The sequence below is a fragment of the Podarcis pityusensis genome (assembly GCF_964106645.2).
Source record: "Podarcis pityusensis genome assembly, chromosome: 8".
Taxonomy (NCBI): Eukaryota; Metazoa; Chordata; class Lepidosauria; order Squamata; family Lacertidae; genus Podarcis; species Podarcis pityusensis.
In genome coordinates, this window is record NC_138033.1 from 55,275,474 (window position 1) to 55,419,652 (window position 144,179).

The 144,179-nt window shown below is 44.1% G+C and overlaps 2 protein-coding genes across 6 annotated transcripts; both read left to right on the forward strand.

Moving 5' to 3' along the window:
- The first annotated feature begins 6,993 nt into the window (after positions 1-6,993).
- On the forward strand, positions 6,994-22,947 carry WFDC1 (WAP four-disulfide core domain 1). The gene is made up of 6 exons (XM_081016609.1): positions 6,994-7,533; positions 17,141-17,336; positions 18,552-18,635; positions 20,034-20,174; positions 20,863-20,904; positions 22,236-22,947. The coding sequence occupies exons 1-6, from the start codon at positions 7,408-7,410 to the stop codon at positions 22,292-22,294; spliced, it is 648 nt and encodes a 215-aa protein (XP_080872735.1). The 5' UTR covers positions 6,994-7,407; the 3' UTR covers positions 22,295-22,947.
- Positions 22,948-29,499: 6,552 nt separating this feature from the next.
- Positions 29,500-63,473, forward strand: CYLD (CYLD lysine 63 deubiquitinase). 5 transcript variants are annotated; one of them, XM_081018143.1, is made up of 17 exons: positions 29,500-29,626; positions 35,180-35,862; positions 36,211-36,513; positions 37,731-37,836; positions 40,593-40,688; positions 42,440-42,556; positions 44,530-44,909; positions 47,093-47,258; positions 48,318-48,459; positions 50,050-50,172; positions 50,943-51,034; positions 52,309-52,375; positions 53,749-53,881; positions 53,975-54,083; positions 55,658-55,776; positions 55,957-56,173; positions 57,388-63,473. In XM_081018143.1, the coding sequence occupies exons 2-17, from the start codon at positions 35,389-35,391 to the stop codon at positions 57,570-57,572; spliced, it is 2,829 nt and encodes a 942-aa protein (XP_080874269.1). In that variant the 5' UTR covers positions 29,500-29,626; positions 35,180-35,388; the 3' UTR covers positions 57,573-63,473. The 5 variants fall into 5 exon arrangements, with proteins under 5 accessions (XP_080874269.1, XP_080874270.1, XP_080874268.1 ...); XM_081018144.1 differs by having other exon boundaries at positions 29,587-29,714; XM_081018142.1 differs by lacking the exon at positions 29,500-29,626 and adding an exon at positions 29,715-29,808.
- Positions 63,474-144,179: the final 80,706 nt, after the last annotated feature.

Genomic DNA, 144,179 nt, shown 5'->3' on the forward strand with positions numbered 1-144,179 from the left:
AGATCTCTGAGCAGAGTTCTTACATGTAGACAGCGCCTCACTCCTGTCAGCAGCATTCTGCACTAACTGCAGCTTCCAGGTCAGGTGCAAGGGAAGCCCCACACAGAGTGCATTGCAGCAGTCCAGCCTTGAAGTCGGTGACTCCCATGTGGTCAAGCTCTCCTGGTCCAGGAATAGCCATAGCTTTAGCACCAGGTGCAGCTGGTATAAAGCACTCTATTGATGAGTGATTTCAAGGCTCCTGCTCTCGGTGCTTTGGGCTGTATCTAACTTCAGTCATGTTTAGAGTAAACTTGTTGAAATTAATGGATATGATGACCAACTTTTGTCATTAAAGCAGGCTTTGATGGGACAGTCCTTCAAATAGAGAGCTCCTATAGTGAACTGTTCTCTGTAAAACAGGACATTATCACCCAAGAGAGGGAGAGAGAGAGAGAGAGAGAGAGAGATTTTCCTTTAAAGCCATATCTGAAAGAATTTGTGTTCCTTGGCTTGCACAATTTCCATATGGAGTCTTTTCTCAGAGGGCTTTCAGGAATCCTGCCCTCTCAAGCTGTGGTCACTTCACAGTCTTTATACTTGGCAGTAGATGGAAAAGAAAGAAACAAAGCATGCACACAATCTTGGGTTTGATTTTGGGGTGGTGGTGATACAAGGTTTAGTTGTCTAATCTCTCAAAGAAGTTCTGGCAGAAGGTAAGGCCTCCCCCTGTCACTCTGGCAGCCAGCTCAGCTGCCCTAGAGTGAGAATTATGTTTTCATGTTTGGAAGCAACTCCACAGCCATAGCAGCAACGTCAATTTTGACACCCCCCCCCCCACCATGCATACATACAGCAAAGAAAAAGGAGGGGGAGGAGGTATTTGAAGAATTTGCAAAATATACGTCTACTGGCCATAAGCCATGACAGCTAAAACAATACGCCTTGCAAAAAAAGCAAGGTTGCCAAATGATCTGCGGAGAAATGGTCTGGCCTGCTCCTGTGCTTTTGACAGTGGTTTGATCTGTCAATATCTGCAAATGACGCTTTTTGCAGCACAAACGTCATTTGTATCCTTGACTAACAGCTGGACATTAAGCCGATGTTAAAGGCTCAGCTGCAGAGGGTGGCTGAAATGTTGATAACCTTACCTCAAACCAGGGGCAAAACTAGGCTTTATTTCACCCAGGTCAGAGACCCAGTTTGGCATTCACCCATGTACATTTCTGTACACACACACACACACACACACACACACACAGGCTGGGAGCCTCAGTGGTGGCCCTCTGGAGGCTTCACCTAGGGCAAAAAAAACTGGATAGTCCTGCCCCATCCCATAGCTACAGCTCTGCTCAAAGGATGGATGCCAGAAGTAAAAGGTGTATTGTATTCAGGAGTCTTGGCAACCCATCCACATTCGATTCCCCTGTTAGGCTATAAGAAAGTTGTCTCAGGCCTGTGTTGGGAGTCCTGCTAGGAAACTGTATAAAGCCTTGCAGATAAAAACCTTCCATAGTTTAACAATGTGCTGTTTGAATATGTACTGTCTTTTATCTGCCTTGAACCTTCCAACATTCAGCTTCCTTGGATGTCCACAAGCTCTAATGTTCTGAGAGAGGAGAAAAACTTTTCCCAATCCACTTTCTCCATGCCATGCCTAATTTTATAAGCTTCTATCATGTCTCTTCTTGCTCAACCAGAAGGCATGAGGCAGGCCACATTTGACAGGAGATATTGAACTTGATGGAACTCTTGATCTGAGCCAGCAGTGCCCTTGTATTGTTTTGAGGAACCTGCTTGTCTCCAGAATGAGCAGAAGGCTCCGCCCAGCACAGACAGTGTTTCATCTGGAGCTCTTGGAAATTCCCCATCTGCCAGTTTTATGACTTTCCAGACCTGGTCTCCAGCAGTAGCCTGACTATAACCAACACTATAAATCAACACAGGGAACTCATTCTTTCAGCAGAAACCATTCTTAAGATAGAGAGTAAATTCAGTTACTGCTTAGAAAATCCCAGAGGCCCAGATCTTCTCTTCCTGACAGTTCAAAACATACCTCAGCAGCTGCAGTGTGTCAAATGTTAGGCTGTGCACTGCACTGAGCTTTAATGTTCACGCATGCAAATTGACATGTAAGCACAGGGCCGGATTTTTGGTGGACTACAACGCCCATCATCTAGCAGGATGGCTAGCAGGACCAGTGATCAGGGATGATGGGAGTTGTAGTCCAGCAACATCTGGGGACCCAAGGTTGAGAAAGGCTGCCTGGGCCTGGGGGGCAGGGAGCTGTGCCTATGAAATGACCATGAAACCGATGTTAGTTTATAGAGTTTATATGCAGAAGAAGAAATTAACTTTAGTTAAATGGCGCCTTGCTTAGAGCAAGCATCTAGCTGAAAGGCATTCAGACTCAGACTGACTTTGTATAAAATAAGAAAGTTTCTATTTATTAAAGGAAGTACATTATTGAAAGGAAAGAGTTCTATCCTAATTAATTATCTAATTGGACAAACAAAAATGCCATGCTTGCCACTTTGTTTTCAAAAGAGAGATCCACAGAAAAGTGTGTGAGAGGGAGTAGGAAGCTGAAACAGGATGCAGCCCAAGATGTATCAGTCTAAACATCAAAGAGATAAGAGAGAAATCAGCATAGGTACAGGGATAGTCTGGGAAACTGGCTATCTGTCTTAACCCATGCAAAACTCTCAGTTGGACTCTGTGGTGTAGATATGCTCTTACTGCCTCAATCTGTCTCCCTTATTCTCAAATAAATTCTGGGTGATTATATTACCCATGCATGGAATAAACAGAAAAATTCCAAAGTTAATTCTAAATTTAGATAAGTTGAAATGTTTGCCTGTAAGCATCTTTAAAAGGAAATGAATCAGGCATGTGTTGGTGACAAATGTTTAAAAACATGTGCATTGATAAAGCTTGGCTGAGTGTTCCGTAGTGGATGAAATTCACATGGCGTGAGACTAGAGGAATGAATGGCTAAATGGAGAGGCTGGAGTTTGTGTTCCTCTTGTGGGTTTTTATAAATGAGGATGTGGGGTCTTCCAGGCCATCACTATGTTTGGGCGGGATTCAATCACGTGCTGATTTGGAGCTGTTGTGGAACAAACTCTCAAAAGATCATAGAACCTCCCTGCAGATGCATAAAGAGTGGCTAATCATTAAATAGCCAACATTATACAATCTCTCTGCACATGGTTCAGGGGAGATGCTCAATAGACAAGTCATCTGCAACAACCCTCAATCACATGTTGGCAATTTCAAGTTGCACAATTCCCAGAGTGGTTTAACAATCAGTCCCTCTTCCCAAGGGACCTTGGAAACTGTAGTTCTTTGAGGATAATATGGGTCTCCTAATGGCTCTCAGCACCCTTAACAAACAACCCTTCCCAGAATTCCTTGAGGCAAGCCATGATTGTTTAAAGTGGCATGTTATGGCTTTGAATGTGCCTACTGGTGCAGAGCACACCCATGAGAAAATGCCTGTTTGCAGGGACACTTAGGAAGAACGCCAACAGAACTAACTAAATATGCAACAATACTAAGATTATTCAGTTTTACTGTGTTTATCTTGGTTATTTTTATTGGTTATATTTTATTGGTACTGCTATTCATTCATTGGTTTATTTCTATGCTGTTTTGTCCAAAGGCTCTCAAGGCAATAGACAGATTAACACAATATTATCACAAGAAAATTACAGCAGATACAAATGCAAGAGTACAATAAATCAATAAAAAATGTAAAATTACAAAACAGCAACAACCCAGAAGCACCATCTACCACACTTAATACATTCATGAGCTTCAGATGTGCTCACAAGTGGGGTGTGTTTATTCGAGTGCTGTGTGCTTGCTTGTTTGTTACTACTACATTTTCTGTTGAAATATATTTGTTAGTCACCCTGGGCTCCCTCTTTTTTTATATATATATTATATTTTTATTAGTTTTCAAATACAAAAACAAATTTATACATTCCATACATCTTAATTACATCTTACTTCTCTTTTTTGACTTCCCTCAATTTGTCTGCCATTCCTTCCTATTGTTACTTTTTACACATTTCTGCCCTTTTAACCCTTTCCCCTCACAGAGCTTCCTTAAAGCTTACAAACGTAATTTTATTATCACTCAGTTTTTGCATATATTGGATAAACTTTTCCCAATCTTCTGTAAATCTTTGATCTCGTCGATTCCGGATCCTTCCTGTCATTCTGTCCAGTTCTGCATAATCCATCATTTTAGTTCTCCATTCTTCTATCGTAGGTAATTCCTCCTGTTTCCATTTCTGGGCCATCAATATTCTTGCTGCTGTCACTGCATATAAAAATAACTTCTTTTCTTTCTTATTTATCTCATTACCTGTAATGCCTAGTAAAAATGCTTCTGGTTTCTTAACAAATGTATATTTCAACATTTTCTTCAATTCATTATAAATCATTTCCCAAAAGCATTTTACCTTCTTACATTCCCACCACATATGAAAAAAGGTACCTTCTTTTTCTTTACATTTCCAACATTTGTTACTTATCTTATACATTTTTGCTAACTTCACAGGTGTTACATACCATCGGTACATCATTTTCATAACATTTTCTTTTATAACTGTGCATGCAGTGAATACCCTGGGCTCCCTCTTGTGAGGAAAGGTGGGGTATAAATGTGTGGAATTAAATAAGCAAATAAAAAATTATTATGGTAGTAATTACGTGGAATGTTTGAAAATTTATTCCTGAAGACTCCTTAAGCTTTTTTTGCTAAGATAGAAATATTAGCGAAACAACAATGTTGTAAAAAAAATGGGATGCCTTCAGAGATGCATTGGCCAGCCTTGGCAGGAGTGGAACATGGCAGTGAGGACATTTTCATAATGCTCTGAGGAAATGCAGGGCAGGAAGGAAGATGAGAAGATGGATGAGGCAGCTAACTCCAAGGCAGGCTTTGCTCCCATTGAGCAATTCCATGGTCGGACACGACCTCTGGATCCTTGGATGCCCTCGGAGCAAAACCCTCGACAGGCGTCCTTGACAGAACGCTTTTGTCTTCCATTCTGGGTGATCGACTGCAGTGACGTTCCCATTCCTGACAGGATCAGGCTTTTTGTGTGACCTGATACCGTTGGGTCAGTGGTGTACTGTACTGTACTGTACCACCAAAGCCATGTTCCACATAGGTTATTTGAGGTATGCGGTTTTTAATGCTTCAGCACAGACGTTTCAGAACATTGGGCTGTATACCTTAGTGGTATCCTTGTTCCATTGGTGAATACCAATAGAATAGGGTTGCTCAAGAGAATGCATAAGCAAGTTGCTGGTAACTTTGCTGCACAATGGATTGCACAATCTCTTACACAATAGGCTTCCACATACTTTATGGAAGCTACATATTATATGTATTATGTATGTTATGTACATATTACAGTGGTACCTCGGGTTACTAACGCTTCAGGTTATAAACACTTCAGGTTACAGACTCTGTTAACCCAGAAGTAGTACCTCGGGTTAAGAACTTTACCTCAGGATGAGATGAGGATGTAGTTTTCCCCTTTCTCTCTCTCTCTCTCTTTAGGTCTCTCCTTTTCTTGTTTTTCCTTTCTTTCTGTCTTTGTGCATCCAGCAATACAGTTAGAAGGATGAGTTCTGGCTCACCCCACTAAAAGATGAGCATCACAGTAGAGGCTAACTACCAAAGGCCTGGGTGGATACAAATGTCTTAGCCTGATTCCTAAAAACCGACAATGATGGCACCAGGTGCGTTTCCCTGGGGAGGGCATTCTACAAACGCGAGGCCAACACTGAAAAAGCCTGTTCTCATATGTCGACCCTCTGCATCTCCCTTGGCTAAGGCACACAGAGAAGGGACTCTGATGAAGACCGCAGGGTCTGGGCTAGTTCTTGTGGGGAGAAGTGGTCCTTGAGGTATTCGGGCCTCAGCTTCATAAGGCTTTGAATAATTGAATAAGCCCCAAGCAGCCATTCCACAAGGAGTCTTTTTACTGCTTGACATCTGTCCTTGCTCCCTTCCTGGCAGCCCAAAGGGAAAACAAGCTCATTGGCTGGCTCTAGTCTGGTGTTCTTGGGGTTTTTTTTGGGGGGGGGGGCTTTAAATCCTTCCTTCTACTTTTGAGACAGCTTCCTCTTTTCAGCAGAATAATGCATTGCCCTATTCAACATCTTTGTGCTAATTTAACCCACTAGGCACTTTCTGGGTTTATGGGAATACCTCCTTAATAAGACACATATGGCTTAATTCGTTCACTGCACGGCTGCATAAGTAGAGACAGGCAAGGGCTCTAAACTTTTCAGTCTGGTCCTACTACACATTTACTGAGGAGTATCATTGACTTTTCGCCAAGAGTGGTGGTGGTGGGGTAACTCTGTGTCTGGGCTGTGCCATTGCAGACCACATGTGACGGGGTTGAGACAGAGGAGAACTTGGAGTCAGATCACATTTGAAGGTGAACCTAGCTAATCTGCATTTTCTGAAACAATGCATGGACCAAAATGCAGGCACTCTTTGAAATCTGGACTTCTCTGAGTTTTTGCAATGCTGTTCTCCCCACCCACCCACCCACCCACCAAGTGATGTGTTCAAAAATGCATGTACTAGGGTAAAAATGCATATACATCCATGAAAAACAACATCCAAAAATGCATGATCCTAGAGGAAATTGCTTTGCAAAACAGGTATATTCGAAGATATTGTGTACTAATATGTGCATATTAGGAGAAAAATGCAGAAAAATGCTTATGAATTTTATTGAGGACTTTAAAAAAGATCCATTAGAAAACAGATGCAGAGAACCAAACACAAGATTGGAAAAATGAGAAACTGATCGAAAGAGAAATTGACTACACTAGTCATGGTGAGGAGCCTTGCCATGGGAAGACTTGAAAGATTTTGCTTGCGCTTGCCCTGCCTATTCCTTGGAGACCTTTAAAAAACAAAAAACAAATTCGGCTACCCCCCCCACCCCACCCCATTCCCTCCTTACAGCAGCTGTCATCTGATCCTCTCGTTCTCTCTGGCTTTGAATGGGCCTCTCTCTCTCTAGGAGTGCCAGATGTTGAAACAAAGGTCTAAAAATAATCTTTCCATCTTTCCAGGGAGGTGGGGGGCACAGCCGTTGGAGCAGCTGCGAGATCGGACAACCTGATCAAACTTGGAGCACGAAACTTCTCCGACAACGTTCTCAGTCACACCCAGAGCTCCTACAGCCGTCTTTTAGGACTAATAGCTGTGTGTGCTTGCATGCAAGGGGCTGGCTGAGCTGGACTTTTGCCTGACCAAAACCAACCTCCTCTTTCTGCTCTAAAGAAATCTGAAGCCAGCCTCGTCCTTGCTGAATTTGGAGTCGGGGAGTTTTTAATTGTTCACCGTGTAAGGAGAAGAGACGGGTCTGTGCGTGTGTCAGAATGGGGTGCAGACAGCATTTATTGGTGGTCACTTTGTGCTTGACGCTTCTCCTATCCCCGCATTGCTGCTGTGGAAAAAAGCGCTGGAGAAGAGCCTCACACCTGAAGCTGGCAGAGAAATATGATGTAAGTAGATTTGGCTTGGAAGGTGGAGGGCAGGGAAACCAGAGGTGCGGGGGGGGGGCATAGTCTAGTGGTAGAATATGCAGAAGGGCCCATGTTTAATCCTTGGCTTTTCCGCCTGAAACCCTTGAGAGTCACTGCCAGCCTGTGTAAACAGTACTGAGCTAGATGGATTTAGTGGGCTGACTTAGTGCAATGCAGCTTCCTGTGTCCTGAAGAAGTGTGCTGCATTTGGGGATGGATAATGCATTGGGTCTTCCTTAAAGGAAAAACCAGAGGTGCACAAGCAAAAGAAATGGGGTATCTTTAGAGGTTACCCAGTAGATCAATGGATTTGGGTCTACTCTATGAGTATTATTTGCCAGGAAATCACTTTTCCCCCTTTAAAAAATCTTGTAAACCACCCCCGCTTCAGTTTCTGCAGCTCTCCTCTCTGCAAATAAGTGAATAAAGGGGGGAAATAATCTATAACACAGGGCTAAATAACCAAGAACCAGAGGTTTGATTGGGAATATGCAGACAGGGGCTAAACCCACACCCTAAAGGTCCCCATTCAATTCTAAGGGACACATAAGACATAATTGGTCCCTTAGAATTATTATTTATAACCTGCCTTTCATAAAGAGGATCTCAGCACAGGGTAGAAGATATAGATTCCACAAAATTATGCTCTGCCTCTACTTTCAGTGGCAGTAATACTTTATGAATGCTGGTTGCTGGGAACCACAGATGCTTGTGAGTTTCCCACAGGCATCTGGTTGGCCACTGTGAGAACAGGATGCTGGACTAAAGGGGCCACTGGCCTGATCCAGCAGGGCTCTTGTGTTCTTACATAAAAATAGCCACAAATCATTTTTAAAGTCTAAGATGGCAACCTTACCTTTTTTACCTGGGACTAAGCCCCATCAAATGCAATGGGATCTAGATACATAGAGTAGCTGATTTTACTTTCAATAAAGTTTAAAAACAGCGATAATTAAGAGGGACATATGTTTATAACTTTACTAAAAAGCCAGGAAATTATATGAGCAGAGCAGATTCAATGCAGCCATATAAGTGAAAATAAAGTGTGAGGTCAGATGTGGTCTTGAAACGGAATACACATTTCTTTAAATTTATTAGGGGGTTGCCTTCTCTGATGATTTCTTGTTTGTTTAATTGGGAATGCTTATATGAAGCATTGATTCTTCTGTGCCTGCGTGTGTGATCAATTGTTTTCAAATTATTGAATTCTTTGGGTTGACTGCATCCCTAGTATTTCTCCTCTATGAATCTGTGCTTTTGATGTGACACTAATACGGATGTCTTGATCATTACATTAACTGAATGAGTATTTATGTATGCTAGGCTGTTCTGACTGCCAGTTACCGGTAGATGCTGGAATAGATGGGGCTTTAGATGGACCCCAGAAGGGCTCTTCTTACTTTTGGTCTTGTCTTCTGGTGTATATATATTATTCTTATTTTAAAATTGGAGAGAGGGCTCCTGCAGCGACTCTTTTATTTCCTTTGTTTCTAACCCACCTTTCCTCCAAGGAGCTCAAGGTAGAATCCATGGTTCTTCCCCTGCTTGCCATTTCATCCACAAACAAGCCTGCAAGGCTAGAGTGCCAGACTGTGATTGGCCCAAGGCCAGCTAGTTTCATGGCCCTGTGGGGATTTGAACCCTGGTCTCCCAGCTTCTGATCTGACACTCTAACTTGCCATCTTCTCTCTCTTCTCTTGCATTCTAAAGATCTCTCTGGATTGGGGTGGGGGGGTCTCTCTCTCTCCCTCTCTCTCTCTCTCTCTCTCTCTCTCTGTGTGTGTGTGTGTGTGTTTAGGAAGCTTGCTGTTACTTGCCTCTCCACTTCCAAAGATGCCTTCATGGTATTTGCGCTTTGGGCAAGCTGCCAATCATGCAATATGCTGAGCTGGCAAGGTTCAGGATTCCCCTCCCTTGCTGCCCACCCTCCTGCATGTTGAAGGACCACTGTCTTTGAATATGCCCCAAGGAGAAATGTAGACAGGTCTTTTTCAGAGGGTGGGCTTGTCGCTGGGACTTGGTTTCAGTGTAGGAGATAAGCAGACCCCATAGTATGAAAACTGCAGGGTGGGACATGATGGTTGATTTATATGCCCTTTTTTGACCCAAAGGTCTCCAGAGCAGCACATTAATGCAAAAACAGATACAAAAATAAAAATAAAAAATGCAATGACAGTGCAAGCTTAACTGAGTCTACTTGGAAGTAAATCCTATTGAATTCCATGGGGTTTGCTCCAGGAAAGTGCGGCTAGACATGTAACCTAAAGTCAATTACCAGACGCACATAACAATACATCAGCTCCAAGCATGACTTGCACACACCCACATCCGATTCCCAGAAGTGGGAGGACTCATAGCCACATCCATCCGGATCCACGGCCGCACCCTTTCTGTCATTGCTTCCATCAAAGCAACAAGAACGCTGGAGGTTTCTATGCCTGCAACAGAGAGGCTTGAGAAGATGGGCTTAATCTTAGGGAGCATTCATCCATATAGCTCATAATTCTGGCCCTGACTAGCCAGGCTTTGATATTGCAGAGAGAGGCGGGATAATGACCACAAAGTTGAAGGAAAGTGGCTGCGTAGAGAGAGCCAATCCTAGGTTAGGCCCTATCTGCACCATTCCCCCCCAAAATCACGCCACTTTCACCTGTCATGGCTTCCCACAAAGAATCTTGGGAACCATTGTTTGTTAAGGGTGCTGAGAGCTATTAGGAGAACCCAATTTCCCCCCACAAAGTTGCAATTTTTAGAGTTCCCTGGGACGAGGGAGTGGTTGCTAAAAAACTCTGGGAGCTGAGGGGAATAGGGATGCTTGGGTCCTGGTTGTGGGTTTCTCTCAGGCACCCAGTTAGCCACTATGAGAACTGAACACTGTATTAGATGGGCCACTGGCCTGATCCAATAGGCTCTTGTGTTTTTATGTGCATGTCTAAATGGCTGGTAAAGAACAGGTATGTTGCCATAGAGACAACTGGGTGGTGATGCTTTCTTAGGAGATGGGTAGCCCTCCATCCTCCACACTTTCAGCTGGCTGGAAACTAGCTTTTAGTCTGGCTGGAGCTGAAAGCTAGAAAGAGATGCAAAGGTTTGCCTTGCTGTGTGTGCTTAATCCAAAACTATGGCTTTGGGGATCCCAAACTTAATGGGGAAGCATGATATGATGGAGTGTTACTGCTGCCTTTCCATCTTGTGCTCAGGTTCTCTCTCTCTCTCTCTCTCTCTCTCTCTCTCTCTCTCTCTCTCTCTCTGTGTGTGTGTGTGTGTATGTGTATATATATATGTATATATATATATATATATATATATATATATATATATATCAGAGACACCAGACACCAGAGACTTCATTGGCCTTCAGTCTAAGGAAACTGAGCCCTTAGGGCAGTGATGACCAAACTTCTTGGCCCTCCAGCTGTTTTGGGACTATAACTCCCATCATCCCTAGCTAACAGGACCAGAGGTCAGGGATGATGGGCGTTGTAGTCCCAAAACAGCTGGAGGGCCAAGTTTGGCCATCACTGCCTTAGGGTCTCTTGGCGCTAACAGATTGGGGTGTGTGCAGTGATATATATTGACAGGAGCAGTGCTTTTTTTCCTAAAAAAATGTTTAGGGGTACTCTCATTTTGACTCAAGAAAATCACCATTTCATACATAGTTCAAATTGGGGGAAATAAATACAGTAAATGGACAAAAGTACAAAGATTCACAAAATGTTTAGGGGCATGTGTACCCCTGCATCCCCCCCAGAACAAAAACACTGGAAAGGAGCCAAGCGGTATTGGGTGGGATTGAGCTTCTTCAGAGAGGAAATCTACTGTAGGTCAGGTGGAAGTCAAAAGGGCCTCAAGTATTGTTTGAGGTTGAAAAGACGAGGCGTTTTAATCGCCGTTTCCTTGAAAGCTCATTTCCTATTATTGTTAGCAGGAACTCTCTAGGATTACTAAGAACGGAAAGTGATCAAAAGGCAGCAGAGAGGGCTCTCCTTGAAAAAGGAAGGCGTTAAAAGGGGTGATTTCAGGGGGACTTAGGTCAGGGAATTGATTAGTTTTAAAGTCCACTCATAAATTAGATTGGAAGGGAAGGGAGTTGTTATTAGTAGACAGGTTCTGCACAATTTTGCTTCTATGTGGTCCATTAGGTCAAGAACAGACACACTCAGGTCTGAAACACACTTATTCAGAAATAGGTGGGAGAATCTGTCAATTTCTATTTCTCAGGTCCCTTCACCCACCCCCACCCTGCAAAAAAAATTAAAAACATCTGAATTTCAGTTATCTGAATTTCCCTATCAATTTGTGATTTATTTATTTTTAAAAGGTCCTCTCAAAAATTCACTAGCATTTTAATGGTCAATCCTCCTAACATACATGCTTCTGTATGCAATTTTGTCTAATATACATGCATTTTGGCAAGTGCTTTTCTCTAATATCCATTTCTGTAAGTTGTTTTCATTATTATATGGATTTTTATGCACGCTTTTCTCTACTATGTGCATTTTTGCACACGACTCGGCTGGAGAACTGCACTGCAAATTCAGAAATGTGCAAATGAAGGATGACTTTCAGTTTGCACATTGTTTTGGGAGCTGTGAATTAAGTGTGTTCATGCTGAAATGCAAGTCAACAGGTCCCAATGGGTTCAATACGTTATTACTAAGAATACAGTCAGGTAGCTTTTTAAAATTAATAATCCAACAAGAATGATGTAGAGAGTTGTCATGAATTTAGATACATGCAGATAACATGGATCTGAAAGCACTGCACGAACCATCATCTGTTCTACAGATGTGTTGATGGGTCCTTTTTTTTAGTTCCCCGCTCTGCCTGAAACTTTGAGTTCACAGCTAGAATGTGGCTGGCCGCTTCTTCAAATGAATTTCATTGGAACTTGACATCATACTATTATGATCATTCTGTTGAAATGATTTCAAAAAAGTGTGCATGTAAGGGGCTGTGAACATGTTAGCATGTTTTATAAATGCATATACCTTTCCACTCCATCATATCCTCCCCCAAAACCCCACATTACACACACACACACACACACACACACACACACACCATTTCATTTGGAGAAGAAAGAGTCAGAAGGCCCACTTTCAACTCAAAACTCAACCATGGGTTCACCTAGAGGCCTCTTTTCTAACACATGAACTCTGTCTGCATGAGTGAACACATGGGAGTTTCTGGTGCTACCTGGAGCAAAGCATTACTGATCCATTTGTTAACCATAATGAAGCAAAGCAATTTGTCAAACAGCGACCCCCTAGTGGCAGAATGCAGCAATAACCTTCTTATGCTGGGAGAAACCGTACAGAGTGACACCTACTGGCAGAACATGGTATTAGCCCTCCTATGATAAAGTCAGAGGTGGAAATGAGGGTGCTTACCTCCAGATTTATTGATGATAAGGAATGGAAGAAACCTAGCTGGTACCAGAAGAACAGACAGATTGAAGGTATTCAATACAAAGGAGCTATCCTGGGAGAAACTGAGAAACGATTAAAATTGCAACAGAATATTCCAGAGACTGCAGGGACCTACAATAAGCTAGAAGTGAACAGACAGTCATCTTCTAGAGGTGTTGTTTGCATACTGGAACAATGGGGCTTTGTCTCATAAACATAATGGCAATCAGATATAGTTTGTCAACATCATTTATATCATGTACAGTACTATGATAAAAATAGAGCTTGGTGTGTCTGTGGATTTTTGTGTGTGTGTGTAGCTGCATAATCTCAGCCCAGAGGGATGACACAGTGGAACAAGAACAATGTTAACAGTATGGTAATACATGACAATTAGGCACGGTGCCCAAACCCTCCAGGATATGTTCTTTCCAGCTTACCTGTCATCCAGGTGCTACTGAACTGGAAAAGACCCCAGATGTTCTTAGATTAAAAGGATCTGTGAGCAAAGGTGGGTGTACCAGGAGGCAAAAATGAAATACCTGTCTCAGGGGTGTGGGGCAAGGAGCTGGTTGCCATTAAGGTGGGAGATGGAGAGGCTAAACACAAGAGACCCAGTCTAGATCATTTGCACGGACATATATAATCACACACACACACCCCCCTTCCCACATAAAAGTGTTGCCTCCCCTCCCCCCAACCATTATTTGCCCATTAATAGGATAAGAAATTGCATCAGGAAAGTATTAAAGGGAAGACAACATTGCAAAGGGCCACAGGTGAGTGGAAAGTCATCTTTCTTGCATGCAGAAGGTCTTAGGTTTAATCCCCAGCATTTCAAGGTAGGGCTGAGAGAGACCCCTGTTGAAACCCTGGACAACTGTCAGTGTGGAAAATACTGAGCTAAATGGGCAGGTGTTCTGGCTCTGTATAAGGCAGCTTCCTACATTCCTGTTTCATTGAAACGCTAATTGGTGGGGATCTGGGGTTTTGTTGCTCTTAAGGTAGCCAAGGTGTGTTTGTGAGTATGCTTTTTTCCTAGCAGTCTGCACTCTGCGCTCTTCTTCGACACATCCAAACAAACAAACAAACAAGCCATGCCATTCTTAAACAAGGGCAGCCCAGATTTTTTAAGGCTCAGTAGGGAGTGACCCCTGGCTCCTTCTGATCAATGAGCGCCACAGTCAGGTATGTCAGGTATGTCAAATATCTCAGGTACGCTTTTTGTATTTGACTAGAACTGGTTGGGGGGAGATAGTGACTGCTGGGCATATGAGACATGGTGGGGGCCGGAGGGGATCAAGGCCTGTCATCACAAAGAAGAGACAATTAACTTCATTTGTGATATACACTTGAATGAACTTCTTCTAGGCTCAGCATCTGACTCTACTGTCTGCTTTCAGAATCCACACCACACCAATACTTTTATCCAAAGGGAGATTTTAAAAAGCGGGGGGGGGGGGGGCGTTGCAAAGAGTTTGTGCCCCCTTGCAAAAAGTTTATTAGGACTATTAAATGTTCTTCTTTTTAAACAAATGCACTTCATTTCCAAGAGATGTGGGAATGACTGTTAACTTTGATGACTTAAATAGCACTAGAGTCGACACATTCCTGGAAGATTAGTCTATGAATGGCTATGAGCCATGATTGTTACAGAGGCAAAAGATCTAGAAATGTCTTGGCAACTTTTCAAATGAAAGGGTGGCTTCCATAACCACAACCTAAAGAGACTCAAAAAATTCAGGCAGCTGTGCCGATTTCTATCTTTATACCCCACAAAAAAGGACACATCATAGCATAAAATCCAGATTATTGCAATCAGTTTACAGTTCCAGATCAGGGGAATGGACTACCTCAGAAGGTAGTACACTCTCCTTCATTGGAGGTTTTTAAACAGGTTTGATGTCATCTGTCGGGGATTCCTTAGCTGTGATTACAGCGGGTTGAGCTGGATGACTCTGGGTGTCCCTTCCAACTCTGCAATTTCATGAGGGGTAAGAAACCTTTTCTGGCCGGCAGGCCAGATCTTCATCTCTCCACCCTCAGAGGCCCAATCTGACAGGTGGGTGGGCTGCCCACCTCTCAGTCACCAGGCATCTTAGTGATGTCAGGTGATGCAATACTTGGAATCTTCAACCGCCTAACGTGCAACTTTAGCTTTCGAACAGAGGTGCAAACAATCTTTCACTAGAAACAAAATGTACCCCACACCACCCACATGGAGATTTAAAAGGGTGTACCAAGGTGTGACAGGACGCGGGTGGCGCTGTGGGTTAAACCACAGAGCCTAGGACTTGCTGATCAGAAGGTTGGCAGTTCGAATCCCCTCGACGGGGTGAGCTCCCGTTGCTCGGTCCCTGCTCCTGCCAACCTAGCAGTTCGAAAGCACGTCAAAGTGCAAGTAGATAAATAGGTACTGCTCCGGCGGGAAGGTAAATGGTGTTTCTGTGCGCTGCTCTGGTTCACCAGAAGTAGCTTAGTCATGCTGGCCACATGACCCGGAAGCTGTACGCCGGCTCCCTCGGCCAATAAAGCGAGATGAGTGCCGCAACCCCAGAGTCGGTCACGACTGGACCTAATGGTCAGGGGTCCCTTTACCTTTACCTTTACCAAGGTGTGACAAAAGAAGAAGGAAGTGTCAGCTGAAAATGTAACAAAGTGTAATGGAAGGATTAAGAAAAGTTTTTGAAAGCGAGATGGTCCCTAAATTAAGGGCTCTTCATAGCTGTTATAGCTGCCAGTTAGCGCCATCTGCTGGAACATCTGAGTAATGCAGACAACCCTCAAAATCTTAATGGCTGAAGTTAAGGCTGCATAGTGTGTGTGTGAATACACACACACACACACACACACACACACCCCCCTAATTAAAATGGTTAACAACATCTCCGTTACATTCAGTTGGTAGGTAGGTTTGGAAGTAGTTGCAGGGGAGAAACATGTAAAATCCTGAACTGGGAAGTTTCTACCTTGGATGATTATCTTCAAAATTAGGAATCTTCCCCTCTGTTTTAACAGTCCTGTTTGAAGGAGTCCTCTATTTTAAGGGTTGTTTGGTCCAAGTCTGGTTGAAAGATAAAACTCGCTAAGAAGAGAGAACAGGAGCCATTCAGCTCACCTGGACAGAGTCGTCCCTACTTTGGAGAGATGTATTATATTTGTGTTTAAATTATAGTCATTATTTTTAAATTTATATGTATACATTAACTATGACATGCAGTGCAAATCTGTGTCCTCTTTTATCTTTCTTTCTTGGCAATACCTAAGGAGCCACCCTACCTCCTCCTCCAAAAGTGTCCCCCTTTTAAAGTAAAAAATAAAAAATAAAGCGTGTTTGAACATGAATTATGAGACTCAGCATGGCTTCCCTAGACTTTCTAGAACTGAAATTATTTTGGAAACAAAAACATATATTAGAATTCCATGATTAATGTGCAACATAAAAAATTGATACCTTTTGTTCTAAGGCCACCTCCAGACCACCCGTATTTTGCAGGAGGGATTCAATAATATACTAGGAAAATTGAGTTTGTGAATGAATGTGTTCTGTCATCCAAACATAAGAAATCCACTTAAACAAAAATCAACAATGGGCTTTTGAAGGTTGGAAAGTGATGGGGAAATGCATTGGAAAGGGTGGAATGAAAAAAATGATGAACAGGAAGCTGTATTACCACTCCCACAAGCAAATCAGGATGAGTGCACAATAGATGATGTCCCCATAATAGTGCCCATTGGGACTGGCAGGTTGGAAAGGAAGAAGATCACCAGTAGGTGGCGCCAGAGCCAATGCTAGCCAAAGCCAGTGAGCGGCAGAGCCAATTGATTCTAGTTTTGAGACTAGGGAGGAGGAAGAAGGCAGTGCCAACCCCTTGGACTGCTTGTAAGTATGAAATCAGACAGGTGAGGAGTGGCTGGGGGCAGACTGAGGCTGGTGGGGCAGTGCCCTATTTTCCCCAAGTACTTCCTGCAAACAAGTCAGAAAAAGTTACAGGTAGGTAGCCGTGTTGGTCTGCCGTAGTCAAAACAAAATATAATAAATCAAGTAAAATAAATCAATAAAAGAATTCCTTCCAGTAGCACCTTAGAGACCAACTAAGTTAGTTATTGGTATGAGCTTTCGTGTGCATGCACACTTCTTTAGATACCAACTGGATATGTTCTAACTCTTTTAGGACTATGAGTACCCCCTTCATTCCCATGGAACGCCTTACCAGAAGAACGACCGCTGCCCCCCTCCACCGCAGACGCTGCCTGATCGAGCGTGCGAGGTGCCCAGCTGTCGCTCGGACTCCGAGTGCGAGAGACACAAGCGCTGCTGCTACAATGGGTGCATCTATGCTTGCCTGGAGTCGGTGCCTCCACCTCCAGGTATGCCAGCCCATAATATGTCGTGCTAGACCAGATGAGGGATGAGAGAGAGAAAGAGTGTTATTGATCTCTAGCATAAAATATTCGATCAGAGGAATACATGGAGGTCTGCCTTTGGCAGATCAAAATGTGGTAAGTGCTGCTTCCAGGTTCAGCTGCATGGTATCAGATGTTGAGTGTTAAGGCTGAATTCCCACAGCAGTTTATTCCATTTCCCCAGTGTTTCCCTAACTGTTAATTCTCAAATAATAAAAAAAATTCCTTCCAGTAGCACCTTAGAGACCAACTAAGTTTGTTATTGGCATGAGCTTTCATGTGCATGTACACTTCTTCACACAAAAGCTCATACCAATAACAAACTTAGTTGGTCTCTAAGGTGCTACTGGAAGGATTTTGTTTTTTATTTTGTTTTGACTACGGCAGACCAACATGGCTACCTACCTGTTAATTCCCACTTTATATTTGACCCTGGATAGCTCAGTGTGGTGTTAATGATGCCAAGGTTGCAGGTTTGATCTCTGTAAGAAGCAGTTGCATATTCCTGCATTGCAGAGGGTTGGACTAGATGATTGTCAGGGTCCCTTCCAACTTTGTGATTCTATGATCTATGAGATTTCAAATGACATAAAAATCACTTCTGGAAATCTAGCAGAACATAGTGAAAGCTTATCGCTCAGTTCTGTGTTAATTACTTCCAGAAAATATCCATTTGGAAGCCTATTAACCCAGAAAACCATGGGAGTAAAGGCCTTTCCTGTTTTTTTCATGGGGGGATAATGGGGGAACAGAAGCACACATGTGCTGAAAGGGTGTGGGAGAAGCCACATTGTCCAACGGTGTGTGTCAGTGTTGTTCATCACCATGTGAATGACATTTAGCATGACCTGCAGGTATATTGATCAAAAAGCCACAGTTCCCTAATGCTGTAGGTACTGCCATGTGAAAGCAACGTTAGAAACCAGAACAAAAGCATTAGCATTATAATCAGGAAAACTGGTGCAATGTTCTGCATGTCTGAATGCAGCCAAGGAGGAAAATACCACCACCATCCCCCTGCTTGTGAACTTCCCTGGAGTATCCATCTGCTCACTGTCTATTGACAGATTACTGAGTGGCATCAACCAATGATCCATCGTAGCAAAGCAGTCCTTGAATTCTTCTATTCACTTTTCAGTGTTCTCATTCTCCATAACAATGTCTGGTTTCTTGGAACAGTTTTGGATTGGTTGGTTCAGCCCAAGCCACGCTGGCTGGGTGGAAATGGCTGGCTTCTCGACGGACCGGAAGAAGTTTTACAAGGTCAGAAAAATGTGTGCATCATTTGGAAGGTGTCAGAATATTGATACTGCTCTACAAATATGTTTCCCAATTTGGGTATAGCATTGTAGGATGGGTGAGGATTCTGGTAAAATGGTCAGACCAGTCTCTTTCTTAAGTTAAGGACTCTAGCTAGGCCTGCAAAGTATTTCTTTGCATGTCTAAGCAGCACAAATACTACTAGCTAGAGATACTTCCAGGAGACAGGGCTTCTCCCCTCACCTGTCTGGAGGTGATGCAATAAACAAGTGTAAGAGAACAGACCTGAGCTGGTCTTGACCAGAGCTAGGAAGACACAGAGGTCTGGCTTTGCTCTCTGTGCTGAACCCCAAGCTGTGGCTTTGACACGCCCCACGCCCCCGCAAGAAACCAAATGGAGAAGCAAAATCTGTTAGAGTTTTAATACTACGAGCTCTTCCATTCTATGCCCAGCTTCTGCATATGTGTAAACAAATAAAAATATACCACCATCTCTGGTGACCTTCATTCCAAGGAAACCCAAACTGACCTATGTGCTGGAACCCCTGAAATCTCCACTTGGAGAGTGGAGTGTGTGTAACAATAGGAAGTTGCCTCCCATCCAGACCAGTAATGTCTACTCTGACTGGCAACAGCTTTCCAGAGTCTCAGGCAAAGACTCTGTCTGCTCTCTGGTCCTTTTAAGTGGAGACACTCTGACACTGCATGAGGGTTCTCTGCTATGGCTCCCCAGAGAAAGGCAGCAAAAGCTAACTAAACCTGGTCGCTTTTCTAGCAAGATTCTCTCTCTCTGTCTCTCTCCCTCTCTGATGTTGCCAGCTGATCATGAAAAACTGAATTAGCATGCTCTTGTGCTTTTAAGCACACTTCAGTATGCAGAAATCAACTCACAAAACTTTTCACAGCACAGAGATAAACGTGATCACCTGCTAATGCCCACACACCAAGCAGCTGTTAAAAAGCAGAAGAGGCAGAATGAAAGCTGGCAACCTTGTACTCTTGGGCCAAGGCTTTGGACTTCTTTTGGAAAAGCTACTTTAATTCCCATAGCCTAATAGAGATGAACAATCAGGGCTATCTAATGACTAGAAAAAATGCCCCCCCCCCGCCAATTGATTTGCAACTGTCCCGGGTAGAGATCTGAGTTCAAGGCTCAAGGGAGGAACATTGAAAAACATAGTGGGCCAATAACTGAGCAGAGAGGTTTTGTGGGCACATAACTGCATCCATGTCATGTTCTTGTCACCTTTGGGCTGAGAAGGCAACCAGCAAACCAAGCCAGCAGGGAGCTCCCTTGAGCATGGCTTGGTCAACTCAGCAGCCTCAACACGCTAAGCCAGATGGACCTTTGTCCTGGCCTGGTGGGTGCCTTCTCATGTTCTCCTATGACTCTTTCCTTAGCCGAAGCATGCAGCACCACAGAAGATGGAGACGAACCTCTGCACTGCCCAACAGGATATGAATGCCACATCATTAATCCTGGCAACGCTGCTGAGGGCATTCCCAACAGGGGCCAATGTATCAAGCTTCGTGGGAACTCTGGTAGGTCTACACCTTCTGGGTATCACATGCCCTTGACCTTCTGAGGGTCAAGAGGTGGAACAACCACAAACGTGACTCTTGAGTATAGCAGGGTACATTTCTGCCACACACAAATCAGAGGTTTCTATGCACGCACCTCTACATTTTGGCAAGCAGGATTGAAGACACATTCCACCAAAAGTGCTTGAGAAGAGCACAAATGGGGGGTGGGGTGGCCTGGGGGCCACATGGCCTGAGGTTCCCCACCTCTGGTCCATATACATAATGTACGAGTCAATGCTGGTCTGTTCTGATTCTTATGTACTTCTGGCTTCCAGACACTAGGTGTGACTGTAAGTGTTCTGCAGATCATTGAGAAGGAAAAGCCAACATGGTGCCCTTCAGATTTTTTGGGACTGCAGCTTCCATCATTCCCAGCCTGCATGACCAATATTCAGGGATATTGGGAGTTGTGGTCCACAACTTCTGGAGTCCACTGCATTGGCTACACACTGGTATAGAGGAAACTGGGTAAGCTTCCTATAATGTCCAGAGTTCAGATTTGTTACTGCCTCATTTCTAAAGGGCTGCGCAACATAATGGTTTCAGCAAAGTCAGGAGAACATCCATCCATCATGTTGTGGTCAATGCAAGATAGTCATTCCAATTTTACTATCTGGAGCTCATTTTCATTTGTTTTTCTCCCCAGATGGGTGGAATCTAAGGCCTAAATATTACAAGGAATATTTTGGTAAGACTCCACCATTGTGATTTGGATCATGACAAATTCAGCTTAAATGCATATTGCTGTTTGCTTGCTTGTTTCAAAACGTGTATATATATTGCTTTTTTGGTCCTAAAAAGTGCCCCCATGGTGGGTTACAATAGAATAATTAATGCATTAAAAGTCAGTTTACACACACACACACACATAAACCAAGAGCAGAATGAGATAACCCAGACATATTAACAATCATCCAATGGTCCACTTGAACCACCATGAATTCCTTCCTAGGATTCCAAGCCAGTTGCTGGAAACTACAAGCAGGGAGAGGGCTGCTACTTTTGGGGTTACCAAAGACTGGGCCCTATGAGAACAGGTTGTTAGATTAGGTTGGCCTTTGGCCTGATCCAGCAAGCTCTTCTTCATGCATTGCATGGTTAAACTATGGAACTCATTCCAGGGGAGGCAGTGATGGCCACTAACTTGGATGGCTTTAAATGAGGATTAGAAAAAAATATTCAGGAGAGGGCTATCATTGGCTATTAGTAATGGTAGCTGTGCTCTGCCTCCACAGATGGAGGCAGCAATGCTTCTGAATACCAATTGCTGGAAACCACAGGCAAGGAGAGGTCTCTTGTGCTCAAATCCTGCTTGCAGGTTTCCCACAGGCATTTGGATAGCCACTGTGAGAACAGGATGCTGGACCAGATGGGCCATTGGCCTGATCCAACAGGGCTCTACATATGTAAACAGCTGCTATTCTCTTCCTATCCCACTGTCCTGCCCATGAAGCAGGTCTTCACCTTGTAATTCTATAACCCCATTAAACTGTAAGGAGTTCAGCCTACACTTAAGTAGGACTTTGGCAGAGACACATGCCCGTCTGGCATGTTCCCTCTCTCCTGGTCAATCGTTCGGGAGCTTCATAAGCTTTCTTCTGCCCGAACATCACAGCGACCGATGCCAACCGACACTGGCACACTTAGGGATCCTCAGAGTTTGCACATCATGCGTGTGACAGACTTCAGCAACTCAGTATGTTGGCTCATCTACTTTATTTACATATAAACACACATGGAGCACTGCAACATGGCTCCCTCTCTCTCTAGCATCAGACAGCAAAGAGAAAAAGGACAAAGGACAGTCGTCCCACTTCAAGGAACACAGTAACACAAACATCCTGTCTTCGTCACTTCCCACTCTGTGGAGTCAAAATATATCATGTCATGTGAAAGACAAAAATCCCATGACTGAAATCATAGATCAGGAATTCTAACATACACCATGATATTCTTGAATGGATTCACATTCTTAAATGTTCATGTTTCACACCTATTCTGCCCATTGTTGTTTTACAGGAGGCAGTTCCAATAACGTGGTGGGCTACGTCAAACAACAGCAGAAACACCTTGGTTAATTCTGGCAAAGCCTTCGGGGGGGAATTCTCCCAATAAATGGGGACATGGCGTGAAAATGCGTGACGATGCCTCTGCTTTCTGCTGCAGCTCTCAGGTCTTCCCCACAATCCAAGATCCAGAACAAAACAACATGGCGCCTTTGAGATGTCGTTGCACTAAAGCTCCCATCAAACCCCAGGTAGCTTGCTCAGCGGCTAAGGACCATGGAAGTCATATCCCAACATCTTATTGAGGGCACTGCATTAGATACCCCTGTCCTGAATTCCTGGTGGTGCCATAACATTGTTAGACTCCAACTCCCATCAGCCCTGGCCAGCATGACCAATAGTCAAGGATGATGGCAGCTGTAGTCCAAGTGCATCTGGAGGGTCCATCACTTTGGCTACTGCTGGCCCCAACCAGTGATAAAATTCAGATAGAAAACCATGTCTTGTAGAGAAATGCTGAATAAACACAGACCTTAACTCCTAGTTACCTGGATCACACTTTCACCTGTCACTTTGCACTGCATTCTTAAAAGCCACTGTATTCTTCTCTGTGTTTTCTGAGCTTGACCTTTTGCTATCATTCATATTTCGATAATAGAGTTTCTGATTGGCAGTAATGTCTTCTCATCTGCACACACAAAATAAATGCATCTTGTCCAGGGAAACTGCCCTGTCTATTTATTTCTTTTGGTGTATTTCAAATGGAGCGGTCCTGTATGATATAGGTGAACAGATTTCCATCCCCCTGCCCTTGCCCAGATACCAACTGCTTTGGAAATACAGCTAATCTGCACATGCCAAGTGTATTATCACCATTCCTTCTATTTCCAGTGTCCAGGCTGTAATGGCAATATAGGAACAGGTGGTGTGGTGTTATGGACTAGGAGACCAGGGTTCAAATTCTGCTCACAGGGTGATTGTGGGCCAGTCATTGTCTCTCAGTTGAACAGGGTTGTGAGGAAAGGATTGAGAGAGGGAGGACTTGAGCTCTTTGGGGGAAAAGGTAGGGCAATAAATATTAAAATAAATGCAAATAAAATCAGCAGCATTTGCACAGAAAAAAGAAGTTATCAGCAAGCTTGTGGAAATTCCAGATTTATGTAAACATACACATAACCTTTAGGAAAGGTTGGGGGCAGGAATAATAGCCCAATGAGGACTGAGCATGCTCAGTAGTCTCCATGCTGATGGACTGTTAGGGCAGGGCAATGAAAAATGGTGGTGAGAAATGGAATGGAATGGAAGGATGAAATCCTGAACAGCATCATGCCCCACTGCCACATTTTCTGTCAATGACCTGTTTGCAAATTCAATCCATTTGTATGCAGATGATTCATTTGTAAATGAGGTGGATGTCAGGCACCCACTTTGCTTTGTCCCAGCTCCTGCCAACCTAGCATTCTGAAAGCATACCAGTTGTTAAGTTGTGGGTGAACATATCAGACGACACAGCGATTCTTCAAACAGCTTTTGTTTATTCACAGGCCAGAACAGAACTGAACTGAAGGGTTCAGCCAGCCTGCTTATATAGAGCTCCACTAGAACGCAACAGTAACCACTTTCTGTAACTATCCAATCACGGAACGTCACTTTCAATCCCTTATTTGCATATGTGGACCTGAGTGAAAACTGTCTACAGTATCCCCCTGCTGGCCCAGGGTGAGAACTTCAGTACATAACACCAGTGAACGTAGATAAATAGGGACCACTGTGGTGGAAGGTAAACAGCGTTTCCGTGAGCTCTGGCTTCCATCACTGTGTTCCGTTGCACCAGAAGCAATTTAGTCATGCTGACCACATGATCCAGAAAGCTGTCTATGGACAAATGTCGGCTCCCTCGGCCTGAGAGAAGAGATGAGTGCCGCACCCATTGTCAAATTTGACTGAACTTAACTGTCCAGGGATCCTTTACCTTTTCCCCAACCAAGGACCCTCCAGTGGTGGCTGGTGCCCATTGAGGCTGGTAGGGTGGGAGGCAGGGAGCTGAACAGTAGGTGGCACCAGAACAAATGAGAGGCAGAACCACTTAATTCTAGTTTTGCTTCCATCCTCCCTGCTGAGTTCTATGAGGGCAATACTGAGACTAGGAGGAGGAGGAAGCTGACAGGTAGTGGTGCCTCCCAGATTGGGTGTAAGTAAGAAGGCAGACAGGAGGGGCTGCCCAAGGACCCACTGCTCACTGATGGCTAGGGTGGCCGTGTGCCCTGCTTTGCAGAGGACACACCTCCGTGGGAAGACATCTCTATTTGGAGGGCTGTTTGATGCTGGGTACATTTAAAGATAAGCCTAAGAAAAGGGCTGCAGCTCAGCAGTAGAGCTGCCAGTCAGTGTAGACAACACTGAACTAGATGGACCAATGTTCTGATTCAGTATAAAGGCAGCTTTCTGCTTTTCTTCTGGATCAATGCTGGATAAAGTTGTCTGGATCAATGCTGGATAAAGTTTCCTACAGAAACCTTTCAGGAGGATATTTTATGACCCATTCTGCTGCATGCCTCATCATTTTATGGAATGACTTTCCCTCCTTAGAGAATCTTGTCTTCTGTGCCCAGAGGGAAAGCGCCTTTTGTGCAGACATAAAGGAAAATGAGGGGCAGTGACCTTTCCCCTGCAGCTCAGAAAACCTGGTGAAGTCTTGTGGCATCTTGTTCGGGTTCTTAACTAGGAATGCAACCTGGTTTAGCCAATGAATCGATCAAATATGTTTGCAATCAACTAAAAATTACAAGGATCATTTATTAAATCTGTTAGATGGTTGTTATGTAAAAAGGTCTTCAAGAGTTGTACACAATCAAACACACAATTACCAGAAACACGTGCAATTCATAAAAATAAATGAATCCCATAGCAACCTCCAATTAATGGCTACTAGCCAACCTAGCAGTTCGAAAGCACATCAAAGTGCAAGTAGATAAATAGGTACCACTCCGGCGGGAAGGTAAACGGCATTTCTGTATGCTGCTCTGGTTCACCAGAAGTGGCTTAGTCATGCTGGCCACATGACCCGGAAGCTGTACGCCAGCTCCCTCGGCCAATAAAGTGAGATGAGCGCCGCAACCCCAGAGTCGATCACGACTGGACCTAATGGTCAGGGGTCCCTTTACCTTTACCCTTGCTGGCCATGCTCTACCTCTGCCCATTCCTCGGTCCAATGGATACACAAATTTCTGGAGAAAGGAAAGCTGCTTTATCCTATGTAGTGAGAGTGTAAAGCCAGCCCATACTCCTTGTGTCTCACCCAGATCCCAGAAGAGCATGCTGATCTCCTACAACTCTGATCCTAAACTTCCAGCAACATGAATGCCAAGCGTCTAACCCCGAGGATGGCAATCACACACACTTCAGCACTTCAATTAGAAAATGTTATTAAAAAAAATATATATATGAGGAAAAGCAGGAAAAAGTTCAAAACAGAATACAAAATAGGCCAAAGAACTGCAGTTCTAAAAATCTACTAATGCTAGCCCATTTACTACACCCTAGTTGGTCTGGTTTACTCTTAAGGAAGCAGTGAGGATAGTCAGCTTCTTACAAAGTCCATTCTGGATCCCTGATGGTGGTGGGAAAGGCAGCTATGAATTTTTCAGGATCCAGACTCAGTTGCTCAGGTCCCTCATGTTTCTCAGGTAGGCATCTAAAGTTCCTTTTTTTTTTTTTAAGAGGATGCCTGGAAGATACATGACAGCTTAACTTGGAGGACACCAAATTCCTGTGTGACAGTAACCACAGCCTTTTCCCTCTCCCTCTTTCTGTTAAGTGAGTAAAATACCTGCTTTCTCCTGAAACAACATTCTGCTACCATCTAGTGACAAAATGTTGTAAATGCAGCCTCTTTTTACCTACTGCTGCTGCCCTGTGACCCACTACTGTACAGTAAAGTGGTACCGCGGGTTAAGTACTTAATTCGTTCCAAGGTCTGTTCTTAACTTGAAACTGTTCTTAACCTGAAGCACCACTTTAGCTAATGGGGCCTCCCGCTGCCGTCGCGCTGCCAGAGCACGATTTCTGTTCTCATCCTGAAGCAAAGTTATTAACCCGAGGTACTATTTCTGGGTTAGTGGAGTCTGTAACCTGAAGTGTATGTAACCTGAAGCATATGTAACCCGAGGTACCACTGTATCGCAAAATTGCTTTCTCTGTTTACACGCTGCTGCCACCTGGTGGTACAGCCTCTTTTTACCCACAGCTGCCATCTGGTGGCATAATACTGCAAACTGTAGCCTCTTTCTACATGCTGCTGCCAGTTGGTGCTTGCTGGACAGGTTTCCCAAAAATGAGCAAAAATGTGGCCCATCAACCAGGACTTCAAATAATGAGCAAAAATGTGACCCATGATTTTGTTTGTTTTTCAGCTCCTGCCCAGGCAGGTCACATTTTCACTCATTTTTCAGAGTCCTCACCCATGAGTCATATTTTTGGAGGAGTTTATTGCTGTTTTTATGTTTGATCTCAACACCTTTGCTCTTTCTATTTTTATTGTGTAAGTTGCTTTGAGACACCTAATAAATATTTATTTTTATTATTTGGGTTGGTTTTTTAAATTGTAGCAATGCAATTGCTATTAATCACTTCCCTGCTCCGCTCACGTAACTGCAATGGAAGACCACGGAGAGCTACACACTTGACTCAGCAAGGATTTCTGACTGAGAGCCAGTAAAGCACACTTCAATGGTCAAAAAGTGGTATATTTAACTGTTAGTGATTAAGTGTCCAAGCCTGGATTTAAAGTGTCCCACTAGGACTGTACTTATCAGTTAATAGGTAGGGGTTTCAAATCTACTCTGCTCTCACCTTGAAAATCAACATGGCTGTAGCTGAACTAAGAAGGTAACAGTATCAAGGGTTGCCATACATCTGGAATTTCCCAGACATAGCTGGTATTCGGCCCTCGTAAATGGCATCCCGGTGGAAAATCAGTGAATGTCCAGGAAAATCCGGACGTATGGCAGCCCATGCATGACGGAAGTGTTGAAAGACCATGACGGAAGATGAACAACGAATAGCTCAATAACTATTGTGTCCAGATTTTCGCTCTTTGAAATATGGAATAAAACTCATTATTTCAAATCTAAGTTGCATTGACCCACCTAGTCTTGCGAGCTGTTCATTATGTCAAAGATAGAAATGCTTCATCCAACATGCTTTCCTAGGAGTAAAATTCGCAGAACCCAGCGGGGCTGCTGTTTTGAGTAAACATGCAGAAGATTGTGCTTCTCAGGGATATTTTAAACTGCGATTTAATCAACCTAAAGTAGGGTGAAGGGGAACTTCTGGCCTAGGGGCCAAAGGCAGCCCTCCGGGCCTCTCTAGGTGACACCCCTCCTATTGCGACGGTCAGCAGGACATAGAGACCTAGGAAACATAGGGAGCCAGACCATTGGTTCACTGAACTGAAGTATCTTCTAGACAATCTGTTTACTGAAAAATTGCCCTGATTTGCTTGCACAAAGTTCTCGGGGAGGTTAGGCAGCACCAGCTATTTTTCAAGCATTCATCCTGATTTGTTTAGATCACATTTGTGTTAAGCAAATGTCATCCCACACTTTCCAGTACATCTTTCCATCACTTTCCTTATTGCAAAAGTCATTTTTTTAAAAAATAGGGGAAGCAGGTTTGTTGTGCAAGGAGAGCTCAAAATCAACTCCAGTTGCACAATGTGAACTTGCTGGTATGTGATTGAATGCCATCCGCAGAACAGCAGCAGTCTGGAAATGCCCTCAGTACTGGGACTTACAGAAGCAGCTTTCTGGGGTTCACATAGGAGTCTTTTCCTAGTCCTACCTGGAGATGCCAAGAACTGATTTTTTTTCATGCAAAACATTTCTTGAGAGACAGCTGTTCATTTGCATATAGGAAGCTGCCTTATAGTGTGTTACACCATTGCTCTTCTGTTTTTATTTTTCTGTTACAGAATTGTACACAAATCATAAAACACAACATTGACAGAAAATGGATCACTGGGGTGGGGATAAAATACTAAACATATTATTTTGCAATACATAAGAATGAGATGATTACAGTAAACCACTTCAGTGGATTCCTCAATAAATCAACTCTGAAAGCGCAAGATAATAAGAGTGAACTAAAGAGCATTGCCTGCTTATTTACACCATATTGCAATGTCAGTTGTAGGAATTTCTCATCCATGTGTTGTTTCATCTGTATATTTAATGAAATCATACCATACAGTGTAAAAATTATATTGTTTTTTCTCTCCCCTTGCCACCTCCAGTTTTTGCGACAACTTTTCCATTATGGCTGTTTGCTGGAACAGTGAACAATATTCATTAATTGCAAGGTTTTCCAAGTTCTGGCTATCCCTATTCTAGCTGAAGTTAATAAATGTGCCTTACTCCATTGTTCTCTCCAGCTCAATACGGTCAGCAGTGACTGGCAGTGGATCTCCTGGGTTTTAAGACACTGTTTTCTCTCAGACTCACCTGGCAATCTCTAGTATGGGACCTGGGATCTTCTGCATGCAAAGCAGATCCTCAGCCATTCAGCTACAGCCCTTTGCAGTGTGTCACATTGTCTAGGGTTGAGAGATGGGCTGTGGGGAGGAAACCTGGGCATGCAGCGGCATGACAAACCAAGTTATTCGTTTTTTGTTCTTTTAACTCTCATTATTAGGCTACTTGGCTCGTTTTTTTAAAGTACTGATGTTCAGATGTAAAGAGTATTAAATGCAGTTTTTAAATTAAAAAGAGTATCTGCAAACTTCTTTTTTTAATCAATCTCTCTGCTTTTTTTTTCTTTTAAAGTTTGGAACTGGAACAAATAAATAGCAATCCGTTTTCCTGCCTGTCCATCAAGAAACCAGCAGTAAGTCCAGGGGGGGAAACGGCACAGACGGAACCCACCAGCCATGCCCTTTACGTACTGAAAGGCTTTTTATGTCTCCATACTGCAGCCAATCGCTAGCGGGGGCTAGGCCACACTTTATCCAATTAAAACCCACCCTCGGCTCCCCACTCCCCACCCCCGCCACTCTGACAACGACTAATGGCAAAGGGACGTAGGCGGGAGCACGGATGATTCAGCCAATTTAACCAGCGCATCTCTCATCTTATAGGTGGGAGAGGTGCACCCGCCTTCTTCCCAAACAACCACTGAGCAGGCAGGAACCCGCCGACTCAGCCAATCCGAGGGGGCTCTTTGGTTTTATATATTTATTTTGCTGCGCCTGCAACCAAGCTTGGCCTTGGAAATTCCCTCCGTCGGCGGAGAGCAAGGGGCGGGGGTTGGCTTGGGCCAGGCAGCCAATAGGCAGGAAGAACCGGCGGCGAGCGGCCAGGAGGCGGGAGGGAGAGCTGGAATGGCAGCATCAGCGGTGGCAAGAGCAGGGTAGGGTGCGCGCCTTGAAGCCGCTGCCTGCGCCTCTGAGGGGACGAGGATGGGGAAGGCGAGGAGGTGGAGGCGGCGGAGGCGGCGGGTGAGGAGGAACCCCTGAGGCGGCGGCGGCGGCGGCGGGGAGACGGGAGGGGCAGCGGCTGCGGCCTGAGCCGCGAGGAAGCAGCAGGAGGATGGTAATACCGGCAGCGCCGCTGGGCCGGAGGCGGAGCAGGGGTTGGGGTGGCGGCGGCGGCGGGGAGACGATTGCAGCCTCTTCTGGGGTGGGGCTCCGGCGGCGAGTAGCATTCGCGGAGAAGGAACGTAATGGAGCGCCCATTGCTGGTCCCGGGAGGGAGGGAATACCTGCGCTGCCTCCCCCTTCATATTTCCTTTCGCTTTCTGTATTATCCTTATTATTCTTAGTTACGGGCCAATGTTGGTCCTACTCAGCGTAGGCGCATTGGACGCGGCTGGCAGAGGGGCTCGCGGACTCCCGCTCTGGACCAGCCTCTGAGCTTGAATTTTAGCCAAGTGCAAATGTTTACCCGTGATGCTGTTGATGATGACCATAAAATTATTATTGGCTTAGTTAGACGGCCTTAATCCTACTTGGCCTAGCACTAGACCATAAATGGCCATGGTTGTCATAGCAGGTTCATTGATTTCAGGGAGTCTTCTCTGGAATAGAGAGTGGTTGGGTACATATACTGTACAGTACTGGCCATTATTGTTATTTTATTGTTAACAGTATAAAATCATTATTGGATGTAGACTAGCCTAGTTTTACTCAGAAGGAGGTCCATTGAAGTAAGTGGCCATGACTGCCTTAAAGGGTAAAGGGACACCTGACCATTATGTCCAGTCATGACCAACTCTGGGGTTTATCGCTTTATTGGCCGAGGGAGCTTCTGGGTCATGTGGCCAGCATGATTAAGCCGCTTCTGGCGAACCACAGCAGCGCACGGAAATGCCGTTTACCTTCCCGCCGGAGCGGTACCTATTTATCTACTTGCGCTTTGACATGCTTTCGAACTGCTAGGTTGGCAGGAGCAGGGACCGAGCAATGGGAGCTCACTCCGTTGCGGGGATTTGAACCGCCGACCTTCTGATCTGCAAGTCCTAGGCTCTGTGGTTTAACCCACAGCACCACCTGCATCTCTATGACTGCCTTAGGTTTGTTAATTTCAGTGGGTCCATTCTGAGCTGGAATTGAATTGTTGGGTGTGGATATTATATATTACAATCAAATTATTATTGCTTGTAGACGATCTTAGTCCTGTTCAGACTTGTCCCGTTGAAGTAAGTGGTCATGGCATAGGTTCATTAATGTCAGTGAGTCTACTCTGAGCTAGAACTTGGATACAAATACTACCTATCATTCTCACCATAATTGGTTATAGACAATCCTAGTCTTATTCAGAGCAGATCCATTGAAGTAAAATGGACATGGCTGACAAGTTTATTAATTTCAGTGGATCTGCTCTGAATAAGAACATAGTTGGATACAAATACTACTCACTATTATTAAGTAATTAATATTGGTTATAGACAATCCTTGTTCTACTCAGCCTAAACCCATGGAAGAAAATGACCACCAGTGGCATAAGAATTTAGTTGGATACCTCAATTCCCACTTCCCTTCCGTAGTGTTGAATTTTTAAAAATTGTATTGTATTTAGCATATTAGCTGGCCGCCATGTCAACAAAGGCCTCTGAGTGGTTCACACAGGCTTCAGGCAATGTACAATTATAGCATTAAAATGCTAAACTCAGTTTTAATTGGAGGCGTCTTCAGGGCAGGGACCTGCCCTCTTGCACTTTGTAAAGTGCCATGCACACTGATGTTGCTGCTTCATGATCATTGTAGTAGTAGTAGTATTGGCAACAAATATTTGTTTCTGTTCTTACTTGATTTTTATTTGGGGGAAGTAGTTTCTTATTTTTTCTTATGTAGTTTGGCAAATGTGTTCTTATTTCCATGTGCTTTTTGGGGGGAGTGGGTATTTTTCATCAGTCTTCTACAGTATTTAGTTATCTTACTTTGGTGATTCTTTTACAATTAATTCTGATATCAACTGCCAAACAGCTTTTTCGATACAGCATGCATAGTTAACTTGTTCCAAGGGGGTAGCCATGTTTGTGTGTGTTGCAGAAAGCCCACAAAATTGGTCCTTTTTCACTTCAAAAGTCTGACATACTTGTTGTGGCAGAAGCTTTTGTGGACTGGTCCAGATCCCTCTTTCTAAGATGTGTGAATTGTTTGCCTGATTTATTTATTTAGTTTGCATTTATATCCCACTTTTGCTACAAGGAATTCTCCATTCTATCATCACAACAACCCTGTGAGGTAGGTTAAGTCATGGCTGAGTGAGGATTTGAACCCTGGACTTCCAAGTTCTAGTCCAGCACTCTAGAGCAGGTATAGCCAATATGGTGCCCTTCAGATGTTGTTGGGCTACAACTCCCATCAGCCCCACCAATCTGACTAAGGGTGAGGAATGTTGGGAGTTGCTGTCCATCATGTTGAGAGATGCAGACAGATGCTGCAAAGGAGTGTTTAACAATGTGCCCCAAAGGTCAAGAAATTCATTGGGTACAGAGACTGTGTACCATTTCTACACAGAAATCAAACATGTACAATCACAGTAACCATTTCCCACAGAAATATCTGGCTGCAACATATTCCTACCTTTGATGCTGTGTTATGGCCAGATCCTGGCATGTTGCACTATTGCACTATCACTGTGCTTCTCCTATGCTTTGCATAGAAGTACCACAGACAGTACAAATTTTGAATATTATAGCCTATGGGGCTGTGTGTTTCCATCCTCTCCGAAGGCGTGCGCCTATGTATATGTGCATGCATGTTATACATTTACTGATAATGATACTTCATTGGATACACAAAGTGAGTTATGCTGCTATACCACAGTGGTGCCTTAGTGTTACAGCTCGGGCTGGGGAGACCTGGGCTCTGATTTTGCCCTCAGCTGAAGAGCTGACCTTGAGACTGAGCATCTTTCATGCCAACCTACCACACAGGGGATAAAATGGACAGGTGGCCATGTTTGTTGCCTTGAGTTCTTTGGGGTGGGGAGAAAGAAAGGTTATAAATGTAGCTAAAAAAATAAATAGCCAAAGTGTATGCCACACAGTAAATTTTTAAGGAAATAAGAGTCTGAGGAATTATATCCCACAAGGTGTGGTGATGGCTTGCCTAAGTGGTTATTATAAAAAATAAACAAATAAAAATAGAATTAGGCATATTTATGGAGGAGGAGGGTAGATTTATAACCGGCTGTTAGCTGTAGTAGCTAAATAGAGCCTCCATGTTCAAAGGTTGTTTACCTCTGTATACCAATTGTGATACTAATAAATAAAATGAGGGAGGGCTATTGCTTTCATGCTCTTGTTGTCAAGTTGCCCTCTGGGTAATGTATGATGTAGCATAAGAGAACAACGAAACCACAGTACAATTAAACATGATACCAAAAATAAACGGAATAAAAATCATAACATTGTAAAGCCTGTATAAACATCAAATTGCCAGCAAACAAAACAACCCCAGGTTATTAAAATGTAACTTTGCTGTGCACTCCCAAATTCCTGCTGAAATAAACTTTCATCAGTTTCATAAAACTAACATTAGGGCTGGCCTGCTAAACTTATATAAGGGAGAAAAATCTATAGTGAAGGTGCATCTGCCAAAAAGCCTCATTCATACCCCACCCACCCCACCCCCTGTCACTTGTAGATTTTTATTTTAAAAAACTCTTCTAACATACAAGACAAGGGCGATAAAGAAAGAGTCTACTGTACTCATTAAACCACTTCATCATCAATGTGAGCTGCCCATATGTCCTAAATGCTCCCAAAACGAAGAGAGAGAGCAAGTCATAGTTCAGAGGCAGAGCACACACTTTGCATTCAGAAGACCCAAGGTTCGTCACCTGGTGCAGCTGGGGAATATTTCTGTCTTAAACACTGGATAGCTGTGGCCAGTCAGTTTACAGCACTGATGGGAAAACTTTGGCCCTCCAGATGTTACTGATCTACAACTCCCATCAGCACCAGTAAGCATGACCATGCTTGCTAGGGATGATGAGAGTTGTCATTCAGCAACATTGGGGGGCGGCGGCACAGGTTCCCCATTTTTTGTACAGACAATATTGAGTTAGATGGAACAGTGGTAAAGGGCAGTTTCCCTGTTCAGAAAGAAACACACAGTTGAGTAGTATTTCTGCTCTAGATTTTCTCTGTTTCTTGTGTCAAAAGATTAAGAACTGTCTTGCTGTATTAGACCATAATTAAGCATCCTCGTTCCAACAGCAGCCCCACCAGATTCTTCTGGGTCAATCAGAAGCACAGTGATGACCTTTCCTCATCATTTGTTCTCATCCTGCAGCCTTCAGTGCAGTATCATTTAACCACCATGGCAAATAGGTGTTAATACGTTTGAGGGTGCATATGTAACAAATAACCAACTTTCCCTCATATAGCTTGCTTTAGGTGTGTACATAAAAAATAACCACCCAGGGACATTTTTTGGGGAAGGAGCAAGTTGAAGGGCCAAATTTGACAGGTGGATGGAGCCACCCACTTGTCAGTCACCAAACACCATAGTGACAGCAGGTGATGCTGCCCTTTGAAACCCTGACTGTTAGGACTTCAAAGCAAAGCATGGGGTAATTGAAAGCACTTTTGCAAACAGCCCCGCACAGCATGGGAAGAGTCGCATAGACAAACTGAGCAGTTAAATAAGCGTGTGTATATTATTTATACGTGGTAGTGTTTGTTTAATGGTCTTGTAAGTTGGGGGTGGGGATTCAAACCTCCCTTGATTCTCATCTTAGAGGATCCTTTTACAGCCAGTTTAGCTGGAAGGCACCTATAAAGAACTTTGGTGCCCTTTTCAATCTCTAATAGTTAAGTATTTCGTCTCTGATTTATTTTGTTCTGTGCTTCTTTGGGAAACATGTCATACTAAGAACAACTTTTGACTCAATCTGAGGATGACTATTGAGTTCATTGCCACCAAGTTTTTCTGGAAATGGTTAATCCACTTGCTGCTTTTGTGAAACTGTATTGTGAATTTCTTTTGTGTGCAAAAAAAAATGAGCTGTACTCTGTGAACTTGCATTGTAGTCCTCTGTGCGGTGATATATTTCTTGTTGTCTGTCTCTTTCCAAAAAAATAAACAAATGAATCCTGTATATTGGGTTCATTCTTCTTAAAAATGGGGAAACTATTCTAGTCTGCAGTAGCAAAGCAGAAACAGGTGTGCACTTGTTCAAGTTTTAAATAAGGATTATATACACCAGATATCTCCAGTCACAGTGAAGGTGAGGCTGCAAATATAGCATTAGGTCAGTTTTATTATGCAGATGAAATCTTCAGCATGACCTTTGTGGCTACCCAAGTATCTCTCTCTTGCCAGCTGGTTGCTGTCATAGATCTATAAAAACCTGTGTTGTTTCTTTTGAAAGTGGTTTGTTTTCTTTTGCTTTGTTCTTACTATGACATCCTTCAGCTGCCACTGATACTATCTTTTATTTTTGTGTCCAGGTCATCCGTTCTGGATTTAGCTCATTAGGACATGGATGAAGACTCATTAACTCACTATGGGAAATCGAACAGGGGCCTTTTAGTAGGAGCATCTAATTCCTTGGCAGTTATGTTGGCAACTTGGCTTTCTTGAACGTTTCTTCTTTGTACTCATACAAAGCTTGAACCATATTGAATCTAGGTTTGTGGAGTTAAAAAAAAAAGGCAGCATGTCCTATTGGGAAGAGCGTATATTTTATTTGCTTCTCCAGGAATGCAGCATTGTAGACAAACAGACTCAAAAACTGTTGAAAGTACCCAAGGGAAGCATTGGCCAGTTCGTTCAAGACCGTTCTTCAGGAGGACACACCAGAAGCAACCCTTCGTCAAAAAGCAAAAAATTGCAGATAGGAATCAAGATTTTGGAGCAGCCCCATGTGGTCCTCTTCGTGGAAGAAAAAGAAGTTGTTGATATAGATGAGAAACGAGCAGAACTGCTGTTGGCAATTACCAATTGTGAGGAGAGATACAGTATATTTAAAAGTAAAGGTAGACTGAGCAAGGGTCTGCACATTGATGTCGGCTCACCGGTGAAAGTACAGCTGCGATTAGGTGATGAGAAATATCCTGGAGTTGTTCGCTTCAGAGGACCATTAATACAAGAAAGATCACTCTCTGGGATATTTTTTGGAGTGGAGCTTCTGGTAAGTTTTCTTCTTCCAAGGCTTTATGCATTGGGTCAAACAGACGCTGTGTGTTGCTGTAGAAACATTCTGAAAAGGTGCATAGTATGAGTCTTTTTACTTAGTATATTTGTATCCTATTTCTCCTCTGAGGAGCAGAGGCCAAAGTATATTGATCCCCACACCATTTTATCCTCTCAACTAACTTGTGTGGTAGGTTGGGCTCAGAGTGTTGAGCAACCATCCTAAGATCTGGATGAACCTCATGACCAGGCATAGGTTTCAACCTCGGTCTCCCCGAAGACCAACATTTTAATTACTCCTATGACAGTTCTTAATGATCTATGTTTTTTTCTCCTGCAAACCTAGGAAGAAGGCCGTGGTCAGGGTTTTACTGATGGACAGTACCAAGGCAAACAGCTGTTCAGATGTGACGAGGACTGTGGAGTGTTTGTTGCACTAGACAAACTAGAGCTGATGGAAGATGATGACAATGAGCTGGAGAATGACTATGCAGCTCCAGTTGACTCAATGCAGGTAGAACTTCCTCCTTTGGAGCTCAACTCCAGGGTTTCTGTGAAGATAGGAAAGAATATAGAGTATGGGACAGTTATATTCTGTGATGTCTTACCAGGAAACGAGAGTTTAGGATACGTTGTTGGAGTGGACATGGTAAGAAATTAACCTGATTCTTAACTTTTTGCATGTGTGTTAAATAGAAGTACATGCAATAGTGGTGGGGAGAGATGGAATATTGGCAAGCTACTTATGGCTCTCGATTGCTATGTATAATTACCACCCAGCAGCTTTTTTTAGCATTGGGTAAAAATGTATTGAGTTAGGCTTGGGAACAGCCACTTGCCTGATCGTGCATGGCAAGAAAGAATCTCCTCCAGGGGATCAGATGGTGCAGCTTTACTAAAGTTTTATTTCTCCCTTGCTGAGCCATAAATGATTGCCCATGTGTATCCACATTAGGCAGGCTAGTAAATTTATTGTATGCGCTAGTAACTTATGTGGGCTTATTTACAGGGCCTTACTAAATCTTACCTGACACTAGCCAGGCAAAATACCCATTTTCTTGCTTCTAATGACCAGCCTGCTTTGCTAAATAATGTTCCAGGGTTGGCACTACTGATCTTTTATAGTTTTCCTCTGAAAATACAGCCACGTCAATTTTTGCCTGCAAGGAAAATGCGAGGCTCTGGCGTAATGTAATTCTGTATGTTGAGTGCAATTCTCAAGCACTACAGTAACATATGCTGATCCTCGTCTTTCTCCTACTTGTGTTTTGAAACCAGAAGACTTACTGAGGCTTGAAATAAAGAGAATGAAACTGAACTATTACACCCTTAGAATATTAGTAGGCATTCAACATGAAAAAAATTGCACCTTAATGTACTTGTTCATTGCTCTTTAAGGAGGTAGGCAAGTCTTCCCAGTGCTGGAAGCTGCCTCTTAATGCCAGAGAGATGAAATATATCCTTCAGGCATGAAAGCCATTTATGTACCTGTTGCGAATGGCTTCAGTTGTGAAACTTCTGTGCTGCTGACAAACTTTGCTTGGCTTTTCTCCCACCACTTGGGAGGAGTGTTTTTTGCTTTTGTTTCAGTGTTGCCATCATCAGTGTATTAGTGTCTGTGGCACATTTGTAACCAAACAACATTGCAGAATGCAATCTGTTTCTCTAAATGTGGAAGACGAAATGACAACACTACAAGTGTGACACTTGAAATGTTGTTGCAGAGCAAGTGTTTGCATTTCTTGTGAAAGCTCGTGCTTCCTGTCTGGGCTGCATGTAGCCAAGAACTTTAATTGAACCATGTAGATGGTTTCTTGAGTATCTTCACTTGGGCAACGTGTAATGGTGTTTTAAAACGATTTTTAGGATAATCCAATTGGAAATTGGGATGGAAGATACAATGGACAACAGCTCTGCAGTTTTGCAAGTGTTGAAAGCACACTTCTCTTGCATATCAATGATGTTATCCCAGGTACAATTTGTATATTTTGTCTATAAAAAAGAAAAGTGAGCAAACCCCAGTTCTTAGCACACATCCTTGTGTCTAATCATAGTTTTAATGTTGCTCAGGATTCAGTCATTTTGCTTTAGTCTTAAACATATATGGGAGTGGGGTGGGGACTCCACTAAACTATTGATTGGTTATATTATTGCTTTGCTGCCTTGTCTTGCTTTATTTCTGGATATGCTCCTGTGACTCCTACATGCTTCTGTATAGACATCTCCCTTCTTTCCCTCTCACTTTGATGTGCCATAGTAACATAGTGCTGTATTTGGGTATTGGTGGTTCCTTGGCCCTTTCCTGGTGTTAGAATTTGAAGGTTGAAGGCTTATGGTCACTGCAATGTGGCACTGGGTTTTCTCAGTTGATGAATTTTACTGCTGTATTGTAGTACAGTCATACCTCGGGTTACAGCTGCTTCAGGTTGCGTTTTTTCGGGTTACGGACCGCCAAAACCCGGAAGTACCAGAATGGGTTACTTCCGGGTTTTAGCAGTCGCGCATGCGCAGAAGCGCTAAATCGCACTATGCGCAGAAGTGCCGAATCGCAGCCTGCGCGCAGATGTGGGTTGCGAACGTGCATCCCGCACGGATCACGTTCGCAACCCGAGCGTCCACTGTATTGTATGTGGTAGGGAAAAGGCAAAACCGTTCTTATTTGCCGCTAATAGCTGAGTCTACATAATTACTTGTCTCCCAGTCAGTATTTTAAAGGCCATACATAGATAGTGAAAAATAGCACATAAATGCCTTTCTAGGTGGTTCTGCATTTTTCATGCAGTAATATTTGCTTAATCAGAAGGGCACTGTGCACTGGATTGTTTTCTTACACTTTCTTCAAAGGAATATGTTCCAGCGATGCCCACATATGCTCCGACAAAAGAATTGGCACTTGTGAGCAGTGCTTGGAGCCACAGGCAATCTGTTCTTTCTTCCCTGTTATTAGAGTGCTGCATTTTCTGTTCAGAAGCTCTTGCTGCATGGTCACTTCTATGCTGCATATGGGGCTACAATATGGAAGCTTTTGCTGCTTGGCTTTTTGGCTGTGTGGCAGGGTTAACAAATGCCCTCCCTGAACAGGGAGAGATTTGGTGGTTTGCTCAGTCAGGATCTACTAAGTTGAACCACAGGGAGGAATAAGCATAATGCTAGTTTGTTGGACAGACCTTGTTTTGACCCTTGCACTAAACAGAAAAAGTCATGGCTAGGCTGCCGGGGTGGCTAGAATTTTGTACAGCAGTCTTGTGAGATGATGGTGTGAGAAATCTAGAGTTTCACCAGGGAAAGGGGAATTGGAATTGGAATTTAAAAGGAAGGCCAGGCTGCTGTCCGAGGAGAGTTTCTTTCCTGCAGCAGGAAGTTCCAGGTGCAACTAATGCTGTTACATTTGAGCTAATACCGCTTTTAGTTAACTGAGATGGATGGGTCACTGCAATGTATTACTCAAGTGATAGGATGCAGCAGGATCTGTGATGTACAGTACATGAACTTTAGACAACATGAGAGCAAATATTAACTTGGAAACAACACACTCTTCAAAGTGGTTTTTTAAAAAATGAAATAGGACTTTTAATTGTAAGGAAGATGCTTTAGACAGATTGCCATTTTAAGCATAATTGTCATATTGTACAAACTTGAGGCAGTGCTTTGCTCCTGCTACTTCTTTCTTAAAGAAACCTACTAGGACATTTTTTCTTGAAGGATCAGTCTTTCGAAAAGATGCTTTCTTCACTGTCTGGCTAGAGATGAGCTCCAGTGAAAGTAACTGAAGTGTTTTAATAGAGTTATTCCCCAGGAGCAACTTGGTTAAAATGCAATTGAACAGCTATATTCCGATTATGAAACATGAAGACACATTTCATTTGAACTCTTTAGTGAATACATGGCATGGTTAAAAATCCTCAGATGTTATGCAGAGTAAATGGCAATCTTCTGTGGGTATGATAACCATACTATTTTGGTGAGGAGTCTGGTGAGGATTTAGCAAAAAGCACAATATTTTCTATTTGAATTACTGCTTTTTTATGCATGCCTAGCTTTCCTCTCCTCAATCTTTTTCTTATTGTTGTTGCTGCTGCTGTTCAATCACATCTCCAGCAAAAAGATTTTTTTAAAAAAAGTTTCAGTGATGGGGGCTTTTTATCTTTTTTTAAGTTTGATAAGTATTTGCTTCTTCCAAACCACATATGAAGCAAATAAACTTACCATAACATGAAGCCAGTGATCACTTTGGAATTTTTCTTTGGCTGCGTTATTTCTCAATACAGCATTTTACAAGGTTCACCATAATTGATTGGTGCAGTGTGGGAGGAAACATTCTAAAACTTCTGTGAGAGCAAATCCAGCTTTTTTGCTTCAGTGTCAGTAAAACGGAGCTATGCCCTGAGATTTTGGAAGAAAAAAAAAGGCTAGGCTAGATGTCCCATTGTGTTTTAAAAAGTATATATTAATAGCTATAGTCATCCTTATTTAACAGTTTTGTATGGGTCCCGAGGGAGGCTGCCTTCCCTATTTTGGTTTCTACTTATGTGAGTGTTCCTGCAACTGATTAGTTTTGTCCAAATGACTATCTGAAAGAAATTCTGGATTTCACAAGTATTACTGTGACTTGCTTTATATCCTAAAGGTGCGTCTATTTTGTACTAAACTGATGCTTTAAAGCTAATGCTATCTATACTATGTACTGTGTGGTGGTATAAGATATCTTAACCTTCTACTCTATTTTAGAGGCTGTGTCTCAAGACAGGAGACCTCCCAAACTTGCCTTTACATCTAGAAGTGGCTGTGACAAAGGATTCAATCATAGTAAGCCAAAGTCTACAGGTACTTTTACTCAACTACTATTTAGCAAAGTGCCAGGTATTTCTACTGTCCTTGTACATGAGAATTGCGACATGCAGTCCCTTGGAGTTGTGGGTTCAGAGGTGGGTTTCCACAGAACTGATCCCACATGTTTTGTAGAACAGTGGCTCCCCAATAAGTGGAATGTGTAACAAGATACTACATTCGCTTGCATAGTTAGCATACAAAGGAGGTTAGATTGTACGTCTTGTGAAACATTTCTGAGGATTTTCCTGTCTTGCACTTGTTTTGTAAAACTGTGGGAGGGATTTCTCTTCCCCCAGACTGAGTGCACGAATAGCCTACACATGGCTATGGAAGTAGAATTTTTTGCTTGGTTTCAGTCGGCTCTGACCACAGTGACATATGCCTTAGTTACATATTGTTTGTATTACTGTAACACGCTACCTGTGACTGCCTTTAAAGAGTGTTCAGAAATCAGCTGATTCAGAATGCTGCAGCTCAGCCTCTTGGCCAGGGCTAGGTATAGGGAGCATGTAATTCCCATGCTACAACAATTTTGCTGGTTACTTGACTGTTTTCTGGTCACAATACACAGTGCTCGTTGCTACATATAAAGCCCTACTTGACTTGGGGACCAGATACCTGAAAGACCGTATTTTCCTATTCAAGCATGCCTGGGTTTTTTTTTAGATCTTTGGTAGAGGTCCCTCTTCCTGTCTTACCAACATCTTAAGCACGTCCGTTGGTAACTCAAGAGAGTGCTACCTTGGTGATTGCTTCTAGACTCTGGAATTCTTTGCCAAGGGAGGCCTGACTAGCCCATCTCTGATGACCTTGTGCTGGGAAGCAAATACACTTTTATTCAGACATAACATTTAGCCTCATAAGTTGACTGTTATAGCCAAGGTAAAAGTTGCAGTTTGGGCAACTGGCTGTTGTGTGTGTTGGTTTTAAGGGATGTTTTTAAGCTTTGTATTTTTTCTTGTTAGTCACCTTCAGCATCTTTTGATGGAAAGGTGAAATATTAATTTAACAAATAAAGATAATAAACGGATAAAGCACTTTGTTCCATTGCTCTGGAAAGCATTAAAAGTGGTTATTACTGCAATTTGCAGCCTGTTAAATGTATTATGGCAGGAACTTATGTGGGCTAGAGTCCATTTCATCAAATGTGTGAACCTTATGGAGGAATCAACAGAAGCTGATCCATTAAGAAATGTGTTCATCCCATTGCAGCAAAAAAATCCACAAAACCTTGTAGCATCTTAAAGACAGCTACTTCTCTAAGAGCAGAAAGGTCAAGTAATTCTAACCTAAAGTGGCCAATTAAATCCTCCATGTACGTTCCTTTGGAAGTAAACATTCTGAAGTGAAAGCTCCATATTTTTGAATTGTTCCTGCAAGTAATAAAGGGAACAGAGTTCCACTGAATTGGAGATGGAGGAGGTTAAAGAGGTACAGTTAATAGTTTGCAACTTGAAAGGTTCTCTCTGTGTAGCTTGAAAATGCAAGCTGAGAACATTAACAATATGGGTGCCGAGGGGGTTATACCTTTGTTGCAGAGATTGGACCAGATGATTGGCAGGTTTCTTTCTTAAAGTTGTACAAGTTAGACTCTGGTAATGACATTTTTACAGACCCTACTCTTAATAAGCTTAGCAGGAAGACTTGGTTTAAAGGACTGTAAGGCTTGTTTTTTTCCATAATGCAGCATTTTTTATGTTTTTTTCCTCCCCTTTGTCTCCTTTATGACATGGTTTGTGTCTTAGGTGCACTCTCAGACCCTGGAAATAGAAACAGATCAGAAATTTTCTACACTTTAAATGGCTCTTCAGTAGATTCCCAACCACAGATGAAATCAAAAAACACATGGTGTATTGATGAAGGTAATGAGAGACTAGACATTAAGTTTGATCACAGGCGTAATAACAAATTATATGATGATTAAATATACTGCCTTCAGATTATTCTGGCCACATTTTGTGTGTACTCCCTAACAAAAGACTTTTTAAAGGGCTTACTTCAGTTGAGATGTGTATTATTATCCTGTGTAGTGGCCAGAATCCAAAGAGCTACTTAAGCTCACATGAGGGGCTTGGTGCTAGCCCAGGGGAATTTATTTTACTGTCTCATTTGCACAGCTGACCCCTGTACAAACTGCTTTTGAAAATTGCCCTCTTTTTCTGAAGCAGTTTGCTATGGTTGGGGGCTCTGAGAAAAATGAGTGGGCTCACAATGTTAGTTTTCCTTCTTCTTTGGATCCTGGCCTAAGTTTATTGAATAACTCAAGGCATTTTACTTGGCACATCTCACATAGTAACTTGAGCTTTTCAGCCATAATAGATAATTCCTTAGGCTACATTCTGTGCACATTTGAGCCTAGTCTTCTTATTAGACTGTAGGCACAGGATGCAAGATGCTTATAAATAGTAACTTACCACTATCTCAGCTTGTGATCTCATATGCTGAGCATTGACTCATGATTTATTTACATATCTTCAGATAGTGTTGGTGACTTTATTATTTGGAACCTCTGAGTTGACAGGTCCTGCCTTTGCTAGAATTAGGTTGGCGTGCAAACTTACATTTTGGAATTACAGACTTTTCCATTACAGAGTGGCAGCATTCAGTTTTTTTCAGACACAGGACCCAGCTAAGTCAACATGCATCATGAAATTCAGTTTAAATCTTTCTGTTGTATATGTTTTCCCCAGTTCCTTCATTTTCTTTTTCTGAGAACATTTACACTGCACACATGCTAGGTTTGCTTCTCCCCAGGGAACTTTGGGAATTGTAATTTGGGGATGGAGGAAAGAGAACAGTATTTTCTAAGTGAATTCTTGTTAGCTGTGCTGAATTACAATTCCTAATGTTTTAAGCCACAACAGTTAAGCTAGTAGTGTGTAACCAGTGTAAATCTGTAGTACAAATGCATTGTTTTCCATCTCTCCGCATATGGGATTGTAGTTAATGAGTTGCCCAATAGTCTTCTTTAATAATAATAAACTGCCAACACAAATGCAGAATGCACCCTGGAAGTTACATTTTGAAGAATACAGAACAGTGGTCTCCACGCTTTCTACGTTCAGGGAACCCTTTCCGTGCCAGCTTGTCTCCTGAAGAACCCGTCTGCCATAGGAACCCTGTGCACTGGAGAGGAAACTGGAGGAAAGCTTTATAGGGTGTACGTACAGTTCGTACAGAGCAAAGGCCAAACTTGTATGGTACTTCTGATGCCTGCATGAACTGAAAGCATGCAAGAACCCCAACAAACACAAACATTCAGTGCAGGTTGGGATCAACGCAGAAGACTGGTAGCAAGAACACCAGTTTCATAGAATTTAGTAGAAAAACCACTCCTTTAGTTGTAATTAAAGTAACATCCTTACATTGCAGCTAAACATTCATCAGTTTTGTTGACTGGCAAATTAAAGAAAAATCTGATGTCCTTCTGATCTTTCTGCTTCCTCTGAAGATTTCTGTCAGAGTAAGAGCATAGATATTCACTTGGAAGTAGGTCTCATTATGTCCAATGGGGCTTACTCCCATAAATCTGTGTATAGGATTGTAGCCTGAGTCTTTTCGTTCTCTCCCCCATCCCTCCCTTGGAAAAAATGATGGGGAAAATGCCTGTCCCTTGTTACCTCATCTCGCTTGGCTTTTTCTGAGCAATTGCCAGAGTATGCTGTTTTAAATATAAGTAGGTCATTCTTTCAGAATAGAATCTAGTGCAAGAGATAGATGCCATGCATATTTTACTCCTTTTGTGTAGAAAGCACACAGCATTAGTTCAGACACTTAATAAATATTATTCTAATTCATATGCTTATTTACTGTTTTTCTAAAAACAATTCAACAGTTGCTGAAGATTCTGCAAAGTCCCTTAACGACTCCTCTACTGGGTTTGGGCACTCTTCGCCGCCGCTGCAGCCTCCCCCAACGAACACTTTATCTGCCGAAAACAGATTCCATTCCCTGCCTTTCAGTCTGACTAAGATGTCCAGCGGCAGCAATGCTATTGGACACAGTCCGCTCTCTTTATCTGTACAGTCGGTTATTGGAGAGGGGAACGCAGGGGCCACCCAGGAGAGCACACCGCCGATGGTAGCGCCCATCAACATGCATGGGCTAGAAGCAGGTTCCTTGGCGGAAGTAAAAGAGAACCCACCTTTCTACGGAGTAATCCGTTGGATTGGGCAGCCTCCGGGAGTCAACGAAGTGCTAGCGGGGCTTGAACTGGTAAATAACGTTCGTTTCAAAAGTTTGCCACTCCTGCCCATTTTATGTCCAGCTACTTCTTCTTTTCTTTTAAGAAACACCTGAGCCCTATTCAGGTGTTCTCCCCTCTGCGCAGTTACCATCACATAGCGATTGGGAGAGCAGGGCGTGCTTCTTGTCCCTGCCGACTCTGAATCGCAGTCACCACTTCCACAGTCCTCCAGATCATAGTTCTAAACTGCATGTGGAGCCCTCATGAACAGAAACATCTCCCTGCTGCAGAGGCTTGGGGGCTGTTGGCAGGGTGGGGTGGGACACAGAAGCACTCCCCTTAAAAAGGTTGGTAATTGCGTGGGGAGGGGGACGACACCTGCAGAGGGCTCTTGTTCTGCTGAACTTTGTAGTTCAAACTTGTGGCGTCAGTAGAATCTGATTCTTAGCAGTGTGAAAAGTTGTAGCGTGGTTCACAGCACAGATTTACCTTGCCCCACTTACCTCTTCAAATAGATGTTCAGTTTACCTCTTGCCTTCCTTGACAGAGGCAAGTAACAATTGTGTTTCCAGGCAAGCAGAAAAGTGGCAGAATTGCACCTCTCCTTTCCGTGCTGCCCCTTTGGCTTTGACTGGAAAGAGTAGCATGGAGATACTGTATCCAGGTCACTTGCAGTGATAAAGAGGTGAATGAGCAGCTGGAATAGTATGGATCCAGTGTGTATGTGTGTACATACACTCAGTGATTCCATGACTATTTGAAAAGCTGAGATTCTTGCCTTGTTTAATGGCCTTGAACCTGGAGTTGTCTGACCTTTTCTGTTCATGTGGCAAGACAGTCTCAAAGGAAGTGCTTTCTGCCAGGAATTCTAGGTTAAAGAACTGCATTTTAAAAACTTTTCTACTTGAGGGATCCCTTTCCACATCAACATTGAACCCCTTGCATGCTGCAGAAGCTTCTGGGAAAAGGCATTCAAGAAGTGTGTGTGCAGGGTACTGGTGAGATCTGTTGGGCCTTGCTGCCATCCTGCATCAGCTGGGCATGTTATAAGGCACACTTGCCAAGTCCCCTCTGTAGCTTTATATTGCTGGGGAATATAAGCAAGCTGTTTTCCAGAGAAGCCTCTCTGCCATTATTGGACCTTCTCCTTCCTGAAACTGTTTGAAAGCCACTAAATACCAGCAGGATGATAGTATTTTAGATGCTGGATACACTCGCAATGTAAAACTTGTTTAATTATCATAGTTTACATGTACTCAGTATCTGCTTTCTCCCTGTAAAGAACCAAATTACAACAGGAAATGTAAACTGGTGTTGAAACCTGTTGCTTGTATATGTATTGCTGTATTAGCTAGTAAGCTATTTTCTTAGCAAGTGGCAAAAAAACTTTTGGGCATAATGAATTGATGTTGACATTAGAGAGAGATTGCACTGCACAGCATCCTTAAAACCATTGCACTTAAGAATTAATAGCATGCATGCTCAACTCCCGCATGGCTAAACAAATGTTGGTACCTTTGCATACAGTAATTCCCCATGGAACTTGCTGTGGGCTGATGTGTTTTGTGGGAGGGAAGCAGAACAATCCATCATCACACTTGGGGAAAAATTGGGGTGGTGAAAAATAGAATGCACTCATATTTTCATTTCCCCCCATCACCTACAATGGGCTAGCAGACTAAAAATGAAAGTTTTGAGCTATCTATTCAAAAGGTACACAAAGCACTTGGATTTGCTCTCTCCAAATGCCTTATTAAATTTGCATTTTCAGTTCTATGTTGAGCTGTCCATGAGTTTTGAGTGTTTAGATAGGTGGTCTCTTTCTCCGTTGACTTAGGTTTTCCCCACCAAAATAGTTTTACATTTGTAAATAGAATTTTCAGAGAAGATGGCATTGCTTAATGTGGCTTTTAGCATGATGTTGCTGTGGCTTAATCAGGTCAACCCTTTAGAGCTGATATGGCAGACTTGGCACACACAGTGCAACCTTGTCAAACACTGCTGTTGCTTGACTGCCATTTGTTTTGGCCGTTTGTCGGCAGAGGCTCTTGGGGAGACTGGAGGATGCTTACAGGATTGCACCCAGATCATGGCTTCATAGCCAAAAAACTATTAGGTGCTTCAAATATGATATTAAGGAATAGCTTCCAAGGTGCTGCATGTGTTAGTTTTTCCATTAAGGCAGGTAAGTCTGCCTGTTTGCCTTTTCCAGGAAGACGAATGTGCAGGCTGTACTGATGGAACATTTAAAGGAACTCGATACTTTACCTGTGCACCCAAGAAGGCTCTCTTCGTTAAGTTGAAGAGCTGCAGGCCAGATTCCAGATTTGCTTCATTGCAGCCTGTGTCCAACCAGATTGAACGCTGCAACTCCTTAGGTATTGCTCTTTTCTTTCCCTCTGTTTCCTATTTCTATCTAGCCATGTAAAACTAAGTCTCTCTCGATTAGGAGTAAATTTAATACATTTCCATATCAATTTATTTATAGTTACCACCTTCAAAAGGTTTTTTAAAAACAAAACAAAACCTATTTCAAATGGGTAACAAATGAAAAACTCTCGAACAAGCAGATTATTGTTTTATTGTTTACTAAATTCCCATCCTGCCCTTCATCCTGAAGGAGCCCAGGACGGTAACAATAGCTCCAGCATCCGGGCAGGCTGATGTGGGGAAAAGCGCTTTGTCAGGTATTTCGGACCCAAGTCAAGTAGGGCTTTATATGTCTGTGTTGAACACTGGGCTCAGTAGCAAATTGGCAACCAGTAGACTTTATTAAGTAAGAAAAGACTGTAAAAGAAATGCTAGTTTTCATGCTGTTGCTTCCTACACTTAAGGCATCTGCAGTATATTTGAAATTAGTGTCAGTTATAGCTAGTATTTGGAAGGATCAGCACAAAGATGGCCTCTGTGGTTTTAGATCCTTGTTTTTTATGGATACTGAAGATGAAAAGTACTACAGGCTTGGGACACTTGAGCTTTTTGACATGTATGAACTGTCCTCCTTAACTTCACCCTAGCATCTTCAGTGTTGGTTTGTTATTGCTAGCAGGTTACCTTTGTTCTGTGTTGGAAGAAGTTATTTTCATGATGCACAGCCCCCTGCCCTATCCGAGGGCAAAAAAGTCTGGTGGGGGGAGGCACTTGAGAAAATTGCAAGAACATCCAGATGCAAAGGGAGGCAGGATGATCAGATATGGCTTGGTTGTGTACGTGGGAGAAATTAAACCGCCAAAGCCAAGGGAGTGAGGTGGTGGAGGAGGAGCAGGTAGCTACTTCTATGCAAGCCATACCAGTCAAAGAACCCCTGAGGCCTCACCATCTGCTTCTCAGTTCCTCCAAGGACAAACACTGCCACTTCATTCTCCCTTGCTGCTGCAACTCTTGGATCCACGAAGGAGTTTGAGTCCCTTGCTTACTCTCAACCTTTTGTCTTTAAGCTTTTGGGGGTTACCTAAGTGAAGTGGTTGAAGAAAACACTCCCCCCAAAATGGAAAAAGAAGGTCTAGAAACAATGATTGGAAAGAAGAAAGGAATTCAGGGTCACTATAACTCCTGCTATCTGGATTCCACCTTGTTCTGGTAAGTAAGGAGCTGTCCTTTGAACGCCTAGATGAGGGGAAAGGACATGAGTGCACAACAAACCGCGCAAATATTTCAGATGAAAGTTCAGTAGAGTGACATTAGCCGTCTATTGTGCTTTGCTGTGCAATGAATGGAGTTCACTGAAAGTAGCTTGACCTGGAAAGGTGAGGAATTCAGTGTGGGTGATTTTCTCAGTGAAGCCATTTCCTGATGCTTTAATCTTGATCTGCTGTGTCAGATTTCTTTTTGGGGAGGCTGGGAAGCACCTCACTGCCTCTTGCATGGCTGGATGAGTGGATGAGGAGGAGGAAGTAGTGGCAGGTGAAGGTCCATGGGGAAGGTTGTGAAGGGATCAAATGAGGTGACACTACTGGGGTTCTGCTGTGGCCTTGTCCACAGTATGGGATGTAACACGACCAGCCTCTGTATTTATATTGCACCTACAGAATACCTAGCTCTTTGTGATAGATGGCCATTACAGCGGAGTCTGAAGTAGCCAGAAATTGCAAAATTAACTCTGATTTGTTGTGCTTCCTTGGCACAGCAAACACACCTGTCTCAATAACGCAAAAATACATGTTTACAAAAAACAAGCAAACATGAGAGTAGCAATAGCAGCCAGGCAAAAAAGCACACAATCTACATTACCAGTTGGAGAGCACCTGATCCTTCCCTGTCATTGTCTCACTGTCTTCTACAGCAAGGATGGGGAACCTGTGGCCCTCCAGAGGTTGTTGGACTACAACTCCCATCAGCCCTGGTCCTTATGGCCAGTGGTCACAGATGATGGGAGTTCATCAGCATCTGGGGGGCTGCAGATTCCTCATCCCTGTGCTACTGGCTTAAAACTTTCCGTAGGGTTTAGAGTTCTTCCCCTCCACTTTCATGTAGGGTGGTGGTAGCAGAGCCACATCTGCTTGCTAGATCACATAAAATTGTGATGTAGCAGCCAGCCCCTTAACCAGCTGTTCTCTCCAGGAAGTAGATGACTGTGAGTTCTCTGCCATAAAACTGTCAATAAACAAACATAAAAATAAAGGAAAAACCCTCTCTGAAGGCCCTCATTTCATTGTATGACAGTCGTATTGAGTATCATAATCTCTTGAGAGTGGGATTGCACTTCTGGCAGCTGTTTGACAGCTTTGGCTGAATCTCACCCTGGCAGCAAGCTTGCATTTTCCCCTCGAGAAACTGGGAGGGATGGTATGCTTCTGATGTCTTTCAATCAAAATTGGCTAACTTCATCTTTCCTACTTCTAGTCTGCTCCTTATTCTACTTGCTGCTCCTTTTAATATTTGATGGTAGAGTTCACATTCTGTATACTATGCAAAGTGGCTCAAACTTCCTTTGTAAAGTGTAAGGTAGTATGCATAGTAGCCTCAGCTTTTGGCAAGACTGGAACAATTCCCTGCCAAAACTCAGATCCTCTTGCTGGCAGTAAGGAATAGTTCTAGTTTCTTCTGTTAGTAGCAGCAGTCCATAGTGGCAATGCAAGAGTGAGATGCCCTTCACAAGCACCTCAGCTTTAGGGTATCCTCTATTGTTGCTGTGTTTCCAGATTGAAATTAGCTTCTCCCCTCTTTCAGCCTGTTTGCATTCAGCTCTGTTTTGGACACAGTCTTGCTCAGACCAAAAGAGAAAAACGATGTAGAATATTACAGTGAAACTCAAGAGCTTCTGCGGACAGAGATAGTCAATCCTCTCAGAATGTAAGTACGGGCAAATGAATTGTTTCAAAATTTTCAATAGTTTTCAAAATGTATTCCTTGCTTACCATTTCTAGTCTTCCCTGTACAATGTATAGATAGGTGAAGAGCCAAGTGTATTATTAGCAAATACAGGCAGATGGTGAAGGCTTAGATATGTGGCCTGCACCCTAGAGCGTGATCCAGAAACCTATGTAACATGCAGGTATTTCTTTGGCAGAATTCCTTGAAAGCAGAAAGTTTGGAAACGACTTTGCTAAATCAACCTCCCCAGTTTCTACCTAGCCCTTTCAACTCTTTTCTTGTTTAACCCATACTGCTTTTTTTATATAGTTCCAGCTCCCTGGGTTTTGTCAGCAAGGTGTGGCATTCCTGATGTGGAACTCAATATCATTTCTGCTGGGATGAGTACAATGAGAAAATGAAAGGGCCCTTTGTTTTCATTCCTAGAAGAGCAGTTGGAAGAATGTTGCATATATTCAGAATATGTATGGAGGCTTCGAAACAAGTTGGCTCTGAGTATAGCTGCATTGCCCTCAATTCAGAAAACCTATGTACTTCTTCAAAATGTGGGGCTCAGAAACTGAGAGCCCATTACCTTTGCATTTTCTTTGTTGCTTGTTCTCATTCTGCTCTACTAATGTGTGAAACAAGGAAGTTTTATAGTTACCCATTCTGCCAGTTCTGTGTATCCCCATGCACCTTAAAGCTCCATATCCCTTTGAGGTTCACCATTACTCTCTCTCCTCAGACTCTTCATCTTTTTATTCTAGATATGGATATGTGTGTGCAACAAAAATAATGAAGCTGAGGAAAATCCTGGAAAAAGTGGAAGCAGCTTCAGGGTTTACCTCTGAAGAGAAAGGTAACTTGATTTATTTCTTTTTATTTAAGAAGTTTATATACTGCTTTTCATTGTATATCCCAAAGTGGATTACCAAAAATAAAATGCAATTTTATTTGAGCTTTACCAAACTCTGTAGCATTGGTGAGGGAAAGGGAGTGAATAGGGATGGGTGTTTCGGTTACAAACTGAAAGTTCTGAATTGTGAGTGATATTGAGAGAGATGGTTCTGAGCTGGTGCCAAATTTATTAGTGACTCTCAGAACGTTACTATTTATCAGCAAAAAATCTGAAATACCACCCATTTCAGAGTTAGATCAGAAAAGTTTGAAACATGATGCTCCTGACTAAATTAATGTATTTTTCCAGGAGCTATTATAGAAAGCAAGCGGATACGTTTATGTAAATATGCTTCTATTTATTTATTATGCTTTAGAACAGTCTCCAAGATCAGGAAGCGGTGGATCCAACATAGTGCTAGGATTTCCATTTGCTCAACAGAACTTCTCATTCCTCTCCTTCCTGCTGTCTGACCCTACCTCCAATCTGTTCTGGAGGTTCCCCAGTCCTCCAGAGCTGGTTTGGGATTGGTGCAGGGGGCATGTGGGAAGAGGAGGGGGAGGTTCCATTGCGCAGTCCTTGTGCTTATGGAATGACCTGATTGGATACAACCCATTCTGTTTCCGCCCTCAAAGTTTTAGTTTAACTCTCTTGTGCTCTGATACCGTGCTTATACTATATTTCTGGCTATATGGCTTTTTAAGAGCATATTTTAGAGACAATCCACTACATGTTTTGGAAAGTTGTTTGTTAGCTATGCATTTGGACACGTCTTAAGATATTGCAACAAAAGTTCCTGAAATCATTTGGATACCATTGGGTGCCATTTTGAATATTTTGAAATGGCACTTATTTCAACCAATGATTTCATAACAGCTGGGGGTTTTTCGGCTTAGAATTCCTGAGTGATGTTGGGTATGAGGTGGCTAATGCTTAATATAGCTAGGTTAATGTACTATATTCTTTTTTTGTGCACATAATAATGTCATTAGAATATTGGAGAGTTTCAGCTAAGTTTGTATTTTTTTTTAGAATGATAATGGAGAAATTGAGTCTTGATAATCTTGACTATTTAACTGTTTTTATAAATCCTTTTGTATTCAACCGTTTATAAAATATGCTCCCTGCTCTTTGCCAGTTTGGTTAAAATGATTTTTTATGTGAACATTTATTTTAAAATTATTTGGGTCTTACATATTAGTCTTTGTTTGATATACAACTCTCTTTTCCCCCAGATCCTGAAGAATTCTTGAATATTTTGTTTCATCATATTTTGAGAGTAGAGCCACTGTTAAAAATAAGGTAAAATATTCCTCTGCTTAAGTCATGTTTCAAAATGAAGTTTCGGACTTCCAGGAACATGAGCTTTCAGAGACATCAATTTATGATGGAAATGCTGTGAAAACTGAGTTGAGCTTAATCCTTTGCCTGGTGATCATAGGCAACAAGGAACTTTACACAGGCAAGTGGGTTACAGGATTCCGGGTGGGGGGCAGGACTAAGCACTCTGCCCCTCCTTCTGGCAGCCCCCTGCATTTCCATGACTGCCTTGTAAAATCACAGCCTACATATTTAGTTTGCTATTAAAAAAATAACAAAACCCACCACCAGCCCCTCCTGTCACTAAAAGCAGACTAGTAAAAAAAGGGGGGGGCATCTAGTAACTAGTGGTCTTCAGTGTATGGGCCTTTAGTTGTGTATCTCTTTAGATTTTGTACTACTGTTTATGACATTGAGGATTCCCCCCCACACACCCCTGTTCCAAAAATTGCTATGATTTTGGGAGGGGTGTCTGTGTGTTGTACTGTATACAATCCAATTTTTTATACATGTTCACACTGGGCCCAAAATTTAGCTCTGCCTAATAAGCACACAAAGTTGCTCACCTGATAAACTAGTAGCTTGAATTTCCCCTGCATTGAATTCCTGATTGGCTATGACTACCAGGCAAGTTAGTAAATATAAAGCAGTTTTAGTTTCATCCTTGTCATATCGAGTGTTTGGGATGCCCGCACAAGCTCTCATATCCATTCCTTCTTCACAGTCATGCAAACTTTCCCTTCCCCGGCTCTCCCTTGTTAAGTATTAAATATGATTCAGCAGTACATCTGCTTGGGTACAAATGACCCTTGTTAAACAGCGGTTACAATCTGTATAACTGAACATTCATTTCAGAATTATGGGAGTCAACATTACTGTATTCGCTTTGTTATGAATGGTCTTAATTGATACATAATAGTGAAAGGGCTGTCAAAAAACACTGAAACGCAGGTAATCCAACAGGTATTTCTATATCTCTTAGTTGGAACTTCATAGCTGACAAACCGGTGGTAATCTGTTGAGAGGATTTAAACACTGTCTTGAACACCCATGTAGGAAAAGAAGGTTGGATTAAGACTAAATTAGTTGAACTTGGATCCCACAATGTGACAAATCATGACTTAAATCCAGTTGAAAACAATGGGACTTGAGATCAACTAACATAATCTGGATCCAGCTCTGTTTTTTTAAATTGCCTTACAAAATGCTTACTCTTTCCCAAAGTTATTTTTTTGTTTTTGTAACAGAACACATTTGTCCAAATGGATGAAAGAATAGTTAAATGTCCTCTTGTTCATCATTAAGCCTTAACATTTTTTATCAAAATCTGTTTTGAAAATACTCTCTTTTCTTAGATCAGCTGGTCAAAAGGTTCAAGACTGCTACTTCTATCAGATTTTTATGGACAAGAATGAGAAGGTTGGAGTTCCTACAATTCAGCAGCTACTGGAATGGTCTTTTATCAACAGCAACTTGAAATTTGCAGAGGTTTGGAGGATATTATTTGCTTTCATAAAATTTTTACCCATTGGATATATAATTTCACTAAAACAGCTGCATTTTTTTCTTGGCTCTTGCTAGGCACCCTCATGTCTGATTATTCAGATGCCTCGATTTGGAAAGGACTTCAAAATGTTCAACAAAATCTTTCCATCACTGGAATTAAATATCACAGACCTACTGGAAGACAGTGAGCATAAAATATTGTTCATGACACCTTGGCTGATCATAGAGTATTTAGAGATAGTTTTATTTCTTCTGGTATTTGGTGGTGTTTGGCTACTGCACAGACTGGTGGTGCTATGAGCCACGTGAATCATATTTTATTTGGCATATTTTATTTCCATTAACAGAAATTTTGTCTAACATTCTGCTCACAAAATATTAGGAGAACAGCATATTGGTGGTTGACTGTGGACAGGCTTTAGGGGTGGTCCAGCCTTGACCACAATGCCTTCTGCCTTCATTCTCTTTTTGTCAGGATAGATGACGTTTATATACATAAAAACTGGACCCATTTTTCCAGACCTTGTTTATTACACTGGTAGTCTTACCCGCCGTCAGGAAACTTGGAACATATACAGCAGGACTGGTGAATCTGTGGCCTCTAAACTCCCATTAACCCCTGGCCGATAAACAGGGATGCTGGCTATAATTTATTATCCACTCTTCGCTCTAAGGTTCTGGGTTGCAACCATTAAAGCACAACATGAAAAAACAGTTTAAAACAACTTAAAATCACAAAAATAAGGTGGGTTCTAAAAATATGCACCTCAAAAACACGTAGAGGTGTTTTTTTCTACAGTCAAGTTGTATATAAAGTTTATGAAATAAAACAAGTGTCAAAAGCCAGCATAAAGTGCTGTTTATTCAGCATTCACCAAAAGCTATATAATGAAGATGCCATTTGTGGGGTGGAAGTATCACGACTTAGGGGCAGCCACCGATAATACCTTTTCCTGGGCTGCCACCTAACCCCCCGCTTCAAGCTTTTGGGAGTGGTCAAATGACCAATAGGGTCTCTCCGCTGATCTTAACACCTGATTGGGTCTGTAGGAAATGGTAGTCCTGCAACATCTAGCGAGTCACAAGTACTTCACTCTAGGTGTATATGGAGTTCCCTAGCAGTCTCCCATCCTGTCCATTCTGCTAAGTTTCAGAGGTACTTTGGGGGCCTTCAGGTTCTTCTTCTTCTCCATCAGCTTATCAGTTGTTAAATAGAAGAAGAACTGAGCTTATTTTCTGTGTGTAGCCCTTTGGAAAAGTATTTTCTTTTTCTCATCAAAATTATGAATGGAAGCATTCTATCCATTTTGTTCACCTTCCCTCAACCAACCATGAGGGTTGGTGTGTTTTTTGCATGAATTTAAAACTGAAGGAATTCTTTATGGTTTGTGTCTGCAGAGTAGAGATTTATTTCACTGATGCATTTCTTTTATAAACGTGCATGAGTGAAATATATGTGCTGTAAACAGGGCTGTTGCTTTTCTTTTTGCTTCAGTGTTGGAGAAATCACTCCAGTGTTGGAGTGTAGGAGTGTTGCCTTGTTCGATTTCAACAGTATATCAAACTGTGTTAAGTCTTTCACCCCAATTTTTGTACACAAAATCATGATTTGCTATAAAAAGCACCCCTCCCCCCTGTTTATATTAAGGCATGCCTATGTTTGTCTTAACATGTTCATGCTGACTAACACAGCTTTGAAGGGATGGCTGCTTCCACTGTTCATACACAATTTTGATAGTTTCATCTTGCTAAATACAGCTCCTAGGCAGTGCCGTATCTGTGGAGGACTTGCAATGTATGAATGCCGAGAATGCTACGAGGATACCGACATTTCTGCTGGGAAGATCAAGCAGTTTTGCAAAACCTGCAACACTCAGGTAAGTTACTCTTTCAGAATGTCTTGGGACTGGTGTCTGCTCAGAGCTCAGCGCCAGGAATCTCTCCAGGGGCAGTGGGTGCCTTCTCAGAGAACTGTGAGATTTGGTTTCCTTTGAAAAACAGTAAGGCAGAAGATGACCTTGCAAAAAACTTATTCTAACCCTCCTTGTCAATTACAGGTTCACCTTCATCCCAAAAGGCAGAGTCATAAATTCAATCCAGTGTCTCTCCCTAAAGATCTACCAGACTGGGATTGGAGACACGGCTGCATACCTTGTCAGAAGATGGAGTTATTTGCCGTTCTTTGTATAGAGACAAGCCACTATGTGGCTTTCGTTAAATACGGCAAGGGAGACTCTGCTTGGCTCTTCTTTGACAGCATGGCTGATCGGGATGGTACGTCTGTTCAATTGGCCTCATTTCCTTTCTCTGGGGTTCATGTAGCTTTGAGTAACCTTAACCGTAACCTCGGAAATACACTTTCTCCAAAAGGTTTCCACAGTTTTGGCCACTAGTGTAAATTGAATTAAACTTAACGTAGTGAACCTTCTCTGTTTAATAATATGAATGAGCAGTTAATAGCAACCCAGAATATAATAAAAATAAGCTTGAAATAGAGTAGTGAGTGTCAAGACTAGAGCTAGGGAGACTCACCTTCAAATCCCACTCTGCCATGGAGCTCAGTGGGTGACCTTGAACCTGGCACTCGCCTACCAATTCTACCTCACAGGGCTCTTGTGAAGAGACAAGAGAGGGCAAAAGTACATATACCACCCTGAGCCTTTGGGAAGAAATGTAGGGTAAAAATGTGATAAATGAATGGATACTGGATGTCAGATCTTTGAGTCCAGCATAAGACATGCACAGAATATGTGCCCTTTATAAGAGCTTACCTTCAGATATAAAACTCTTTTTTTTAAATCCAGTAACTGGAAAAATGACAATTATAATAGGTGGAATATACACAGAAGGGCAGTTTGTATACTACGAATGTCTCCTGAGTGGATGCAGTACATCTCTTCACCCGGCAACCTTCCCTTCCAGTGAAGAAGCATTTGTTTACAGGGGAGATTTTTTTAAAACAGCCACAATCTTCTCTTGCTAATCTGTTGATCTGGGGTTGCCACTGCTCCCTGCTCTCAGTGCCTCCACATGCTTAAATGTTGAGCTTGCTTCTCTCTCTTTAGCCCTAAGATAGGGAGGCTGTGGCCCTCCAGCTATTGTTGGACTCTCAATGCCTGTCATCCCCAGTCACCAGTAAGCAGGGTTAATGGGAGTTGTAAGTCTGTCAGCGTTTGGAGGGCTACAGGTTGCCCACCCCAATTCAGTCCTATCCATTGTCTTCATTCCTTCATTCCCTGGTCATGCGGAGTGGGGACCTGAAGTTGAGAATTGGCATTTAAATAGATTTATAATTGAATGTCAAACTGATTTACAACTTTTTTTAAAAAAATGACATGGTGGAGATTTAACTGGCATCAAGGAGAACTCATGCTCCTTACCATTGCACACCAATGGGAGGCTACAGTCTCAGGACTGCATAGTTGGTAATGAATTGTGTCCCCCCACCCCCTTGAATTAACCCGTCTGCCCTCTCCTTCTCTCAAAAGGAGGACAGAATGGCTTTAATATCCCTCAAGTGACTCCATGCCCAGAAGTTGGCGAGTACCTGAAAATGTCCCTTGAGGAATTGCATTCGCTGGACTCCAGAAGAATTCAAGGCTGTGCACGAAGGCTACTTTGTGACGCTTATATGTGCATGTATCAGAGCCCAACCATGAGCTTGTACAAGTGAAAAGTTGTTGTCTGGAAGAAGTGAAGCAGCTTCCCAGCAACTTGACTGTGGCCCAAGAAGATTCAGCAGGACTGTCGGCGCACTTGCTCGTGCATCTGTTGCCGGCAATGGATGCTTCAAAGGGGGTGGAAAGCAAACGTCTATGGCAAAAGAAGTGCATATTTTAAAGAAGGGGTGGAAAAAACCTTACAATGCAATGTTCTGTTGCTAAAGTACTTAATAAGCATTTTGCACTCTAGGAAGTGCGTGTGTGTGCGTGTGCGTGTAGGGTTTTTCTAAAAAAATAAAAGAAGTCTAAATGAAGCTATTAAAATGTTTAGGCTGCAATTTCAGAGGAGTTGTGTACATGGAGTGAAGTTTTATGTGTTTCAGAATTGCCTTGTGAAATTTTCTGCATAGACCTCATCCAGGGAACCACAAAGCCTAAGGGAGAGGACTGTATTAATATGTGTGTTTTCTCCAGCATTGTATAGGTTGTACAATCAAGGCACTTCACCTCTGTAATACACTGGATGCTGGCCTGAATCTTGGCACTGAGGCTTTTGTTTTGCTTATTTTGACCTGGTATAAGTTAAATCACAACAGGAACAAAACATCTTTATTGTGTTGAATGAGTGTGCAAAACGCATTGGCTGTCTGTTTCCTCCATTGTATTCCCCTGGACCAAGAATGCTCAGTGTTCCCTTTGTAGCTAATGGTTGCCTGCTGGAAAACGGCGAAGATTAAGCTGGTGTAAATGTTTTGTAGCTACAAGTTGGTGTTTAGACTAATTCCCATAGCTGGAAGCATTTCGGTATTTTCCTTTATCCACACAACTCACTCAGTCTATTCTGTGACCTGGATGGTGTTTGCAGGATCACCTCTGAGCAGGTTGTGTGGATGACTCATTCTGATGTCATGCTTCCATAATGGGTGCACCCACATAAAATTCTTCTGAAAGGTATTTCCATTACATTGGCACTGTGTTCAAGCTTGACTTTCAGTGGAAGTTTGCTTTTAAAAACTGCTTCTTATACTCTGGTATTCTCCTACGTTTGGAAAACTCCTTAGCAAACTTCCCGTATGTTTGCTTTCATGAATTTTTTAATCCCCCTGCCCTGACACTGCCCAGTCACTTGGAACTTCTGACTCCAGTGTAGTTTTACTTCTGAGAGTCAAAGACCATCCTATGACTTGCAGCTGTGATTGGTAAAAAGAAGGTGGCAAAGTTGATTTAGAAAGGTTCAAAAACAGCAGGGATGTTAAAGAGCTAACCTTTTTAAAGTATCTTTTTCGTGTGTCTGTGTGTGTGTGTGTGTGTGTGTGAAAATCAAATCTAGGTCACATAAGGAATTCAGCCGTGTAGTATATGTACACCGCAGTCTTTCTTTGAGTAATGCTAAGGCATTACTGGTGAGGAAGTTCTGTTGCTGTGGTTTTCCCTACGGTTGGTGTGATTGCCAATCAAGGTAGTAAAGAATAATAGGCTGGGGCAGCCAACCTGGTGTCCTTCAGATGCTGTTGGACTGCAACATCACCTGTCACCATCGGCTAGGCTGGTTGGGGCTGATGGGAATCCTGATAACAGTTGAAGTCCACCATGTTGGCTACCCCAAAAATAGTCTTTTGTCCTTATTCTGCTTTCCTGTATGGGACTATCAGGTGCACCTTGCTTGTGAGGTGGATTTGACAGTATTTGATTTGAGAGTGTGATACATACCTTCAAGTTGTTGGGATAAAATATCCTCTCCAGACACCCATGCATAATATTAATAAGGTTCAAGGCACAAGGCGGCATCCTTGACAGCATGTTCAGCTTTTTGCCTCAGGGAACATCATTGGCTCAGAAGTCTGTAGTCTATAAAATGGAAGCTGATGCTTTAGACTGAATTTATTTTCTTTCCTTTTTTTTTAGGAGATGACTTACACATTTATCATATTAAAAGGATCAAGTAAGGTCTGTGTGTAGTCAAACCATTTGACTTGCTGCTCAGTACATATGAAAAGTTACTTGTTGCTTTCAAGTATCTTGTAGTGTATTTAATATTTTTATGAACTGTTGAGTCTAATAGTTCTCTGCAGTGGGAAAAATATCTCCTGTTGTAGTTGCCTTAAGTATTTCGTTTTTAAAAAGAGCAGCTAAATGCACATCCAGTACGAACAAAATTTGAATGTGGCAAGGAGAAATTGTAGTCTCTCTTTTTTTCTTTTTTAGCTTGGGGTGGGTGAATGGGTAGATACGTGAATTGTCTTAGGTCAGGTTGCTGATTAGAAATGGGAGAGAGTAAGACACACTTAGGGTTGCTTTGGATGAATTTTTGCTGCAGTGCAGGCTTGAACCCACACACCTGGTTGCCTCATAAGCATCCAAGCCTGCTAAAAACTCACACGTGGGATGCAGTATATGCATCATCTACATAGGACTAAATTCCACTTGGTTTGGGATGCGAACTGTGTATTAAGTTGCATAAAATGAAATCGTCCATCTTGTGTTGGTTCACTTTTAAGTTGCCACTTTGTTTTGCTGCAGTATAGCAGAGGTGGCAAAAGCCCCTGGAGCTATGTAGTGAAATGGCTGGGACTCCTACCCAGCCCCCAATACCTGCCACCTGCTTTCTCAACCCCATGACTACTCCTGCCACTTTTTTTCCCCCTAGTCCGCAACTGTCTCACAACTTCTTTCCTGCTACTTTGGAAGTGGCTGCTGTTTCCTCATTGGCTGCAACCCTCTGGGTGAGGGCATAAAACAGGATGAGTTAAGTCTTCATCTTGAATAAGACTTTCTTTAAAAAAAAAAGTTCTGTTTTAAATTGCACTCAATTTACAGACACTGTGGCTCTTAATTTGGAAGTAAAAAAGACCTACAGGCAAGTAACGGTACAGGCTCAGCAGCAGACACAGGGCTCAGGCATCATGATCCAGGAGTAGGATTCAGAAGTGACAAAAGTTGCCCTAAGCTTTTGAAGATGAGGAGTGATTTGTTCCCTTGCCTTGTGGAAATGCAGAGTTTGCAAGTTCCTGCTCCGTTGGGGCAGTCGTCTCTCACCCCATCTGCAAAGGGGGCACCTGGTTCTGACCAGGAAAGGCTGCACCTTCCTGTTCGGATGTTGTTCAGTCCTCACCACCTCTTGTTCAGCCTCCCCCCCCCCCCAATAATCAAAGCTTTCCTCTGCCTCTACTGAGACTTCATGCACCAGCTAGCATCCCTGCTCCCCCTTCCAAAGCAACTGAAATCAGAGTGGGAAGGGGATATCTTCCCTCTTTTGGCCCAAGTTCCCCAATTCCTCTCTCCCCCCACCCCGTCTCTTCCACTTTGCCTGATCCCGACTCTATATAGTACCCAAGCTTTTTGAAAGCTGTTGTATTCTTTAGTGCTATTTTGGTAACCCTAACACAGATTTTGGGATATTTCTTATAGGCCAACACCGCTACCATTTATACTTAAACATTTTCCAGTGTGTGTTCTCATTCATTTAGAACGAGATTGCACCATTCCCCCTTTTGCATCTATGCTGCTGTTATCTGTAAACTATTAACTGTGGCCCTAAGGTTTGTGTGTGTCCTTCCCAGCTTCCCTGAAGATACCCAAACAGTTTGCAAAACTACTGTTTCCGAAAGTGAGAGAAATTGATTGACTTATAAAAATCCCATTTTATACACTTTCCACTGTATTCACAATGCTCAGGGCAGCTGACAGTAAATCTAAATAATTTAAAACAGTGCAGCAAAGAAAACCACTTTTGGCAAAATGTTTTCTTGGAGGTCGTTCTTACTTGCTGCAGGCTGTTGAGCAGGTAGCCTATGCTAGAGGCATGTGTGAATAGGGCCTGGCACAACACTGCTTCCTGGTCTCCATCAATTGCCGTAGTTTTCCGGTCTTAAATCTGAGGCCAGACATAAAATTGAATCATGGTGAGACAATGGTAAAATGTTAACTGACAAAAGTGAAGTGGATAAAGCATTTTAGAGCAGAAATGTATTGGATACATACTTTAGGCATCTCTCTGATGATTCATATTTTTGAGGGAGGGAGAACTTTCCACTGCAAAAGTACACAGGGTTTGTTCCTGAGACTTGTGGATGCAACAAGCTACAGATTTAAATGCATGTTACAACTGTACAGGTCAAACACCTGTCATAAACCTTTGGGATGGAGATTAAACTATATGTGGGGGTGGGCTGTTGTTTTTTTTGCAGTGGAGGAACTGTGACCTTAAATTGTCCAACTTTCTGGAAATCTTTTAAGTTTGATCCTGTTTATAAAATTCAGACTACTTCTTATGCTGCAGCCACACATAATGATTTGCCCAGTTAGCCCCTTGATGCAAAGCAAACAAAACTCCCTTAGGAGGGATTGCTTTAGATCAAGGGTAACCTGGCCTTCGTCAGTGCTTTAAGGACCTGTGTTTGCTTTCGGGTATACTGCTCTGGGACATTGGACGGAGCTGAGAACTGTTCCCCTTCTCCCCTGTTCTGTTGCAAAACACCTTCCCAAGTCTGCTTTGCAATGGAGAGGAGATTACCTTGCCAGATATTACCTGTGGCTTGCCATAGTTTGGCTTTTGCAAAATATGTATGGGCCACTTGCAGGAAACAATCGGGGGCTTGACGGCCCCATTTATCCCACCCCACCTCACATGGTCTGTGAAAGGAGTAAAAGACCCCTTCTTTTGAACCTTTGAAAAACACCCTCTTCTTCATTTGTAGCATTTTCTGGTTCTGTTGCTCGTAATCCTGGTGTTTTGATACTTGTGTTCTGAATGTTGTTGTGGCAATCTTTCCCACTTTGCTTTTGTGGCTTCTGTTACTTGACTCTATGAGAAGCCTTAAATATTTAAAATAAGACCCTTGTGGAAATGTGCAAGAGGATGAGAGACGCGGTTGAGGTGGCTAAGTCACTGCTTATGATCATGTAACTTGTGGAACTTCTGCTCCTTCTCCACTGGCTGCGTAGTTGGTGGGGAGTAGCAAAATCGAACGTATCTGTACTTTAGGGGCCTTGTTCCTTATGCCTTTCTTATTTTAAGCTCAACGAAGCATCGAGAGCTGGCATTGTGTACAGTGAGACAGCATGTATCCCGATACTTGGGCTGCCTCCATTGAAAAGTGCTATGTGTGTGTGTGTTGAGGTGGTGTATATAATAAGCCCTGTTTTTTTGTGGTGGTTTTTGATCTGTGGTGGTGGTTTTCCCATCTTCAAATCATCATCACTTGCTGTTGCAGTTCCTCCCTAGCAGTTATGCATCTGTGAACTCTCTCTTCTGACTGTGATGTGAAGTAGAGAAGAAGAAGAAGAAAAAAACTAGCATCATCTTTACATATCTCATCCCCTCAAAAACAACCAAACAAAATCCTCACACGCACCCTGGTTTCCTTCCTCTTTTGTATTGCGCATTGTAGTTTTGGCATTCTGAAACTGTCCTTTTAATCCTCTCATGTCAACTGTACAAAGGTGAACATTTAAACACTCGCATATACAGAGCGAAATGCCTACAGATGTGGAATCATTTTGTTTCTAGGTCGTGTTTCAGGTTTTCCCGCAGACGTTGCAACGTTACCACGGTGCCCAAACCCTGCTGTCGTGCTCCCAGGGCTGAGATGGTTACAGAAGAGCTGCGTTTGTGTGAATGTGAAGGTGGAACTTTTTATTTTTCTTCAGACTGCCTCTCTAGAGGTTTTGGGTTTTATTTATTCCGCAATTGTAACAAAGCGTGTTTTGCATTGGCCTGCACAATTCCTGGTGTTTTTGTTAAATAAACATCCTGTGCTCGAGTACAGTCGTCTCCTCGGTAGATTGTCTCCACCAAGAGCTTAGAGAAGTGTTTTATATCGGGTTGCTGTAATTAAGCCTTAATTTCCCAGAGAAGAGACTGTACCATATCCTATTTCTGTATTAATATTTATTAAAACTTATCATTTTTATGGCTGTCTAAATTACTTGGGGGAGCTTTGAAAGGCACTTGATCCTTGAAAGGGGTTTATTCTGTGGTGTTTACATGATCTTCATTGGGTGGTTTGTACATGGCAGAGGGGCAGAAAGGAAAAAAATGTGATAATGTATAGCACAGGTGGGGAGTCCTGGGGCCTTCCTGAGGTTCCCCATTCTTCTTTGACTTTTGGCATTGCTCACTTGGGCTTACGGAAGTTGGCATCTAGTAATACTGAAGGACCACAGGTTCCCCATCTGATGCATAACTTCATCACTCTTGAGACCCAAAAGTTTGCACATGTGACTCTTCCTGTGTGAAGTCCCACGTTTGAAATGTGCTCTAGCCTCTGTGCATTGGGTATAGCATGTTAAGGGACTACCTTGCACTAATGGGGCGGCCCAATCCTTCCCTCAACCCACACCTTGGCTCTAGTATTTTGTAATTTTATTTAAAATACCTTTAGCTGTGGAACCATTGTTTCATTATATATCTTGAACTTGGAATGGCAAAACTTGTTTTTCAGTTTTGCCACCAGCTAGCTTCTGGCTGAAATACATGCATCAGGTGCCATCTTGTGGCGAAAAGACACAACTGCTGCCTGCTTCCCTTCTCTGCTGAGATGCTCTGTGAAATGCAACTAATTTGCATTAATTTTTCTTAAGTGCCAATTAATTTGTTCACATTATCCCAGTTATTTTACATACTCAAGCTGAACAGTAGTTATAATTGCTTATATATATTTTAAGCATGTTTAAATAAGGTTTTAATGTGTATGAGTTAATCACATTTTAATCCCATGCTTCCCTACCCGGGAGCATAGGGTGGTATAGTGGGGGGGCGGGGCTAGCTCATATTATCTTCATAACAGTTGTGCAGAGAGACAGAGCAATAGAAGTAGAGTCCCGCTGTATCAAACCACAGGCCTTAAGTAGATCCATGTGCAGTCCACTTCTTGAACCAGGGTTCTGGGGCATAAACTGGATGCATAACTCTAGTGGACCTCCATAGCACAACCCAGTTCCTGCCTAAAGAATGAAACTTGCTATAAGCGCTGAACAATGCTTGCAGCAAGTCTGGCAGGGAAAGGTTGCCACACGGGCCAGTGGATGTTGCTGACGTTCTGATGCTCTCAGGTGATTGACAGGTGGCTGAATCCAAGAGTCAGAGAACAGGGGGATCTGGCCTGTCAGCTGGATCCAACTCCCCACCTCTTGTTGAAACATGGATGATTTAATATGGGCATGCAGGGAGGTGGGATGTACTTGGGATTAATCTGGATCACGGTGCTTCCCATACTTTAAATGTGGTTTACAGAGTATTGCAGAGTTTTGCAGTTTTGTGCAAGAGCTTGTGGGAAGCAAAGCTTGCATCTGCAGAGGGGCATCCTTTGAACTTGACGGTTCCATCTCCACCCAGAGATTTTGTCTGTTGCCCACCAACAGATCGATTAATTGGCACAACTCAGAAAACTACCTAAGCTCCTCTGGATTTTGAAATGTAGTTCTCAGACCATAACATGGGGGGGGGGGATGTGTATGTTTAGTGGGGGAGGGGAGTGTGTGCAAAAATGTGGGGTTTTTTTAGAATAACACATATAAATATGCCCTAGAAAGGTGCACAAATGCTTAAATGAGCATACAGTATTAGGAGAGATGTGCACAAAAGTGGGTGTGAATTTTTCATGCTGATTTTTAATGTCTTGAAAATGGGATGAACCGAAGAGGTATTACAGTTTTTTTGGTAAGGCATTCTCCTTCCTGGCTTGTGCAAAACTATCCCGTGAGTTTTGTAGGACCTTGTTTGAGCCTGAAATGGCTTCATCCAGACCTAATGTTCTTTTCACTATTCCATGGACCTCTTACTGCATTTTGGTCAACAGCAGCTGAACAAAGATAGGAGGACCAACACCCCATAATTCTCGCTGGATCTCTTGTATTTCAAAACACAGGACTGGGAGTCCCAAATATTGGCTGTTTACAACTCTCCCCTACCCCCCACAAATGCCATTACTTGGCTCAACTTCAGAAATTTCCTGGGTTGTTTTGTTTTGTTTCTAAGAGATCCTAGAAAAGCATCGGCTAGCTTTTGAACTCTGTGATTATTTAAAATAGGCCAATTTTGGGTGGGGGTGGGAATCCTTTTGATGTGAGCTATATTGAAGAGTTGGGCTTCAGGCCAGCTGCAGGTTTCAAACAGTTCTTTAAACAGGAGAATTGGGACACTACTTTTCCTTAACAAGACCTGCAGCGACAAAGCAAAATGTTAAAGAGAGTAGATTTACAGGTACATTCACCCATTCTCTTCTGCCGTGTGCCAGGAACCCTCAAAGAGCGGGGAAGAGGAGGCTAGAGTCTCCCTAAGGTGACTTAGTGCGGCAATGGGTGAAATTTTACCACCATGTTCAAGCATAGGAGCAGCAGGCTGAAGGACCACTGGTGCAACTTCCCACACCCAGCAATAGAGAGCAAAATTTGATTTGTGGGGCAGGAGAAACCTTCCAAACAACAAGCAAAAATCCTGTGTGGATGGCCTTCAAACCTGCCATTGCCTTTATGAAAAACTGGCGTATTACCAGCTGTGTTTCTATATAAAATGCAACCTAACCTACCTTAAAATTGGGGTTTGCTCCACAAGCTTTTTTTGGGGGGGGGAGTCTTGTGGAGTGATGACTGACTTTTCAGGCAGCACCATTTAAACAACCCCCTTGGCCAGACAAGAGACAATTATTTTTGGAAGCTGGCACCTGATAGAGCTTTCCCTAAGGAGTCAGAACTCAACCATCAGTTGCATGAACTTGAAAAAATAAAAAAATCCTTCCAGTAGCACCTTTAAGACCAACTAAGTTAGTTCTTGGTATGAGCTTTCGTGTGCAAGCACACTTCTTCAGATACACTGAAACAGAAGTTGCCAGATCCTTCTATATAGTGAGAAGGTGGGGAGGGGTATTACTCAGAAGGGTGGTGGGAATGGGAGATTGGCAGATAGCTGAGATGAGCCTGCTGACGACTCTTAACGACTGTAATAGGTCTTACAGGAAAAGCCAAGGGGTGAGAAGTTGAGAAATGGCTTAGTCATGTATAATGGGATAAGAATCCAATGTCTTTGTTCAAACCAGGTCTCTCCATGGTTTTAAGTTTGGTAATGAGTTGCAATTCAGCAGCTTCTCTTTCCAGTCTATTTCTGAAATTCCTTTGTAGTAAAACAGCTACTTTGAGATCTTGTCGTTAAGAGTCGTCAGCAGGCTCATCTCAGCTATCTGCCAATCTCCCATTCCCACCACCCTTCTGAGTAATACCCCTCCCTACCTTCTCACTATATAGAAGGATCTGGCAACTTCTGTTTCAGTGTATCTGAAGAAGTGTGCTTGCACACGAAAGCTCATACCAAGAACTAACTTAGTTGGTCTTAAAGGTGCTACTGGAAGGATTTTTTTATTTTGACTATGGCAGACCAACACGGCTACCTATCTGTAACATGAACTTGAAAGAGACTCATTGCTGCAACAGACTTGTACCGTGCTTTGTAGCATTCATTGTTTGGGATTCTGTATAGGTTTGCTTTAAATAAACAGCATTTCCTCCCAAACCAATACAAAATCCCAAATACCACAAATGCTGTGAACCACCGACTATGCAGAAACTGGCTGTTTATCAATAATCCAAAGAGTCTCAAGTTCATGCAGCTGATTATGCCGTTAGTGTAATACAGAAGACGTTTGTATATATTTGAGTCTCTCTCTTCATTGTGGTGGATTTTAATCTGCCTGTGGCAGCGAAGAAAATACCGAGCCCGTCTTGCAGCTTAGCATTTTGGTTTCTGCGGACCCAGTTATGGAAGTATTCCGAGGCTCTGCAGTCATTGGCAGGCCCAGGCTCACTGGGCGCTCTGTGTCCCCTGCTCAATGGACATTGACAGAAACATTTGCTTGCTCTCCGAGTGTCTGGCAGACAGGAGCGCTGGGATGCTAGCCAGCTGGCAGTGATTCTCCTCCTTAAGACTCGAGAAAGTTGGCTAATTAGCCAAAGGAAGGGCTTTGAAGAAGTAGCAAAGGGGAGGGAGGGAGCTTGCTCAAGATGAGGGTAAGGACATGAAGTCGCTTCATGCTGGATCAGACATTTGCTCCACCGGATGCTCTTGTTTGTGGTTGCTCTCCAGGCAGAGGTTGTCATGAGTCCTGCAGAGATGTCCTGGAGAGAAAGGTCAGATCCTGAAGAGGCGTGGGAGGAGATTGTGGAATTTGGGACTGGATAGACATGGAGAAGGTCCTAGAAGGTTGGGGAGGTGAAATCAGGGCTTTAGGAAACTTCAGAGCTGGAGGAGAAAGCCAGTGATCAAAGGGAGGGACCACAAGGTGTTCTGCCCCTGTGTTATTGGACCCCTGCCCCTGGTCAGGCATCTCTTACAGTAGAGGCACTAGCCTTCCCCTTTTGGGGTGGTGACTGGGAGTAAGAAACTGAACTGGTACTGAGGACACCAACAAACTTCACAGGCCCAGCCAACTTAAAGGAGTGCCTGACTGCTTGCCTAGTCCTGCGACCCAAGTCGTTTGCTGTGTGAAGAGCTGTGCCCATCCCATTCTTTGAGAGGAAGAGGAATTGCTGTATCAAATTGCAGCTGCTGCATCTTCTTCGTTTGGCTTTCTTTCCGAACTTGGATCTGTTTTGGTCATCTCTCAGGGAAGAGCCATAGCTCAGTAGTAGAGCATCAGCTCTGCACTCAGAAGGACCCAGGTTCAATTCCTGGCATCTCCAGGTAGGGCTGGGAGAGAACCCAGCCAGAAATGCTGGCGAGCTGCTGCCAGTCAGTGCAGACAATACTGAGCTAGATGGGTCAGTGGTTTGACTCTGAATAAGGCTATGTCTTATGTTCACTCTTTTCCTTCTTTTTTAATGACAGTTGTGCCTGCCCTATTTTTTGTGTTGACTGCTGCACATCTGTGAAGCAAACTGGAAGCTTACAGTGCATGGATTGGTCCTCAGACACAGTCTCTGCAAATGCAAATGTGGGGAGCCTTTGACCTTCCAAAAGTTGCAGTTGGCCATCCTTGCTGGGGTTGATGGGAGTTGTAGTTCAGTAACATCTAGAGGGCTAAAGGTTCCTCACACCTGCTGTCAGGCAAGCTATGAGGGTTGCGTGAGATGATCATTTATGAACCTCTGAGTATACAAGTAATTAAAACCTAGTGTATATTAATGCGCAGAGCGTGTGTCAATTCAATTCATAGCCAATTACACTAGAGCTGAAAGAGTATTAGCCCAAATTGAAAGGGAAATCATTTTATTGAAACAGAAGGCTGAAGATATGCGGTCTTGGTCGTGAAAACAAGAACGGGCCTATAATGAAGTTGCAGCAGTGGTGACTCTCGATGGCCACACATCGAACCTCATTTGTACCTGCTGTGATAATATTGATTTTCCTGCAATTATTTGACAGTCATGCCTTTTTTGTGTAGCTCTTCCATTATTGCATGTTCCTACTGAGAGGGGTGCCTGTTGAACTTGTCTGTGATGCACCTTTTAAAAAGCAGGTGTCCTCTGCCAGGAAAATAGGTTTTCTATTTTTGCATGGTTTGTATAACTTAGGTTTTCCATTCTTTTGTGGCCTGATGTAATCAGGATTGTATGCCCTTAATTCAGGGATAGCCAAGATGATGCTGTCTAGATCTTCTAGGCCTACAGCTGCCACCATCCCTGACCAATGGCTGTGCTGCCATAGCCTCATGGGAGCTGTAGTTCAGCAACATCTGTAGGGTACCTAATTGGCTATCCCTGATTTAATCTGTTAGGAAGCAGGAGGAAGGAACTCACTCAAGTGTGCTGCATGCAGAAAGTCCTAGGTTTATTCCTTGGTGGAGCAGGGACAGCCCTCTGCTAGAAATCAGGGCACACACTTACTAACTGCAGTTGCATCTAGCATACCCTCCAACATTTCTCCGATGAATGGACGTCCCATTCCATAATGATGATTTTACTATTTATACCCCACACATCTTACTGGGTTGCCTCAGCCACTCTGGGCAGCTTCCAACATATATAGCACATATAAAAACATAATAAAACATTAAACATAAAAACCTCCCTATACAGGATTGCCTTCAAGCAGCTCGGGGGTCGGATAACTCCTTACCCTCCAATATTTCTCCAATGAAAATAGGGACATCCTAAGGAAAAGTGGGACATTCTGGGATCAAATCAGAAACCAGGATGGCTTCTCTAAGTCACAGGCATCCCTGGAAAATCAGGATACCTGGAGGGTCTGGTCTTCATGTCTTGTAAATGTCCATATCACACATCTGAAAAGACCAGCCACCACCTTGGGGGCACCTGAACCTGGACCTGAAGCTTACCCAGACCACCACACTATGTCTGCATAAGAAGACTAGCAGCTGAATGGGGTAGCCACAGCTTTTGCAATGCATGGGCCCTGGCTGTATTGTTTATATATAATGAATAACTAAACTCAGAGGTGGAGCACATGCCTTCTAAGTCAGACATAGGCAAACTCCGGCCCTCCAGTTGTTTGGGACCACAATTCCCATCACCCCTGACCACTGGTCCTGTTACCTAGGGATGATGGGAATCGTAGTCCCAAACATCTGGAGGACTGGAGTTTGCCTATGCCTGTTCTAAGCAGAAGAACCAGCATCCATCTAGTCAAGCCTCCTCTAGTGTGGTCCAGAGCTGAAACTGGGACCTTGGGTGATCACGGCACCTCAGGAGAGAGACTGTGCTTAATGAACTGGGTCTCCTTGGTAGTGTCCAGCCCGTGACATCTCCAGTTTTTAAAAGGATCAAGGAAGATCATTCTATCTTATTATGAATCTATGAATTACCTTTTTCATAATGCTCAAGGGGATTTGCAGTCATACTATGAAAACCATTTAAAAATGGCTCAGAAGCAATGCAGAAACAACTAAAGGTGGGTTGGAATACAATACAAATAAGCACCCAGCCAGATACTTAAATAAATAAATAAATCATTGGAAAGTTTGTCAAAACAAGAATGTCTTCCAATTATTTGCTGTAAGCAGAAGTAGTGGGTACCTGTCCTAGCTCAGCAGGGATGCTGAGGCAGGTAAACTGAAAGCCCTGCTCTGAGTTGCTGTGAAGTGGCCTTCTGGTATTTGGGGGACTGCAAGGAGACAGATACCTGCAGGATGCGTTGGGTGTGTAAGGGGTGAGGCAGTCTCTCATGTAGCAGGTATGTCAAGACTGCTGTTAGTCAGAGTGGATCATACCTTGGTAGATATACCAACAGCCTGGCTTGGTGTAAGGTGACTTCTCAAATAAATTTTTGACCAAAGTTCCATCTGTATGGAAATTAAAGCTGAGTAAATTTAAGAAGGCAGAAACTACATAAACGTAGATTTACATGTGCAAGGTCTTGTAAATGAGCTGGCAGATGGGAGCCTTAACTTACCCAAATGTATTGCAAAAAGCTACCTTGGGGTTGATGCTCTGTGCCATTTTCTGCTGTTATATATTGCTCTTGCTTTTGGGGGAGAGCATCTGCTCTGCATGCATAAACTCTCAGGTTCAATCCCAGGTGCTGTGCTTGAAGAAATATGGGGGGGGGGGGCACTGTGTTGCGAAATCGCATGAGATCACGGCAACCGAAATGGCCACTATGCTCTTGCGATAGAAAAGCGGGAACATAAAATTTAGAATTGGAACCCGTGGAGGGAAGGAAGGAGGTCTCAAGGTAAGAAAGAACCCCCTTTTTAATGTGTGAAAATGTTGTGTTTATGGTGTACAGTGGTACCTCAGGTTAAGTACTTAATTCGTTCCGGAGGTCCGTACTGTTACGATATAGAAGCAATGCGGCCGCGAGCTGCTAGCTTGAAAACAGCACATGATGAAATGTTAGGACTGTTCCATGGGAAACAGAGGGACAGTCAATTCACAGGGCAATGCACCGGAATTAACTCAGAGTGTAATATGAGCTCTTCCTTTTGCTCTTGTACAGGAAGTACAGTTTTTGTTTCACTCTCGACTGCAGGAGTATGAAGAGAGCAGTCATGTTTTTCTGTAACGCTGCAAAGACAGAAATAAAGGCATGTAAATACATTTCTGTCTATCTCTTTCCCCTGCCGGGGGGGGGGCAGGAAAGAGAGGTGTGTTCTTCTCACGCTGAGAAGGATCGCCTATCGCGACTTCTGCCTGGATCCTGCCAGGAAAGCAGACAGGGAGGTCAACAGGAGACCAAGCCGGGTGCCTGGGAGAGTTGCCAGTTTCTCCTGATAAAGGCTTGATTTCCGACACGTACTTAACCTGAAACTGTTCTTAACCTGAAGCACCACTTTAGCTAATGGGGCCTCCTGCTGCCGCTGCGCCGCCGGAGCACAATTTCTGTTCTCATCCTGAAGCAAAGTTCTTAACCTGAAGCACTATTTCTGGGTTACTGGAGTCTGTAACCTGAAGCGTATGTAACCTGAAGTGTATGTAACCTGAGGTACCACCGTATAACCTTTATGCAAAACTAATAAAAAATTTAATAATAATAATAATAATAATAATAATAATAATAATAATAATTAATATGAAAAGGGGGAACATGGTGTCTCAGATTTTGGCTTCAAAGTGTTGGAACCTATGCCATTGGACATGATGGCTGGGGCTGGTGGGAGTTGTAGTCCAAAATATCTGGAGGGCTCGAGGCTGGGGAAAGCTGATCCAGTTCATTTATTTGCAGCAGGGATAATGAGCCTTTTTTTCACATTCCCTTCTGGGGCCATGTGCTGCTGGTGGGTGAGACCAGAGGCAACCGTGGGTGGAGCAATGAATGTAAAGCTCATCTCTGTGCAGTGGTGGAGTGTCTACATACATTCGCATACCCCTTTCAAGGGCCAGCCCACCCAGGAGGCAATGTGGGGTGACTGCCTCAGGCAGCAGGATCCGCAGGGGCAGCAGATCCTGATGTAGATTGTTATTCTTCCCGTGGTTCCTGGTGTAGATCTTCATTCACCCCTCCTTCCCTGGTGGGAAGGGAGACACCATTTTGTGGTTTACTTCAGGTGCCAAAATGTCTTGGGCCAACCCTTCCTCTCTCCATCCTCCATCCAGGTGAGAAAGAGGCATTATCAAAGTTGTGAGTGCCTCACAAACGCACTCATGGAGGATGTGAAGTGAGGCCAGTAAGAAAGGTAAGAAGGGTGGTCCTGGAGTGAATCTCAAAGGCCTAATAGAGAAACCTGAAGAGATTCATTTGGCCCCTGAGCCTGAGATTCCCCATCCCTTGTGTAAAGTAACTAACAGGGACTCTGCACAGTTTCAGGCAGCTTTTCTTGGAGACACTAGGTATTGAACCTGGGATCTTCTGCATGCAAAGCAGATGCTCTGCCACTGAGCTACAGCCCTCCCCCATCTCCATTTGAAGCACTGGCTTTAGCTGTAGAAAAGACACTTATGCCGGCTATTTGGACTCACCATGCCTATCATCGACTGGATTCTCTGTGCTGTTTTGATCTCATGCCTATGGAAGCAATTTGCAAAGGTACTTCTATTCCCAGCTCTCAATTACAATAAATTAGTGAATAAGTGGCGCATAATGCTGCATTTAAATGTATAATGATATGGGCAGCAGCAGCTATTAATCAATGCAGAGCAATATGCCCAAAGGTGGATAAACTCTTCCTCCCTACCCCCTTCTTGCAAGCCAGGTGATGATCTCTCAAGGACGGCGAAGCCAAGCAGCTGTTGTACATGTAAATGAACTCGCATGTCATATGGGTGCTACCCATAATACTCTTCTCCAGGCCACATTATCGCATCCATATCGGTTCTTCCACGCTTTCTTTTCTCCCTGAATAATCAAGATGCAGGAATTGGTAATTGATTGCCTTCAAAAGGCAGATCCCTTGGAGTGAGTTATTCCCTCAGAGTCTTCCACCCAACTCATGTTAGTAGATTTGCATAACTCCGTTCTTGTACAGCAGTTGTGGTGAGAGGCTGGTCTAGTGAATGGTAGCAAGACTAGGAAAGACGACAGCAATGGGATTATTTATTTATTCACATGTATTAGTTGCTTCCCTGCTTCCCCCTTCTAAAAAAAGTCACCTAAATTGACTTACAAAACTTTTAAACTAAATATAAAAACCAAAACAAAATGAGAACCCAAAAATAGATCATTACATGCATGAAAATGTGGGGCAATATGAATTCAAGTTCTTGCAAGCAATGTTGGAAGGAATTGCTTGAGAATGCAGGTACAGAAAATGGAAAAAGAAAAGAAATGTAGTTGCATATTTTTAACTTTACATCCTGCCCTTTGTCAGGAGACCACGGGGCAGTTTATAATATAGACCATAATAAACAATGTGACATAATTATGTAATGCAATGCAAAGAACAGCAAAATAATTATATGGATATGATTCAAAAAAATAAGCCATACATAATAATAGATAAAACATAATGGTACATCATCTATAATGAGCAATACATGCTGAGCCACATATCAAACCATGCACATTGTCAACCCAGCAATAACCTCCACAACTCAAACCCTTCTGAAATACAGAGCCTCATAATGCATTGCCTACCCATCTCAAGCACAGCTATAAAACATAATACATATCTGAAAACAAGAGCCTTCTGAAGAAAGAGAGAGGTGCAAAATCAGCAGCGGTGTGCCTGAAGGGCAGGAACGGTGTACACAAATTTGTACAAAACTAGTTTTTCCTAAGTTTCAGCCAACATCTACACTTAAGCCCGTTAGGTCTAATCCTGTTCTAAGGGAGGGGGAGAGGAAAAGTGAAGCCAAACATTGCGGCTTCCCTAACAGATATTTGCACTAGAGAAATCCTGGCTCTCACTCATGTTTGCCCAGAGGTTCTGCTGGCTTCAGTGTGTTCCGTCATAAATGTGCTTAGAATTGCAGCCTTGGCCATTGTGCTGTATCCGCTTTCAAGATGTGCATAAGGATGCTAAGGGGAAAAAATAAGTGAGATGCTGAGTACAGTTTTAGCCCAGTTTAGAACTCTGATGGAACATCTGCACTCTCTGGCTGGGACTGTCTCAGCAGCAGAGTGAGATGGTAGAGTCTTCAGTTTGTAAAGCAGGCTGTACCATTTCAGACTGCAAGTAGGGAAATACTATTTTTTTTAATGTTCCACATCAGGTTGTGGTGGGGAGCATTTCAGGAAGGATGTGCTAATCTCTAATGTGCTACTTTTCTACCTCCACTGAGTTGTTGTTGTTATTAAGCATTCGGAAATGGTGCCACTACCACCCCCTGCCGTCTTAAAGTGGTACGGCCTCCTCTCCAGCCCCAGCACTCTACCACATTGTTCTGCAGCACATCTAAATCTGGACTGTGATGGAATTTCAAGGCAGAGCGCATCAGGTGCAGAGGAATGAAACCATTACGCGGGGGAAGGGGAGGCGGAAGCCACCCTCGGTTCAAAGTAAAGAGAACTATGATAAATAGATCTGTGCATATTTCTTTACCCTCATTCCTCACTTGCCAAGTCGGATGCTATTTTCATTAGGTCATGTTACCCAGCCGTGTCATTTTATGCCAAGCTGCCGTATATCACGACTGGGAGGTAGAGGTGCTTGTAGTCGGACACGAATGAGCTTGTAATGGTCCATCTGCTTTGATTTTATTTAGTGATCCCTCAAGGGCTGGGAGCTGGAGTGAGAATAACAATGCTGCAGCCCATCTGCTATTGTAGTATCAGCCCCAGTTTGAATTATCACATGTTCTGAGTGGCTGGCATATGCTGTCACATAAAGCTACAAGGAAGTGTTGCTCTCCAGCTGTTGTGTTGACATACTTTTGAGCCAGCCATTAACTTCAGCTCAATAACCGGGCTGGTGGGGCGGGGGAGGAACAAAGGGGGAACCGCCACTAAAAGTTGGTTATTATTTCTTAAGTATTGCAATGCTAGGCGTCACTGTTTCGAGAACTAACGACTGTGTGGTTTCTGTTGTTTCTAACATAACGGATGGTGTCAAACAGATGAATGAATGAAAAGGATGGGTCACCTGGTTCCACCAGCTGCAGGTGTGCTGATCGAGGCGATCACCTTCCTGTGAATGAGGTGTTTGAAAATGGGCGGTGCTTTCAACAGCCAATGGTTGAGGTCCAAGGTTTGCATCTCCAATTCCATGTATTTGGTCAAGGTCTGGAGGAAGAGGAGGAGGAGATTGCATTGGCTGGGCCCTGCTCCAAATGTCCTGCTCCTCTGCTGAATGCTTGGAGCTGAAGGCATGACTTGAGATGGCCTGTATTCCACATTGGGAGCTGTGTGAGTTCATGGTCCCTGATAGTGAGATTGTGCCTGATGCATAGAGACTGGGAACAGAGCCTGTTTGTGGGATCCTACACCTCCTAGTGCAAGAGTCGCCAACCTTTTGGAGGCCAATGGACACATTTGCAAACAGAAGAAACTGGCCGCTCACTGCAGCCAAGCACACCTGTTCAATTGGCTACAATAGAAAACTTCCCTTAAACCTGTAACTGGCCACCTATAGTTGCCTCTAAGAGAGTTGCTTCTAGGAGAATATCTTCTAAAGGAAGAACACATGCTCAACTGATTTTCCTCTTCATTCATATTCTGCCTTTCCAAACTAGGCTCAAAGTAGCTCACAAAAGCATTAAGCAAATCAGCACTCAGGTGTATGAGTGGACCCCTGCAAAGTGAATGGACTGGAAATGGACTGTTCCATCCTCTCCTCCTCACTTTGAAGATGGGCATTTTGCTAGTAAGATGTTGGTATGAGCTCTGGGGCTTAACATCTTTGGAAACCCTATAAAAGGTGCTGAAACACTGAACCAGGTGGCCTTCTGGCCCGCTCCAGTCTCCCAACTTTGGGACTAGTATCTTCTGGGAGGTCTTGCAACTGTCCAGGAATAAACAAATGTACACAAAGATACCAGTTTTGAAACAAATGACTTAAGTCACTTTGACTATTTAGCACTTACCCTGATTTGCTTGTGAAAAGATTACACAAAGTTGCACCCATCAATTTTCATCCCACATTGCCCAGTGCATTTCGCCATCACTTTTGTGACTGCAAAAACTCAGATTATTTTTGGAAGTGGGTTTTGTTGCCCTGAATTTCCTCGTTGAGCCTTGGATTCCACCTTCAAAAAAAGTAACAGTCTGAAAGTGCCCTTAAAGTAGTTTCCTAAACACCTCTACTCGTGATGTGCTTGCTGCTAGCGACATGCTTTTCCTTCTTTAAGCCCAAGAGTTCTCAGATGCAGGCCTCGCAGCCAACCAGCCATTTGTTACTTTACTTATTTATCTGCATCTATTGGCATGTCAAGATGCGACGCTCTTGCTACATGTGGGCCAAGCCTTTGAATCCTTAAATATGACTTATAATTGCGTTTGCGCTGCAAGACAATGGAGACGAGTTCATGTTGGCGTGTTGCAATTTGAGAGGTTTATGTTTCTTATTGTGTCCCAAGACCTGTGGGTACCAGCTGCCTTTGGGGCTGTTCCCGTATTCTGATCCCCTGGCTAGCATATGAATTGTTGATTAGATTCTCTTTGATTCAGTTGATTACCATGAATAATAGGGCAAGAAATGCTGTCAGCATTTTGACTTTAACTATAACTGTTACAATTAATTATGGGTTTAATTAGCATGCATGTCTGGCAGCAGCGAATATAACACTTCATAGTTAACAGATGACCCTGCAGCTGTACCAGCATGTATGATAGGGGCCCCCAGGACAGACAGAAAGAGTTATTAATAAATGGCTCCTATTGTTTGACGTCCTTATTTATACAAATTAGCAGGCACTACATAATCAACTTAAACTGTATAATTTATAATAATTGATTTCATTTTGACTGACCACCGGTCAGTCTCTGGAAGAAAAATGGCCCTATTAGGATAAGTTTAATCCTAAACATAGCTAATGAATCCTATTACTTTAAGGTCATATTTGAAGCTTTTGTTAATTGTCAGAACCATTTTAAATTGATTAGAGTTAAATTAAATCAATGTAATGTTTAGAAAAAACAATATTTCTAATGGATGAGGCCGAGCTGACCTCGAATAAACATATATATCAACCGATTTCAGCGAATGAGAAGGCTAACAGCTGGGCTCATAATTCACAATTGTCTATAATATGGGAAATGTCACTATCTCGGCAATTAATTATGTCAGGTTATAAATCTGTTGCTTACCGTTAACCATTTGCCAGTTGGGAAGGTTGACAGTCCTTGTAGCAAACGGATGATGTGTTATGACCCACCCCTTGCTCAAACTTTACTCAAGAGAAATTTAAAGCACAGGGGTTTTGTTTTGTTTTGTTTTTATAGAGCAAAGCCCCGAACTCCGCAATCTATTTTCCTGAAACATATTTCCCAAGCCAATAAGCAGCAGAATAATGCAAGCCTGAGTACCATGTCATCAACTGTGGTCTTCCATGGTCTGAGAACCCAGCAGGTATCAGAGCATAAGAAGCTGCCTTATGCTGAGCCAGACCATTGCTCCATCTAGCTCAGTATTGTCTATGCTGACCGGCAGTGGCTCTCCAGGATTTCAGATACCTGGCCCTATCTGGAGATGCCAGGGATTGAACCTGGGACCTTCTGCATGCAAAGCAGATGCTCTACCATTGAGCCATGGCTCTTTTTAAGTGGTGAAGGCAGCAAAGCTTCTCTAAGGGCCAGCCAAAGACATTGTGCCACTGGAGGTGAAGGACAGAGGCGCCATCTTCTTGGGATGATTGAGGGGGCCCAATGCGGCATCCTGATGTTGTGCACGGAATGTCATGAGGAACCAGGGGCCAGAGCCAAATGCCATCTGAACATTGAGGGGGGCAGCATTGGGAGGCGGGCACAAAAGTGCCTTGGCCCTTAGGAGTTGGCACCTATGGTGAAGGACAAGGTGCACCTCCCTTTTTTCCATGCATAGAAGCTGAGTAGACGGGCAGTTGAACGTAACATCAACACTGTTAATGGGCCAAGGTCCTCCACCATACCTGAGGGCAGCAGAGTACTTTAAGGGGTGAAAGGCAGGCCGTGTGGCCATTCTCAAATTGTGCGGAATGGACCTCCTGAAAATATGGGAATTGCCAGATGCACTCTCCTGCGATTAGTTGCTTTATCTGGGGGATGTGGAACTCTGTTAGGTATCCTGGTCCCAAACTGTGTTGAGCTTTGTACACCAATACCAGAACCTTGAACTGAGCCCAGTACAAGGCAACTTGAAAATACCCTGGTGCTAGCCTCTTTTACGTTGAAACTTCCTGCAATGGGCTCCAACTTCTTTAAAATGTCTGTGTCTTTCTGAACCCCCGCAGCCCCTTTAATCCCCACAACCCAGCCTGCAAAGAATCCACCAAACTCATCAAAAGTGTTGCTCAAGTTGTATCTATCATAAGTCAAACACCTCACGTTCCAGAAACTGATGTTTTTTTTAAAAAAAACCACACAAATGCCTCTCCTCTTCAAGATCACAGATACGTTATTACAGTACTGGTCTCATACACAACAGTCTTGCATGTCAATCCACCCCCACTTTAACCTTACTAGAGTGGTCCTTGTGTTAATTATAATAACTCCACACCACGATATTAAAGTGTTCGATTCTCAAATATATTCTTATTTATTTTAGGCCTCTTGTTTTTTTCTCCCTCTCCCAGGTAATGAAATGTCAGAACCCTACTTTTTCTGGTTTTGTAGTATGTTGATCAAAGTGACCTTTGCCTGGCAAGCAGACACAAATCAATATCACGCGCCCGCAACGTTTGACAGAGAAAGGTGCAACATATAATAAATGACAATCACTGACGAGGGGAGCAAGAAAATACCTGCCAACTTCAGTTCATACCGGCAATTTTCAGACAATGCCGCATGTTATGTTCAAAGCGAAATTCATTTGTCCATCTAATAACAGAGATGGGGAGATATTAAAGGCCTCGGTTTTGTTAAAGAAATGTTTCATCTCACGGTAATAATTCAGGGACCAGCCAGGGTCTGAGTCACTGACGTGCAGGTAAAGTTATTACGTTTTGAAAAGCAGTGGAGAGTAGCAATTTTCCTCCGGGTGAAGGGAAAGCAAACTTTTGTTCGGAGAACCAAATTCAACAGACAGTTCCCAGACCATTTGTGCCCTGCTCCCCCATCTGCACAAACAGGCCAGTAAAGTCCTACTCAAATGACAATCCTAACCAAGTCTACTCAGAAGTTAGTCCCATTGAATTAAATTGGGTTTATTACCAGGTAGGTGGAATTACAACTGCAGGCTAAATGTATGCCCCACCCCCTCCAGATGTCCATTTTATTATGTATTCATGGTGATTTTTGTTCATGATGATAAGGGTAATTTTTAAAATGTTTACAAATTCAATATAGAAGTGGCACAACTTATTTATTTTTGCATGGAATTAGAAACTGAGTTGTAAAGGTAATGAGCCTCTGCCTCTGCTGCCACCCTCTTGTGTTTGGGACGAGATGCTACTCCTTTTTTTTTTCTTCCTTTCCCCCCCTTTCCTCCCCAATCAGCTATAGGTACAGCTAAATCTAAGGTACCTGAATTATTTTCTGTGGGACAGCTTGATTGTAAACAATTAAAAAAAAAAAAAGGTTTGCAAAGAGAATGAAACAATCATTTATCAGTAAAAAAAACCAAACAAAAAACCCAGTTTAAAACAACTATTTAAAACATTTTTTGCACCACTGGTCAGAGTGGGTGCAAAAACTAACGGGATATGCAGAATTAGACAAATTAACAGAAAGAATGAGGGACAGGTCAAATCAAACCTTTACTACAAAATGGGATGTATTTAAGAGATACAGTAACAGTATGAAATCCGTGACAGCTTTTGAATAGCTTCCATATTACATGGATTAAGTGATGAAGATAAACTATTAATAATATTTTACCTCTCATGACCAATATGATTGTGCACTAGGTAAATACTTGTTTAAACCATGTATGGAGAAGACGGGAAGTTGGTTCGATGCTTAGAAGACCTAGCTTAAAATGTATTAGACAGTGACAAACTTTTACGTTATTTATGTTATTTGATTTTGTGTTTGTCTTTATAGGTTCAATAAAGCATTGGAAAAAAAACCATTTTTAAAAAAATGGGGGGGGGGGGTAACCCAGCAATAAACTAAAAACAGATGAAATACACACCAACCTTCTATATGTCTGGGTAGGCTTGTCTAAAGGTGCACCTGTCTGATTTCAATAGGCAGGGAGTTCCAAAGTGTAGATGCTGCCATACTAAAAGACTGATGTCTTACGAATGTGGGATGGATATTATATGTAGCACCCATCTCTGTTTCACAGATTGAAGTGGTTGAGTAGAGTAAGGTGATCTTGCAGGTGAACTGAGTGAGGGACCAGGTCTGCTTTAGGATGCTCTTGTCATCCGCAGTGAAATACTCCGGTAGTGCTTGTCAACTTGAGATGTGTCATTTATGCACAACTGGCAACTTATTCACATGATTTATGGGTGTCCAGAATCTACAGCTGCTCTACTCTGATCACGTAGGTTAGTTTATGTAAAGTCCATTAGGGCCACCTTGATGTAGGGCAGTTTTAAAAACCAAAGCAACACGCAGCCCTGTCTCCTTCTCCCAAACATCTGCTCGACTGATAGACAGTGCAGAGTGCATCTTGTTCTACCTGAGATCACCTGGGGTGTGCAATGCAGCTTGCACAGCATATGGCTGTGCTTATGACATCAATAGCAGAGACTGAATAATGCAATTCTTTTCCGCAGTCATCTTTTATTACTATCATAGGTCTGTCTAGCTCTCTTTGTTTCTCTCGGCCTCCTGTAGATCCCGCCCTCCCCCCCCCCTTATTAATTATATTGACAGCATGATTGAATTAGCCAGTGGGCTCTGCCAAGAGATACCAGATTGCTAGCAGTTAAGGGCCTTTTTCACAAGAGATGATAACTTCCTGTTGTTGTTTTTTAGACTTTCCCCCATCTCTGTAAATCTAAAGAGCCACATGGTTCAAAAACAATGCACATTTCTTTATGCTGCCCTGTGCTGCAAAACCACAAAGTTGTGTCTGGGTAGCCCACATTCTTCTTCCTTGTGTACATTATGCAAACGAAGGATATCTGCCTCTAACTTCTCTCTCTCTCTCTCATTTTGCACAACTTATACTCCAGTTTTGATTAGGCTGCACGATTTTTGACTAATTGTGCTAGTCAAGAAGATTGGTAAGAAGCTATATCCACCACTGAATCCCTGCCCTTTGATCAATTCATATCACCATTAGCAGGCATTAACCACATGCTTCCAAGTACATCTCTGCAATCATAAGGACTAGGAGCTTACCATTTTAAAAGAAAAGAGAGCTGACATTTTTAGGTAATTCTGCAGCTAATGCCACTGCAGCTTTTCTCTGTGTGCGTTTTACATTCCAGTTTCCCTCTCCTTATCTAAAGCCAAGATGGGGAAGCCTGTGGCCTTTCAGATGTTGGGATCCAACCCCCATCAGCCCCTGCCAGCATGGCCAATGGCCAGGGATGATAGTAGTTGTAGTCCAGCAACTTCTACTTTGCTGCTCCTGGTCTAAAGCAGGCTCTCTATTCCATTTATGTGCTTGAAAGAACTTCAAAGGCTGTTTCCAAGTGAATTTGTTTCCTGGGATCCTGATCTATTCTTTCTGAAGAAAGTGGTTAGACTTAAAAAGAAAATGTCACGGGGGCTGGAGATGTGTCATCAGGAAAACATGAAAAGAACAGGTGGGCCTCAGGAAGAGGCAGAGAAGACGCTCTTTCTCAGAGCCTTCATTGACCAAGGAACTAGAGGTAAAATGACTCCATGGCTGAGGATGGAACTCATTCCATCTGTGCACAGGTGTTTTGCTTTATTTCATTAGAGGTAATATTGTCTTTGGAAATATCAGAGCCATTCTGTTAGAAATTATGGAGATAATTAATTTTGGAAGCCAAGATGGAAAGAATAAAAATAATAAGAGTAATAAAAATAGGGCAGGAGGTGGGCAAGAGGATTTGAATTACTGAGCTGGTGCATTAGTAACGTCACTGAGATTTGCCTCTATTTTGATGCCTCCCGCATCTTTGTGCATCTGAATGTCTTTAAAAACAGCTTGCTTGATATCAATTATCCTGATGTCAAATCAATTGTTTATGACACTCTCATGTCCGGAGGGTGGGTTTCATTTCTCCATGCTGGGATGATGGATTGTGACTTTAAAAAAGAAGAAGAAAAGGCTTATTTTAATTGGGACTACTGATCATAAATGCCGCTGTTTTGCCATTTTCTCTTATGCGCCTTTTTAAAAAAAAGTTTGTTTTAGACTTTTAGATTGCAAACTTCCTGATGGCGGAAAGGTGCTGTGAATTAATGCAGCAAAACATCAGCGAGTCTATAAGAACATAAGAAGATTCTAGGCCAATTGGCCGAAATATTGGGAAATTTTGGAACAAGATGGAGATAGACTGAAACTGCAGAGTTTTGAGAAACTAAAAAATAAAGTGCAAGACTGGCTTCATTATTATCAGATAATGGAGGCATATAATTTGGACAAGAAAATTGGCTTCCAGGTGGAAAAATCAAAATTAGAAACAGAACTGTTAGAACCCAAAACTAAGAATTTGTCAAGAATGTATAACTTGCTGTTGAAATGGAATACTCAGGATGAAACAGTGAAATCTGCTATGATTAAATGGGCACAAGATGTTGGACATAATATTATGTTTGCTGACTGGGAACAGTTATGGACCACAGGTATGAAGTTTACGGCATGTAATGCCCTAAGAGAGAATATTATGAAAATGATATACAGGTGGTACATGACTCCAGTCAAGCTTGCAAAAATCTATCATTTGCCCGACAATAAATGCTGGAAATGTAAAGAAACTGAAGGTACATTCTTTCACCTTTGGTGGACGTGCCCAAGGATTAAGGCTTTCTGGGAAATGATATATAATGAACTGAAAAAGGTATTTAAACATACCTTCTTGAAGAAACCAGAGGCCTTTCTCCTAGGCATAGTCGGCCAATTGGTGCCAAAGAAGGACAGAACTTTTTTTATGTATGCCACAACAGCAGCAAGAATACTCATTAGAAGTATTGGAAGACACAAGATTTACCCACTGTGGAAGAATGGCAGATGAAGGTGATGGACTATATGGAACTGGCAGAAATGACTGGCAGAATCCGTGACCAGGGAGAAGAGTCGGTGGAAGAAGATTGGAAGAAATTCAAAGATTATCTACAGAAATATTGTAAAATTAATGAATGTTAGAATGATGTTGGATAGTAATTAAGTGGTTTCCAGCTGTAATGCTTTAAGGGAATATGAAAAAAGGGTTATAAATAGGTAAAAATCTAATATTATTACTTTCAAAGGATTTGCTGAACCAACAGATTGAAGTGGAATACAAAAAAGGGAGGTATGAGGAGGTCCGGGAAATAAGTCAAAGGAAAATAAGTAATGGAAAATCTGTGTGTTTTTAACTATTTTTATTTTGTATTTTTGTTATTTTTTTCATTTTTATTGTAATATTTTAAAAAATCTTAATAAATATCTTATATATATATAAAAAAGAAGATTCTACTGAATCAGGCCAATGGCCCATCTAGTCCAGCATCCTGTTCTTACAATGGCTGACCAGATGCCTGTGGGAAATGCGTAAGCAGGACCCAGGCACAAGAGCCCTCTCCCTTCCTGAGCTTTCCAGCAAGTGGTATTCAGAGGCATAGGATAGCTTTCATCATAGCCTTATGTTCCATGAATTTGGCCTGTCCTTTTTAAGTTTCAAACTAATCCTGAAAGACGACGAGAGGGAGAGTTCGTATGTATGTACCTCTCTGCAGCAGAGAGGACATTTCTTCTCTCATCATTAGGGATAATGACTGGTGTTCCTCGCTGGCTTCCTTAGCCAATCCAAAGTCAAAGATTCCAAATCTTTTAAAAGAGGTGCAATCTCAGCCCCCATTTCTTTTTTTCTTTTTTTCTGCATGTGACATGAATGCAGCTGGGCCTTGTGTCAATCATATGGTATTGACTCTCCAACTTGTAAACAAAGACACAAGACAATTACAATGGCTCTGCCAAGGCCTGCCAATTATTCTTTATGGCTCAAGAGACAAAGACTTGCCCAGCAATAAAAAGGGGCCATGCTAAGTACCGGTAAATGAGTTCGTTTAGAGTCGAAGACGACAATAAGGGGAGAGAAATTAAGGCAAAGGGAAAGGCAGCTTTAAGATCAGGATAAATATGTGTTGTTCTGTTTTAAAAGAAAGCAAAACTCCCTTCCTCTATGCTGCTTACTGTGTGTTTCTGTGTAAGATGCTGTCCTGTGGCCTAGCCCTGCCTCACAAGGCCGTTGTGAAGATAAAATAAGTTGATAATTTTTAGAGTGCTCTGTAGTCCAAAAGTCACTTTTGGAAAGAGGAAGAATGGTGGGTGAAGTAGGACTAACATCTAACCACCAGAGCTCACTCCCACAGGAGCCAGGGATGGCTGCCAACATGGATAGTTTTAAAAGGGAACTGGACATTCAGGGAGAATAATGCTATCATTGGCTATTAGCCATGATGGCTATGCTCTGCCTCCATAGCCCAAGGCAGTAATGCTTCTGAATACCACTGGCTGGAAGCCATCCAGGAAGAGGGAGTGCTCTTGCATTCATGACCTGCTTGTGGGTTTCCCACAGGCATCTGGTTGGCTGCTATGAGAAGAGGATGCTGGACTTGAGGGGCCATTGGCTTGATCCGGCAGGCTCTTCTCATGTTCTTATTGGCTGTGCAGGAATGTTGGATAGTGCCCCAAGCAGCTCTCTACAACTGCCAATTGCAGACTCCTTGGGGCAGGGATGTGTACATTTTTGGTTGTTGCTCTAAAAGCACCATGCACATGGACAGTGCTGCATCAAACACTGTCATTTTAGCAGATCCGTTTATGAATTCAAATGCCACGATGGAGCTATCGCAGATCTGCAATGTATGGATATGGGTTTTTTTCTCCTCTCCTCTCCCCTCCCTTCTGGAAAGCATGTGATTTTTATGTGCAGTTTCCCTCCTCCCTGCATGTATTAAACAAATTGCACAGCTGAATAGCTTTTCTTAAAAACTGGACATTCACCAGAAAGTTTGGCAGCAGAGACAATTAAGCTTTCTTCTTTTAACAATGCAGTGACTGACTGGCACATTTGAAATGCAAGCGAAATTTTTTCCCCTCTTTGTTCCTCTCTTCGCCCTTTGAGCTGATAAACAGGAACAATGGGAAACAGCTGGGACAGGGAAGCGTTTGAGTTTTAGATTTCCAAAGCCAGCAAGAAATATGCGTGCCAGATCGCATCTTCTGCCTTGGGGGTAGTCTACAATTGGGTTGCTGTTTTTTTTGGGGGGGGGATTGAAGTGGGGGAGGAGGAAGAAATACTATCCATATTTTTTAATCGAACATTACATATTTATTAATGTGCAGCTGTCCCATTGTTGTGTGCGATTGTTACACCCTCCACACCCATCGGATGTGGTGCGTTGTGTCCATCAGGCAAACACAGCTCTATAGCTGAGATTCGTCTCTAAGAAACAGAGAGGTGGTCTGACTAGAGCATCCGACGGCAAAATGGCTCTTTTGGTATTATTTGAGACACGTGACGTGGGAGCCATCTGAAGTCCATGCTATTTTCAAGCCCGTTTTGGTGCACCTGTGATGTGCCAGACAAAACTGCATCCTCTCTACACCCCAATTTTGCAATCCAGACGGGCACGAAAAAAATGCATGCAGTTCTTGGAAAAAATGTGTGTGTGTATTAAGCAAAGCAAAATGACAAATATCAGTTAAATTCAATCTCCGTCCCTTTTATTCAGATGAAACTTTCAGCAGCGCTTTGCCGGTAGTAGCAAAGGTTTGGCTGTTCATTAGTTGTGGGGTTTGGCCTTGTCAATTTCCATTGACTGTTGACTAAAAGGCTCACTTTATCATCATTTGTCTGCCACAGAGACGCTCTTTTATTCTGCCTTGATTCCTCTCGGGCCGCAGCTGTCATAACTTCATTGGCTTTATAGGGGCGAGTCCTGTTTCACGAGCCCCCTCGGTAATTGCCTAATAGACTTCGTTCGCCTTTTAATATTTGTTATGCTATGCGGAAAGCTGCTGACATGGAAGTGCACGGAGGGGAGGGGTATGCAGACCTCTTCGCTTCGTGCATCTCAAGCTTTCCTGCCTAACACGAAGGCAGAGGCAAGGGGGCAGCGCTTTTGCAAGGGAGAATCTATGGGCAGCAGAGGGTTGCTTAATGCCCATGGTGGCTGGGTCCCATTGGAACAGATAATAGGGTGGAAGGCAGGGAGACCAGCAGTTGTGGGAGGGAAAGTTAACAGATTCTAGTCCCCATCCCCTGTCCCAGCTGAGATCCTCAAGGGCAACAGAAAGGCAGTGCTGCCTCCTCCTGGACTGGATGGAGGTAAGAAGGCAGGCAGGTTGCTGCAGGCAAGTTGCTGAGGTGGGTGGGGCTGTGCCCCATCCATTCTGATGGATCAGTCACCACTGCTTAACGCCTTCCCCACCTGTTGCTTCATTACCTGCAATATCTCTTCCTGGGTTGCTCAGTTAGGGATGGGAGAGAAAATCGATTCTGTCCTCACTTAAAGGTAAAATTGCTTATTGTTTCAGAAATGTGAATTAGGTAAACTGAAACGCAGCCATCCCTTGAAATTCACACACTTCTGAAATTTGTAATGCTGTTCTCCAGACAGATAACGTGGACAAATATGTGTATACTATGGTAAAGGGTGCACAGAAATGCACCTATGTGTGAAAGCAACATGCAGAAAAATGCATTCTATTAGGGGGGATTGTGTTGCAAAAAATATATACGTGTTAGCAAAAATGCATACAAAAATAAGTGTCTTGGAAGAAATTTGCACGATGTGAAAATGTGGAGAACTGAACTCAAATGTGAAAGAATGGAAATGGGGAAAACCAAAAGGGACAGATTTGCTCATCCCTAGCTGTTTTCCACCTCTTGGGCTTCCCAAAATCTCAGATCCTGGCTGGGGTTTGTGGGGTAAGGAAGTGGGCAAGTAGAAGCACTTTGAAGCTGGGAAGTTAAGCCTCATTCCTGTTGCCCATCTGCTTGTTACTTGTTAATGCAGGAGCCAAAGGTCAAGGCTGGATCCAGGAGAACTGTGGCCAGTTAGGGTCAACAACGTTGTCTCTGAGCACTGCTCTGTCTGTGAATGAAACTGTGTCTTGCAATTGCCAGTCTTGTTTGGATGTCCATTTGGACGTATGGACTGCTTATATATCAATATAGATGTTTAACATTAGGGTTGATGGGATACTCTTATTCTTCACGCCCGCTACTGTTCTTTCTTTCTGTTAGATCTGCATTTAAAAGAAATCAAAGAAAGAAAGAAATAGAGAAAAGCTGGGAGTGACACCTACATTTCTGGCTTGTTCCACAACACTTAGCTTAAACTATGGAACCTCTTTCAGCAGGAGGTAGTGATAGCCATCAGTTTCAATGGCTTTAAAAGAGGATTGGGCAAACCCATGGAGAAGGCTATCAATGGCTACCAGCCATGGTGGCAGCATACTGCCTACATTGTAAGAGGCATTTGAAAGCCACTTGCTAGGGATCACAAGTGGGGAGAGTGCTGCTGTACTTGGGTCCTGCCTGTGGGCTTCCAATGGGCATTTGTTTGGCCACAGTGAGAACAAAGTGCTGAACTAGATGGAGTCTTCTCCTGATCCACCAGGGCCTTTCTTTCCTTAGTTCCTGCCACACTTCAGTCTGCTTCCCATGGCTCAGCCAAGCCCAGGTTTCTCAGTGTCAAAGGAACGCTGTGATTTCCCGCTCATGCAGACCATCCCCAGGCCTACTGCAGCATCACTTACCGTAAAAACCAGATTATGACATTCCTCCCCAGTCACAATTCATCCCATGTGAAAACAGCTGGAGACTGCATACAATGGAGTCCACATGCCATGTTGTTAGCAACTTTACCCCGAGACACCTTTGCCATTTATAATCTTTATTTTTTAAAGGATGCTGCATAATGTGCCACTGTAGCCAAAAGGAGTATATCAGGAGACAGCCCTGAATGGAGAGAGCTTTAAAAATATATAAAAATTATATTGGTCTGCACAGAATCCTCTTTTCAGGGAACTGTTTGAAGGGGGTGGGGGAACTTTTGCAGACAGATGATGCATTAAAAAAACACCCCTATTAAATTAAGGTTACAGTCTGAAGGGAAACCCACAATAAAGACATACTTTGTGACTGGATCCCCATATTCATGGAAGGAGATTGCCAGCAGGGATTGGGTGTCTAGAGGTGGGAAGTGAGGAGCTTTGGAGTAGAGGTGGCTTGGGGGGGCTGAAGTTCATTGAACATGGGTCTTGGGAGCAGCTTCCTGGGCTTGCCTGGTCTGAGTGTCACTGAAGGAACGGGTACATGCAACTTTTCCCCTCCACCATGGTGGGGGACCTCAGACTCAGAGGCCAAAGACCCTATCTATTTGGCCCTGACATTCTCCCCAGTATGGAGGACACTGATTGTGATAACATTTTTTGGGGGGGAGGGGAGTTATGGACACACTGCTTTACCCCAAAGCCTTGAAAGAAGCAACAGCAAACACCCTGAGAAATAAATGCTCATTATGGTTACAATCAGGACGTGGGTGGCCCTGTGGGTTAAACCACAGAGCCTGGGACTGGCCGATCAGAAGGTCGGCGGTTCGAATCCCTGTGATGGGGTGAGCTCCTGTTGCTCTGTTCCTGCTCCTGCCAACCTAGCAGTTCGAAAGCATGTCATGTGCAAGTAGATAAATAGGCACTGCTCTGGCAGGAAGGTAAACGGTGTTTCCGTGTGCTGCTCTGGTTCGCCAGAAGCGGCTTAGTCATGCTGGCCACATGACCCAGAAGCTGTCTGCGGACAAACGCTGGCTCCCTCGGCCTATAGTGCGAGATGAACACGCAACCCTAGAGTCAGTCACGACTGGACCTAATGGTCAGGGGTCCCTTTACCTTATGGTTACAATCAGACTCCTTTCACTAGTCCATGTATAGACTTCTTCTTCTTCTTCTTACCCCACCCATCTGGCTGGGTTTCCCCTGTAAATGAGACCACATTGCCAAAACTTGCTTGCCCCAATAGCATCGATGAAAGTATAGCAGCTACAGTGTGTGTGGTGTGTTTGAGATTTTCATTCGGAATGCTGGCACCTGCTTTATACCGAGTCAGATCATTGGTTCATCTAGATTTGTATTGTCTGCACTGACAGACAAGAGCTCTCTAGGGCTTAAGGCAAGGGTCTCTCCAAAGCCTATCTGGAGATGCCATTCAGGACTGAACCTCTACCATTGTGTTACACGAAGCACACTTGCATACATGGCTAGAACCAGTAGATGTTGGACCCAAAATTTAACACTGAGGCTGATAGATGCTTTCAAGCGGCATAGAATAATATGCTTTTTTCAGCCCCCCTTTTTTTGCAGCAAAGATAGCCAGAGACTGCCAGGAGGTTTTATGGAGTCCTAAATCTTCATTCAGAGCCCCTTTGCATCTCCAAATGAAGATTTAAAGTGCAATAAAAACTTGGTGGCGATGCTTGGCATGGCTGTGTGCTAATCAAAGAAGAGACAAGAAGAGAGTTCACCTTACGAGGAACATAATCACCAGTCAAACTTTCATTTTCCACGTCTAGTTAGTTGGCTTTGCATTCACTTTTTAGTGCCAGTACTGAAGCAGATTTAGGGCCTTATCCCGGCTTTACGTGCAAACGATTTAAAATTGATGAGAGGGGAGGGTGGGGGAAAGAGGGGGGCAGTTTCATACTTCGGGTTCAGTTGTGGTACAAAATGAAAGAAATTCTGCTTCTGGGAAGAAGAAATGCAAAGAGTGTCCATGCATGCTGGCAAAGCACTTTCCGTGCCCATCTCCCCTCTCCAATCACAGCCAGTTTCCAGGTGGGGCTGGGGATGTGCCCCATTTGAAACCCCAGAGAGCTGCTCCCAGTCAATGCTGAACTAGATGGACCAGTGGTCTGATTCCGTGTAAGGTACCTTGCTGTGATTTCCTAGGCAAGGGCCATAGCTCATGGGCAGAACATCTGCTTTGAATGACAGTTCCAGGGTAAATCCCCAGCATCTCTAGTTGGGCTGGGGTGGTGGTGCTCTATCTGAAACTCTGGGGAGATGCTTCTTCTGATCCGGACATAAAGCCAGAAGCCGCAGGGGCACCAGATTTGGATGAGAACTCAGAGCTGACTGCAGAAGATAGGGAGACCCTTGTGGTTGGCTAAGAACTCCAAGATGAACATCCCAGACCACCAGGGCCTACAGGGCCAGAGTATGGAGCCTCACAGGAACCTTCCCCTGAGCTGGAAGAACCAGCTGCCTCCCACTGCACATCACCAGTCTGGCAGCAGCGGGAGTACACCAGCAAGGGAGGCGATGAAATGAAGGGGGAGCGATCTTCTTCAGGCCAGAGGGTTGGCCCTTTAAGGCTCCGAGGTTCTCTCAAGTGGCAGAGCCTGCAGGAGAAAAGGCCTCAGTTGGTTGTAGCAACCTGGTTGTAGCAAGTTGCTCACTTGGAGCTGTCCATGGTTCATCAGCAGGGTCTCCAGCCCTGCCTCTTTCCACACTCAGACCAAAACGTGACACTACTAATCAGTGTAGACAGTTTCTGAGGTAAGTGGACCAATGGTTTGACTCAGCCTAAGTCAGCTTCCTGTGCTTCTGTTTCATGCCCTAAAATTCAGAGAATAGGTTTCATAACATACAGACGGTGTTTTTATGATCCGTATCTAAAATGCACAGCGTGCTCCATACTCTGAAGGAAATTTTGTGCGAAATTAGAATGGCGGCTCTGAGACAGTTGCAGAGAAAGGGGGTTGCCCCGGGTGTCATCCCTGAAGGGGGGTGACACTGCCGCGCTGCCATCCTGGGACGCTCGCTGCGGGCGGCGGCGCCCCCATGCTTGCCCCACCCCAAGGTGCACAGCATGTGTGCCATTCCAGGTGCTGGAGCAGCTAACTCCACCTTTGCTCTGAGATGCAACCGTCCCAGAGAAAATAGCCTGATGTCAGTGGTGATGGACCCTTCCAGAACACAGGTGCCCTGGCAGCTGCCCCAAGATGCTGAGTGCCAATGCCAGACTTGCAGACAGATGCCTGCAGAGGAGAACAACACGCCAGCAAGTTCATGCAGAGAAAACAGTCCTTTAGGGGTAAGAAGGGAAAGAGGAAGAAAAGGTCCAAAGCAGGGGTGAAGAACCTGTGTCCCTCCTGGTGTGGTTGGACTCCAACTCCCCTCAGCCTCAGCTGGCATGGCCCAGCAGCCAACAGTATCTCTAGAGAGCTGCAGGTTCCCCAGTCCTGGCCTAAACCTTGGAGGGCCACTCAGCTGGATAGAACACTTATCATTTGGAAATAACTTTTGGGGGAAGAGAAGGGGCTCTGTATTGTTGGTTATCTAGTCAGAAACGTCTCCCCAAGAAACCTCATAATGAAAAAGCTAACTCTTATACACTGGAGTTATGATTATATCCTTTTAATGTTTTCAGGGAACTTCTTAAAAAAACCACCCTTCTCTACAATTTTTTTTCTGAAATGTTTTCCATTTTTTTCTTTTTTGAGTGAGTAAGAGGAACCTATACCTGCACATCAGCTGTCCCTGGTTTTCAAGGTTATACAGATAGGAATAAGGCGTTTACTCCTAATCTGCATACTGTTGCATTGAGGATGCAAACACAGTCCTTTTCGTCGTAGCCTAGATGACGATAAGGTCTTAAGTCTGCTGAGTTTCTTGTGTTCGTGCTTGTATTTATCATACGATTTCCTTAAGTCAAGGATGAATATGTAAATTCCCTTCCCCTTGCCACTGCCTTGCTTTCGACGTAAGTGGACGCCACGCTTGCACCGCGGCAACCCCGAACCTCCCAAAATTGATTAATATTTGTTTTCAAAATGACACGGCGGTGATGTATGGATCCTTTTACAACTTAAATTAATACTTTAAAGAGATGAATGGTCTCTACAGAGAATGTGAAAGTTCAAGCTGGGTAAATTTGCATATTTATATTACAGCCAACTGATAATAATTGTTGAAACAGAATGTAATGTGGTTCGTTTTTCATTTTAATCTGGTTGTACTCAAACACAGGACCTCATTAACTTCCCACAACTAATACAGCACTATCAGCCCCAGTAAAACAGGTTTGCCTTGAATTTATGAATTTCAAAGACCGTTTTCCATCAGTGTTACGACACTTGGGTCGGTCACTGGCCCTGGTGCTTGTCCAGTGCATCTTTGCCACAGGGAAGCTCGAGTTACTGAAATCCAACACTGGGGAATCCTGGGGCCAGAGAACCTGGGATGACTTTTCCACATCTGTGAACTTGCCAGGATAGCTCCAGCCGCTGGCTGAGGCTGATGGGAGTTGTAGTCCAAGACTGGAGGGCACCAGGTTGGCAAACACTAATCTAGCCTTTTTACTTGGGTTGAAAGGAAGAAAAGTGTGCAGGCAGTATTCTACCCAACTGCTTGGTAAGCAGTAATGTGACCCAGTAATTTTAAAACTTATTCAGCTCTTATAATGTTGATGTTCTGGTGGTTCCATGATTAGTGAAGTTCCCTGTCCATAAAACCTCTGGCTTTCCATAGCAACCTCCTGGGAAAGGATTTAGTACACAGACTTCCTGTACTTGCCTTGTCACAGAAAGAATATCAACTGCTACCTTCCCTGTTGGAATGCCAGATATTCCTGGATTGCAACTCCCATCATCTGTTGCTGTCTGGAGCAGAAAAGCAGACAGGAGCACAACATGGTACAGGCATGCCTGCCATCAGCGGTCCCATCAATGGGGGGGGGGGGGAGGCACCTATGTACATCAGCCACTGCCACACTCACAGAGATGTTTGCACCTCTCCATTGCTCAGAATGGGATGTGAGGGTGGGTGTCCAGTCACGGCATCCCGTGGCACGTGGGCGTGTTTAAGGGGGCATGTTTATGTACGAGAGTTGGAACCACTGCAAACTGGAACTGAGCAGGAAGGGCAAGAAGCCTCTTGCATATTGTTTATTTTTTCAGGGGGTGTTTCCTGAGACCGTTCGCATGTGTCATAGGTCAGAGTGCTGGTAGGTACATAGGTGGATGTGGCTGATTTTAACAAACTTTTGACGGGTTCTTTACTGAGACCTTTTGTGAGCATCCTCTGAACTAGAGGCATCGGGGAGGCAACTCTTCGAGAAAGGAACACACATCAAAACATATGTGCATATATAATATTTACTCTGAGAAGCTGTCAGAGGGTTGTTCTTCCTCCCTTTTCCATAGGCCATGCCACTGTGATACGCTGGAGAGCATCTGCATGCTCCTCCCAGCCCTCTCTTCCTGTCTTGGCTGAATCAATCAATAGGTACACTTAGGAAACCTGTTATGGCATGTCGTGCATCATGGATTTTGATCATATCAATCATAATTGGGTTTGATGTAATCCATCTGACTTTCACTACGCCAGGGTCAGCGGGGGATGCGATGCCTCACTTCACATCAATTACCGCGTGGAGCAAGGAGGCTGGCGAGCAATTCCCTTTGATAGTTTCCAGCTATAAATAATTGTGTAGCGCCGGTAGTTAAGCTGGCTCTTGGGCACAATACAGTATCATGAATTTTCATTTACTTTCTCTTGGAAGCTTTTAGGCCCAGTGGTTGGGAATGGGGAAGTTTTATGGTTTTGTATCAATCCTTGCCGTTAAAGATGGTTTATTTTCATGCTTGCTCTTCCTGTCATTGCAGTAGCCCTGGTTAAACTGGCCCTGAGTTGTAGCCTGAGCTGTAAAAGCACAAAGTATGTCACCATGTGAAGCTGATGGACAGAACGTGCAGAAAGAAAACCTCAAGCAGAAGCCCATGGAGCCCAGAAGAAGGGAATATTAGGGCTCAAACCCAAAGGCCTCTCCATCTGGCACTTGGAACTTTCCTCCAGAGCTTGGAAGGCCCCTTAGCAAAGCACCTTCCATGGTCGTCCCCCACCCCACCTCAGTGAGCCTACCTCCTCATTGCAGTAGGTCTAGGTGGCCCTGGCAGTGGGCCTCTTGCTGACCATGGGCCTTGGCCCATTCCTAACCATGCCAACCCTTAACCCTTGTTCCTGAGAATCATGGCTGATTGTTGGCCTGCTGGTAAACATAGTTTCAGATCCCCCCTAGACACAACATTCACTGGCTTGGTTTATGCAGCTGCAATGACTTATGGGAAGAAACAGGAAAGCCTCATCTGAAACTATGTAGTGATGTCTCCACAGTTATACTTCTGGGCTCAGAAACACTGAGTTTTGTAGGGCTTGTAATACTTGTCCTAACTACAGTATTAAAGTAAAGGGAGCCCTGACCATTAGGTCCAGTCGTGACCGACTCTGGGGTTATGCGCTCATCTCGCTCTATAGGCTGAGGGAGCCAGTGTTTGTCCGCAGACAGCTTCCGGGTCATGTGGCCAGCATGACTAAGCCGCTTCTGGCGAACCAGAGCAGCACACGGAAACGCCGTTTACCTTCCTGCCGGAGTGGTCCCTATTTATCTGCTTGCACATGATGTACTTTCGAACTGCTAGGTTGGCAGGAGCAGGGACTGAGCAATGGGAGCTCACCCCATCATGGGGATTTGAACCGCCGACCTTCTGATTGGCACGTCCTAGGCTCTGTGGTTTAACCCACAGTGCCACCCGAACTACAGTATTAAGCAGGTATTAATGCTCCCCTCCTGACGGTCGAATAAAAATGATGATGATGAGCAGGTATTAATGCTCCCCTCCTCACCCATTTCTTCCCTGGCTCAGATTTTCATCAAAGCTGTGGGGAAATGCCCCTCCACTGATCTTTTGCTTCACTCTGCAGCCTTCCAACTCACCCACTGAGCCCTTTCCCATTCAACCCTACCTACCAATGGCATGTGCATCACAGCAAGCCACAGAGAACTGTTCCCTCCCTCCTCTTCTCTCCAGTCAAAGAAGCTGTTGGGAGATGTAATTCCCCACCCCAAAAAGGCTACAGGCGGCTCAGAGGCAGGCAACGTTATGCCCTCCAGATGTTGTTGGACCACAAATCTTATCATCCCTGATCATTGTTCATGATGGTTGTGGCTGATGGAAGTTGGAGTCCAATGCCATCTGGAGTGCACCATGTTAGCTACCCCTAAGGTAGGTATTTGACAAATTATATCACACCTGTACAGAAACAATGCACAAACCGAAGCACAGCTGTCATTCGAAATTCACAGTTCTCTGAATTCTGCAATGTAGTTCTCTGGACAAATAATGTGCACAAAAGTGCAGAAACTAGGGAGAAGTGGCATGAAAATGCCTGCCTTAGTGAAAACAGTATAAAATATGCATAATATTAGGGAAACGGGTTTTGCAAAATACAAGCATATTGGACAGCATTGCATTTAAAAAAGTGTTTGTTGGGAGAGATCTGCATTAAAATGTTGATGAATTTTCATGAAGACTTAAAATAAAACTCATGTGGAAATATGAAGAACTGGTGAAAGGTAAAGAGTGGAAAGAGGAGAAATGGAGAGAACACATTTGCCCACCCATATCAGCCCCAGACCTGCCTGCCTTCCTGCCCCCACTTGACTTGATTCCAAGTATTGATTGATAAGGCATGATCCTAGCCCTTGGAGGTGTCAAGGGCATATGCAGGGGCAATAACACAGAGTGGGGATAATGCAGATTGATGAAGTCAGGGCTTCCAGACAACCCTGCCTACATAGCAAGCCTAATGCAGACCACACCTACCCCATGTCATGCCACACCCACCCCATAAATAAATCCTTTGGAACACAAAAGGAACCCTGCTGGATCAGGCCAGTGGCCCATCTAGTCCAATATCCTGCTCTCACAGTGGCCAACCAGGTGCGTGTGGAAACCCACAGACAGGACCCTAGCATTCTCCCCTCCTGTGGCTTCCAGCAACTGGTGTTTAGAAGGATTGCTGCCTTCAACCGTGGAGGCAGAGCATAGCCATCATGGCTAGCAGCCATGGAAGAGGGACAGGGAAAGAGAATCAAGCAAGGTCACAGGGCAACCCCACTGAGGTTAGTCTAAGGTTTTAGCAGGAGATTTGTTTCACTGCAGAATTCAGGCTGTGCACTCCATGAATGTCTTCAGAACCTTCCTTTGCAGAAACACTTGCTTTGCTCTAGATTTGCTTGCCCCACTTTTGCAGTCAGTTTATTTTGCTACTTATAAGTGGGGAGCAGAGCAGAGGGGAGGAGGAGAAATACAGTTACTGTATTTCAATCTTGCCTGCTTATGAAATCTCTCCCCCCACCACCACTTTTGTACAGCTTGTCATGTTTATTGAGCTCCACATCTGTGCTTGTGGATATTAACACCAACCTAAGGCAATTGTTCCATGCCTCATTTAGCATATAACACATACCAGTTGTTAAAGCAATGCTCAGCTGCCAGGTAAAGTGAAGAACAATCAGCTCCCTAAGCTTTTGCATAGGTACAAATACTTGAGTTAGTGAGTCGTGATGGCCAACTGATATTCTGAGGACCTGGACCATCAGCATGCTCTAGAGATAGCCAATGTGCTGCCCTCCAGATATTGATGGATTACTGCTGCCATCATCCCTGGCCACTGGAAGTTGTAATCTAATATCATCTCGAGGGCACCATATTGACAATTTCTGCCCTATCTTGCTAGGGTCAGAGCTAAAACAAATGCAGCAAGGAGGATTAAAAGAAACTGCCTACATAACTCACTGATGTCCCTTTGTAAAGAAGGGTTCAGTCACACTATATGTTTAAAGGCCTATGATGCCACTTTAAACAGTCATGTCTTCCCCCAAAGAATCATGGGAGTTGTAGCTTGTTAAGAGTGCTGAGAGTTGTTAGGAAACCATCATTTCTCCAAAATAGCCCCCAAAATAGTCCATAGAAAAAGACCACACATTTAGCAAGTTAAAAATGGTTTACTCGCAAACTCTCCAAATGTCAGATTCATGTGTGTTTCTATACAGTCAGAAATGTTGCACATGCAGTAAAACTTAGTTTAGTTCCAAAATGATGAAAGTTCCAAAGTGGTTGAAAGCATAGGAACTCAAGAGAGGGTTGTAAGAGCCATGTGCTCTGAGCTGGAGCAACCAGCTCAAACTCTTTGCATCCTGAACTTCTCAGGTGGACTGAGGGAGGGAATAAATACTTCATTACCTAGTTCCTCCCAAGATGAGAGGAAGTGGACTTAGCTAAGCTTGGCAGGACAGCTCACTCTATGGTATTAACCCCTTCACACATTAATTAGTCTTTAGTATATTGATTATATGAGGCTGGTTGTCAGGGGTTCAGGGACAGAGGCACAGGGTAGGCAGGAGATGGAGAGCGATGGTGATGAATCCCAGGACAGCGAGGAAGAGGATGACAATGACTCAAGAGATTCCATGAGTCTTTCCAGCGAATCAGAGGATTCCCAGAAGGGGGCGCCGGTGGTCAAGGCCAGGGGAGCCCCAGGGGGGACGTGTCAGGAGCAGGGGGCCAGCGGGGGATCCCAAAGTGGCAGCTGGGCGTCAGGACCAGCCTCCCCGCCAGAGTGCAGCGAAGGGGGTGGAGGTTTCAGTGTATCAGGGGAAGCGGCTCCGGCAGCAGAGAAAGGAGGGAGGTCGGAGCAAGCCACCCTCCCGGAAGGGGAGGGGAGTAGTGAAGGGAGTAGTGTAGCTGTTAAAAGGAAGGTTAGAGGTTGGGCGCGCGCGCCAAGTTCAAATGTAGAGGCGCGCGGAAGTACAGGGAGCCCGGAGGAGGGGCCAGGTCCCAAAGCCTGCAGGAGGGGGGAAGAGCAGTCTGATTCCGCGTCAGAGGAATCCAGGAGGGGCGAAACCCCAGCGGGCAGAAAGACCCTGCGGAAAAGGAAAGAGAGAAAGAGGTGGAGCAGCGCAAGCCTCTTAAACTGGTGCAGGGGAGGGACGGATTCAGAGGGGACTTCAGCGGTCTAAGCCTAGCAGACGTAGGGCTGCGCGCCTCGGATGTGAAGCAAACAATGAACTGCAATAAACACTTTTGTATATAAGAAGAGATAGGCGTTGGTCTTTTGTGAGCTGAGACTTGAGGCAGCCTTGACAGTAAGTCCCCTCTCCTGCACCACAAAAATTTTTTTTGCAAAGCTCACGAAGTTTGGCAGACATGACTACTGAGGAGCAGATAACGACCCTGCAAAACGCAGTCGCTGAACTCTCCGTTGCAGTACGGGTCTCTCAGAAGACAGTTGCCGAAGCAGAAGCGCGATGCCAGGATCTGCAAGCCAGGTGGGATCAGGCGTGCAAACAGGGGTTCCCGGGGTCCAGATCAGAGGGAATCGGACTCGGACGGAGGGGGGGCAATTTAGTAGCCCACTTCGATGGGAACCTGAAGCATTATCCCAATTTCAGAGCAGACGTCGTATACGCGCTGCATTTGCTTCGAAAAGACTTCAAAGATGAGGAGGAGAAAGTAGGCTTTATTGTGTCCCATTTGCATGGGGAAGCTAGAACCTGGTTACGCAATTTGTGGCGCGAAGATGGTCTTGCCCGCAGGGACTCTGACGAATTTATCAAAGCCATGGACGCTTGCTTCCAATCTACCGTTGACGTTGATGTGGCGCGCCAGGAGATGCATGGATTGCGGCAGGGCAAGGCTACAGTGCGTCAGTACCATTCTCGCTTTTTTGCATTGCTGAATGTGCTGGGCTGGGAAAAGGACTCCCTGGCAGTGAGAGACTTGTTCTGGGAGGGGCTTCATGGCTCAGTAAAAGATGAGCTGGCTAGGGGAGACAGACCTCAAACCCTAGCAGACGTCGTGCAGAGGGCACTCACGATAGGGGTGCGCCACGAAGAACGCCCTTGGCACAGTGAGGAGGGGCGTCACGTCCGCCCACCAGCTAGAGCGCCTCCTTTTCTTCCCAGGGACCTGGGACGTACAAATCCCTCGCCTATGCTGAAGGGAGGGGAGGAACCAATGGAGCTGGGTGGTGCAAAGGCTCAGACAGCTGCCGGAGCCTCAGCGTCCGGAGCAGTCAAGGCAAAGCCTCCTAGAGGGACCAGGAAGTGTTACATCTGTGACAGTGCACAGCACATGGCTAAAGAGTGTCCCCAGAGGCTTCAGAAGCACACTGCAGCCTTAGCAACAGTAACAGGGGAAGCGTTCCAAGGAGAACAGTTTCAGGGAAACGAGAATGCCTGGCTGGAAGCAGAGATGCTGGGGCTCCGCCAGGCAAGTCAGTGAAGCAGTCCCCAGCGCTTTTGCAGCCTACAGACCCCTTACCACCCAAGCCAGTGGTGCAGCTCACTGCTACTCTCCAGCTACCTAATGGACTCACCCTGGAAGTCCCCATTACGATTGACTCAGGGAGCAACGCAGACTTCGTGGGGATGCAGTTCATCAAGCAGCATCGCATAGTGCTACTACCAGCCACGCTGCCTCTGAACGTCGTCACAGTAGATGGCAGGAAGTTGCTGGGTGGGCAAGTGGTACAACAGACGCCACCCATGCTGCTGAAAATTGGGAATCATCGCGAGGTCATCAGTTTCAATGTCACCCAACTGTCAGACACGCCTATAGTGTTAGGCATGAGTTGGCTGGATAGACACAGCCCATCATTAGCGTGGTACCAGCGGCAGCTCACCTTTGGCTCGTCCTACTGCGCACAACATTGCATCCAGACCGGCCAGGAGGAGGAGGGCCAGGAGGAAGGGCAACAGTTGCATCTAGGCATGGTGCAGGCAGTGCCCCACAAGTACAAGGGGTTTTTGGAGGTCTTCTGCGAAAAGGAAGCTGACCAATTACCACCCCACCGGCCCTACGACTGTGCAATTGACCTCTTACCAGGGGCGACGCTGCCGACTGCGAAGCTGTATTCCATGTCTGAAGATGAGATGCAGGAACTCAGGGAGTTCATAGATCACAATTTGAAGCGGGGATTCATCCGAGAATCCAAGGCAGTGGGGGGCAGTCCTGTGTTTTTCGTGAAGAAGAAGGACACGCCCCAAAAAAGGCTCATTGTGGACTATAGGGCCATAAACTCGATGACAAAGCCCAAGGCCTTCCCCATGCCCAAGATTGACGACCTGCTCGCGACGGTGAGCAAGGGGAGGATCTTCACCAAGTTGGATCTACGCGGAGCATACAATCTAATACGCATGAGGGAAGGTGACGAGTGGAAGATGGCCATGTTCACGCCGCTGGGCACCTATGAATACAGAGTTATGCCGTTTGGTCTCCAATATGGCTCCCACTGTTTCCAAGCATTCATGCACCACGTGCTAGCAGGACTCCTTTACAAGAAGTGTGTATGCTTCCTCGACGACATTCTGATCTTCTCAGAATCGCAGGAGACTCACGAGAGAGACGTAAAGGAGGTCCTGCAGAGGCTACGGGAGCACAGACTCTACGCCAAACTGGAGAAGTGCCAGTTCGACGTGACGGAGGTGGATTTCCTGGGCTACCGGCTGTCCGACAAGGGACTAGCCATGGACAGCGCCAAAGTCCGCGCGGTGTTGGACTGGAATAGCCCGCGCAATCGGAAGGAGGTCCAGAGGTTCGTCGGCTTCGCCAACTTTTACCGCAAGTTCATCAGGGGTTTCGCGAAAGAGACGGCAGCTATCACGGACACCCTCAGTTCCAAGAAGAAAAAGTTCACCTGGACGGACCAGGCGGAGCAGTCCTTCAGGAGACTTAAGAGTCTCTTCGCGTCCGAGGACCAGCTGCTACACGTGAATCCCGGCAGGCCCATGCGGGTTGAGACTGACGCATCTGACAGAGCAGTGGGGGCCGTCCTCTTGCAGGAAGATCCGCAAGGGAACTGGAGGCCCTGCGCTTTCTATTCCCGGAAGCTCAGCAAGTCGGAACAGAACTACACCATCTGGGACAGGGAGTTGTTGGCCATCCACGCGGCTTTCAAGGCGTGGCGGCACTTCCTCATCGGAGCCAAGCACACCGTGCAGGTCCGTACGGACCACAAGAACCTAGAGTATTGGCGCACGGCGAAGCTCCAGAGCCAGAGGCACATGAGATGGGCGGAGTTCTTTGCGGATTTCGATTTCCGGATAGAGTATATCCCGGGAGACAACAACGTCATAGCGGATGCGCTCTCCAGGAAACCGCAGTATCTCGAGGAAGCGGCACCAGTGGCAGCCAGGCACATTTTCGCACCGCAAGCGTGGGCGTGCGCTTCCGCCGCCGTGGACCTGGACGCGGTACGACGCGCGCTACAGACGGATCCGTTCGCACAATCCAAGATGGAGGAGGTGCGACGAGGGACAGCAAAGGACGGCGAATTCCAGATACGCGACGGCCTGCTGACCCGCAAAGGTGCTCTCTACGTGCCGGGAGACGATCTCCGCGCGAAGGTTTTACAGCAGTTACACGACGCACCCAGCGCGGGTCACTTTGGCAAAGAAAAGACGGCGGACTTAGTAGCCAGAGACTTTTGGTGGCCCCAGATGCGGGGAGAGGTCGCGGATTACGTCGCCAGGTGTGACACTTGTCAGAGGTCCAAGCCAGTGCACAAGAAGCCAGCGGGATTGCTGGAACCGCTGGAGACGCCACTACAGCCGTGGGAAAGGGTGGCGCTGGACTTTGTTACTGATCTGCCCAGTTCGCGGGGCAAGACGGCGGTGCTTGTGGTTGTAGATCTGTTCACCAAGATGGCGCACTTCATTCCTTGCGCGAAGGTGGCAACAGCGGAACAGACCGCCAAGCTGTTCATAGACCACGTGTTCCGGGTGCACGGCTTACCGCGGTCCATCCTGTCCGACCGGGGTCGCCAATTCATTTCCAGTTTCTGGCAGAAGCTCCTGGGCATCCTGAATGTCAAGATCAACTTAGCGTCGGCGAGACACCCGCAAACCAACGGCCAAGCGGAGAGGGTCAACGCCATCATGCAGCAGTACCTGCGATGTTACGCCAATCAAAAGCCTGCAACTTGGGTGGACTACTTACCGATGGCCGAGTTTGCCTACAACAACACGAAGCACGCGTCAACGGGGGTGACACCGTTCTTCGCCAAGAATGGGCGACATCCCAGAACTTTCCCGGCGTTGGAGACAACGACGCAGGGGGAGTCGCAGGGAGCTGAGCATTTAGCAGCAGAATTGCAGGAGGTCCACGAGGAGCTACGACGGCACTTGGAACTAGCTAAACACGCCTACAAAGTGCAGGCAGACAGGCACAGGAGGGCAGGAGAAGACATCCAGGTGGGGGACTGGGTATGGTTAGCAGCCCAGGCGGTGCCGGCCAAGTCGTTAGCTAAGAAGAAGCTAGGACACAAACAGCTAGGGCCATACCAAGTTGAGGGCAGGATCAATCCCGTAGCTTTTCGGTTGACCCTCCCAGAAGATTCCCGAATGCACCCGGTCTTTCATAGGTCGGTGCTTACACCCTACAAGGCCCCACACAGATTTCAGGAGCCAGGGACGGCACCAGACCCACGTAGAAAGTCACCAGGGGGGGGGGGAAGTCACCGGGGACCCCGACACTCAACGAGGTCACGGAAATTCTGGACTCGAGATGGGGGGAGGAGGGAGTGGAATACCTCCTCGCCAGGGAAGGTACCCCGGCCAGCGCCAACAGTTGGGTGCCAGATTATGCTCTGGAGGAACCTCTTCTTAAAGACGAGTTCCATGCACTCTTCCCACACAGGCCCATGCCAGCGGAGTACTTTGACGACTGGCTTTTTACGCCCACACTTTCAGGCAGCACCTTCCGGGGGTTCTCCTCCGCAGAGGAGACCACGCCGGAATCGAGCCCTCCAAGGGGATCGTGCTCGGGGGTGGACACGGACCGCTCTTATTGGTGGGACGATCAACCAGAAGTGGGGTGGCGAAGGGGGCCTTGGCAAGCAGCATCGCCTGAAGTAACAGGGGGAGGGAAGGGTTTGGATGTGTTGGGGGAGGACCCCGGTTTCGAGCACTCATACACTGAACTGGAAGCAGAGGAGATCGACGTCGACGAACTGTATCCAGCATCTACCCCCGCTACAACGGACCTCCCGGAACCTGCGCCCGAGCAGCGGGAGGGGGGAAGGGGGGGCTTCGAGGGGGGGGTGGATGTCAGGGGTTCAGGGACAGAGGCACCGGGTAGGCAGGAGATGGAGAGCGATGGGGATGAATCCCAGGACAGCGAGGAAGAGGATGACAATGACTCAAGAGATTCCATGAGTCTTTCCAGCGAATCAGAGGATTCCCAGAAGGGGGCGCCGGTGGTCAAGGCCAGGGGAGCCCCAGGGGGGACGTGTCAGGAGCAGGGGGCCAGCGGGGGATCCCAAAGTGGCAGCTGGGCGTCAGGACCAGCCTCCCCGCCAGAGTGCAGCGAAGGGGGTGGAGGTTTCAGTGTATCAGGGGAAGCGGCTCCGGCAGCAGAGAAAGGAGGGAGGTCGGAGCAAGCCACCCTCCCGGAAGGGGAGGGGAGTAGTGAAGGGAGTAGTGTAGCTGTTAAAAGGAAGGTTAGAGGTTGGGCGCGCGCGCCAAGTTCAAATGTAGAGGCGCGCGGAAGTACAGGGAGCCCGGAGGAGGGGCCAGGTCCCAAAGCCCGCAGGAGGGGGGAAGAGCAGTCTGATTCCGCGTCAGAGGAATCCAGGAGGGGCGAAACCCCAGCGGGCAGAAAGACCCTGCGGAAAAGGAAAGAGAGAAAGAGGTGGAGCAGCGCAAGCCTCTTAAACTGGTGCAGGGGAGGGACGGATTCAGAGGGGACTTCAGCGGTCTAAGCCTAGCAGACGTAGGGCTGCGCGCCTCGGATGTGAAGCAAACAATGAACTGCAATAAACACTTTTGTATATAAGAAGAGATAGGCGTTGGTCTTTTGTGAGCTGAGACTTGAGGCAGCCTTGACACTGGTTATCCTGGAAGAGCAACAAATGTGAAGTCTGCCATAACGCAGGCTAGGTTCTATGCATACTCACACCTCCCCTTTGTGTCCTTCATCCAGACAAGCAAGAGGCATTATCAAAATTCAAGGACACAGTCCTGTCAGCTAAAAGCACTCAAGGGGTGTGTGAAGTCTGGTATGTGGCTGAGGAGGGTGTGTGTAGAAGCTGCTCAGTCCTCTTGCTGGCTTGCTCACCTCAAAGGGGAAGTGCAGAGCTTCTTCAAAGGGAACTTTTGCAAAGGGCTTTAGCCCCTGCCCATCAGCCGATGAGTGTGGAATAAATCCGGCTCCATTAGTTGTGCAATCCTCTTCCCTCCTGGAAACAGGATGCGCAGCCAATGCAGGGTTAAACCCTGCCCTCCTGCCCATCAACTGATGTCCCCAGTGATGTCAGCTGATAAGTAGGCAGGCGTGTTTGGCAGAAATGACCTCATGGGCCAAACTGTACCAGCTCTGTGGCAATAATAATAATAATAATAATAATAATAATAATAATAATTTATTATTTATACCCCGCCCATCTGGCTGGGTCTCCCCAGCCACTCTGGGCGGCTTCCATAGAAACCAAAAATACAGTAAAATATCACACGTTATAAACTTCCCTGAACAGGGCTGCCTTAAGATGTCTTCTGAATGTCAGGTAGTTGTTTATCGCTTTGACATCTGCTGGAAGGGCGTTCCACAGGGCGGGCGCCACTACCGAGAAGGCCCTCTGCCTGGTTCCCTGTAGCGTTGCTTCTCGCAATGAGGGAACCGCCAGAAGGCCCTTGGCGCTGGACCTCAGCGTCCGGGCAGAATGATGGGGGTGGAGACGCTCCTTCAGGTATACTGGACCGAGGCCGTTTAGGGCTTTAAAGGTCAGCACCAACACTTTGAATTGTGCTCGGAAACGTACTGGGAGCCAATGTAGGTCTTTCAAGACCGGTGTTATATGGTCTCGGCGGCCGCCCCCAGTCACCAGTCTCTAGCTGCCGCATTCTGGATTAGTTGTAGTTTCCGAGTCACCTTCAAAGGTAGCCCCACGTAGAGTGCATTGCAGTAGTCCAAGCGGGAGATAGCCAGAGCATGCACCACTCTGGCGAGACAGTCCGCAGGCAGATAGGGTCTCAGCCTACATACCAGATGGAGCTGGTAAACAGCTGCCCTGGACCTGCCCTGCCCTGGACAATGATGGAGAACCTGCGGCCTTCCAGATATTGTTGGATGGCAGCTCCCATTACCTCTCAGCAATGGACATGCTGCTTGTGGCTGATGGGAGTTGTAGTCCAACAACTTCTGGAGGGTCACAACAAGTTCTTCATCCCTGTTCTAAGGGGGAGTGCAGTCCCCTCCAAAACAAGCTGGACCTCCCTCAGCTGGGCAGACAAACCCCTAGCTAACTGTACCTCAATTTTGGATTAAGACACAACCTACTGGTCTCATCTGGTCCATTACTGCACCTGGGTATGGTACAGTCCTGGAACAAGTTTCTCATGTGATCTGCTGCTATTGTGCAGACTGACCCTAAAGCAGATCCCAAATGGCTGTCTATCTCTAAGTACCAAGTACAGCATACTTTTTCATTACGGATGTCCTCCTTTTAGCGATCATGCCCCATGCCATTTCAATACCTCTTGCGTTTATCTCTTGAATAAATCATAATGGAGGGCCAGTTTGAAGATCTGTCTGGGAGGCCTAGTGCCATCCCCTTCCATATTCATCAGCAATCTCCCCCCCCCCCCCATTTTCCTTTTTAAAAAAATCTTTTCTTCCTCTACCAGGCAAATCTTGCAAACTGTCATAAGGAACAAATAATCGCTTTTCCTCTCCCCCCCTTGCTTTAAAATGAAACAAAGGGCCCCCCGAGCTGTGCTCTTTGTATAATAGTTAACATTGTCGCTAGTAATCAATTTATTTCACTGGTAGGAACAGTAGCCTCATGGCAAGTCAAAGACCTTTGGAAAACGGTACATCTGTGCCTGTTATTTAAGCATACGCAGACACAAAAGGGTGGAATACATTAGAAAACAAAAAATATGTCAGCTTACAGAATGGATCCATTGTTATCTCTGCCACAGAGGGGTTTGAGACATGGCATATGACACTAGATGTTCTCTCCTTGTTTGCCAGTCTCTGTAATAAAGTATTTGATGAAAACGCTGTAATTGATACCCAGAAGACACGGGCATTAGCTACCCCTTCTCTCCCTCTCTTTCTCTGGTGACGCCAACCATGTCTGAGTCAAAACATTATTTCTATCAATATCAAGAACCTCAAAGCAGGATCGATAGAATCCTGTTCTAATGCCGTGGCTTTAACGGCAGCTCTTTGATGCTCTGCGAGATCAATGCTTGTTCGCCTGTGATGCGATGGGATCTGAAAAAAAATAAAATGCAGGCTTTCGTTGGAGAGGTAAAGACCCTTGGAGATGGGAGGTGTTAGCACCCACCATTTGGGGACAGCTGCTAGAGGGCCACCAACCCTTCCCATAGGCTGTCATTTAATTTCCCCTCCCTCAACCTGTGGACCTAAGCATTGCTGGGTGGCCAACATTTAGATTTCCCACAATGCTCTGGGGCAACTATACATCATAGCAAGCTGCCATATTGAGACAGACCGTCGGTCCATCTGGCTCAGTATACTGACTGACAGCAACTCTCCAGGGTTTCAGGTTTCTTGGATGAGACCAAGGAATGCACCCTTGAGAAGAAAAAGAAGAAGAAGAGTTTGGATTTGATATCCCGCCTTTCACTCCCTTTAAGGAGTCTCAAAGCGGCTAACATTCTCCTTTCCCTTCCTCCTCCACAACAAACACTCTGTGAGGTGAGTGGGGCTGAGAGACTTCAAAGAAGTGTGACTGGCCCAAGGTCACCCAGCAGCTGCATGTGGAGGAGCGGAGACGCGAACCCGGTTCCCCAGATTACGAGTCCACCGCTCTTAACCACTACACCACACTGGCACACACCACAGGGGAAGACACCTGGATTTCTCCACAGCCAGTGCATGGTATCTTGTGTGAGAAACAGACTGTTCAAGGTCATGTCTACACTATTATGGGTTCTATACCAGTAGAACACTCATGGCTTCCCACAGAGGACCCGGGCAATTTCTTTTTGTTTTGGACAATTAAGATACTGCTTACGTATATTTAGACAAAACTCTAAGCTGTTAAAGTTCCCTTGTCCATGTCACTGTTCCCAGAGCCTTCAGGGGTAAAGGCATAATTCTTTGAGCGATCTGTATCTGTTGTGGAGATCAGCAGGTTGGGTTTGCTTGCAACTTCTCTTTACCGCTAATGGAGGTTCCCAACTTCTCTATAGACCCCCCCCCCGACTTTGCTTGTAGTTGCTGCACTCGTTGAGTGAGTCCCATCATGTCACCTTCACCTTTCTTTTTTAATTACTTTCTACAGCTGGACTCGTTGTTAAAGCTGAAATTATGAGAGAGAGAAAGGAGAGAGAGAGAGAGAGAGAGAGAGAGAGAGAGAGAGAGAGAGAGAGAGAGAGTTGGGTGACACGTGTTTGGAATGCGGCTCCATATGCCCTTGTCAGGTTGTAATAGCGTCATTGTTTTTTGTGGGATGTCGGGGCTCTCTGAGGTCTAGGTGGAACCAGTAAAGGAGGTGGGGGAAATGATACAAACCGCGTCTGCTAACACAGTGATGGGTCCAATTTTTCACTGTCAAAGGCAAGTGTGTTTTCTTATTAAGCAGGCATGTTATAAGTGGAAGATTTGCAAGAACATGCTGCACTCCAAGTTGCCATTTGGAAAACTATCTTCATATTGAAAGCAGGCACCGAATCCTATCCTCACGGGGATCTTTAAAGCTCCAGATCTGTGATTAATCTCATTGGCCAATGCGTGTCATATAAATGTTGTCAAAATCTCAGCATGGATCTGGCTGTAAAAATGCCTGCCTCTTATTAAAAAAGAATAATAATAATAATATGGAGGAAGAGGAATGGGGTGAAAAGATGACGTTAACGCTGTGTCATTCAACACACTATTCACTTTTATTTCTTGGTCTCTCTCCCCTGGCCCCTCCAGTTCCACCCCTTAACCTGGTACAGTAATTTAGTTATTTGGTTGTTGTTTTTCTTCACATGGATTTTCACATCAAGTGAGCTACATTGGAAATTGTCAGAGGAGTCTTTTGTGGGATTGTTTACTTAGCTTAGGGTTAGAATCAAGGACCAGCATGCTTAGGTATCTGCCTAGGACATAAATGCAGCAGAGGGCTCACTGACTAGGGATGGGCATATTTGTCCATTTCGGTTTATCTCAGTTTCTCTCTCTCTCTCTCTCTCTCTCTCACACACACACACACACACACCCAATTCTTAAACCCTGTTCTGCATGTTTCCACATCAGTTTGTGAATTTCTTTTGAAATTTGCCAACATTTTAAGTGTCTTTGTAGGCAATTTCGCCTCATTCATGCATTTCTGCAAAGCAGTGTCTCCTAACATGGGTTCTTGTGGAACAGATCTTGACAAACCTAATCATTTTCCAGGACAAGTTGGGGAATTTTTTAGATCTGACCTCCCCTGCAAACTCCCCTCTCAGTTCTGAAATTAGGACTTTTCATGTTTCCAGTGACTCAGCATGGAAGAGGAGGGTGACAAAACTTGAACTCGCTGACTCTGCTTATTGTTGTCTCTCCTGCCACCTACCTCTGGCCTCCTTGCCTTCTGCTCCACCAGTCCCAAAGGACACTAACCACCACTGTGCTCTCTGTCTTTGCTTAATGTGTCAGAGAGGTGAGATTTCCTGGTGCAAAAGGAGGGCAAATGGTGGGTTACGAAGGCGTACAACTGTCTTATTCTCACTAAATGAAAAGATGGCATCATATGTTTTCGTTGAGTCGGGGAGAGTGGAAAATATGTGCTTAGCTAATATGTGCCATAAAAGCTATCTGACTTTTAATGTGATATTTTTATGGCTCTCAGGTAATGTTTTACCTGTGTCCCATCACACTTTGTTGGATACAAAGAGTGAAAGAATCCCAGCCCTCTGAAGACAAGGTAGTTGAATTGTTTGCTGGACTGTTATACATGTTTGTTTATTATCTTCTTTTAATTAGTTTTTCCAGAATATTACAGGCATCTCTTTATGAATGGGGTGGGGAATGAAGGGGAGTGAATAATCTACAATACAAATACAGTTTACCTCGGGTTACATACGCTTCAGGTTACATACGCTTCAGGTTACAGATTCCGCTAACCCAAAAATAGTGCTTCAGGTTAAGAATTTTGCTTCAGAATGAGAACAGAAATTGTGCTCCGGTGGCGCGGCAGCAGCAGGAGGCCCCATTAGCTAAAGTGGTGCTTCAGGTTAAGAACAGTTTCAGGTTAAGTACGGACCTCCGGAACGAATTAAGTACTTAACCCGAGGTACCACTGTACCCATTTTAAAGCAAAAATACAATTCAATTCAATGAGACAATCCCTCCATGAGGCCTGTATTCTTAATTCCTCTGTACAATGTGTAGATTGCAATGGGGATACAGAAGGAATTCTGTTGGGTTCACTTTTTATGTGAACCTAAGGCCCTATACATTTAAAGCAGCATCGTACCATTTTAAAGAGTCACGGCATCTCCCAAAGAATCCTGGGAACTCTAGTTTGTCAAGAGTTGTTTGGAGACCTCTAGTCTCCTGCGGAAGGTTGTTCAGATGGGGATGTGGCCCTCAGTTGCTATTCTTTGCTAATACTAACATATTAGTTTATTTTATGACATATTTTCATGTTCTATTGGAAGCCACTCAAAGGCATCTGAAAAGGGAAAGTATAAATCTAAATTAACATATAAACATCCCAATTACATAATGCAAAAAATTACATAATGCAAAAAAAGAAAAAAAGGAAAGGAAAGAATAACCACTGGGCATTTCTACCAAATCAAACTGCAATTAGCATGAAGCAAGCTGGTCTCTCTGTCCTTTTGGAGTGTGCCAATCACAGTTCCTACCTGCCTCCCGAAACACACTTTCTTTCTGTCTGGAAGCCCTGTGGGTATCATGAGAATTGTAGCAAAACTGATTGGGGCCAGAAGGGAGGGCACTGAGATCAAAGCCAAGGTCATGTCCAGCCTCTTCAGGCTCCAGGCGCTCCCAGAGAGAATGTTAGGGCAAATTTGCAGCAGGCCAAGGAACAGAGGTGACGAGAGGGGAGGTCAGAGGCAGGAGCATGTTCGAAACAGCTCTGGGGAGCAGAGGGTGGCTGTGATGAAAGGCAAAACAAAGGCTTCCTCCAGAAATGAATGGAGGACCTTGGCACAAGCCTGCAGTGAAACAGGCACAAGATTCAGTGGAATGTATCTCCCTTCTGCTTGACTCAGGGCCCATTCTGGCTCAAAACATTTGCTCCCTAGCGCCCAAATGGCACCCTCTTCTCACTAGCATTGAGACTCTAATTCCTGCCTTCCTCTGCTCATATTCACTGTGAATCCTTCAAGACCTGCTTCTCAGGATACCTACATACTCCAGAGGTTGGATATTGTCTTGGCTTAACTGATACCAAATTTGTGCATCTTTATTTTTGATCTGATTATGACTATTGCGGGGGACCGTTTAATGTTCTTTTATACATTTTGTTACGTTTCTATTTATTGCTTATGACCACTTTTGCTATATTTTCTGAAATTACGTAAATCTTTTTTATTTTATATTCTTTATTGAAAAATTTAAAAAGTACAAAATTACAAGTGCACAGAGCAAGACAGAAAAAAGAAGAAACAAGTAATTATGTAAATCTTTTCATGTTGTAAGCTGCCTTGAGCATGGTTTCAACTATTGAGAAGGTGGCATACAAATGAAGAATGAAAATGTTGCTGACCCCTCTTGTTGTCGCCTGAAACAGGCCACTTCATTGTCACATGTGGCGGGTCTGTTCCTGCTTAAGAACACAAAAAGAACCCTTCTGGACCAGGCCAAAGGCCCATCTGGTCCAGCACCCTGTTCTCACAGCAGCAAACCAGATGCCTATGGGAAGTTGGGAAACAGAACCTCAATGCAAAGAAGCACACCTGCTCCTGCAGTTTCCATCAGTTGGTGTTCAGAAGCTTGCTGCCTCCGACTCTAAGAATGGAGACCTGGAGGGGTCCCCTAGCAGTTATCAGCACCTGAGGAGACAGAGATGTCACCTGGTTGCTGCCATTCCCAGTGTGGTGAGATGCATCCCCCCCCCTTTATGGTAATCATTTTTAGATCTGTATCTATGCACATGCAAAGTTTATACAACTCTGCACCTTCCTTGTCTGTTTCATTAACAGGATTTCTATACCAGGATCAGGATGAGGTTGATGGGTTGTTTAACCTCTTCCATTTGTGCCATGGTCCTGATGAAAACCAGCCCCTTCTCAAAGCTACTATTTTCATTCTCCTCCACAGGAAGCAGTTGGCCAGGGCCAATGGTAGGTGTCCTCCTGGGAGGAACGGCATGTTGGTGCCTCTTTTGCGGGGAGGTATGTTGTTGCTGCAGCAGCAGCAGCGTGTATGTGTGAGCGGATGAGAGTCATCATGGCATAGTGGTTAGGGCAGGCATCCTCAAACTCAGCCCTCCAGATGTTTTGGGACTACATCATCCCTGGCCACTTGTCCTGTTAGCTAGGGATGATGAGAGTTGTACAGTGGTACCTCGGGTTAAGAACTTAATTCGTTCTGGAGGTCCGTTCTTAACCTGAAACTGTTCTGAACCTGAGGTACCACTTTAGCTAATGGGGCCTCCCGCCACCGCCACCGTGTGATTTCTGTTCTCATCCTGAGGTAAAGTTCTTAACCCAAGGTACTATTTCTGGGTTAGCGGAGTCTGTAACCTGAAGTGTCTGTCACCTGAAGTGTCTGTAACCAGAGGTACCACTGTAGTCCCAAAACATCTGGAGGGTTGAGTTTGGGGATGCCTGGGTTAGGGAGACCAGGATTCAACCTCCCCACTTTGCCACAAAGCTTCCATGGGTGACCCTGGGTGAGTCTCCAGCTCTCACCCTAGCCTGCAGGGTTGTTGTGAGGGAAATATAGGGGGTGGGGAGAGCCACGCATACCACCTTGAGCTCCTTGGAGGAAAAGGTGGGATATAAATGGCAATGAATGAATGAATGAATGACACCACTCCATTACATGCCATGGTCCTGATTGTCTGCTATTTCAGAACACACACACACACACACACACAGAGAGAGAGAGAGAGAGAGAGAGATATTTTGTGTAGGGGGCTGGACTAGAGGACCTTTTGGGTCCCAGCTGCACAATTCTATGATTCTAGGGTGATCCTTAGGATTGGCCTGCTGCTTGCATCCCTTTGCTGCTGTCGTTTTGTCGGATCTAGGGGAAAGAAAGCAACAAATACATTCTTTTCCTTTTTCTTCCTCTTCTCCGGCCTCTGCTGTCTCCTCCCTCCCTCCCTTTCTCCCTCCCTCTCAGCTCCTAAGTCAGTGCCTTCCATCTCTCTTTCATGCTGCGACACCATTAGTGGAACCTAATCTCTTCTCTCAAGAAGCAGACAATTAACAACAGTGTAGGGTAGAAGGCACTTATGAGGTCACCCACTCAAACCGCACTTATCTAAAGTAAATGCCTTGTAAATAACCAGGGAGAAGTTTACACCCCCTTTCTGCCATATTGACACCCACTACACCCCTCCCCCCATTTGTTTACACTGTCACCATGGCCAGAATTCAACCCCCCCCTTTTCTTTTTGGCCCTTAAATGAATAGCCTGGACTTAGGAGGGAGTAAACAGTGAGGCGGGGGGGGGGCTGGTCTGTGGGGAGGGGGAAATCCTTCATTTTTCTTATTCAGTTGTCACAGCAGGAACAATTCTACCTCCCACTGACACCATTGTGTTCTCCAATAGTTGGTGGGATTTCAGGCTCTCTTTGCTGCTTCGGATTCCAACCCCCCCCCCCCCGCCCACCCAGTAAATGCCTATCAACCTCTTGCCTTTTGGACACACAAAGGTGACTTGTTAATACAAATGTTGTTGCAGCTTTAATAACAATGAAAGCCCTGATGTGTTCAATGATCTTGCACCTTGGAAGGGAAATCCATCACTGTTCATGAATTCAGGTGCTGACTTCTCTATGTGTATTTAAAATCGGGATATAAGCAAGAACCCCCTTTTATGAGTGTGTGTGTGAGAGGGGGGGTAACTATGCCTATATCTATATAATTTAAGACCATGTTCACATCCTTCACACGATGATACCACCATTTAATCATTGCTTCGCTGCAAGAACCCTGAAAAGTAGTTTGTTAAGGGTGCTGAGAGTTCTTAGGAAACATCTATTACCCTCACAGTTATAGTTTCCAGGATGGTTTAACAACCAATCTCCCCAGGGAACTATGGGAACTGTAGCTCTCTCAGGGACCTCCTTCCTAACAACTCTCAGCACCCTTAACAAACTACAGCTCCCATAATTCTGTAGGGGAAACCACAACTGTTTAAAGTAGTCAAGCTATCGTTCATGTTTCAAGAGGCAACAAGTGGCTAAAGTATTCCAGGTAAATTCCTGTTTGCCTCTTCTAATATCCCTACTTAAGTACAGTCCTATTAGCTTTCTTGGCGCTTGCAATCATATTACTTGCTATCACAAGCACCTGCCCTTTTATCTTCCCAACAGGCCTATGAGATCTGAACCAGGGAGTGTGGTTGGTTTCACTCAGGATTTGTAAGCATGTTCTGTAAGCAGCCAAGGTTTGTTCTTGCCTTATTTGATTGTGGAGATTTTTTTCTGGAGTGACACAAGCCCCAATCCCAGTTCAGACAGAATGCCAAGCCAAGGACTGTGACTTATTTCCGCCCAGCATGTGTGGCCCAGAAAATTATGTTTCACAGGAAACCATTAACTACGGTTTGCTGTGATGTGAGATGTTTCATAAACAGTAGTTTGAATCCAGACTGGTTCATAGAATCATAGAATTGTAGAGTTGGAAGGGGCTCCCAGGGTCATCTGGTCCAACCTCCTGCAATGCAGGAATCTCAACTAAAGCATTTGTGACAGATGGCCACTTAAAATCCTACAGTGAAGGAGGGTCCACCATAGTTAATCTTAACCACAGTTAAGATTTACTACAGTTTGTCAGGAGCAGATGACACAACAAGCTATTGATTGCTACTACCCACGATGGCTATGCTCTGCCTTTACAATGGGAGGCAGCACTAATTCTAAATACCAGTTGCTGGAAACTACAGGAGGGGATGGTCAAATCCTGCTTGTGGGTTTCCCAAATGAGGCTTCTGATTGGCTGCTGTGAGAACAGAATGCTGAACTAGATGGTCATTGGCCTGATCCAGCAGGCTCTTCTTATGTCTGCATTTTAGTGTGAATTTCTCCTAATAAGGTCATTCTTGCACGTAATAAACACATTTTTGGAAGAAATTTTCGCCAATATTATAAATGTTTTGCATGTTATTTTTTAAAAAATATTTGCATTTTTAAGAACACTTCCCCTTAATTTATGTAATTTTGTACCAGTTGTTTGGTTGGCATCGCAAAAATGGGAGAAGTACGAGTTTCAACAGATATTTGCATTTTGGTTTGTGTATTGGTTGGAGAAGCGTAAATTAGGCAGTTTCTCATTAAAATGCAAACAAAACTGAATTTCTCTTTGAATTCTATCAAATAAAAAAAGTGGATAAGATGAATGCTCATTAAACAGGTCAACTGGAAGCAATCACAGAAAGAGACGGTGGGGGTGGGGGGTTGAGTAGAAAGCTTTGGAAACAAGGAGAAGTAGCTTCTCCTGGGTGAATAAAGAGATAGAAAGTCTGCAAAGGGGTTTGAGAAGTGTCACCAGGTCTAAGAGATGAAAACTTCACAGCAGAATTCTAGACAGATGTCAGGGTGACTGGTAGACAGGCAAACAGACTTGGAAAAGAAGATTGTGTGAGTGGATTGGACTGGAGAGCTAGGCTACTTTATAGAGCTTTATTGGCTCGTTCTGTCTGTTGGTCTAGGAGCTGCAGTACCACCTTCTGGCCACCTGCAGTGGTGGTGCTGCAGCACAGCTGCGCTCAGACCACCCATTTTCTCACCTTGCAAAATCACTCTGGTGTTGGTTCAGGGAGCAAATCCACACAGGCTCTCATGCCAGAGTCCCAGTTTAAGGACCCCCCCCCCCCACCAAGCACCTTACAGCAGCGGCGAAAATGAAAGGCAAATGAGGAGGAAGTTGCTGCAGCGAGAATCTTCTGCACTGAAGTGGCTTCAAGATGTGGGCATTTAACAGGCATGCCCAAGGATAAAATGTCTAGAGAGAAGCAGCCCCAAGAGACCAAATTTAAGTTCTGAAACCTCACTTGGCGTGCTCCCTGTACCCTGTGGCTCAGTGCTGGACTGATTAAAATAAATATGACTGGGGTGGGGGTGGGGAGACAGAGAGATTAGGACTATGTGAGAACATTGCATCATTGAAGACCCCTCCCAAAAGCAGGGGATCAGCTGCTGTTGCTGCTGTAGAAGTTTTTACTTGTGTCCTAACAAATGCAGTCGATTCATTTTCAGCAGTGGGACATATTGTACCAAGGCATCGAGAGCGGACATTGCACACTTAAATGTTCTGCTTTAAGATGAAAAGAAACATTGGCCTTTTTTCTCTTCTTCTTCTTCTTCTTTTTCTTTTTCATATAAATAAGAGCTGAATCATTCCCAAAGCAAACTGTGCCTCCTTTGTAACTCTAAGCAGCGAGGCTTTTGCACACAGCTGCTATATTCTTTGAAACCCTTTTCCAGTGTCATATTTCCCCCCTCCCCTCTGGATCATTACACCCTTGCACGGAACTAATCAACATTTACAAATTGAAATTAATCTAGCAAACAGGCTTTCTCTTATTAGGTTTCATTACATTGCTTTTTTTAAAAAAAAGAGACACACACAGAGGGGGTTACTGGAAATTTGACAACATGATTTTTAATGCTTTGAGTTCTTTTAGATTTTTTTTAAACCTTTATCCTATGAACAATAGGTTCCCCTCTTTTTTTTAAGGGGGAGGTTCTTCTGTGGTTTCTGCTAGGACACTGTGAGTCACTGAATATTTTATAGAATTCAGTGATCTACAATATGAGTCATTCATCCCTTCCAAAGTATTTTTGGTAACTGGGCCTTAAAAAAATAATGCAGGAAGACCCAAACTGATTTTCAAAATCACAGTGTTGTGGATTATAAAAAGAATAATAAATAAATATTTTTTTTAAAAAAAACCCCAAAAAACCCCCAATGACTGGATAAGAGCATAAGAGCACAATAGCATGGAGATAATCAGTCCAAAAATTAGTGTGAGGAAGTGGGTACAAGGCGCAACAATGAATTGTTAGGGATGTATTGTCTTCTACACGTGACCCATTTCACTGGAAATGATCAGAAGCTGCCAAAAAAATCTTTATTTCTCCCTGCATGCTTATAATACTTATAATTTCCATAGGACATTGTGGGGCTTTTTCTTCTTCATTTCTGAAGTGCCACATAATCAAGACAAGGCTGTTTCGTGGCTCGATTTGGGGCCTGATCTTCCATCTCTCTGCAGACCATCTCCACCAACGACACCATCTGCTACTTCACTCAGCATTTTCATGTAATTCTACAAAGTCACACCAGACACTGTCCTCTGCTGCCTTCTGCTCCGTCTATTTGTTGATCGAACCTGGTATTGTCTGGGTGAGTTTCGGACAAGGATCTATCCCAGCCCTTCATGGAGATCCCGGGGATTGAATCTGTGGTCTTTGATATACAAAGTGCTCTCTGAACCCCAGCCCTTTCCTGAAAACCGTATGTCCAGCTGGAAAAACCTAGCAGGATTGCAAAGGTACCCACACTTCCCTGCTATTCCGGAGATGCTTCATAGGTCCATCTGGTGCCATATTGTCTACAGCAGAAGGCGCAGAACCCTTGTTTAAGCAACTCTGTAAATTCCATTCTGGCCAATCTAGGGACCACATGCCTGGGGTGGATGGGGCCCAAGGGGAAAGGGCAATGGAAGGGAATATTTCCTTTGTACAGTTGGATAGATACCAACCATGCAAAAATCAGGGGTTTCTATGCACATTCAGACACCCCTCTCCATCCTCCACCCAGGCAAACAAGCAGCATTATCGTAGTTGAAGGACATGTTCTACTCAAGCAAAAACACTCAAGAAGGGTATGGAGCTGGGAAGGTGAGTGGTGTGGCTTCTGGAGAGTTTGAAGGGCCAGAAAAAGAGGTCTGGAGGGCCAGATTTCCCACTCCTGGTATACACTATTCAAGTTCAGGCACCGTTTCATTTCCCCATACTTCTCCAGGTTGAGTTTATGGCTGATTTAACGTTGTAATTGTTTGGGTTTTTACAGCCGTTGATGTTATTGTTGTATGGATTTTATATTTTTGATGGAAAATTGATTGCAGAGACAGGCTGTTTATCTATTTAAGTGGTTGCTTGTTGGCTGGCAGCTACACTTACTCAGCAAAACAGTACAAGCATAGAGTGTGCTAGTCATAAAGATCTTCCCCAGGGACTAAAGGCCCTGAAGCTCACTATGGTCTCAATCATGAGGGGACCTCAGGCCCATTAGCCAAATATGACCCCAGGCCTTGCCATCTGGCCCTCAGAATTCTCCCCAGGCCACACCCCTCAGTGCTGCTGCTTCATACCTCAACGTTTTTGCCATGCCGGAATGACTCCTTAAGGTCTGTCCCTTCATTATCTGAATGGAGGATAGGGAAGAGTGCCCTGCATTTGGCCCTTGGGCCTGAGGTTTCTCACCCTAGCTGTAAATGACACCAGACTAGAAGGACAAATAATCAGACTTAGTATAAAGTACCTCCTAGATCCTGGCTCTGCAGTTTGAAATGAATCTAAATAGGGGGATTGCTGTGGATATCACTGGCTACAAGGGATTGCTTTTGCATAGCCAGGAGAACCACCTCTAAATACCAAGGTCTGCCAAATAATTTCAAGCTGTGCACATGTGTCGATCAATCGTGTGGCAAAGATGTAGCAAGACGATGGCTGGGCGTGAACAGGTGTGGGAAAATGTGGAGCAATCACCCACGCTCAGCTAACATCTGATTAACATCTTGATATATGCTTTCTGCATGATTAATGCCTACAGAGGACATCAAATCATCTCTCTGGAGTGGCTACAAGTTGGGTTGGTCTGGTAATGCTTTAGACCATGTGAAAATCAAGGAAGAATGTTGGAGAAGCAAGAAGACCCCCTTTCCAAAAGAAGAAGAAGAAAAAAAGCAGTTTTGTTTACATCAGGCATGGAGAACCCACAGCCCTCCAGATGTTCTCTAGCTCCACCTTGCATCAACCACATCCAATAGAACCAGTAGCACTGGATGATGGGAGTTGTAGTGCAGAAACATGTGGAAGGCCACAGGTCCCCCACCCCCACAGGAGCTCCCAGAGTCCAGTAGATTCTATGCAAAGACAGCTGAAGATACAGCTGATAAAAATAGAGTGGTTACTCTGGTTTCAGACATTTGGAATTAGGCAGTGGCGTAGCATGGTTTGCTGGTGCCTGGGGTGGGGCAAGTGTTGTGTCCCCCTGATGTACTGGGAAGCTGGGGTGAAAATGCATACACTAGGATAAAATGTGTGTGGAAATGTATATGTGCAAAAATGACATACAAAAGTGAATTATATTAGGGGAACTTGCTTTGCCAAAATGTGTATATTAGGCAACATTGCATAGAAAGTATGCCTATTAAGGAGAAATTTGCACTAAAATGTAGATGAGTACTCATGAGAACTTTTTTTTTTTAAATGCAGGCTGATGTGGAGAAGTGGAGAATGGAACAGAAGAGTGGAAAAATGAGAAACTGAGAGAATCAGAAATTGACAGATTGGCCCATTCCTGTTTCGATGAAAAAATCTCCTCATGGAAATTAGCTCACAAAACACTAATTTGTTGGGGTGGGGGACGATATGATATGATAGGAGTTGGCCCAGGCTTGGCCAGAGTTTTCTAGGTGAGTTGTAAATTTTGTCATGGCTCTGTGTTTTAATGGGAAATAAGAGGTTATAAAAATGTCTAAGAAACACTGGATTTCAGGCGTCATGGCATCTATTAACATGGTTATTCCAGCATGTCATATTTCATAGAATACTAGCTTGTTTCAGGCCTGGAATACTTCTCCATTAATTATATTCGAGGCACACGTATCCATATCAGAGCTGTTGGGCTTGTCTCTTTCTATTAGTTTAACAAGCCCTGGTATTAATGAGATTGCTTCATAATTGAACCTTTTCATGGGTCCCTTGGTTAAGAAATTATGCTAATCTGAATTTGCAAACACAAGGCATCCATCATACTTGATGAAACAGTAAACATCAACAGTGATCCACGTGGAGTGCAAATGCACCGTTAATTATTACAGGAACGAACAAGCCTCATTATTTCATCTTTACATATGTGGGACACATTGCAATGTGCAACCAAGACAGGATGCGCTGGACTTCCACTATGTGGCAGCATGGTCCACTTAACAGAGAGCAAGCTTCTGCATGCTAGGACTGTAGTCCTGATGCACATCAGTGGGAGAACTGAGCAAACATTTCCATATGAAAGGCAGTTTTGATGGATCAGGTATGTGTACCTGCAAGAGACAAGAATGTCTGGGGTTTGGGGCTGTTGGGTTCTTTTGAATCAGAAGTGGGCAGCTTGCTTTGATTTCCAGATGCTCAATGCCCCATTGTGATGCATGAAATAACCAGATATTTCTGCAAATAGATGCTCTTTTAGCCAGTGTTCACAAGCTCCAAATTTCAACAAACATTTTTGCAGCACTTGAAACTCGCAGTATGCTTCTCATCTGATTTGGAGTGTAGTCACAATCACAGGTCTGCAGTCAGCTCAGGGAATCCTTCCTCTGTCAGAGAGGCCGCAAAATATTGGGAGTTGTCAATTCTTGGAGCAAAGCCCACACATTTGCTGTTGTGGATAAGCATCCATGACAGGCAGCAGGGTTGTGATATTTCTGTCAGATTCTTTGAAAAGCAGCAGCAGCTTAATTGCGCAAGCTGCTGCACAATTAGACCAATTACACATCCAATGAGCAACTGTGACTCTCTGATCTGCACTGCAGTTCTGCATGTGCTATTCTGAATGGGAAACATGATATGCAATTGCAGATAACAAGGCTATGTATGTAATATGAAACAATGATGTGCACTGTTTGCATGATTACAGAATGGTGACATTCATTTTGCATGGGTAAGTGCCCCTGAAGCAAATGATGCTGATGCATTAAAGGGCAGAAACATCCCAGGATTAAGCCCTACTGGATTCAATGGAACTTACTTCTTAGTTGACATGGTTCGGAGTGCAATGTAGGCCTGATCCGGTGGGACTGTTCTTTCTATCGTGCTCCACGTTTATCTCATAGCATTTTTATCTCACTCTTTGCCCCCTGCAATGGTTCCAAGAGCAACTTACACATAGCATCAATGAGAGAGTTCCCGCCCTCTGGCTTACAAATGGAAAAGAAGAAAAAGAGGATGGGGGGGTGGAGCAAACTCAGGCACTATTTGTAAATTATGGGGTTCTTGCATAGACCTGCTGGATTGGGAAGATTTCAAGGATAAGAGGAGCCCAAAGTTTCTGGTCTTTCAGCTGACAGAATAACTCTGCACCCCCTCCATCTTCTGTACAGTACTCACTTTGAAGAAAGGCACTTTCCCACATGCAAATTTTATCTGAATTGTAAACTGGAAATTAAAATAGGGCTACATCCAAAGCATTAATTTAATTGCATAAAAATGTGCACGAATTATTTCAAATGATAATTTCTCTTTTAAACACCTAACAAATCTCAATGTTCCATTGGTATTGGGGGGAGGGCTTCCTTTCAATACAGGAAAGTATTAGTCCTTTCAATACAGGATCCAGGAGGGCAGACAAATAAGTGATTTCTGCACCCCTCTCCTTCCAGCGACAATAAGGGAACGATACCTCCCATCTCTGTCCCGCCCCCAATGCTTCTGGAACATTGCTACATCCCAATTGCTCACAGTTCTAGATTGCCGGGGGGGGGGGAGCTTCCCCTCTTCAGACATGATCCTGAGCAGGACGACACCAGCAGTGAGACAGGAGCAGTTGTGCAACTTTGGGACTGGGGCAAAATGCTTGGCTCCAGCCACTCTCTGTCTTTCAACATGATTGCCTTCTACCTGCAAGTAACAAAGAGATGAGATTCGTTTTAATAAGAAACTCAAACTGCTAGCATGAAGTAGGAACCCCATCAAAGGAAAGAAGTATCCAGCCTGATTTTTCTCAACTTGCCTCTATGTCGCAGATCTGAATGCCTCATTATCGTCCCACATGCTTGATAGATCTAGGAGGGTCCACCTTTTGCCTTGGCACTCCAGCAGATTGTGCCATTTTTTTGTCTCAGATCTGTCCTCTCTCTCCTCCTTTTCTGTTGCACCACACCATGACTTGGAGTTTTCTCTCAAAACTATAGTCCCTTGGGAGCATTAAACCACTTCACATGTGTATTGCAGATGCATAGTTTCACAGAAACAAAAGTGTGATTATTTCCTGATTCTCCTCTCATCAGGAATTATTGTGGTAGACTGCCCAATCGTGGCTCATGGTTATGGTGAATTGCAGTTTGCCATGTGCTCACTGGGCTTAAAAAAAGGAGTAGCCAATGGCTGTGCGAACTAACCCTCAGCCACATTTTCAGAAACTGCATATATTTATATATATTTATTAACTTTTTCTAATTTACATTTCAAAAAATTCATTTAGACAACCTTAAATCAGTGGCTTCCCTTCTTCTCTTTCCGTGGTTCATTTTGCATACCATACATCCCTACATATTTTACAGGAACTAAATGTTCAGTAATCCATTGTTACATCCACCAAAACTTATTTACACTGCTGAATTTATCTTAATTCTACCAGCGTTTTTAAACAAACACAATTTTCACCCATATATTCAGTAAACATTTTCCAGTCTTCTTTAAACGTATGTTCTTCTTGTTCTCTTATTCGATATGTTAAATATGTGCAGAAACTGCAGAGAGTTTTAAAGCAGTAGACTACCTCAGAAAATAGAAGCAGGTCACTTGCGAGTCTCAGGAGCTATGAGATTGCATGGCCGCAGGCTATACAAGGTGAACCTATGGAAGAGCGTATTTAGGGGCGTAGTTAATCTGGTCCTCCTAAATGTTAAATGTGTCTGTCAGGATGCTTAAACAGTTATGGGTCTAAAAGAGAGTTGGAAGCCATATAGCGCATAGTTAAACTTTGAAACTTGCTCCCACAAGAGGCAGTGATGGTCACCAATTGGAGGGCTTTGAAAGAGGATTGGCCAAATTCATAGAGGAGAAGGCTGTTGATAGCTACTAGCTATGATGGCTATGCTCTACCTCCAAGGTTGAAAGCAGTAAGGTAAAGGTAAAGGTACCCCTGCCCGTACGGGCCAGTCGTGACCGACTCTAGGGTTGCGCACTCATCTCGCTCAAGAGGCCGGGAGCCGGCGCCGTCCGAAGACACTTCCGGGTCACGTGGCCAGCGTGACGAAGCTGCAACTGGTGAGCCAGCACCAGTGCCACACACAGAAATGCCATTTACCTTCCCGCTATAAAGCGGTACCTATTTATCTACTTGCACTTAGGGGTGCTTTCGAACTGCTAGGTGGGCAGGAGCTGGGACCGAATGACGGGAGCTCACCCCGCCGCAGGGATTCGAACCGCCGACCTTACGATCAGCAAGTCCTAGGCACTGAGGTTTTACCCACAGCGCCACCCGCGTCCCTGTTGAAAGCAGTAGTGCTTCTGAATACCAGTTGCTGGAACCCACAGGAGGGAGAGAGCTCTTGTGCTCAGGTCCTGCTTGCTGGTTTCCCAGGATGCTGGACTGCATGGGCCAATAACTCTTCCTGTTTCCTTATGCCATAGCAGGGGAGGGCTTGAGCCTCATTGGCCACTATAAGAAGCCAGATCCAAAACAAGATGGACCTTGGGTGTCTTCCAGCAGGGCTCTTCTTCTTACATTTCTAGTTCATGCAGTAAAGCTTACATCCACGTTTCTTTGCTAATAATGCACATACTACTTCTATAAGATTTGTGTTTGAAATATAAACCAGTTGCTGGACAGGATTTCATTATCTATATTCAGTTTGATTACTATGGAGGGGTTGTGCGTGTTGGAGGGGGGTTAGAAGGATAAACTGACATCTAATTAGATTTCATTTTAAAGTCTAGATGCAGCAATTATGACTTCTGAATAAACGTGGTTGTTATTTAGCAGGGTAGCCTAAGCAATGCACGTAATTATAATAATTATTGTGTACCTAATGATATCTAATAGGAATCAACATAGCAAATAAAATGCCTGCAAAGTGTTTCGCAGGGTGGCCCCCGCTTTGTGGCAAACAAAATAACAGAAGGTTAATACACTGGCAGCTGATTGTTTTACAAGAACCCCAGGCACTGCTATAGCTGCTGAGATTAGCAGCATTAGGATTCGGTAGACCAAAAAACCATCCCCATCAACTGTGTTGGTCCTGATGTAAAACGGCTGTGTAGAAATTCAATTCAGTTTGCATTTACAGGCTAACCGATCTCACTTGCACTTTGCAGAACAAGATGCAAACTGAAGCACAGCAATCCTTGAAATGCGCACTTCTCTGAACTTTGCAATGCAGTTCGCCAGCCAAGTGATGTGCGCATAGAACTAGGGTGCATAGAAGAGTGCCTGTAGGTGCATGTAATAGGGAAAACAGCATACAAAGATAAATTGTATTAGGAGAATTTGTTTTGCAAAAATAAAATAAAAAATAAGCAAAATTGCATGCAAAAATTTACATATTAGGAGAAATTTGCACTAAAATGCTGATGGGCTTTTGTGAGGGTTTTTATAATATAAGATAAAAATGGCAAACTGATGTGCAAATTTGGAGAAAAAATGGGAAGAATGAGAAACCAAAATGGACTTATTTGCCCATCCCAGCTGAGTATTAATATGGTAAATCTGAATCCTCCTTTTATACTCTCCTTCTCATGGTATATACTAGTGTTTTCACCTAGGAGAGCATTTAGCTTTGGAAAATGGGGCCCCTTTTCATAGCAGATGCATAATTGAAAGCTAGCAAATCTAAGGGGGGTATTGTTTAATAAGATTTGGGGGTGCAGGTTGGGTGAGAGCTATAGTTCAGCAGTAGAACATCTGGTTTGCATGCAGAAGTTCCCCAGTTCAATCCTCAGCACCTCCACATAGGACTATGAAGGAAGCCCGGTCTGAAACCCTGGAGATTCTCTGCCATTCTGTGTAGATACTGACATAATCAGACCAAAGGTCTGACTCAGCTTCCTATGTCACTATGATATGTATTTTCTTTAAACACACACAAACAAAAATGGGGTATTTGGTTGTCTGGTAGAATCTCATCACTAGCCATGTTGCTCTGCCCTGTGCTTGCAATAGCTGAAGGATCCTGTTTTTGTAATTAAAGCACACAGCTGATATAGGTGATGTGCTATAGATTTTAAATAGCATGTGTTTGCAAAGGATGCACCATCTCCCCTCTCTCCCCTCAAAATCCATTGTGTTTTCAATTATCTTTCTCAAATAGACAAACCAGGGAGAGGCTAATCAAGTATTTTATCTTCAAAATGTTTTTAGTCAGGCCACCTTTAGAGAAGTTGAAAGGAAGCAGCAGAAAACTTTCAGCTGATTACAGTACCAAATTACAACACTATTATTATTATTATTGTTTATTATTATTATTATTATTATTATTATTATTATTATTATTATTATTGTTATTATTATTATTATTATTATTATTATTATTAAATGCTAGCCTTTGCCAACCTGGACACTATATCTGAGATTACTGGGAAGACAGATTAAGTGTTAGAGTACTCTGGAAATTGTAGGTCTGTGAAGGGAACAGGGGTCTCCTAACTACTCTTGACATCCTCAACTGACTACAGTTCCCAGGATCCTTTGGGAAAGCCATGTCTGATTAAAGTGCTGCTTTAAATGTATAGTGGAGACAGGGCTTTATTCATAGTGGATAAGGCTACTAGTCATGATGCAGATCAATAGCTACTGTCTGCAATGACTATATGCTACCTGTTGGATCAGAGATACCACGCGTCTGAATGCCATTTGCCAGATAGCAACAGGAGACTTTTGTCCTCATACTTGTGGGTTTCCCAGAGGTGTCTATTTAGCTTCTGTGAAAAACACAACACTGGGCAAGATAGGACTTTGGTTTGTTTACTCTAGTGGTAGCTAATGTGGTGGTCTCCAGCTATTGTTGGACTCCAACTCCCGTCAGTCCCTGATAGCTTGGCCAGTTGTCAGGGCTGATGGGAGTTGGAGTCCAACAACAGGTTGGTAACCCCGTTCTAGTTCAGTCCCAAGCACTCTGATTACTAGAAATGTTTGAAAATAGAGGACATCTTTACATTAGCAGCTCAAATTTGGGACACAAATTATTATTATTATTATTATTATTATTATTATTAATCATAACTTTCCTTCCAAAGAAGCCCAGGGTGGCAAACACACAAACAATAAAACTATGGAAACATCTTGAAAACAATTCCACAGCACACTGGGAACGATTTCTACTTCAAAGGTTTGTTAGAAGAGGAAGATCTTCTGTAGGTGCTGAGAAGACAACAGAGGTGGTGCCTATGTAATATTTTAATGGGAAGGAATTTCAAAGAGTGGGTGCTACAACATTAAGACCTGATTCCTGTACTGTGTGGAACAGACTTCCTCATAACGATGGTATCCTCAGGAAGCCCTCTCTTGCAGAGCACAGTGATCAATTGCGTATATAAGACATGAGATTATCTTTCAGCTATCCTGACCCCCAGCTGTATTGGTCTTCGTACACCCAAACCAGCACCTTGAACTTTACCCAATGCCAATGCCCAGCATTCAAGCTCAGAGCATGCCCAGCTGTACATGGGGTGGCAAGTTGGACCGTCAAAGTTCTCTTGCCTCTTCAGACTTAACTCAGGGGAGGAGGGAATTTCGGTTGCAGCCAAGAGTCTGTATCTGTGCATGCAGAATGCAAGTTTCATTTGCTAGTAAATAAATATAAAGCTGTTTATTCCACAGAACAGATCCCAGCAACACCTCTCTACAAAGGAAGCACGCCAACATCTGCATCAACATATGGTTGTGGAAATGTGGGAGGCAAGCACAGATAACAATCCTGAAATAAATCATGGCCCAGAATAGAGTTGGAGGCTATTAGATTCCCAACTGGAGGTGCAATTGTCATCTTGACAGCCATCAATCAAATGAATATTATTTTATGACCCTTGGAAATGCGGCAATGACTTTTTGATACCAGAGGCTCTGATGTTTTGCTATTTATTTTACTGAGGTTGGAGGGGGCCTATAAAATTCTGAAGCCACTTCAGCAAAAAGCATGTGTTTTTTAAAAAAAAAAAAAAATTAAATTAAAAAATCACAATGACAAATAGAATTCATCTTTAAGAAATTTGAGTCGAAAGCACGTGTTGAAATGGAGGCAGATTTTTTTTCTGCAGAGTGAAGACCTACAATTGACACATGCCAAATTTCAGGTCCATTTTGCCAGCTCTCTCTCCTATCCATCAATTAACACATTGCATCTATAAAACAGAGGCGTTTAATGTCCATTTGATATGCAAAGGAGTTGCCTCCATGCCTGTTACAAGCTGAATGCTTTGCCTTAAAGTCCATAGCGGTGAATTTTCACACATACTGTAAAAACAAGGGGTATATTTGTGAGTTATGTTATCAGCTGATCAAAATAAGCTCAACTGGCAGTGAAGAAAAAAATGTACCCTAAGGGTTCACAACAAAAGAAACATTATTGTGTGTTTTAAAGCTGTGCAGAACACCAGCCTCATTATATTAAGCATTAAGGCCTAGCCTAATGTTACCAAGCCATGGCTTGACCAAAGTTTTGGGAAGATTATGTTTTGGGTGGGAGAATTCTTATGCTTGCCATATTTCAAAAAGCAAAGTTGTTAAGGTTTTTATTATTAAATATTGTCTTTCTTTCTTTCTTTCTTTCTTTCTTTCTTTCTTTCTTTCTTATATCTTGCAAGTAGCAATAATTGAATAAGTTACGTTTCATCTTTCTGGGGCTGGCTAGGCACTAGACAGCTAGCGTATTCTGCACGGTTGGGCTGTTATGGGCTCCTTTCCAAAGGGTGAGATTTTAGATTTAAATTTAGATTTAGATTTTCAGAGTTGGAAGGGACCCTTAGGATCATCTCATCCAACCCCCTGCAATGCAGGAATCTTTCACGCAACACATGGGACTCAAACCCACAACCCTGAGATTAAGAGCCTCATGCTGAGCTATCCTGAGAGAGAGAGAGAGAGAGAGAGAGAGAGAGAGAGAGAGAGAGAGAGAGAGTGCTTAATGCACACACCCACACCCACACACCCACCCACCTCCCTGCTCAGAATTCCTTTCCCAACAAATGTGGAGCAATTCAACCCAACCTCAGAGTGAGACCCCAGCATTCTGTAGAAGAAATAGCAATGGCAAGTTCACATTTCCTTCACACAGATGGAAAGAGGCATTTCTTTTACCTGCCTTGGTTTGTTTGTTTTTTATAAAAATAAAATAAACTTAATATTTAGGGTTGCCATATTCCAAAAAGTGAAAACCAGGAAGACCCCAAAATTGTTGAGCCTTTTTAAAGAAAACCACCGAAATTGTTGAGATACTTATGTATTTTTTTTTGCACAATCCCCAGAGCCACCTTAAGCTACCCAAGCCTTGCTTTAGGCCCCTTCTGTGCAGACACCTGTGCCCATGAACTTCCCTTCCACCTTCCACCTTCCCAAAGCCTGCCTGGTTTTGAGAAGGCAGCCTAAGGGCTCTTGCAATGACATAGCTCAGTGCTATGCACCTGGAGAGGCTTTGCCAGGCTCGGGCAGGCAGTAGTTGTGTCCACACTCCCCACGTCTTTCTAAGTTCTCCACTGCACAGCTAGCAAAGGCCTTGCTCTTGGCAGGAGAGGAAGTGACCGCTTGCTTCCCCTTCCAGGGCACAGCTTTTTGTGCTCCCAAACCTCTGGACATATTGGCTTTAAAAAAAAATTCCCTCCCCGACGCTATTTTCGTCATTTGAATCCCGGACGTATCAGGGAAAATCTGGACATAGGGCAACCCTAGGAATAGTGACACTGTCAAATGTTGTTCATTGATGTGTCACAACATAGGATATAGGATATTTTGTTTTTAAATAAATGTTTGATGCTTTGTTGTGTTTTCATATATGTTGTAAGCCACACAGAGTGGCTGGGGAAACCCAGCAAAATGGGTAGGAAATAAATTTAAAAATTGTTGTTGTTGTTGTTGTTATGCTCATTGGTGAGAATGAAATTTAGTGCAAGATGGTGGTATATTGATCAAAAAGCCACCAGTCCGTAACAGGTATTGCAGTGCAAAAGGAACATTAGAAAACAGGACAGAAGCTCTAGCATTATAATCAGGCAAACAGCACAATATTCCCCACGTCTAGGTGCCTTCCTTATAAACCAGGAGGTCTAGGAGTGCTGTTGCTGTTACAAAGTGGCCACAAGACACTGTTGCAATTAAGTCATCCTCATTTGCTTTGCCATTGCACCTTCCTTTATGTTGCTGATGTAATCAAGACATGCTGTAGTAAACAAAAAGAAGAGATTTCACCATGTTCCTTGGTAACTTGTTAAGAATCACGGTTTGCTTGAGCACCGTTTATTTCGAGGAGACAGCTTTGACATCTTTACATGACAGAAGACAAGGGACTGAGTGGAATCAAAATTGCCCATGGATATGTTTTCAAACTGCAATTTGGAAACCCGGCAATTGTAACTTACAAATGTAGCAAGTGCTGGAAGACTTGTGCCTCTGATTTCTCAGCAGAATGTGTTTTCCCACTGAAAAAGGGTAGTTTGAATGGTGGTGTTTTTAAAAATTTGACTTCAGTCTTGAGGGTCAATTTCATGTCATTATATTGATAGGCTGCAATGAAACCCAGCCCAATACAATGGGAATTATTCTACTCAGCATCAAATTACAGCAGAAATATTGTGGCTGCAGGCACACCATACCTTTAAAGCACACACTCCTACAAAGAATCCCAGGAATTGTCATTTGTCAAGAGTGCTGGGAATTGTAGTCCTGTGAGGGTAAACTACAATTCCCAGGATTCTTGTATGAAGTAGGGAAATGAGATTTAAATGGATGGTACGTACTCAGCCTAAATCTTTTTTCGCTGGCAGGAAGAAGTGTTTTGCTTTGTTAAACAGACCATGAAAAACCAAGACTCTGTTTCAGCTACTTTGGTAAAGAATTACACTCTAATTGAAATCAATGAAATTTACTTGCAGTAGAACATATAGCCAAGTAATCATACTTAGGATGATGGCCTGAAATTTCAAATGCTTAAAAGTACAGGGACTTCATGAGGTGTACACATAGATACTCAAACCACATGAGATTGTTCCATTCATGTTGAAGGAGGCATCTGATTCAAAAGTGAGAAGTAGTATTGTGTAGTGTTCCTTGTTTAAATGAAGGAGGTGGTCAAAAGTTCTAGGAGTCCCTGTCTCAAATCTCATCCCTACCATGAACTTGCTAGGTAGTCATAGGCAAGTCACTATTTTTGCTGATGACCTAACTCCAACAGATGCACTGTGGCATGCCTTTAATAATGCTGACCCAACTCACAGAGTTGCTGTAAGGCTTACAAAAGGATAATGTAGGGATAGTCTACATGGTGCCCTCTGGATGTTGTTGGACTCCAACTCCCACCAGTCCAAGTCAGTGTGACTAGGGATGATGGGAGCTGTAGTCCAGCAACATCTGGAGGTACTATGTTAGCTACCCCTGGGATAATGTATGCAAAGCACCTGGGTTACTCTAGAGGCAGCCAGTATGATGATTTCTGGATGCTGTTGGACTATAAATTCCACTGGCGTCATCCAGCATGAGATGATGGGAGTTGTTGTCCAACAACATCTGAAGGGCACTGTGTCGGTTACCCTTCCTCTAAAGTACTATATAACTGTTTAAGCATCAGTACCTGATGATTATCACTCCACTGGCGCATGGCGCATGATGTGATACCAGAAGAGAGAAGCCAAATTTAGCATATGATGTCAAGTACATGAAGGATCTGCTTCCTCTCCTTACAAACATTGACCACCAAACAGAATCGATGCACTATGAATCTGCTGTTTTCGGAAGAGGTGTGGACAGTCTCTACTATATTCAAACTGTGAGGTCCATATCAAACCTTCCTTATGGAGAGAAGGCACCATAAACCATAGCTCAGGGATCACAGATAAGCTAAGAGCAATGGAAATACCCTTCTTTATTGCTTGGTGCTCACATTACATAGCATCAAGTGCTCAGCAAGTGGTGGATTCCACTATCCAATGGGGATCCAGCTAGTCAATGAATAGAAGTGCACATCAGCTGGGGTTTGCATATATAGTTAGATATTGTAACCTGCTATCAAAAAAACAACATCTTCATTGTGTTGTGTTGGTTTCCATTGCTTCCTATGCAATCCACATGACTGTGCCTCATGAAGACACAGAAATTCATAAAAGGAAGCTATGTGCACATCACATACATTATAATCACAACTGTCAGTAAAACTGAGCGCTCTTTGTTCCGCCTCTTGTAATAATAGCAATCTTAGAAAGAATCCTGTTAGGTGCATTGAGCTTGGAAACACCATCTGATTATTAAGTTATTTGGAAAAACCGACAGGCAACATATCTGGAAGGGGCAGTCAGTGACAGGTAGGAATATTTTTAATTAATTGATTAAAAAAATCATGACATTTATATCCAGACTTTTTTCCCCATAATAGAACTCAAGGCTTTACAAGCACTGACCAGACCCAGATTTATAAAGCTTTAGCAAAATGTGTGGGGATCAGACCATGTCCTGGGATGTCTGAGCGAGTTTGAGTATTTTTCTATTGCTCAATAGCTGTTCTTAAACTTTGGTGCAGGAAAATCAAAGATAAGCATATGGACCAAATCCCAAAAGGCACGCCTTTAAGAAAACAGCATTAGAAATTTCTTTTCTGCCTTCTTTGATTGTGTACAGGTCATTTGCCTATGGTTCTCCCAATAGTGGTCAGTGCAGGAGGCTGGGAGTACCTACCTGACCTCCCATCAGCAGCATGCTACACTATATATTTGTGAAAATGCAAACATGCATTGTATCTGTGAAAACAGGTTTGCAAAAGTGTATGTATTAAGCGAAACTGCATACAGAAATGTTAACATTAGGGTATTTCTGGTTTCTCTCCATTTCTCATGTTTGCAATTTTCAGATCAGCTCTCCACATCCCCTCATCAGTTTGTGATTCCCGCCCCCTTAAAAAGTCATTGTGCAAATACATTAGCATTTTAGTGCAATTATGCAGTGAATCAAATTCCCTAGGAGGATGCTAGATGGGAAGCCCCACCCTCAGGTGGCTGGATTAGGTCCTGGGTCTAGCAGCTGATGACCCATGGTTTTAATTTTGCCATTTCATATCCTTCCCTTCCCTTCCATCAATATCTACATCATACGGGAAACAATTTTTTGTTTTGTTTTTTGTTTAAAAAAAACACAAGATAAGGGATGTGGGTTTTTTGTGACAATATTGGCAGCTCATCACCGGGTACATAGAAAGTGCAGGTGGGGGGAAAGGTCAGAGGTCAAGTTTAGTTTGGCATGTCACTCAGCATCAATTGGACTCTTATCTTTTAACCTACTGAGGCTGGACATCAATGTCACAGAAAGAAAGATCTTGGGATAAACAGAGGAGGTTGCAAGGGCAGAAGGAAGAGAGGATGGGATTAATAGGGTAACATTTTAAGACACAGTCCAGAGTAAGGGAAGCATTCTTACACCCCATTGACTTAGATGGGGCTGAAATCTCTCCCAGTGACATTAGTAGGACTTGGAAGTGCTTAACTTTGGCATGAAATGGAACATCCTTTATTGCAGTTTGCAGTTGATTAGTAAACCATTCAAACAATCCAAGTTTGGGGAGAGGAATATAGGAAGCTGCCTTATACCTAGTCACATCTAGCACAGTATGGCCTATACTGACCAGTAGTAGCTCTCCAAGGTTCCACACAAGGGACATTCCCAGCCCTACCCTGAGATGTTGGGGAATGAAGCTGGGTCTCTTGGTATGCAAGGCAGATGCTATACCACTGTGCTACTGCCCTTTCCATGGCAGGATATTGCTGCTCTTGCTACACTCAAATAGCATGCAAAGCCCTTAGTTTTAGATCCATGGCTCTTGTTTCTTTAGACTTGCTTATACAGGCAACTCGCCACATACGCAGGGGTTATGGTCCAGCAAAATGCGTGTATGTGGGGAGCCCACTACAACACAGCTTCCCTCCCAATGGGCAGGGTGGTGTGGTGGGAGCAAGAGCTTCTGCAAGCTATTTTGGAACCATTGGAGTCTTTTTAAAACTTTATTTCTGGACTTTGGGCTCATTGGTGTCCACTTTAGGCTGTGGGAAGGGTCCCCCTCCATCTCTCTCCCACCATTTCAAGTTTGAATTTAATTATTTTGTTATTTCCCAGCACTGCACATATACGTGGTTGTGTGCAAACTGATCATGTGCTAAGTCAGGGGGATGCCTGTAACATACTAGGATCACTTCAAAGCAGGGTTGGGCAATCAGTGCAACTCTGATCATGCTTGACCACTGAGCAGGGTGTCTTGGGATGATGGAAGTTGGAGTAAAACAACACCAGGAGAGAAACAGGTTTCCTATATCTGCACGACAAAGAGCTCACCCCTTAACTTTCAATAGCCTTCCTACTAGCTGTAAGAGAGGAAGGGGTATTTGTCACCAGTCTTGATAATATGGGGGGAGAGATTCTAATGCATGCTAAAGGTTATGAGGGCAGAACTGTGAGCTTGGATTAATTAATCCAAATAATTAATTGGATTAATTAGCCACAAACTAATCTCGTCCTGCTCTTTGTTTGTACGGCAGAAGGACAGTGATGGTGGAGGAATTTGCTTTGGTTCGCATTTTAATGTGAACTTACCTAATTTGCTGTTCCTGAAACAACATGCAAACTGAAATGCATCTATCCTTTGAAATTTGTACTTTGCCAAATATTGTGATTTGGTTATCCAGCCAAAGCTTTGTAGAAAAGGGCACATATTAGGGTAATGTCTGCATATAAATGCAAAAAATTGTGAAAAGAAATGTTGAAAAATGCATTGCATCAGGGGGATATTGTTTATAAACAAGTGTGTCTTTCTCTGTGCTAAATGTACAGTAGATTGTTGCCACATTAAAGTCTTTTTAGGAGACTCTTTTTTTTTAACACGCTACAATGCTGCTGAATTTTTGCGAGAAAAGTTTTTTTAAAAAATAAAAAATCGCTAACCAATGTGGAAATCTGCCGAACTGAATTTGAGCTTGAAAATAATGAGAAACAGAGAGAGAGAAAAACTGACAGATTTGTGTATCTCTTCAAAGAGGTGGGTGGGCAGAAGCAAAGTAGTACTTCTCAGTGATGTCCAGCTTAGTAGGTTTTCTTCCTCAACAGGGGAATTTGGTTCTGTTTCGTCTTTCCTTGAAATACTTGGTGTAAACATTATTCTTTCAGAAGCAAATGAGCTTCCTTCCTTCCTTCCTTCCTTCCTTCCTTCCTTCCTTCCTTCCTTCCTTCCTCTCTCTCTCTCTCTCTCTCTCTCACACACACACACACACACACACGCACACACACACATTTATACACTGTCCTTTAGCAAAAATAAGGCTCTCAGAGTGGCTTACAAAAAACAGTTCTAAGATGGGTCCTGCCTTTCAGCTCACAATCTGAAAAGTCACAAGACACGAGGAAAAACATTTGGGAAGGAGGAGGGTAAAGCAAGTTTAAGCACAAGTTTTTTAAAAAGTTGCAGTTGCTGTCAGTGACGGTTCTGGATGTGTTGTCCTTGATAAAGAGCCCTCTGCCCTGCTGTGGTTTCCAGCAGCTGGTATTCAGTATCATTATTGCCTCCATCCATAAAGGTAGACCATCGTCCTCATGGCTAGCAGCTATAGATAGCTAGACCCTCCGTGAATTTGTCCAATCCTGTTTTAAAGCCACCTGGCTTGGTGGCTTCCTGCGGAAGAAAGTTCCATAGTTTAACTACGCATGAAAAAGTCCTTTCTCTTATCTGTTCCAAATACCATATTTTCGCCCTATAAGATGCAGCAGACCACAAGACGCACCTAGTTTTTGGAGGAGGAAAACAAGGAAAAAAATATCCTGAATCTCAGAAGCCAGAACAGCAAGAGGGATCGCTGCGCAGTGAAAGCAGCAATGCCTCTTGCTGTTCGGGCTTCTGGGATAGCTGCGCAGCCTGCATTCACTCCATAAGATGCACACACATTTCCCCTTACTTTTTAGGAGGGAAAAAGTGAGTCTCATAGAGCAAAAAATACGGTGTTTACACATCCAGCTTTCTTGACAAGTATTGAGGGCAGTCAGTGCAGAGGATACTGAGCCAGGTAGATGAATGCCCTGACTCAGTGCAAGGCAGCTTCTTATGCTTAAAAAAACCCCCCACAAATTAAATAAGTGAGATATAAACAACAACCACAATTCTAGCTGTGGTAAGCTGGATTTCATTTCCCTGGATTCAGTGCATCCCTGGGGACCAACTGAGGAAGGAAGGTGCTTTGCACATTTTCAGAGAGACACTGTACATTCTCCAAGGTGTTTATTTCTTCACCCTTGTCTCTGAATAAAAGTTCTGGAGCAGACTGATGATAGCAGTTGAAGCGCTGACAGTGTGGTGAGGGTGGGAGTTGTCATCATTCGATGACAGCTCAACCTCTTTCCTCCCCTTCCTCCCCTCCCCAGGGACTCGGGTGTTAATAAAATCAAACAAAATGGAAAATGGGCAAATTGTTGCAAGCTATGAACAGCTATATCGTGCCACGCCTCACTAGCTCCCAATACCACCTCATTCTTGCAACAGCTGAAGAAAAAGATGCAATTTCATCCTTTAGGCCGAATCGTATAAAGGGAGGCGAAAGGAGACAAGATATTGCAATCCAAAGGTCAGTAACCCTCTTTTCGCGTATAATTATAGCATTTCATTTATATCCTCTGGACGGCTCAGGTTGTGTTTTGGTAAATAAGTCTCCTTTAAAAAAATTTGATTTAAAATAAAATATCTCCCATAGCTAGTAACTCGAGACCTTTCATCTCAATTTCCCCATGCAGAAAATAAAACAATTTTGCAATGTATTATCTTGTGCACATTTTAAAATAATAATAATAATAATTAAGGAACCAGGTAACTTTTTGTGTGTGTTTTGTTCAGGTCACATCCTCTCTTGTTACTAAAGAATTCCATGGAGCAGTTGCCCAGCCTTGCTTTAAACAGCCGAGGCATTGTTAGGAGGTACTTGGGTTTCTGCAAGGAAGTTTCTAAAAGCTTAACCCATCCAGTTCAACATTCCACAATGGATTAAATTGAGATCTTTGGGGTTCCCCCCCACCACTGCCCTCCTTTTCCATGCTTTTGCTCAGCATACAGTTGGGGGAGGAATGATGTGAAAGCCTCAAAATTCAGGAAACCAGAAATTTGGGAAACAATAGAGTACTTATCAAATTTAAACTGACAGTCACTTGTCCAAGGCCACCCAGTAAGTTTCACGACGAAATATCTGCAACCCACGCCAAGCCCCTCGCAGCTGCAGAGGGACAGGCTTGTCTCGGACTTATTCAGGTAGGAATGAAGCTCTTGATTATTGAGAGCGGCATGGACAAGTTCCTCGTCCGTGGTGCCTAGGCAGGTTAGCAGAATCAGCATCCACCTAACTACTGGTGGTAGGCTCGAAAGCCACACCATCTCCACCATGGCCCACTACCTGAGGACCCCAGCCAGCACAGCATCCGGCTGAGCTGGCTTAACACTGGGGATTATGTGTATCTTAATGACCTGAACAGAGCGGAAGATTATGAGTCATGGGGTCATGGAAAGTGTGTGTATGAATTTAACAGTGCTTAGCTTATTTTTTGTTGTTGCTATTAATCTTGTTTTGTTTGTTTTTTGGTTTAACAGCATTTTATAGGTTGTAATTGTTTTTATTGATGATTTGTTAATTATTTTATATAATTTATACTGTATTATGTTTTATTGCATTATTGTTATTTGTTGTTTGTAAGCCATTTGGGGATTCATTTGAGTGAAAAGCGGCATAAAAATACACTAAATCGAATCAATCAAATCAAGCTACATGAGGTGCAGAAAAACAGTGAAATGGATCTCCCAGAATTTTTGTGGGTTTTTTTTGTTTTTGTTTTTTGGTTGATGTATAAGTGGCCGCCCTTGCACCTCCCAGTCTCATCATCATATTCTACCTGCCCCTTTTGCACCTCCCTTTTGTCTATAGGTTGGCAAAGAGGACATTAGCTGGTACTCCTCAATGCTCTATGTAAGAACCATGAACCTTGGTAAGTTGGATGTGAGATGGCAAGAATAAATATTGACCTCCTTGGCATCAGTGAACTAAAATGGACGGGAATGGGCGAATTCAGTTCGGATGACCATCATATCTACTACTGTGGGCAAGAATCCTGTAAAAGAAATGGAGTGGCCCTCATAGTCAACAAACGAGTGGCAAAAGCTGTACTGGGATGCAATCTCAAAAATGATAGAATGATCTCGATACGAATCCAAGGCAGACCTTTTAACATCACAGTAATCCAAGTTTATGCACCAACCAGTGGTGCTGAAGAAACTGAAATTGACCAATTCTATGAAGACTTACAACACCTTATAGAATTGACACCAAAGAAGGATGTTCTTCTCATTATAGGGGATTGGAATGCTAAAGTAGGGAGTCAAGAGATAAAAGGAACAACTGGCAAGTTTGGCCTCGGAGTTCAAAACGAAGCAGGCAAAGCTAATAGAGTTCTGCCAAGAGAACAAGCTGGTCATCACAAACACTCTTTTCCAACAACACAAGAGACGACTCTACACATGGACATCACCAGATGGGCAGCATCGAAATCAGATTGATTATATTCTCTGCAGTCAAAGATGGAGAAGCTTTATACAGTCAGCAAAAACAAGACCTGGAGCAGACTGTGGCTCGGATCATCAGCTTCTTATAGCAAAATTCAAGCTTAAACTGAAGAAAGTAGGAAAAACCACTGGGCCAGTAAGATACAATCTAAGTCAAATCCCTTATGAATACACAGTGGAAGTGAGGAACAGGTTTAAGGATTTAGATTTGGTGGACAGAGTGCCTGAAGAACTATGGATGGAGGCTCGCAACATTATACAGGAGGCAGCAACGAAAACCATCCCAATGAAAAGGAAATGCAAGAAAGCAAAGTGGCTGTCCAACGAGGCCTTACAAATAGCGGAGGAGGAGAAGGCAAGCAAAATGCGAGGGAGATAGTGAAAGATACAGGAAATTGAATGCAGATTTCCAAAAAATAGCAAGGAGAGACAAGAAGGCCTTCTTAAACGAGCAATGCAAAGAAATAGAGGAAAACAACAGAATGGGAAGAACCAGAGATCTGTTCAAGAAAATTGGAGATATGAAAGGGACATTTTGTACAAAGATTACCATAATAAAGGACAAAAGTGGTAAGGACCTAACAGAAGCAGAAGACATCAAGAAGAGGTGGCAAGAATACACAGAGGAATTATACCAGAAAGATATGGATGGCTCGTACACCCCAGGTAGTGTGGTTGCTGACCTTGAGCCAGACATCCTGGAGAGTGAAGTCAAATGGGCCTTAGAAAGCACTGCAAATAACAAGGCCAGTGGAAGTGATGGTATTCCAGCTGAACTACTTAAAATTTTAAAAGATGATGCTGTTAAGGTGCTACACTCAATATGCCAGCAAGTTTGGAAAACTCAGCAGTGGCCAGAGGATTGGAGAAGATCAGTCTACATCCCAATCCCAAAGAAGGGCAGTGCCAAAGAATGCTCCAACTACCGCACAATTGCACTCATTTCACACGCTAGCAAGGTTATGCTTAAAATTCTACAAGGAAGGCTCAAGCAGTATATGGACCGAGAACTCCCAGAATTGCAAGCTGGATTTAGAAGAGGCAGGTGAACCAGAGACTAAATTGCAAACATGCGCTGGATTATGGAGAAAGCTAGAGAGTTCCAGAAAGACATCTACTTCTGCTTCATTGACTATGCAAAAGCCTTTGACTGTGTCGACCACAGCAAACTATGGCAAGTTCTTAAAGAAATGGGAGTGCCTGATCACCTCATCTGTCTCCTGAGAAATCTCTATGTGGGACAAGAAGCTACAGTTAGAACTGGATATGGAACAACTGATTGGTTCAAAATTGGGAAAGGAGTACGGCAAGGCTGTATATTGTCTCCCTGCTTATTTAACTTATATGCAGAATTCATCATGCGAAAGGCTGGGCTGGATGAATCCCGAGCCGGAATTAAGATTGCCAGAAGAAATATCAACAACCTCAGATATGCAGATGACACAACCTTGATGGCAGAAAGTGAGGAGGAATTAAAGAACCTTTTAATAAGGGTGAAAGAGGAGAGCGCAAAATATGGTCTGAGGTTCAACATCCAAAAAACGAATATCATGGCCACTGGTCCCATCACCTCCTGGCAAATAGAAGGGGAAGAAATGGAGGCAGTGAGAGATTTTACTTTCTTGGGCTCCATGATCACTGCAGATGGTGACAGCAGTCACGAAATTAAAAGACGCCTGCTTCTTGGGAGAAAGGCGATGGCAAACCTAGACAGCATCTTAAAAAGCAGAGACATCACCTTGCCAACAAAGGTCCGTATAGTTAAAGCCATGGTTTTCCCAGTAGTGGTGTATGGAAGGGAGAGCTGGACCATAAAGAAGGCTGATCACCGAAGAATTGATGCTTTTGAATTATGGTGCTGGAGGAGACTCTTGAGAGTCCCATGGACTGCAAGAAGATCAAACGCATCCATTCTTAAGGAAATTAGCCCTGAGTGCTCACTGGAAGGACAGATCATGAAGCTGAGGCTCCAATACTTTAGCCACCTCATGAGAAGAGAAGACTCCCTGGAAAAGACCCTGATGTTGGGAAAGATGGAGGGCACAAGGAGAAGGGGACGACAGAGGACGAGATGGTTGGACAGTGTTCTCGAAGCTACAAACATGAGTCTGACCAAACTGCAGGAGACAGTGGAAGACAGGAGTGCCTGGCGTGCTTTGGTCCATGGGGTCACGAAGAGTCGGACACGACTAAATGACTAAACAACAACATGTTGGGCTGTCCTGCTATTGATAGGCATATTGTTTGCTCTCATTGAAAGTGATCTTACTCCATTCTTTTAATCTGGATGATTCCTCAGCTGTCACACTACATCCACACTTCCCAGTTCATCATTCTCCCACCCCTTCTCTGAGTCATAGCTACCATATCCCATGCCCAGTCCCAACTTCTGGCTTCCCTAGAATTCAGCTAAATGCTTATCATGTAAAACCTTAAGTGCTAATTGCTTAGTAATGAAAACTTTAATTGCTGGGAAATTAAACCTTTAATTGCTAAGTGGCTGGCAGAATGCCAGTCCATAACAACAAAGATTTTCTTTTTTTTTTCTTTTTAAGGAGAAAAAATGCCCTTTACTCAACATTATCCACACACCAGAGTGTGGAGACTTATAGTAGGAAAGGCGTTTTGAGGTTCTTGAAGATTGCAGAAGGAAACCATTCCAAAAGAACTCTGAAAAGGTTGTGGCTCGGTACTAAAGCTCATGCTTTTGCTCATAGAAGGTCGCAGGTTCTAGCTGAGGCAGGACTAGGAAAGTAGTGGGGTAGGCAAGACAGGTATTTCTTATCACTGCTCACTGTGGACCCCTGATCACAACTAAAGAATAATAATAATAATAATAATTTATTATTTGTACCCCGCCCATCTGGCTGGGTTTCCCCAGCCACTCTGGGCGGCTTCCATAGAAACAAAAAATACAGTAAAATATCACAGATTAAAAGCTTCCCTGAACAGGGCTGCCTTAAGATGCCTTCTAAATGTCAGGTAGTTATTTATCGCTTTGACATCTGATGGGAGGGCGTTCCACAGGGCGGGCGCCACTACCGAGAAGGCCCTCTGCCTGGTTCCCTGTAGCTTTGCTTCTCACAATGAGGGAACCGCCAGAAGGCCCTCGGCGCTGGACCTCAGCGTCCGGGCAGAACGATGGGGGTGGAGACGCTCCTTCAGGTATACTTGGCCGAAAGGTAAAGAATGGGCAACATATCTAAATGTTGAGCCTTTATTTCTCTGAATCTTCCCCAAAGGTCTGAAATGTGCTGGAATAATAGCTACACGATTGGCCGCTGTGAGAACAGGATGCTGGACTAGATGGGCCATTGCCCTAGTCCAGCAGGCTCTTTTTATATCTCTTTTGCCTACCCCAGGGGTTCTCAAATTTTATACCCCCAGGGTCTACATAAGATGACTGAAAATTCTGACACCCACCCGTCACAAAATAGGTAGTGCAGCAGCAGAACCAGCCATGGTGGCAGAAGGAGGCAAAGTTTGGCTTCATCAGCTGGAAAGCACTGACACCTCTTTCTACAGATATCTAAACCCCTTTGGGAAATGGGCCCAGTTCTTTGCCACAAGCAATTGCCTTGTAGCAGAGAGCCCCCAAAGTCAGCTTTTTTCAAGCTCTGTAAAGATTTGAGCTCTGAACATATTGCGACACCACCTTCCCATTTTAGGCAGAATTCGCTGATCCAGAAGCTCTAAGTGGAAGGTGAATTTTTATTTTATGGGCTGGATTCAAGTGAATACTTGAAGCAGCAAGGCAGCAAAATCTCCTTCCACTGTCCCTTCTAGGCTGTACATTTAATTAGATTTGTTAACCCTAATAAATATTAGCCCCAACCCAATCTAATTTGGACTGGATGAAAAGTGGGAAGGCGGTCACTGGATTGGTCCAGAACTGGTCAACCTAATAAGGGGTCGCCAGATTGGAGCCATGGGGCAAATTGGTGGGGATTGCACAGCTCCACCTCCAGCCATTGCTCTGGAAAGGGGTGGGTTTAACTATCAAGTTCTCTTCCCAGGGAACTCTGGGTATTGTAGCTCTGTGAGGAGGGGCCTCCTAACAACACTCAGCACTCTTAACTAGGGTTGCTATATGTTCGGGGAAACCCAAATGTCCTCTTTTGGGGGACCAACATCTCGATCTGGGCAGATTTCTTACATTTTAAAGAAAATGTCTGAGTTTGGGGGCTTGGGCTCAGGCAGCTCAGGCTCAGGTTCAGGCTGCTATGCGCACCGCGGTTGCTACCAGCATGGGGTGCATGGGCACTCTGCAGGCCGTGGCCGCTGCCAGCCCAAGCTGGGGGGAAAGGCATGCGAGCACGGTGGCTCTGGCTGTTCTCTTTTTTGCTCTTCAAGATATGGCAATCCTACTCTTAATGAAGTACTGCTCCCAGGATGCTTTGGGGAAAACCAGTACTGTTTAAAGTGGTATTTGGCACTGTGGGTTAAACCACAGAGCCTAGGACTTGCCGATCAGAAGGTCTGCGGTTCGAATTCCTGCAACGGAGTGAGCTCCTGTTGCTCGGTCTCAGCTCCTGCCAACCTAGCAGTTCAAAAGCACATCAAAGTGCAAGTAGATAAATAGGTACCACTCTGGTGGGAAAGTAAACGGCGTTTCCATGCGCTGCTCTGGTTTGCCAGAAGTGGCTTAGTCATGCTGGCCACATGACCCGGAAGCTGTACGCTGGCTCCCTCGGCCAATAAAGCGAGATGAGCGCCGCAACCCCAGAGTCGGCCATGACTGGACCTAATGGTCAGGGGTCCCTTTACCTTATAGTGCTTTAAATGCATGGTATGCAGGCAGCCACAGAGAGAGGGGCAGGGGAAAGAAAACAAGGCATGTGGAGTTTGCATAACCTCCCTACCTCGTCGCTTGCTCAGAAAGGGTAGGTGAACAGGTAGTAGCAACTCTAAGCGGGAGAAGCAGAAGGGCCAAGAAAAAGAGATTGATTGTGGAGCCCTTGCCTGGGCACATGTCTCAGCAGATGCCTGGCCAGACTAACCCTTGACGTGTGCATTGTGGGAAGTGGCCAAAGGTGGCAGCCTATGGGTCTGAGACTGGATCTTCTTGCTGCAAGCCCAGCAAGCCCACATCTCACTGGCGGCCTGTGAGAGTCCCCTGCTATTCTGATCTGTCAATTTCCCAAGCAGCCTGGGGGGGGGGGAGGGAAGGGAAGCAAGCCTTCCCCACAATCTGCAGTAGATAAATCACAGTTACCCTGAGCCAGCTGACAGGACTTTAAGCTACTGCAATCATCAGCCACCGAGGGAGTTTCTTCTTTTATCTTACTAAATGCACCAAAAAAAAAAAAAAAAAAAAGTGTGCCAGGAACTGGTAATTTTGCCGGCTGACTGCCTTTTGCTTTTCTTCTCTTCTTCTTTTCTTAAACATAAATACCAGCAAGCAGTAAGTAAATTTGGCTGATAAAATGTAATAAAACAAAGACGGGCTTCAAATATGGTGATTCCCCGATGCATTCCAGAGCTCCATCTCTCCTGCTCCCTGCGTGTTGCTGAGATTATAAGGTTTGCTTTTATCTGTCAGAAATCAATATTTCAAACATCGGATAAAAGAGAAAATTGAACTGGGAATAGGCTGAAGTGCTGTAAAAAAAACTACAAAGCACAATTATCAAAAAGCACTTAAAGTACTTAATAGGACACACATATAAAAATGCTCAAATTAATGACAGGGAAGCATAATGAGAACTTTCTCCTGCCTCCCTCCCCTCCCCCCCCAACTCTGCTTTTTGATCCAAAGGCAATGTAATTCGAACGCAAGCCCGGGCAGTCGATGGTGCTTTCGATTGATATGAAACCCTAAGGACTTCCGGCAAATCTGTTGTTAAGGGCCGCGCACCATTACATATGATTGGTTAATATTTCAGTTTATTGAAAATACATTATTTTGCGGAAAGTGTTTAAGTTGTCGGGGAGGGTTAAGCATTATAAACAGTTATGATAAAAAATAGGTCGCTGGATGTGCAAAGATTTTACAGTCAAGCTTTTAATAAGTGCTACAATAACTGGAAAATTGGATTTCAAGGGGTGGGGGGAAAGTCATCATAGGGAAACTGGGCTGTGGATAATAAGGGAACAAGCTTGCCACCAATCTTTATCTGTGGGCCTTACATTGACAAGGAGCCTGTTGGATGGTTTCTTTGTACTGTAAAAGTTAACCCCTTGGTAGTTTCATCTTAAATTACCGTATTTTTCGCCCTATAAGACACACTTTTTCCCCTCCAAAAATGAAGGGGAAATGTGTGTGCGTCTTATGGGGCGAATGCAGGCTCCTTGGCTTCAGCGATAGCAATACTAAGCCTCTGAAGCCTGCGCTCCAGAGGCTTCGCGTTGCTTCCGCTGAAGCCAGGAGAGTCTGCTCTTTGAGGCTGGCGGTGGGGGAAAACAGCGCCTCCTTCATCACCAGCCCCAGAGGATGGGGGGCAGCGGGAAGGGGCGCGACGCCTTCCCGCTGCTCTCCAACCCGGGTTGGAAACTGGCGGCGGGGGGGAAAGCAGCGCTTCCCCCATCGCCAGCCCCAGAGGATGGGGGGCAGCGGGAAGGCGTGCAACGCGTTCCCGCTACTCTCCAACCCTCCTGTGGGCTTTTGCGGGAGATGGGGGAATTCCCCCACCTCCCGCAAAAGCAGGCAAAAGCCGGGCGCTCTTTAAAGGGGCTCCGCGGCTTCTGCTGGCTTCCCCCACCTCGTAGAAAAGCCCGTAGGAGCCGCGCAGCCTTTAAAGAGCGCGCCGCTCTTGGGGGCTTTTCCCCGAGGAGGGAGAAGGGACAGACTGGCTGAGTCCGTCCCTTCTCCCTCCTGTGGGCTTTTGCGGGAGGTGGGGGAATTCCCCCGCCTCCCGCAAAAGCAGGCAAAAGCCGGGCACTC

Bases quoted from the DNA above. Each gene is read 5' to 3' on its own strand.
- WFDC1 (XM_081016609.1), top strand. From the start codon at position 7,408: ATGGGGTGCAGACAGCATTTATTGGTGGTCACTTTGTGCTTGACGCTT. The intron at 7,534-17,140 runs GTAAGTAGATTT...TAACTCTTTTAG, and splicing joins AGCTGGCAGAGAAATATGAT to GACTATGAGTACCCCCTTCA. The intron at 17,337-18,551 runs GTATGCCAGCCC...TTCTTGGAACAG, and splicing joins GTCGGTGCCTCCACCTCCAG to TTTTGGATTGGTTGGTTCAG.
- CYLD (XM_081018143.1), top strand. From the start codon at position 35,389: ATGTCCTATTGGGAAGAGCGTATATTTTATTTGCTTCTCCAGGAATGC. The intron at 47,259-48,317 runs GTATTGCTCTTT...TTTGTCTTTAAG, and splicing joins TGAACGCTGCAACTCCTTAG to CTTTTGGGGGTTACCTAAGT. The intron at 53,882-53,974 runs GTTTGGAGGATA...GGCTCTTGCTAG, and splicing joins GCAACTTGAAATTTGCAGAG to GCACCCTCATGTCTGATTAT.